Source organism: Melozone crissalis, unplaced genomic scaffold (assembly GCF_028551555.1).
Source record: "Melozone crissalis strain CALT ecotype California unplaced genomic scaffold, PUWL_Pcris_2 ptg000042l_1, whole genome shotgun sequence".
NCBI classification, from domain to species: domain Eukaryota; kingdom Metazoa; phylum Chordata; class Aves; order Passeriformes; family Passerellidae; genus Melozone; species Melozone crissalis.
Genome location: NW_026535820.1, coordinates 57,646,354 through 57,761,586, shown reverse-complemented (window position 1 = coordinate 57,761,586; position 115,233 = coordinate 57,646,354). Strand labels below are relative to the sequence as shown.

General features: G+C 44.8%; 4 protein-coding genes across 6 annotated transcripts; 2 read left to right on the top strand and 2 right to left on the bottom strand.

The window, feature by feature from the left end:
* The first annotated feature begins 6,084 nt into the window (after positions 1-6,084).
* MAK (male germ cell associated kinase) lies at positions 6,085-34,665 on the top strand. Its single transcript, XM_054284687.1, has 15 exons — positions 6,085-6,163; positions 11,178-11,515; positions 13,231-13,285; positions 14,219-14,340; positions 15,347-15,426; positions 17,190-17,322; positions 17,414-17,585; positions 21,861-22,028; positions 23,762-24,076; positions 25,097-25,287; positions 25,828-25,958; positions 27,881-28,012; positions 29,872-29,946; positions 31,351-31,479; positions 34,213-34,665. Exons 2-15 carry the CDS (start codon positions 11,415-11,417, stop codon positions 34,365-34,367), a joined length of 1,959 nt encoding a protein of 652 aa, XP_054140662.1. The 5' UTR covers positions 6,085-6,163; positions 11,178-11,414; the 3' UTR covers positions 34,368-34,665.
* A 3,501-nt stretch (positions 34,666-38,166) lies between these two features.
* Positions 38,167-41,685, bottom strand: LOC128942308 (transmembrane protein 14C-like). The gene is made up of 4 exons (XM_054284690.1): positions 41,563-41,685; positions 41,101-41,202; positions 39,175-39,259; positions 38,167-38,950 (listed from the first exon to the last, which is right to left on the bottom strand). The coding sequence occupies exons 1-4, from the start codon at positions 41,636-41,638 to the stop codon at positions 38,893-38,895; spliced, it is 321 nt and encodes a 106-aa protein (XP_054140665.1). The 5' UTR covers positions 41,639-41,685; the 3' UTR covers positions 38,167-38,892.
* A 2,006-nt stretch (positions 41,686-43,691) lies between these two features.
* Positions 43,692-59,646, bottom strand: GCNT2 (glucosaminyl (N-acetyl) transferase 2 (I blood group)). Its single transcript, XM_054285452.1, is given in 6 exon segments — positions 43,692-44,038; positions 58,664-58,818; positions 58,820-59,052; positions 59,167-59,261; positions 59,264-59,408; positions 59,410-59,646. Coding segments are annotated over 6 exon segments (1,212 nt in total).
* Positions 59,647-81,927: 22,281 nt separating this feature from the next.
* Positions 81,928-100,657, top strand: TFAP2A (transcription factor AP-2 alpha). 3 transcript variants are annotated; one of them, XM_054285032.1, is made up of 7 exons: positions 81,928-81,960; positions 90,026-90,460; positions 93,373-93,424; positions 95,064-95,295; positions 96,234-96,352; positions 98,657-98,798; positions 100,369-100,657. In XM_054285032.1, exons 1-7 carry the CDS (start codon positions 81,928-81,930, stop codon positions 100,655-100,657), a joined length of 1,302 nt encoding a protein of 433 aa, XP_054141007.1. The 3 variants fall into 3 exon arrangements, with proteins under 3 accessions (XP_054141007.1, XP_054141006.1, XP_054141005.1); XM_054285031.1 differs by lacking the exon at positions 81,928-81,960 and adding an exon at positions 85,151-85,201; XM_054285030.1 differs by lacking the exon at positions 81,928-81,960 and adding an exon at positions 88,720-88,746.
* Positions 100,658-115,233: the final 14,576 nt, after the last annotated feature.

The following is a 115,233-nucleotide window of genomic DNA, read 5'->3' as shown; positions in this document are numbered from 1 at the left end:
CACCTACTTTAAAACCTTTACAAAAGAAAAAAAAAAAAAGGTGGTTTGTGAGTTATTACCCAGAAAGACTGATGCAAAATTTTAGAGTTTATGAGTATATAACACTATGCCTGTTTACAGAACTGGGTTTTCTCAGCTGTATGCTAAATCATATCGAGGCATTTGATGTGTAGAATAATAATCAAGGCTTACAGTCCTGTAAGTTTAAAAGGGGGAAAAAGTATAAGAGGGGAAGAAGGCAAAACAAAATGACTAAAAATGCTGGAAAGATTCACTGCAGATTGGAAAATCAAGGAAAATATTAAAGCTGTAGGTTGCTCTATTTTATAGTGATTTTAGAGGAGTTAGCCAACCACAAGTCAAGCACAAGTTATTAAAATACTACTAGCTATTAAAACAAACAAGCTGTGGGGGTTGCATGCTGCTTCCATTACTGGTATTAAAATTGTCATTGTAGTTGTATGCTTAAATTGTTATGCTATCCAATTAAACATAGCTTTTAAAGCAGTACTTTGTACACCAGTAAAGAAAATGCAGCTAATTGTGTTTAGATGCTACTTTTAGGGTGTGGATTTATTTATAATAACCATGACAGCTGTTTAAGCACAGTGGAAAGCTATGGTGGTGATTACCTTGCTGCATCATCTGAGAAGTACAACAAATAAAACTGCTCTAAAGGTTATTGCATTCTTTCTTCACCTTGATTCCTCTCATGTACAAGTGTCTGGGATGAGATTAGCTGTATGTTACCTTTTACAGATAAAAAAATCAGATGGAACAAGTCTAGAGCTGTAGACAGTTTTTCTCTTCAAAATATATAAATGTAAAGGCAATGGGAGCTTCTGTAAAAAGAGAAAGAAGAAAAAGAGGAGAAAAAAAATATGAAATTGAAAGCCGCATTGTAGGTTTATACAGCTGCAGCATTGACTTTAAAAGCATGTTCCTCAGGCAAAGCAGCATCCTGAAACAAGATGGTCCCTGAGTGAGCACCTTCTTTTCCATTAATCATCCCTTTCAAGTATGGTTTCTGGTCCTGCATTGAGCACCTGAGAGGAGTCCTTCACCAGCCTGTACCCTTTACTCTGACAGGCATCTTTGTCTAACAAAATCCAGTTGTAATGGCATAGTCACAGAGGGAGTGGAGGAGAAGATGCTTTCAAATCTCAGCCTCCTGTGGCTCTGGCTTCAAATGGGTTACAAGGGCCCTACTGAGGTAAAGCACCACCTGTCCCCGTGCTGAGGATGCCCTTTGTACCAAAACAGCACCCACACAATGGCAAATGTTAAAAGCCCAAGTGTTTAATGGATGCCTCCAGAGACACGAGGCCCTGTGACAATGTTTTTCACTCCTGTACCCATGAAATGCAAGCATGTGCCACACACCTGACAGATGCAAATACCTGTGGGCATCACTTCATGGTCACACCTCATGGAGGGCAGACAGAGCCTGGCAAACTGTCCTGCTCCATGACCACCTGTATCCACCCAGTCCTGCTAAAGAACTCCTGTGAGAGTCTGAGCAATCTGCTTGGCCCTTGCTCCTCTCCTGGAACCAGGTTATCTCTGGGCTTTCCAATCCAAATGTGCTAAATGCTGCAAACAAGGCAGGGAGGAACTTGGCTGTTTTGGGCTTATTGAGCCTGAAGTAGTTGATCTCTTCATTTGAGGCACAAACTATCACCTCTGCCTTTGCAGAGACAAGCTTTTCCTGAGTTCCATGAGTGCAAACCAGCAGTGTAACAGAGTTGAATATGATTTGAGACTTCTCCCTTCCTGAGGATTTTCTGGGATTTCTTCCAGATTGCTGGCATTTTTCTTAGTATCTTTTTGGGGGAAAGCTGTCTAAAACAACAGAGACAGCTTTTGCCAAAGTAGAGCATGTTTCCTGAGAGACATCACTTAGCAGGATGCACAGTGCAGCTCTAGGGGTGCATTTAGGAAAATTCATGTCATTCCCACCCTTATCAGTAGAAGCCACATGCAGGCAAAAAGGAAGGAGAACTGAGGCATTTAGTGCTGGAGTGGTTCCTCCAAAAACACAGAGTGAAAAATTCCATACCTGTTAAAATCCCTCTGCCTGAGAAATAATGAGAGTGGTGTACAATGGTTATCCATGCCTGGATTACTGCCTTTAGTGTTCTAGCTGCCTAAAGTTAAGTACCTGGCTGTCACTCATGAGCAAAGGGAAGGTGAACCAGATAGTGTTTATGTAGTGATACACCTGAGATAGTGCAAAATGGAGAGTGCATTTCAGCACAGCACCTCTCCAGGCTTGCAAGAGTCCACATGAGACACAAAGATCAGTGGGATGACACAGGTGTAAGTAAGTATCACAGGGAAACATTGCTAGTTTGGCTCAACCTTATTCAAACAAACAGAAAAATGAAGCTTAGACAATCCCTATAAGTTTCAACATGCATGCTGGTACTTGTGATGGTGTTTGGGAGAAGGCAGTTTCAGTTATTTGGCTGGCACTTGAGCATAGCATCAACACCTTCAAGGACCACAACAAAAGGAGGTCCTTTCAACAGAAAATTACTCACTGGGTCTGCATGTGTTGCTTTGTAAAATAAGCGGGGAAGCGGGTGCATAAGGATTTTCTCAGAGGTCCTTTAGCAGGGCTCACAAACATCCTGGGTCTCCATTCAATACTGACGTCTTTCCTTCAGCTTCCTGGTTCATAGCAAGAGCACAGGACAACATCTCTCTCCTGTCTTTATGACAAAATGAAGTGTTAAGTGACTGACTTGCAGTGCTTGTACTGCAACCCCACACTATGCTCCAGCCCAGCTCAAACACTGGCAAGTCCTGTCTACAGCTTTTCTGCCTTCACGTGTATGAAATGTTGGGGACCATTACAAAAAGTACCAACAACTGACAGACAGGAGGTCCTGGTAACAGAATTTAGACTTGAACGTTTTTCTTGTGCAAAACTAATACAGGAATTATTTAAACATCCACCCCTTGCCTATGCCAGATCTCTTATAAGTGGCTGTAATTAGACTGGAAATGCCCCACAGGCAACCAAGAGCATTTTCACCGTGTTCAGCAACGTGGACAGTGGAATTGAATGCACTCTCAGCATGGCTGTTGGTGACACCGAGCTGCGTGGTGCAGTCAGTGTGCAGGAGGGAAGGGATGGCATCCAGAGGGACCTGGACAGGCTGGAGAGGTGGGACTGTGCAAACCTTGTGGAGTTCAACAAGGCCAAGTGCAAGGTCTCACATGTGGGTTTCAAGGACAAATACAGGCTGGGGGAGAATGGCTTGAGAGCAGCCCTGAGGGGAAGGACTTGGTTGTGTTGATTGCTCAGCATGACCCAGCAGTATGTGCCTGCAGCCCAGAAAGACAAATGTATCCTGGGCTGCATCCAAAGCAGTGTGGCCAGCAGGCTGGGAGAGGTGACTCTGCCCCTCTGCCCTGCTCTGATGACAACCCACCTGCAGTGCTGCATCCAGCTCTGGGCCCCCAACATAAGAAGGACATGGAACTGTTGGAGCAAGTTCAGAGGAGGCTACAAAAATGCTCAGAGGGCTGGAGTACCTCTCCTATGAAGATAGGCTGAGAGAGCTGGGGTTGTTCAGCCTGGAGAGAAAAGGGTTCTGGGCTGACCTTGTAGCATCCTTCCAGTACCTAATGGGGGCCTACAAGAGAGCTGGAGAAGGACTTTTTACATGGGCATGTAGGGATAGGACAAGGGGGAATGGCTGTACACTGAGACAGGGCAGGTTTAGATTAGATATTAGGCAGAAATTCTTTACTGTGAGGGTGGTGAGGCACTGGAACTAGTTGCCTAAAAAAGCTGTGGATGCCCTGGAAGTGCTCAAGGCCAGGTTTGGATTAGCCTCTGAGACCTCTGGTCTGGCAGAAGTTATCCCTGACCATGGCAGGGAGGTTGGAACTAGATGACTTTTAAGGTTCATTGGAGCCCAAACCATTCTATGATCTCATGAAACTGAGTGGCAGCACCCCAGGAAGAGGACAGAGCCCATCCCTGGGAAAGGACAGTCATGGGACAGGGCTAAACTGTTGAGAGAGGAAAGGACACAAGGGCAGGAAGGGGACATCACAGGGTAACTGCTGCATCATTTCCACTGACAGTAGAGAGGTGTTTTCACATATTTAAGGTAGGGACATATTCATGCAGTAGTGATCAAACATATTCTTAGAGGTTAATGCATGGTTAAATTCTTTGCTACGTACAGTCAGCTCCTGCTGAATCTCTGGCTGAATTCTGCTGTGTGGGTTATGGTACTTTCTTCCTTCTCATGTCCAAGTCTCACCTTTGAACTTTATTTTACCTGGCAGTCACCTGGCAGTCACCTCTGATGTTTTATTTCAGTAAAGGAAACATGCGTATTTTGTTTCAGAAAATATAATGTTGTTTTCTTGTACTTTCATTTCAGCAAGCTATGTGCAAGTGGTCAAATCCTTTGAATTCCAGAAAACCAATTCCCATAGCCCCATGTTCCACCCGGTTGACTTGAGGTAGAATCAATTAATCTGTCAACAGTTCTTAAACCATCACAAAGTTACCATACCAATTAATGAGGAACAGGGAGGGGAGAGAAAAAAAGGTAAAATGAAGACAGCTTCCCATTTTTGCTCAGCAAGCCTGAGCTGCCAGCATGGTGAAGCAGATAGGAATCTGAATTTCTAAAACAATTTTCTGCCTTTCCATCCATGGTGCTTCTAGTAGTTATTGTGTTGAAATTATCTCCTCCTTTTCTTGCCCATCACTCTCAAAAATATAGGAAGGTCAAGTGAATGTTGAGAATTGAAGCTTAAAATGAGACTTCCCTGCCAAAAGTACCTCTGGATCAGACACTAAATATGCCATTTTTATTAACTATGCCTTCTGTACACCCTAGAGAAATGTAAGAATACAAAGGACCAAGGAGAAAGTTCATTATTATTTTTGTAATAGAAATACATATATTTTAGAATGTATAGAGCACTCAAAGTTTCTCCCTTGCATTAGTATTAGCAACTTGCATTTTAATAAATTGCTTACAATAAATACTTTTAAAAAAATGCTAGGGGGAAAAATCCCTCGGGCTTCACTACAGCTGTGAGTAATACAGGTGGAAATTTTTGTACAAATCTAAAGTACACTGTGGCTTAGCTGGCAGCTTTATTTCTAAGATCATAGAATGGTGTGGATTGGCAGGGGACCTTGAAGATCGTCCAGTTCCAACCCCCTTGCCATGGGCAGGGACACCTTCCACTAGACCAGGATGCTCAGAGTCCCATTCAGCCTGGCTTTGAACACCTCCAGGGATGGGACATCCACAACTTCCCTGGGCAACCTGTCCAGTGCCTCACCAGCATCACAGAAGACTTTTTCCCCTATTATCTAATCTCTTTCCATTTAAAGCTGTTTCCCTTTGTCCATGCTCTTGTAAATAGACTCTACCCATCTCTCATGAAAGTTCCCTTTAGGTAGTGGAAGGCTGCTCTAAGGTCAGCCTGGAGCCTTCTCTTCTCCAGGCTGGCAGCTCCAGCTCTCCCAGCCTGGGTTCACAGGAGACGTGCTCCAGCGCTCTGAGCATCACAGAGCATCCAGCCCCGCACTCGCTCCAGCAGCTCCCCGGCCTTCCTGTGCTGGGGACCCCAGAGCTGGAAGCAGCACTGCAGGTGGGGTCTCACCAGAGCACCACATACATATCCTATATATAATTACTACTAGCAGTACTTATAATAGGGACTGTCCAAAGAGGATCTCCCGTATCATGGGGCCACCTTCAGGAATCCTGTGACGCGGCTCTCGTCACTGGGCTCAGCTCCCGTTGCGCAGCGCTCCCTTTCCAGCAGGGCGCTGTCCCCGCTCCCCGCAGAGCTGTTTATCCACCGCCTCCCCGCTGCTCCGCTCCACCGGGGACTCCCTGGCAGCCGTGCCCGCGGCCGGGAGGGCGGTGCCGGCGGCGGGCCCGCCCCAGCCCGGGCCCGGCCCGCGCCCGTCGCCCCGGTGACGGGGCAGAGCGGCCCGGCCGAGGGAGGCGGCGGGCGGGCCGGGAGCTCGGCGCCATCGAGCTGGCTCCGCCCGCGGCGCCGCGGTGAGTGAGGGGCGGCGGAGACGGCAGCGAGCCCCCCTCGGGCCGGGCTGGTGAGCGCCGGTGCCCCGGGGACTGGGCCTCCCTGGGGTCCCCTCAGCCCGCAGGAGGTGCGGGTTTGTGCTGGAGAGGGAGCCCGCAGAGCTCCGTTCCTAAAGGGGAGGGTGCTGCCGGCTCGCAGCGTGTTCCGGGGGCTGGGGTCGGTGTGCGGTGAACTGGCGTGTGGGGGAGCTGCCCCGCTCAGTGCTGGGCTGCGGGAGCGGGAGTGTGGGTGCGGAGCTGCGGGGACAGGGAGCCTGCGGGGACAGGCACCCTGCCTGCTTTGGCTTCGGTGGGGTAGAGCCGGGCCCTGGCGGCCTGAGAGCTCCGCGGTTAATGAGAGGAGGCAGGTGAAGCTTTGTTAAGGAGAAGCGGGGTGAAAGTGGCAGGCCGGGCGGTGCCGAGTTTCACAGCCGGAGTGAGCGGCTGGAGCGCCGCGCTCCCCTCGGCGCTGGGAGTGCTGAGGAAGGGACTGGCGCACTCGGGAGGCGAATGGATGTCACCAGGTGGAACTGGAGTGGAAACGAGCATTTGTTTCCATTCTCAAGACGGAGAGGGGATCTCATTAATGCGCATAATTACCTCAAAGGCAGGTGCCAAGAGGATGGTGCCAGAGTCTTTCAGTGGCGCTTGGCGACAGGGTGAGGAGCAATGGCCATAAACTGAAACACAGGAAGTTCCACCTCAACATGAACATTTTTCACATTGAGGGTGGCAGAGCACTGGAACAGGCTGCCCAGGGAGGTGGTGGAGTGTCCCTCTCTGGAGACTTTCCAAACACACCTGGATGTGTTACTGTGTCACCTGCTCTAGGTCACCCTGCCTTGGCAGGGGGTTTGGATCCCCAGAGGTCCCTTCTGACCACAATGATTCTGTGTTTTATTGAAACTTACAGTGGTGCAGATGCTGAAAGATGAATGGTTCATATTCCTTCTGCATGCTGCCCCAAACTGGAGACTTGAAGTTCTAGCAGCACTGAAACCACTGTTATCCTGAAACTTGCTGTACTGCATGGTGGGAAGGGGTTTCATGTGGGTAGGAAGTGGTAGCCTTGCTGGCATGGTGGTAATCTGCTGAAAAAGTTGGTGTGAATAACTTTGGTTTGAAACCAAAGCTAGTTTGGAACAAAACAGGGGAAGATACTTAGAGCACACTGGAGTTCTTAATTTATAATAAGAATTTATAATATAATCTTTAATAATGTGTCCCATCCTTAATGCCTGATATACACAAGTGGAACAATATATTAGATTTTTAAGGGACTTTAAAAAAAATTAAGGCAGTCTATTTCAAAGCACCAGTATTTATTGTCAACGTTACTGATTTCTTTCTTGCAGGTGAGTGTAATGTTTTTAAATAACTGCTGGTATTTGATTAGAGTAATGGATTTGAGGTTATTCCCAAGAACTGGAGCCACCTGTCATGGGACCTGATTACTGGCAGCTTTAGTAATATGCATTCACTACCAAGAGGGTTCTTGTAGCAAAATTTGTTTGTTGTTTTGTGATTGGATTTGGTTTTGTGTTTGCTGTTTTTGTTTTTTTTTTTTTACTTTTGAAATCAGTATCAGCATGCGTTCTGTCCTGTGTAATACTGCCAGTTCTGATCAGAGAGAACAGTACTGTGCCATGCAAATGGTTTTGGTGATTTCTTCAGTTACTGTAAACAGGGTAAAATTTGGTTGTGAGTGTTTTGCTTCTCTGGGTGGGAGCTCTTATTGGGTCATACATCCTAGTTTCTAATTATTTGAGAGTAGTTTGTTTAGGATGCAATTGTAGAACTCTTGGTGAAGCCTAGTATTTGTATATAAGAAATGTAGATGTTTTGTTGCTATTCATTACATTTTGAAATGTAATCCCGACGTCTAAAATAATATAAAATCGCTGCTAGTGCACAAGACACCAGTAATACAGTAAAAGTGATGATTTGTTACAATTCACTAGTACTTGTTCAGGTTCCCTAAATTTACACAAATTAAAGATTCTGTCAAGCTATTTTATTTTGTCCTCTATTTGTCCCTGGCTTTAATCTTTCCTTAATCCTGTGTAAAGAGATTATGTGCAGTATGTCATTAAGAGTAGCAACAAGCTGTTGTTTAGACTAGGATTTCTCTTGTCTGTTTGGTACCTGTTATGACAATTTTACATTTTAGAGCTTTACATCACTGCAATAATATCATATAAGCAGGCCACTCCAAAGGCTTATTTTAACCAGAAAAGCTAGACTGAGCCCTTGCTTTTCCTCAGGTTAGTACCAAAGACAAAACTGAACTGCAGATTTGAAAAAGAAAATATAGAGAGACCGCTGAGGAAAAAATCAGACACCTGAGCTGGGTATGAGTGGTGAAAATTACAAAGTATGCAGAAGTCTTTTGTAGTGAAAGGTGAATCTCTGGGCCATTTATGTTGTAATCATCATGCTCTGTAATTCCAAAACATGTCAGTGTGGGGTAGGTGTGATGGTATACAGACACTGTTGTCAGGGTATGTGGTTTTCACACCTTGTTTTGTGCATTTCCATTGAGTGGATTTGACACTTCCATTTGATCATTGAAGGAATGCACCAGCTTTTCTGTACTTTACTTGATCAGGTGTTTTTGTACCCTAAAACTTAAAGTATACAGCAGAAAAGGAGTAAGGCAATAAAATATATTACAGAGCAGACAAAATGAATAATTGGGACTGCGTTGTATTACACAGAATTTCTGGAGGGAAGGAACAATTTATGTGAGGTTGTTTTGATTGCACATGCCAAAAGAATTGGACAAAAGGAATAATGGTTAAAGCTGGTGATTAATATATACTCCAACGAAAATTACTTGGAAAGCTGATAGGATTTAGGCACCAAAATTAGAGGATTTAAAGGTCAAAATTTGAGGTTGTGTCTAGATCTTGTTCTGTTTATTGCAGATACAAGTTTTTCTCACGTTGTTTTTGGTACACTTTGTTAGAGAGCAAAAACTTGAGCATGAAATGCGTGCAAATTCTCCAACTTCTTAATGTAACTCTAGGAGTTCAAGCTAGGGCCATCTGTAGCAGATATTGCTAAATCCCCTCAGAAAAAAACATACCTTAAACAATGCTCAATGATATTTGTTGAAACAGAGAAACACAAAACTTGTTACATTTCACTTCACATGATACGCCTGTCTATACCTATACACAAAAATGCATACACAGTTTATCATTGCTTTAAATGTGATGCTGTGTTGTAAAATGGGTATAAGAATACCCTCAAGATTTTTGTGTTGGTTTGTTTTTTTAATATATACCTAGAGCTAACCATTGACAACTTGCAAGATGTGTATGCAGAGTGTATCTTAACTTGGAATAAATACACTTGATCATCTGCTTATTACCAGAGTCAACAAATAGCCTTGTTGTAAAAAGGTATTATTGATGGTATTAAAGACTAGAGTGCATGCAGGCATTCTGGGGAGTAAGATATAAAGCTGAACTCTGAGAAAAACAATTTGCTTAAATATATGAAAGTCCAATTTAAAATCTCATCATAATTTAAGATGCCTATGTAACTTTTTGTTAAATCTGATTTTTAGCTTTGTTTCAGAATACGCTACTAACCAGAAATCTTATTTCACTATAGCTGTGACTTTAAGGGAGGGGAGGTGTAGATGAGTGTAGAAAGAAATCTTCTCTGTAACTTCCCTTGACAAAATGAAGGTTGCCTGGTGCAAAGATTATAAATTGAGATGTCCACTAGGCCAGTGGCATCTTGACCGGTGATGTGAGATTCTTTCCTGCTAACAGAAGCAACAGGGAGTAACACTCTGTGTTATGATTTAGAGGAAGCAGCATTTCAACTCAGAACAACTTGGAAACATTGGTCTGTTGTCCAGGCAGCTGTTTCCTTTACACAACAGGGTGGTCTGCTTGAGAATGTTATTTCACACTCCTGGAGAGGCCAGTTTTGTTGTTATTTTGCCAGGCCTGTAAATCTCAAGCCTGAATCTTGTTATCAGCTGAATCAGTTTCTTAATCTGTGTGAACAGACCAGACTGTAGCTAATTTTGGTATAAGGATAAGGACTAAAGAGTTGCATGCCGAGTTCTCAATCTCCTATAAAGGTAGACTGATGGTGTGTTCCCATTGATTTGAGTTTTATTTTGTATTTTCAGACAGCAGAGGCAAAAGGTAGAGAATACTATTATTCAGTTAGCATTCCATGTTTGTGTATTAGCATTTGGGTTACAGGGAGCAAATTGTACAATGAGAGGTTGTTAGTTTTTCCTAGTCCTGCATAAATGAGTGACTCTTCTGAGTTTGTGTTTAACATCAGGCATCTGAAGCATTGGTGACAGATAGTATTGTGTGTAGTGGAAGCTGGGGTTCAGATTCAAACTTGGATTGGGATTCAAATTAATATTTGCGTGGATTCAAATATGGTGATTCAGCATTGTTCAATATGGATTCTTTTCCAAATGACAGTTCAGATTTAATCTTCCATACCAGTGCATGTAAGCTCTATGCTTCTCTCTCCAGGCCTTGTAAAACTGAAGAATTAACTTAACTCTTCTGCCATTACCATGCCTAAGAATTATGTGAACTTCAGAGCAAGATATCCATTTATAACAAATCAGTTTGTGGGTGAAAAATACAGTGGTTATCTTGCTGCTCCACCTCCCTTCCTCACTAACTTTTAAGCATAGGAAGCCTGCTTGCCTTACCAATCCCAAACACAGTGTTCAGACCCTAAGTTTGCTGTGGCAGCCTGTGCAAAATTTGTATCCTTATGTTTTCCAGAACTTCATCCATGCCTTTATAATAGTTCAGGAAGCTGCTGCTGTCTACAAATTCAGAGTAAGGGTTTCTATCAGAATACACCAGCTTTGTAAACACTTTGCTGGTTCTAGGGAATTATGACAATAACCTTGACTCTCCAGTTTCTGCTTACTCTAACTCTAATTGTACAGTAGGTACCTTCTGTGGTTTGAAAAATTTAAAGGAGCTAATTACATTTACGTCCATTTAAAAAGCACATATGGTTTTGAACGGTGCAAGTAGTAGAGTGTCTCTTTTCTAAAATACTGTAAAACTACCTAGTCTTTTTTTTTTTGTTTTTTTTTAGGGATCTGTGTGAGGATGACCATGTTCTTCTGTCTCCCATTCTTCGTAACTGGATCTCAAAGCAGCTATAGTTTGGAAGAGAGCAGTGAATATCCTGCTGAGTTATGAGAAACATTCACCAACATAAAACAGTCTGGAACAAGATTTCTCTTGAGAAAATCAAAGAGCACAGAACCCTTTAATAAAACAGAATATATTTACCATTTCATAAGCTTTTGGCTGTCTGAGTCGTAAAAAAATGAATCGTTACACAATTATGAAACAACTGGGTGATGGCACCTATGGCAGCGTGTTGATGGGGAGGAGCAATGAGTCAGGAGAACTTGTGGCTATCAAAAGGTATGTAGCATCTCAGTTCAGTAAAGGTGTTTGCAAAATCTTAGATTTTCAATTTTGACTTTATTGTTGTCTTCCATTTGTGTAGAATTGAAAAAAGTCGCCTTTTAAAAGGAAATTACCATAACAAAATCATTTTATTTTAATTAAGATGTTTAACAAGGTGATTGTGAGTCAGATTTCTGGTAACTGATCAATAGAGAGGCACATCAGTTTAATTTACTGGTTTGCATTGGCTTGTAAAATTGCATGCTGCTTTTGTTCAGTTTGAACATGCTTCCTCCTAAAAATGTTGTTAGGCCAGCACCAAGGGAGAAGCAAAAGTGAATGGGATTAATTAGGGAGTTTATTTATATGAATTGCAGGAATAGCAATCTTAACAGGTAGATTTGAAATTTCATCCCAGCCCCCCATATCTTTGTAAGTACTGCATTAAGTTTCAGGTGTTGCTACAGTGATAAACAACACAACAATATGGTCAGGTATATAAAGGCTGTCTCCCTGGCTCTAATAAACTTGTGTTCTGTGTAATCAAGAGTATTGTCACACTTACCTTAAAAGATGATTACGAAACAAGAAAAATTCTACTCAAGGCGTGGGGGAATTCCCCTTGTATTCCTAGAGAATTGCATGCAGGATATAAAGTGTAAGTTGAAATACCAGAAATTGTAACTTGCTCAGACTTTTTTCTCTCATTTATGAATCTACTGCAGTAAGGTAATTGTAATATAATTGATTGACCTTTTTCTTTAAGAATTACTGAGAATTTCATGTTTCACCATCTCTTGCTGGTACTATTACTGAAGTTAATATTAATCTAAGCTAAAGAAAGACTCTCCAATTGATTATTTTAATTATTATTAGCAAAAGGAACATTTTGTGGGAAGTGGTTCATTTTGTGATTTCAGGATTTGGAATTCTGTTATGTGATTTTTAAGTTTGTGACTTGACTGGGTACAGTTTTACTTGAAGATACTTTTATTTTAAATTATGGGTTTAAATCTCTTCACTTTAGGTGCTAGAACTTTACCAAAACACGGCAGTGACATTCACAACTTCATCCCAAGATCTGAGTAACACCAAATGTCCACATTTGGATTTATGCAGACCTTACAAATAAATGTATTACACCGTTATATATACCAATTAGTTTAGAGGCTATGATGTTGCCTGAAAAAAATGAAACCTTTTTTAATTAATATATTGAAACAGATTTTTAAAATGACCAGTCAAGTCAGATGCTTAATTATAATAGAATTAATATATATAGAATATAATGGAATATGTATATAGAATATAATAGAAAGTTTTTTTGCAAATTTCAAATTTTTTTTTTCCCCAGAATATGCAACTTGTGCATAAAGATGTGATTTTCCATGATATATGTGCAGTGTCATTGTTGCTTGCTTTATTATTAAAAGCACAATTCAAATGACCCAAAGAGGGTTTATGTCCCTTTTACTTTGGAGTTACATGGTCTCTGTCTGTACTCTTCTAAAAATGTGTTTCAGTGTTTGAGGATTAATCACTGTAAATTTTTAGCAATTCTAAGCATTGACTTTGTTTTTAATTATATTGCTGATGGGTATGGTAGAATGCTTTTAATTGAGTTCAAAATATAGATAATGCTAGTCTTGGAAAATATAATTTAGATTTTCTAATTCTAAAAGCATTGTGTACTGTTCACTGAAAATACTTTATCTTGGACTTTATTTCAGAATGAAAAGAAAGTTCTATTCATGGGATGAATGTATGAATTTGAGAGAAGTCAAGGTAAAGTGGTGAACATGCCACATTTAAAAATAAGTGTCTGGTTAGGCTTGCATGAAGGAAAAGGGCAGCTACCGTGTCCAAGTGAGGCCAGACTCTGTGAACTCCTTAAATGCTGACAGATTTCACAAAACTGTGGGGTGCTGGCACTCCTGGAGGTCCTGCTGATTTGTGGAGTAGCCCACTATTCTCAAGCAATGTCCATGTCTCATAGCCATGCCTCTTATCTTTGAGAAAGGAAATGAAATTGATTTTGGATGTGTTTATTTCTGTGGTTTACTGTCCTCTTCTTTAATTTTACTTCCAGATTTCTAACTGTGTTCATTCCATATATCTTGTGTTTGGGGCATCTGTAGAAAGCACTGGGAGTTTTGGCTAGCCAAGTGATAGAGTAACACTTGAAAACCTGGGCATAAATTTCAAATAATTCCATGTTTTTGGCATCTGATTTTCTGCATATACAAAGCTCTCTACTAAAGGGCTTTTGATTTAACTTATTGGAGACTTCATACAAATCAGTATGTCCAAAATGAGCATCTGTAAGAGAATCCTTCTTCATGAAAGTTTCATGCCAAAAATAAGGGGAAAAATTACGCAGGTTTTCTTATTCAGTACAGTGAGCAAGAGCTCTTACAGCTTCAGATTTGCCTTTTGTTGTAGGGAATTAGGTTTTTGTGCTAATCTTTACTCCAGCTCTGAGGTAATCCCTAGAAATAGGTTTAAACTACTATTAATATAGTTGTTGCTTTTAATTAGAGGTTCATTTAAACTTTTGGGTTGTTTTTCTTTAGAACAGATTACAAGATAAATAATGGGGTATCATATGAATATGTTGTGTCGATTCTGTGCTAGAAACTGAGATGGTAAAAATTTAGCTCTGGTAAGGAATCAAGGTCACTGTGGGGTTATCTGAAGCTGTATTTTGCTCTGTTGCAGTCTCTGAAGAAGCTAAACCATGCCAATGTAATAAAATTGAAGGAAGTCATACGAGAAAATGACCACCTTTATTTTGTGTTTGAGTACATGAAGGAAAATCTCTATCAGCTAATGAAGGATAGGTATGTCTTTTTTCACAGAAAAGCAGTGTGCTATGATGCTCTATTTAATGATTCTCATACTGCTTTGAAGAACACTTTGGGATGTCTGGTTTTGGCTCCTCCGGTAGCGCCATTGACGTGAACAGGATTTGCTGCACCTGATTATTTGAGGGTAGAGTTCTGATTTGCTCTGTTACAACACTGCATGTTGTAATGCTTTGGAAATAAGTTTGATCACTTGTTAACAGGAGAGTTGGCATGCCTTTGTGTAGAACCATGAGAGAAATTTCAAATAGTTGTGTTATGGGTTTTTTTCTTCATTAGCCTTCATTTTAATTTCTGAAGGATTGGCTGAACATTGTTCATGCTACTTTTCCTCGTGGGTTTGACTTAAGGTGGGGATGGTGCATGGATGCATCTTTGTAAGAATGGCCTATCTTGGACAAACAGTACATAGCAAGGCTTGCAAGGTGGTCTTCGGAGTAGGACCTGCCTTTTCAATAACATTTTCTTTTGATGAATTGTTTTGCCTTTGGTGTGGGTTTCCTTCAGATTTTGTCATGCACTTGTATCACCTAATGTGCCAAGCCCTGAGCTGACATCTTGAAGTAGCTGCTGGTGACATGAGCACAATGTTGCTCTGCAGCTGAGCAGAGTTGCTCTTAGGAGGGCTCCCTTAAGGGCACTGCTGGGTAATGCACCTACCTGTGCTGCACTGTGCCATCTCTGCCTTGCCACAGCACTGTGCATTCCACACCCACCTGGTCCAGCACACTGCTGGCCAGCCAGCTTCTGCAGAGAGACAGCACCATGAACATCTCAGCACAGAAGTTATGCTGCTGCACTTGAAGTGGTTGAGATTAAGGCCTAAGAGAGTTTTGAAATGAGAGTTGCATCTCTCTTGCTTTGACTTGATGGGTGTGTTTTCTTGTGTTCATGATGTGTTGGGCAAAATAAAGAAACATGTATGTTCTGAAGGCACATTATTTTTCTGAATTATGCGCGTTTTTATCCTGTTTCTTCACAGAAACAAGTTTTTCCCTGAGTCAGTCATCAGAAACATGATGTATCAGATATTGCAAGGGCTGGCTTTCATCCACAAACATGGTAGGTTTCCTTCTAGAGTTTAACTGTGTAGCACTTTTTTTAGAAAATAAGATCATGCACAGAAATAACATGAATAAAATAACCTAGCGAGGGCTATTAATCGTCTCTGATAAAATCATGGTTACCTTTTTCAAGTGTGGTGCAGTTTTAAACTTTGCCTGAAGTTACTCTTTGTTTTCCTAAAATGAATTTTCCTCTTTCTCTTGGAAAGCACTGGATGTTGTTAATACACTGTGCAGTAGTTTTTTCTACTTTAGTTAGCAGATGAATGAACAAACTAAAGAAATTTATATGCTCTCCTGTACTAATCACTTCTGCATCCTCAAAAAGATCTAATTGAGGAGCATTAATACCTAAGTACTCTTCTGTTGAGATACTATAACTAAGATGATACTCTATATATAAAAAAATACTAAAATAACTTATTCACTAAGAAATTCAAAGAGTATCCTTATCAAATACAACATGGATTTAAATATTTTAGTAAATTGGATGTTTCTAGGAATTAAAGGGACAGTGTAAATAAGAGCTCTGAGGTGTGCTCACAACAATAAAAAGTTTCACAGTGTTTGCAAAACTCCTAAAGCTCATGTTTAATATCTGTCTGTGAACTGTATTGCATTTAAAAAGGTAATAATTCACTCTCATGCTCAACTTTTTGATTTTGTAGTTCTTCTTCACATCACAATGGTATCCTTAAAACTTTCCAAAGACAATAAAACATTAGTTGAAAATAAAATATGTTCCTAGCGAGGTTTGATTTGCTTTCAATGTACCCTGAAGAGGCCTGTTGGTGAATTAAATGAATAATTACTTTTATTCAGTAGTGTCAAATACCCAGAAATTGACATTTTCTTGTCCTTCTAATCAGGATCATATACTGTTTGTTAGCATCCTCCTTTCCTACATCATTTCTCTGCAAAATAAATTAGAAAATTAGATTTAAAAAAAAAAAACTTCGAATTTTAAGTTAGAATATTAATATCTTGATTTGACCGTAAGTGTATAAGGGAATACCAGGTATGGTAAATTTGAACATTTACATTTCACTGTGATAATTTCAACCAATTTCTTACAGTTGTTTTCAATTTATGCATGCAGAAATTCAGTGCTTTATTCTGGCAAGTGGATTTCATTCAAGTTAATGGATAACATAACAAATTGTGTGTTCCAATTAAACAGCAGAATTCATTTACTTAGTGACTTAACCATTGCCCAAATATAGAGATCCTCAAGCCAACAGCAAACACTGAAGAAGCTTTATGTGCCTACATTACTAATATTAGCATTTCTGAGCAGGATTTGGATATCCTGTAAATGTCTGTATTTCTAAATTGTTGTCACAGTGATAAATAACTAGTTAAAAATCATTCAAGCAATTTTATCAATCAAGTAAATGTGTCAGATGCTCAATTTTCCATTATCCAAAACTGATAAAGCAAAAGATTTCATTCTGAAACTGGTTTTATCTTGATGTTGCTGCCAGCCAATTCATTTTCCTTAGTGTGCTAATGACAGTTTACATTTGTTAATTTAAGAACACTTGGTGTAATAATCATTGGAGGGAAAATGTGTGCATTTGTTGGGAGAGGGTTCCAATTATTTTATGTTGAATTAAAAAAAATAAAAAGAAAAAAGACTGGGATGTTTTGGAATAATATAGTGGTTTTCAAAGTAAATACTGGATTACTCTTATTAGAAATTGCTCCTTAAGAAGTGGTTCTGTGATAATTTGCAGCTCTTTTCTGTTTGGTCTTCTACAGGATTTTTTCATAGGGATATGAAGCCTGAAAACCTTCTCTGTAGTGGACCAGAACTTGTGAAAATTGCAGATTTTGGGTTGGCTAGAGAACTAAGATCTCAGCCACCTTACACAGATTATGTTTCTACCAGGTGGTAAGTATATCAAGAATTTAATACATTAGCTTAACTAATTACCCTCCTATGACCATTTTAACTTATTTATTCTTTCCCTCCATCCTCACAGGTACCGTGCTCCTGAAGTTTTGCTGAGATCGTCTGTCTATAGCTCACCTATTGATATATGGGCAGTTGGCAGCATAATGGCTGAGTTATACACACTCAGACCTCTTTTCCCAGGCACAAGTGAAGTAGATGAAATCTTCAAAATTTGCCAAGTCCTAGGGACTCCAAAGAAGGTAAGGCTTAAAAAAACCTCATGCAATTTTATTACCAAAAAAAAATTAATTACATTATTACAAAGTATTCAATGTCATCTTTCAGAACATACATATTGAATTATTGTTTCAATAAGTTTCCTGCACAGTGTTTGCTCAACTAACTGAATTTCTTTTCAGCTTTCATTAAGGCATGTAATGCTAGTCTTTTGTTGTATATTAGCATCTGTTGTATGTCATGCCATTATATGAAGCCTTGCTCTCCTCTGATGAAAGCCCGATAAAATTATTTAATTTAGTTATTTAAAGCTTTTCATAATGGAAAGCAAATCAGAAGTCTCCTAGGATTTCATTTACCAGAGCAAATTTTCTTTCCCTTACCAAAAGTATAATTCTTGTGTGCTGGCACACAGAATTTGGAGCTTGTAAAAATTACCATAAATAAGACAAATTATGCTTTTCTTATTTTTAAAGCATAAAAGCATTTCATCTCAAACACAGATGTCTCATAAATATTATTAGCAATAAGAAGCAATTGAGGGAAAATGTGCAGTATTTTAGAGAGGAAACAATTCTTTTCACTTATTTTCTGTATGAGCTAAATACTTTTTAAAATTATAAGGAAAGCTTTGGTAGTGCATATAAAAATTGATGCACTTATATTCAGTTTAAAAGTTGTTTTACTAAATGAATGGGAGAATATGCAAGAAAAGAATGAGGTTACCTACAAAATTTTGAATGAACTGAAAAAAAAGACCATATGCTATTAAATATTTTTGTAGACTAAAGTAAGAAATGGCAGATACATATTAGTATTTTATGGGTGCAAATAGAACTTGTTGTAATAACTGACCAAAGACAGTCCACCTAGATCTGAACTTCCTAAGGGTGGAGAGATAAATCAGTTTAATAAGTGTTCTACCTATATAAAATACAGTATAATTCTTGTCCAGTAAAGCAGCTGCTATCAACAGAGAAGTAAGGAACAGAAAACTTAAAACAGAAATAGATTAAGCTTAGCTAGGAACATGCAGAACTTGAAGTGGTGGGAGAACATCCAAGAGAACATTCTGAGAAACAGGTGCAAACTCATGACAGAGCAAAGAGGAAAAGGTCAGGTGGAGAGTTATGGATGATACGTTGTGGAAGCGAAAATTGAGTCAGGAGGACTCAGTGAAAATTGGTATGATGTGTAAAACAGTGCTTGCCATGACAGAGTTGTGCCTCAGGAATATGTGCAAATAGGAGCAGTATTTTAAGACTTGAGTTTTCAAATGCAGATGTGAACTTTCTTAAGCAGATCACAAATCTAGGATAGTAAGAGGAACATTTTGATGTATATGAAGACTGAAAGACAGCACCATGCTGGCTTCTGGAACATTTTCAATATACAGCATAAACAAGCTCTGAAATGCAGGGAGATCAGAAAGAGGTTTTCAGTGTGTGCAGTAGCACAGAAGCATTGAGCTGATTGCTGTGGTTTTTCTCTGACCTTACAAGGAGCTAACAGAAGCAAATCCTGACTGTTGAGAGTCTGTCATTCCCTGACTAGAAAGCTTAGTGCTTGGGAAGGCAGGGAGCATTACCAGCTGAATATTCCAGAAAAAATTGTAGCCTCCCTTAAAGGCCCCCTAAAGAGTTAAGGACATTGTAAGTCAGCCCTCTAGAATCAGGAAACTGTAATTAATTGCTTTGTGTCATCTGCTGGGCAGACTTGGGAATTTTCTCTCCTTACGACAGTGCTAATGCATTCTTCAGGGAGATTGCTGTGTAAAAGGAGTACTTAAATTGTATGATAGGAATTACCACAACAAATAATGCATTTGTTACAATTACTTCCATTCTGAAAAATATAAGTAGTTACTTTAATAGTCTGATTTTGCAGATAGTTTTACAAATATTATTTTTTTCAGACGTGCGTTTTCATTTATTCTGTTATCTGCAATAATGAATTACAGGAATTATGCCCAGAAGCTATCTTCATTCCAGTTGACCTTCCTGTACTTAAGTCCATAACATTCCAATGACTTTGGTGAATCTGGGTGTTTTAAATAGTGGCAGGCAACTATTTTGTTTTATTTTATAAATTAAGTTGCTTTATTTATTTTATAAATAAATTAAATTGCACCATTCAGGTATTGGCAGTGGTGGTGCTCTTGTACTATGTGAATTTAATGAAAAAACTGATGACAACCTCAATAGCAGAGGTTAATGAAATGCCTTTTCATTAGCTGAAGGTTGGCAATGGCACTTTAAATTATTGCAAATTAATTTTTTTTAATAGAAGTGTATTTTTTATTTTGCTCTTGTACTGTTTTCACCTTATGCCTATGCTTTATCAGTTCAACCCTTGGTACTTCGCAGCCCTTGGTAATTTGTTGTAAACTGTTCCTTTATTTCTAGCAGACAGAATGCCATCAAACTCAATAAAGAAGGGCAGTGCAGTGAAGGAGGAAAGTTTTTCTCCATTGATTTAAATGAACAAACTGTTCTCTGAGGTGAAAGAGGAAGTCACTGGAAATCTTAAGACTTTTTGAAGCAGATATGGTTTATAATTATTTTTGAGTTTTTTTATTACCATGGACTGTACTAACAGAGCTAAAACTGTTGTACTTAAAAAGATTAGTAATGGCTATCATGGTACCTTAAGACCAAATTGTATCAAATCAGTCTGGTTTGCCCTGTAGCAGTGCAATAAACGTGGTGGATAGAGGAAGAGCACAAATATCATACCTTGTCTTCAGTAAGGTTTCTGATGCTGTCCCTCATAACATTCTCAGCAGCATATTTCTATACAAATTGCAGGATGAGAGCACACCTGTTTAGAAAGAGTTGTCCAGACAGTAAGCTTCACTGGCTCTTATTCAAAAGGTTCACTGAATAGAACTCAAGTGGTTCTGCCTCTGATTAAGTTTTTAGAATTTTATTGAAGGCTGTCTGGTGGAGTAGATTTTGCTGCCTACGCTTGTCTATGGCAGGTGGAGAATAATTATGTTAGAAAAGAAGATTAGAATTTAGAAGGGGATTTTTTATGTATAGATTTAGAGATGTAGCTTTAAAGAATTTTTTTCAGTAGTGCACAGAATGCTGTACTTAGGCAGGAATAATCAGTTGCATCAATAGCTGTGGATAACCATCCAGCTAACACATCTGTAGGAGAGGCCGTAGGAGCTATTTAGTGTATTGTATGTCTAAAGACAAATACCATACCAGTTTGTAGAAAAAGGAGTATTGCCCATTAACATGTGAACTAATCTTTCTGTTTCTCTTGCTATATTATATCAAATTCAGAGTTTTCAAAAGGAAAAAAAATCAAGAGTCTAGAGAGGAAATAAAACTCAAAAAGCCTAGACCTTAGGAATTGTTTGGGTTTCCATAGCCTGTACAAACAAAAGCTGGAAGAAAGGAAAATAAATACACCTTCCAATGTATAAAAAGGCCACTCTAGAGGGAAGAATCAGATAGTCCTTCTTGGCATCTATGGATGATAAGATACTCAACAATGATCATTTTTTGTATGAGAAACCTCCATTTTCCTAATCTTGAAGAAATTACTCTCCGGAATAATCTGTATAGTCTGGCTATGGATTGCCAGAAATTGGAAGCTTTTTGAAACTTAACACCTGTCAGGAAGGGACAAGGGTGTGGCTAAATGGTCTCTTGAGGTCTTTGATAACCCTGTGGTTCTGTATTCCAAGAATGCAGTTATCAAGCAATGAAGGACTTCAATGCTTACTTTTAGAAAGTTAAGAACTTTTTTAAAGAGTGTTTATCTGGTGATCATGGTTTTTTATTGTTGCAATACTGGTCTGGTTGTAACCATACTAAGTCTGGTTGTAACTTAATCATTGACTGTCATAATGGTGGATCAGTGCTATATTGTATAGGCTGCATCATGGTTATACAGCTGGGACATGGTGAATGGAGGGGCCTTGCCTCTGCTATTTCCATAAAGAGGGCATGCTGAAGTCAGCTGCTGGGCTCGTTTCTGTGGCAGATGGGGTGTGGCATTCCTGGTACTGCTGCACTCTGATCTCCTTCAGATAAGATGTGTCCAAGTGTGTTATTCGTGGTGATGGTTCCACCTGTAGCTACAGGAGACCTCAGGAGGACTGCCATTGGAGATTGATGCTGCATTCACTAGTGCTGTAATAATTGTCACGGAAAACAGGAATGCTTGGTTTTGACCATAAAGGAAGGAGCCATGCAGACCAAGCATGACTCAAGCTGCCTTAAATTTTATCTAAATACATCTTTGCTCTTTTTTGGTACTGATTTTTCTTTCCTTTGAAACAGAGTGACTGGACAGAAGGATACCACCTTGCTTCTGCCATGAATTTCCGTTTCCCACAATGTGTCCCTATAAGCCTAAAAACTCTCATCCCAAATGCAAGCAATGAAGCAATACAGCTTATGAGTGATATGCTGAACTGGAATCCAAAGAAGAGACCTACAGCAAGTCAGGTCTGAGCACATCAATGATTAAGTATAAGACTGAATTTTCTTGCATTTTAAAAAATTGTAGATACAGAGGCCAATTGATTGTCATAATAGTGATGGCCACAAATGTCTCCTCATTTTGAACACTTTGATGGGAATGAGACTAAGTGGTGAGAAGAGAAAGTTCTAAACCTGGCTCAGCAGATATCAGAAACTCTTCAGTTATTTCTGCAATGTTGTCTTCTGTACTGTGTATCTTAAAATTCTCTCTGTACAGGACAGAGAAATAGCTGAGGTGCAAATGTTTCAATTGTGCCTGTCATCACTTTGCCACTTTTGTTTTCCTACCCATCTGTACAAAGGGAGGTACTGAAAAGTTTGAAAACTTTAGTTTTTGTGAAGCCACAGATGGAATGCAGTATGGAAGAGCTAAGGCTTATTTTAACTTGTAATATAAGTTGTATGAAGTGATAAAGAAAGACTTTTGTGAAGAACATGCCAATAGGTCACAAAGATCACCATTTTTCTCCAAATTAATTTTCAAAACACATATTTCAAGGACCAAAGATGGTACATTCTGTGGATTTTTTTTTATTATTCTTACCTAATGTAATCCTATTTAGAACATATAAAAGAGGAATACAATTGAGAAAGAAAGGACATATTGCAAGTTACCCTAGGTGGATGTACCGTAAGTGATTCAGAAGCAGTTAAGCAGATGGTACCAAATAAAGCAAACATTCCTCTCCACTTTATAAAGCATGTCTATTGCACAGAGATGGAGATCTGTCTGTAGTCCAGTACTATGTACCTCTATACAAAACACTCTATGTTGCTTTATAAAAGCAAATAACCAGCTTTTACCCAGGTGAGTTATCAAGGAAGCAGCTGCAGCAGATGTGTAATCCACAGTCAAAAGGAAGAGTTTAATGCATATACATGGCAGTGTGTTCAAAGGCAGCTATTCTTGAGTGCAGCTGAGGCAAAACATGCATTTGAGAACTAACAAAGAGTAGGATCCTATCCAGAAGGATTAACAGAGTGGGTTGTTTTGATATAGTGGGAGGTGTGTTACTAAGGTGTGTCTGAGCTCTGCATCTAACAGAGGGCATGGAAAGGTCAGAGGAAAGGATCAAATGAACATCTCCCTTAAGACAGACGCTATATTTTCTTAATAAACACCATGAAGGCACAGCAGGCACAGTGAATGTATTTTAAAGAAAAGCAAAAGCTGTTGATAAGAAAAATGGGGGAGAAACCTTGCTCATTAACATTCTCTAATTGTAGAACCCAAACACCATCTCACTTCTGGAGCTTTTGTTGTTGTTGGTTTTGTTTTGCTTTTAGTTAAAAAACAGGCTATTGACTGAGTTGCTAAAACACAGTCAGCAGTGGAGACATGTACATAAAGCATGTGCTAAAAGTAGTGGGAACTACCTCTTTTAAAAGAAATTTGTTACTGCATAAATATAGAATGGTATTAAATGTATAATGCACCTCCACCTAGCAATAAAGAAGGGAGCAAAAGGATATGACTGCTGTTACATGTACAAGTGGATCAGACTTACTAAGTTATGTAAGAGTTTGAAATACAGAACTGCCAGTTCTCAATATACACTTGACATATGATCTCATTACCCTTCCATCTGTTCTGTAAAGCTTGCTCAAATGTTTCAGTAACCTGCTTAGATCCTTGATGAGGTTACCAAAGTCAATTTTTTGAAGTTAAAATTAATGTGTTATATCTTCCTCTGCAGGCTTTGAAGCACCCTTACTTTCAAGTTGGCCAAATTTTAGGACCTCCCCCACAGTATCTGGAGAAGCAGACTCCTGTTAAACCAGTTCAGCCAACAGAGCCAAAGCCATCTTTACCTAAACTGGAAGCTAAGCCAGAACCTCTGTCTTCACCTGATTTACCTGACAAAACACAGCCACAGCCCTTGCCAAAGGTTAACCACCACCCTCTCCAGCAAATTCAGTTGCCTCAGAATACAGCTAACCAGCAAGTACCAAAGCAGCAGCAGCCACAGTCACAACCACTTTTTCCAATGATCAATAAAGACTCATCGCCTGTAAGTTGTCTTCAATAACTACATAGATGGTTTTATTAAAAGTTCTTAGGATGTTCAGCCAGGTGATCCCTTGAAAATTGTCATATCTTTTATTAGAGGAGATGCAGATAGATAACTAGGGGATAAGTGAGGATATAACTGTCTGCTTATTAAAATTTTATAGCAAGTCAGAAGAATAGATTGCTTGTATTCATCATAATAGCCCTCAGTGACATGCTTATGCAGTAATGGAGTTGGAACAGCTGTTACTTATTGACCTTTGAGAAACAATCACAACAATACTGTCACAACAGAGAAGTGGAAAGGGAGAACTTCACTTGCCTCATGCAGGAAAATACCCAGAAAGATTCATCCAGCTCTTAACCTTGCAAGAATTTAGTAATTATGATTTTTAAGAAGATTAGTAGTAAACTTTGGTTTGTAACTTCCATTTTGCTTTGTACTTGTATTCACTGAACTGCAATACAAAGTATGTAAAAAATAAATATTCTCTTTCCAGAGAATACTGGAAAGCAAATGATAGATAGAAGGAGAGTTTTGAAACTTAATAATTTCCTTGAAACAGAATGTTAAAGAAATATTTCTTTTATTTGCTGTATTTACTTTGGGGGCACAGCAGTGTTCTGCACCACTGTGCTCTATTTCTTGACAGCCCACCTACCACTGTTCAGAGCATGAGTTCAGCAAGATGCCAGAAATAGTGATTGAGCACTGAACTGGGTTTGCAAACAGAATGTTAACCTCACTAGTTCAGGTAAACTGGAGTAATTCAAGGATGAAAGTCCAAAAGAACTACACTTCAAATACATGCTGGCATTATTATGTTTTGTACTTAAAGTCATAATGAGACTATGACCAAAACAGGTACAACACACTGGCAAAATTCCCTCAAATTCTGTAATTCCCTCAAAGTCTGTAGTCAGGAGTTATACTAGATACAAAATACAAAATTTTAGAATTGAATTAAAGTGCTTTTTTATCTTGATTTTAACTTTTATTATTTTAATTTATTTAAAATAGAAACAAGCAGCTAGTGGCCCTCTGAATGGTGTACTAGGTCCTAAAACCTGCAGAAGACGGTGGGGTCGGACTTTGGTAAAGGCTGTGGATAGCTGGGATGACTTGGATGACCCTGAATTTGGAATGTCATCTTCAAAGAAGCCTAGCATTGCACTGTTAAAAGAAAAGAAAAACAAGGAATTTCTTTTTAGGTAGGTCCTGCAATTATAAAATCACAATTTCTTTTAGTAAACAGTGTCCAGAAGTAGATTTATAGACTGATTAAGACAAGTCTATTAAAATTCAAGTCACCAGAATTCTGCAAGAATGCCAAGAATTGCATGAGCAGATCAGCTTTGAGTGTTATGTTGTTACAGTGCCAGTAACAACATATCCAAGCAGAATCAAATTTGTTTTCAGGCACTATATGGTTCAGGTATTTGTTGTGTATTTAAGAAACTCTTTTACTAAAATTTGACATACTAACATTACTTCCATTGTCAGTTGAATGGTACTGTGTTCTGCCATTTGGCCACATTTGCTTTTATTCCATAGTGTTGGATACATTTCTTTCTTCAAATCTCAGGTCAGGCGCTTGTGAGGTGTTAGGTCTGACTGTTACTTTGTGGAAACAGACTCTACTGAGAAAAGTAGGATAAGCAAAGAGCACTGTATTCTTCAGGCTAAGGTCAGCTTGTGGTATTCTGAGCTGGAGTTGTTGGTCACATGGTTTGAAAATTTTGATTTTTCAGTGTGCCAGAACCAAAAGCTTCACACTGTGTCCAGCCAGGAGGGGAAAACAAGATTCTGATGAGAAATGATTCTGAGAGATCAAATACATCAGCTAAAGATTATTATATAAGCCAATCAAGATATCTGCCTGGTAAGGTTAAAAGTCAATACATATGGAAAATACAAGCTGTGCACAATCTACATACAATACATTTAAGCTTTAGATTTCTTACTGGATAATTTTGTCTTAAATTTTCATGTTTTGGACTAAATTTTCATGTTTTGGACTTGATGGCTTTCCCAGAAGATATCACAATTGATGCAGCAGTTCCTGGCTATGAAAACACGGCAGGACCTCAACACTGCTTGTACACTATAAAAGTTCACAGGCCCTCTTATGACCTGTAACATAAAAAATCCTCAGTAATATAAATCCAACATCTCTTGGATTACTAGGAATATATCCTGATTACTCTATGAGCAGGTGTATGTGAGGACTAAAGAAACTACATACATGTTTTTCATCAGGACTGTAGTGATAGGGCTAGGAGTAATGGATTCAAATGGAAAGAGGGGAAATTTAGAAAAGATATACAAAAGAAATTCTTTACTGTGAGGGTCATGAGGCACTGGACAGATTGTCCAGAGGACCTGTGGATGCCGCATCCCTGGCAGTGTTCAAGGCCAGGTTTGATGGAACATTGAGCAACCTGGTCTAGTGGAAGGAGTCCCTGCCCATGGCAGGGCAATTGGAACCGGATGATTTTTAAGGTCCCTTCCAACCCAAACCATTCTATGATTTTATATAGTGCATATTTACCAATTTTGCATTGTCAAGATGTTTGGGGTTTTCTGAACATACAAGTTCTGATAAACACAGTCCCTTTCCTTGTACAAAGTGTTTAGAAATATCCATCTACTGGCACTGGTAGGAATTCATACACTCACTTCCTTTCTCAAGGCAGTCATCTTTCTTTAGAAATAGATATCTTAGTCTAAATCTGGGTGATTTTTTTTCAGGAAAATAACATTATATTATTTAATTACTGGGAATGAGAATGAAAAGGAGAAAGCAAAGTGAATGTTTCCTTTAGTTAGTATTCTGAATATATTCTATAATCAAATTATTTTCTTGTTGTCTCAGTATCTTTTGTTACTGTGGTGGTTTGTACAATTACAGTTATCATACTATGACTTCTGTAATCCACATTTGAGAATTTAGGTGGCTCACAGAGGAATTCCCCATTGTCAGGCAAGTTGTTTTGATAGAACATATGATTAATTTGTCAGGAACTCATTAGGGCAGTGATTACTTCAATTCTAGAATGTTAAATAGGATGCTCAGAGAATTAACAGTTTAAGTCCAAAAGAAAAAGAAAAATATAAAGAGTGAGGAACTTCCATATCTAAAGGTAACACAAATGAAAGACTCATTTGTATTTCTTATGTTTTATTAAACACAATTCTAATGTCTCCATGGTTTTCAATGAGAGAGGCACAGATATAAAAAATAATTAATTTCAACATTTAAGGGAATAATAGGTCCAAGGAACATTGTTCTTATTTATCTATATTACTTTAGTTCTGCAACCAGTAGATCTGGGAGCTGCTTTCATGCATTCTAATCCTACTAACTGTTGTAATGCTTGTAACATGCTGAAGTCACAAGAACCTTTGTCCTACTTTTTAACTTAACCCTTGAAGAAATAGTTTATTTTCAGCCTTGGGAACCCAAATTTTTGATAGGTATTTTTAATTTGTGTGTTCCTTTTTTGACAAACAGAAGTATCAATTATGAGATTATGGTTTTATAGAAACCAAGTGGCTATACTGAAAAGTCTTGTAAAAGTTCTCTTGAAAGTATGAAGATAATTGTTCTTAAATTAGTGTCACTGGTTTTCATGGTTCAGCTTAAAAATCTAATCAATGGACATGATTAATTTACATTAATGGTGTTTTGCATTATAAGACAAATGGTTCAGTGTTGGTTTTCTGTTCTAGAAATGTAATTTATTGGTTGAATTAAGTTTGAAATTTGGTATTTATAACATTTTCTGTCATTTGTTTTCTAAGGTGTAAACCCAAAGAATGTCTCTTTAGCAGCAGTCAATAAAGAAGGATCACATGGAGCCTGGAACAACCAATTGTTTGCTAAATCACTAGGAAATGCTGGGGGAGGAGTGACTTACAGCAGAAATACTACAGGTAAAAGTGTAATTGAAAGTGGTCACATTATATCTCCTCAGACTTTAATTAATTTAATTAAGACCATCTGGTTTAACTTCTGCAGTTAAGCTTAGGTTCTAGACTCTTTTTTTTTTTCTCTTGTTTTAGTGACTCTTGAAAAAACCCAACTTTTTCATATGTGGTATGATGTATTTTGCTTTCAGAACATTAAGAAGGTACAGACCAGCCCCTATTTATAAAGTTGTGTAAAGATAAATTTTGTATATAATCCACTGAGACCGTTATTTTACTGTATTTAAGCGAGTAGTTTGGCCTCATTACTGCCTGCTCCCTATGCTGTGGGACACTATCAAACAGCAGTCTCACCCATGAAAACATAAGGGTGGGTGGTGTGCTCATGTAATAAAAGTGCTGCCTAATATTCTAGATATGTCTTTTATCAATTTACTAGCCTTGTCCTAAATCCTTTGCTGCAAGAAAAGTCCCCTTATTTCCAGGAAGGAACTTTCAGTGAGACTATGTTTTGTGAAGAGCACTATTATCAGCATTCTATAGAGTGAAGTCCAACACTAGTAAACACTTTATCTAAGATTTCAGTGAGGAAAGCATCAGAATCTGGACTGAAATCTGTCTTTTCACCCCCAAGCCCTATAACTCAGGTACACTGTCCCTGTTATGGGAGGTTACCTGGTTAACAACTCTGCAGCCATTGTCTCGCTAGCACGAGTCACTCTCCAAATACTTCAGTGCCAATAAAGCACCCAGCTTTATATGCTTGTACAGCAAGAACTTCAGAAGGTTTGTTTACATGCAGATGCTGATTTTTAATAGAACTTTGGTGGCCATTCTGCAGTGTCAACAAACCTTATTTTCCCCTCTGAAAGTCAGGCAAGCTGAAGTTTTTCATTTGAATTAATGTGCAAAATTTTAGAAAGTGGAGAAACAACAGCACCTACCGGAGTTCATTATGAAATTGAAGAGTTTTTTTGTATCATCTTGTATATCTTTTTTGTTTTCTGAAAGAGAGTATCCATGTGTCTCATAAGTAAATTATTTATAAATAATCTTGCAAGGGAATCAGGCACAGAAAAGCAAATAGCTGCTTCCAAAAGTTTTCATCAATAGGCTAGACATCTACCTACTGAACTGCAGTGAAGATACAATTGGAATGAATGCTAATGGTAGAAATCCTGCCTTTGTCTTACTACTTAAGAATTTAAAGAAATAAAGCACTAAAATTGATTAATTTTTGTTTGAAAATACTTGGTATTTCCATCAGTATGTTAAATTGTATGTGTTGTTTCATATATGGGGAGATAGCAACATTTAAGACACACATGAAACACATAGAACCAGAATAGATGGATCACAGGAATACAATACATATAAACTGTATCTTTTCTCTTTTCACATTGACAGTCTGAAAGTTGATACTGCTGTTTAAATAACTATGTATAGTTTATTTAAGTGGGCTTTTTTTTTCATCAGCCCCAACATGGCTCTAAGGCAAAATAAGATAAGAGCAAATAGTTACAAATGCTTTATTTATGAAGGATTGTAAGTTTATGATCAGTCAACTTTGAAAATATGACCAAGTCCTTAAAATTGTATATAGAATGTAATTGCATTGTTGGAGAATCATATTATTAGTCCGTAATTAGAATGGACCTTCTAAAGTTACCTCTTCGACTAACCTCTTCCTTTCTGCTCAAGAAAACAAGGATAAGACATTTTAGTTACTAATGTGTCAGATATTCATTCTTGCTTGCTTTTTTCCTTCCTCATTTCTTTTACATGACCTAAATTGGTTCTTCATACTCTTCTTCTGAAGTTCTCTCTTTCTATCTTTTTCTTCCTTTAATTTTCCTTGTCTACAGATGAGAATTTAATTATACCTATTGAAAAGCTATCATGCAAAGAAAGGTTGAATGAAAAATTAGAAGATCCAAAAGGTAAATTGTAGCAATTATAGCCTGGTTCTTGTACATTTCCTATTTATGTTTTACAGTTTCTTGTAAAAAAAATTGCACTTATAACACAGGTTCCTGATGATCGTATCCTGCCATTTTTAATTGCAATCTGTTTTGTCAAACTTGGCTTTCCTCATTATGGCAATGTGGTGGTTTTGCATGGGAGGCGTTTGTGGAAGTGATGTAAAGGCTTCTTCTGGATTCTTGGAACTTACTGTGCTTTAGAAGGCTGAGAATATTTTATTACCCTAATCATAACCCACAGCAGGTCACTGGATAATAGTGAGGAAATGATCCTAATGCAGAACGTGCTTGTCCCTGACAGCACTCAGGACATGCACCTATTCCTGCATTTGGGTTCTCTGCATCTGGGTCTGGGAGTGTTTGTGTGAAGAGGAATATTATGGGATTGCCCAAAGGCCAAAGATTTAGGAGATACAAAAACTGGCAAAGCAGAAGCTGTGTTTTACTGTAACTACCACTGACGCTGTGATGAATATGCTCACACATGATAAAGGTCAAAATAAACTTAATACTACTGAACACAGAACCACTAGAGAAAAACATTTCTCTCTGGACATTGTGCCAGCACAGTCTTAACATTGTCCCAAGTGATGACAGACATGGAGATGGTAAGGGATTTTCTTGGAGCAGGGAGTTAGTATTGTAACAGACTGCTCTTCTGGTGGACACTAATTTCAGAACTAATTTTGTATGTACATGCACAATGCTTCCTAGCTTCCAAATGGGGATGGTTATGTCAGCCTTCCCAGGGTAGTGCTGGTTTAAAGAAAGATATGGACCAAAACCAGGCACAAACAGAATTATAAGCAGGGTTAAAGAGAGAGGATAATTAGGTCTGACTTTTATAGCAGGCCTTGAACTGTGGGAACTGTCAAAGTCAACTTCAAGTGGTGCAGCACTTTCCACAAGGGATGTTGATTCCATTATTTTCAATAGATTTAGGCCAAACATGTTGAGCACAAGACTAATAGTGAGCACTATGAGCACTAATTAAATCAGTTTCTGGTAAAGCAAGTAGATGTAAATAAAAGGTAAAATCCTACATTTCTCTGCAACTCAGTGTAAACCTTTCTATGTGGTCTTAGGTTTAGTGGAAGTACTAAGGAAATATTCATCCTGCTGTTTGTTGTTATTCCTGCTGAATTTCTGTCTGCTAGTGCTGAAAAGGGTCCAACTATATACAAAGCAAAGACTGAATTCAATGAAAGAATGTTTTTCAAGAGATGAGCACTAGGAAGTTTTTAAAGAACATTCATACTTGGCACTCTTGTAGTACTACAAATATAATTGGAAGCAAGTATAAAAAGTAGGCAGAGTTTTCTGAATGCAGCTGAAAATTCTAAAATTCTGCAATGTCAACAGGAAATCCTGGCTTTGTAAGTAGTGGTGCTTACAACCCATTGGGACTACACACCTCTTCCTTCCATAAAAAAGAAGTTGGATCAGCTGGACAACGGATACAGCTAGCACCTCTTGGTGCACCTGTATCGGGTAAGAAATATTCTTTTACTGCTCATATCCAAGACAAAGAGCAATGTTAATTTTCCCTGCTTTCTAATGAATTTATTAGCTCTTGGTTTTCCTCAAGTTTTATAAATAAAATTGTAGGGCATAAATTCTTAATACAAGTGAACAGCATGTAGGTGCCTAGAGCCTGTCCTGATAGTTAGGCAAACTACTGCTACTAATATTTGTTACATAAAAGAGAAAATAATTACAAAAAGTGCAAAAAAGATTTGGACCATTTGTTAAACTACTGTTCATTAGTGTTGTTGGGCTAAGCAGAATTGTAAAAACATGTAACGCCATAACTCTGTAGTAAAGGGTCATGTTTTTAACATTCATTTGTTAAAAACAATGTGAAATCTCTTCTGAATGTAACTGTTACCTTGGATCCTCTGCAGCGTTGGTGGCATTCTGAGCACCTTCATTGTCATGTTTCTGATGCAGAGAAGATGAACAGCAGTGCTCAGGATGCAGGAGAAAGTTTGTGAGTGAAGATTGGAGCTGTTGTCCACACCCAGCAGCCCACTTCTCTGGTTACTTCAGAGGAAATAGCAAGGCCCTAAACCAATGGTGAATTGTTTAACCAAAGGTCCACGGCAGACCAATCTCACAAGTTCTGCTTAATAATGTTGTCTTTTTGCTGACACGCTCCTTTGAGTTACCTCCTCTCCTTAAGAACTTGCAAGTGGCTTCAGAGAACTGGAGCAGGAGGGAAGGAAGGAGATGGCACACACACACACATACATATCTACATAGATATATATAAAATATGCTTAGATGTATGCATATTCTGTGTCTGACTTGATCAGAAACCCACCCAGAAAGGCTGGAGCTGCACTTCATTATCTTTATTGATTCACTGCTGAAACAAAACTGCGAGTGTTCATTTGTCACAATGCATGGATCAGGAGGTTCACAGGAGGACAAAATCTGCAATTCTCTCTAGACTGCTGTGAATAGTGAAAAAAAAAATCACTTGTGATGTGCCACAGGAAATAAAATTTATTGTTATCTGTATTTAGAAATGGAGTATGTGTAGTAGAAGTCAGAAAGGCTGGCAGATGGAGGTCAATTAAGATACTCTTCTCTGTCCTGGAGAAGAACAAGAATCCTATCACTTAAACCACTCATATTCAGCTTAAAGTCTTCAGAGTTATATGGGAATAGAGATAAGGACAAAGCAAATGGCAGGTTTAATCTCCTCGATGTCAGTATTTGAACATTAACATTTTTGGTGACCCCTTGCTTTATATTTTCCAAAATGTACTAAGTTGTGCTCTCAATTGTTTTCTGCTCTTTTAATTTTTCTGTTATTTTATTATGCCATAATTTAAATAATTTAATGTAATATACAAGATCCATTTTTCTGAGGAAAATACCAGGAAAAGTGGCCTTTATTGCCAAGATAGTATAGACTGGAATCATATTTGCTGATGAAAGATAGGGAATGCCAGCCTACAATAAAAAGAAAGAGTTTTCAGAGGTGGAGACCTGACCCCAGATTTAAGGTCCTTGATGTTCCTGCTTTTTAAATGTCTTGATCCTCACCTGTTCCTTAACAGGTACAATCCACTGTTGTTAAAATGCTACCAAAACCAGGTGGTTTTCTCTAAAAAACAGAATGATACCTAGGCACCAAAACCCCTATGAATTTAAATGTTAAATTTCATTTTAAAGAGTATCAGTACACAGTAAGATTAAAATACAAAAGTAGGAATGGAAGAGGCAGAAACTACCTTAGGAATGCCTAGGAAACAAGGGTAAGGCATAGCAGGAGTCTGAATAAAAGGTGTCCCGGCTGGATGATTTTAAAGACTTAGGAAAATGGTTGAATTGGTCATGAACATAAAGAAATGTCAGCCCCTGCAGCAGAGCAATTACTTTAATCACATGAAACTCAAGGAAGTAGCCACTACCTGCAATGTCAGAAGGGGAAATGTAAATAGGAAGGTCAGGAATACAGCACTGTGCTACTGCTAGTGCCTGAGATCAGGTGGGTGCAATTATTAAGAGAGAAAAAAGGCCTTCAAACTTGGAATAAATTCTACTAAACCAATGGAGAAGTGGGAAATGAGGCAAAGAAGACTTGCCGCCAAGTACACCAGGAGTTGTGAGCTAAGCAAGAGGGGAATAAAAGGCATAAAATCTCAAAAGGAACAAGAGGGTCTCTGAGAGCTGTTCTTCAGGCTAAGCTGTTTCAATCTTAATCAGTTTATCAATATTATAATGACATGCTTTTTTAAATATTTGAGATAGAAGAAAGAACACTTTCATACTGTAGCAGTTTTTTAATAGGAGATGCAGAGTCGCAGGCATTTGCATGTTTTTCCACTGAATTTCGTTCTCAATGCTTTCTTGGAGGATTGCTGCAAAACCACTATTCAGTAGGTGAGAATAATACACACAAACTATTGGAAAAATAATATTTTCTGAAAACAAGCACAGACAGCATCGTCTTAGGCACATAGTGTGATTCTTGGGGTTGTCCTGTGTTGGGCCAGGAGCTGGACTCTATAATCCTAGTGGGTCCCTTCCAACTCAGGATGTTTTATGACATATAGGAGACCAAAGCATCCTGTTACATCAGCATCCTTGAGGATCATAAGTCCTCTGTAAGCACTCATTCTTTTCTCTGTAGAGGACTAAAATAGTCGTAGTTAATTCTGAGTTCTTATTCCTTTTTAGTCATAATTAATTCTGAGTTCTTATTCCTTTCAGATTATTCCTGGAAAAACAAAGCTGCTCGTCCTCCATTACCAGGTCCTACTTTCAATGCAGCAGCAAAAAACATGAGTATCTTCACTCGCCCCCCAACAATTCAGCGAGTACACGGGAGAACAGACTGGGTGGCCAAATATGGAGGAAACAGATAGAAAATACCATCCTGTGTGGATATTACATGCTCTGTGAGAACCTGAAAAGCCTGTTTGCTCCAGCTTTTCCTAAGACTATGCAACAGTAAAGAAGAAAAAAAGACCTTGTGTTCTATTATTTGTATAGCACATATAACACCATGTAAAATACTGGCTGTAAAGTAGGATGCAGTGAAGTATTGTACAACACATATTGCCAAAACTGAGATGTAGATTTCACCCCATGTTTTCTATAGATAGATCTCCTGTTCTCATACTCTTTGCAACAGCTTGGGTTAGGGTTGTTCATCCAGTGCAACATCTGGATGACACAGGCAACACACAGAAGGGCTGAAGCAGAGCAGCACCAGGCTTCCAGGTGTTAGGCTGGGTCCTTAGCAGGAAGATGAGTGAAAGCACAGATCTGACTTTGTGAAGAGCATCAGTCTCCTGGAAGGATTTCAGAACTCATTTGTAACAAAGAGTTACGCAGGGTCTCTAAGGTACAAATATTCATGTAGCAATGAGAACTGAAACCCTTGTAATAGGACATAGGCAATCCACTGATAGATATTATACCAGGAAGGTCTAGAAATCTGGCTGATAGAGGGCTGTTGAATGATACAGCAATATTGGAAAATAGCTAAACAAGTACTGAATACCACTTACCAAGCTGTGAAGTGAAGCCTAACAATCAGATTCTACTGTTTTAATTAACTTGTTGGCATTTTTGGTCAAAGATCTGTAGAGATTTATCTCTGTCCTGTCAAGGGCATTTCACAGTGACCTTTAAAGAGCCTAAATTACTGCAGTCAGTCATATGAAGGGTGAATTAGCCAAAATGCCTAAACTATCACTAAACTCATGTTCCTACATTCTTTATTGGGTGACCAGACTAAACTACAGAGTTTGAATAGGCTACATGAGGAAGACTATTGGTCTGTTCTTCAAGGACATTGGTTTCTGTTTTAGATCTTAAAGGCCAATTTAGGTACCTGAAAACACACACAAAACTTTAATAATTCAGTATGTTGGTGTTTATATGCACATTCAGTACTTTCCTCAGCTTTTATGCTAACTTTTATAATAATATTGCCCAAAGGACTTTGCAATGTACAGTGATTTTTTATTAGGATGTTGAGCTGGGCTACTTCTGTTAACAATTGCATTTAGAATAAATGCTTTAGAGTTTATAGTAACATTAAACTTGCCCTTTTAAAGTAAAAAGTGAGTATGCTCTTTAAAGATGTAAAGTTGTTAATGATGACTTCATTATGACTAAGCATTTAAAAAAAATAATTTATTTGTATGGCTTTTATAAATGAATATTAAAATTTAAACTCCTTTTGTTGACCCAGTGTGTCATAATATATGGGTTACATTAACTTCCTGGAAAGCAATTTAATCTAAAACAGTTGTACCAAAAAGTCAAATATTTTGTTAGAAAAATTGCACCTAAAGAAAATGCCCCTTTTTTTTGATGCTGTCAGAGCTCTGTGAGGATAGGGCTGTCTGGTTAGTAATGCACTAGCAAGTTTAATTCAATTGCCACTGGTCTAGGACTAAGTATTTGCCATTCCCTTAGTACTAAGAGATGTCCCTATGCTACTTCAATGCATCTTAATGTAACTGTAGAACATATCTGTAACTTGCTATGGCAATGAAGGACATCCTCAGACAGTTGGTAACAGTCATAAAAGCTGTGATTTTATAATTAAAAAACAAAATTAATCACTTTCATACAAGATGCCAGTGACAGTTAAAATCACAGCCTGGTCAAGAATTAACTAATAATGTGCCGATAGTTCACGTGTTTGTGAGTCAGTCACCTTAGAGCAGAAAAATAAACAGCTACTGTTTATGGCACTAGATATGGTTAGAAGAAACATGCTGTCCTTGTCACATGGTAATGAACCTTGAAAGGGCTTTAACATTACCAGATCAGTCTTTACTTGTCCACAAGCAAAGCATGACAAGTGTTGAATAATTCTTGTTGCAAGCAGTAAGAAAAGGCTAACAGGCTTTGTACAGTCATTTAATTCTAATCCATTGGTACACATTGGACTGCTAGTGCATAAATGCTTAAAAAAAATATTATATGCTAATAAAATTTCAAAGGGGCAAAAAGTATGTAAGGCTAAACTTTTTCTCTTGTCCCTTTGCCTGTATTAATGCTGTTTATCCTGAGCATGAGCATTCTACCACAAGTTCTAAAGGACTTCTACCAGCAGTTCTCAATTCAACCTATTGCTTTCCAAAGCTCAGGAAACAGCAGCAAGGGTTCACACTTTGATCTAGAGTATAAAAGCTTACCAACACACATACCTGTCCAGTTTTCTGCTTTTTATTGTCTTTATTCTGGTAAAGACAACTGCAATTCAAATTCACAAGTTACCTGGCTTGAGACCAGCGTTATACAATTACAAAATTGCTGGGTCATGGCTGTTCTCAGTTTATTGCAGGAGATGCATTTATGTTTGCATCCTACTCCTACAGGAGAAAACTGCTTCAATAGAAATATGAAGAGGCAAAAAAACCTCCCCATAAAGCAGTTTAAGAAGTGTCTTAAATGCTAATGTCTGGCTTATTAACTTTTTCAAATTAGAACAAAGATTAGAACACTGCCTACCAGTGCTGGGTCCTGGGCTGGAATTAGGCATGTAAAAGGGTGACATGTTAACAAACCATCTGCTGTCCTGCACACCCCTTATTTCCATGCAGGGAGGTAGGAGAAGAAAGTAAATACAGGTGAACACCTGAAGCTGAACTCTGCAGGGTGATGAATAAGGGCTCTGAGGAGATGCTCTGAGCACAGTTCTCCATCCAGATCTGTCTGTGCTCAAGCCAGCTCTGACCCAGGCTCTCTGGCCTGGGACCAGGCTGCTGAGACACTTGCTGGAGCTGCACCCATTCCTGGCCACATCCCTGCAGATCTGGAACCCAGTTTGACTGACCTGACTCCTGGCTCGATCCCTGCCTCATCCCTGTGACTTGCCTGGCAAGCCACCTCCCTGCTGGCAGAGCCTGGCTGTGGCCACTGGCCCAGCTCTGCGCCTCCTGCTCACGCAGCACAAGGTCACTGCCCTGCCTGTTCTGCTGTGACAAGGGACAAGGGAAGGAAAACCACAGGATGTGACCCTCCTGCCAAGGTACTACCCTGATACTCAGAGAACTCTGAGCAACCCCAGAGTCTCACCAATCTAATGCACCAGCCCTCCTGCTTCCATCTCTCTCAGTACCAGGCACCAAAGAAAAAGGTTGAAGAAATCGAAGCTCAGGATCTGTGCAAAAAGGGACATAAGTTAAATGTGACCAGAAAAGGGATACATTACCAACCATGTGTATCTTCCAGGATTTTTCTCTATGGGAGGTTTATATTTAGAATGATTTCAGGCATTAAGGGAATCAACTGAGGACAAAGACTGATGAAATAAGCCCTTGAGTCTTTAAATAAACTTTCATACAGTATTTTCTAAATCTAAAATAGATTATCCCCTCAGAAAACAAAACAAAAAAACCCAACAAAAACAAAAACCAAACAAACAAAAACCCAAAGCAAACAAAACCCAAAACTCAAACTAAAAAACATCAATATAATACTTGTCTGAATATGTAGTCTGTATGCTTTTGTGCTCTCCACCTCCCTCCCAATTCAGATTTTTATATTTACAAGTTACTAGATTCAGGGATACAATAGATTATTTATACAATTCATGCTCGCAGATATATCCTGACACCCTGCAGGAAAGGCACCAAACTGTATCAATCCAGATGAACAATTAGAGACAAAATAAACTGTGTAGAACACAAAAGTTTGCAATAATAATTCCTTAGTTTATTTAAAATAATGTTTTAATAAAGCTGTGCCTACAATTCAGCATTTCCTAATAAAGCATATTTTTGATTTATGAGTAGTAATCTGTAAAAGTGAAATGAATGACATCGAGCTGAGCTTACAAGTGATTGCAAAGCATGGGTATGCATTTATTGCATTACAGCAGAGCCCTGACCACAGCTGGTTCCGTGATTGTGTTTTGTGGGACCAGGTTCTAACACACAGTGCTGGGAGAACAAACTCCCTGACTGACAAACACTGTGAACAGAAAACTGGCATGGAAAGGGAGATGGAACATCATAAGCACATTTACTCTATTAATTACTAGTGACAAATCAGAAACTCCTCTCCCCTGCTTTTAGAGGTACACATGATTTTAGAAGGACAAGTCAGATGTGCATTTAAGCCTCAATCCTGCAACTGTCTGCATGCAAGGGCCAGGAGGTCTTTGCTGACACTAAGCTGCAGGGCCAGAAGCTAAACTAATGCTACACTCATATCTTCTTGCTTGCTTTCAGTGCAGAAAATGTTAAGACAAATACCATGACAAGGGCTTTCTGTGTCGGTCCTTTAAAAACACAACCCACGTGCATTAGGATATGAAAAATACAATGCACAGGTAGCAGTGCCTTTTTCACTTATGTGCAGCATATTTAGGCAGTTGCATTTTGGGCTACTCAGTCTTGTGTCTTCAAGTCACTTGATGCATATTTATGGCTTAAGAGGTTTTTCCATCATCTGCAATCCAAGCCGTCCAACCATCAGTAAACTGTGGAACAGAATAGTTATAAAAAAAGGTGGTGGAGGCAAAAATCCCATAAAAAACAAGAAGGAAGAAAACATTGACATCATTTCATTTACCTAAACACCACCACATGATTTCATTTTTCACAGAACTCACCATGTTACATTTTTAAAACAATATAATCCAGAAATAAGCTAAATAAAATGTTTATTCAATAACAGAGACAAGAACAAAGTACAGGTGGTTACCTGGCACCGGCAATTATCCCGGGCATTGCCTTTTTGGAGTTGTAAAATCTCATTCCCATAACAGTAGACAAGGTGCCAGATGCCACTGTTGAAAAGAAGCCCAGTCAGAACCATTTGACACAGAAATGCCAGCACAGCATTGCCACACTCAGACACTGAGCACACCACACATACAGACAGGAGTGCCTCCCTCTGGGAGTAAACTATTTGATTCTCTTCAGCATCAAAGCTGTCATTAGAAGCTTCTCAGCAGCTTTGGTAAGCATGCTCCACAGCTCAGCAGAAGCAAGGAGATCTCACCAGGGCTGAGACCACGGTCTGATCCCCCAAAAACTAATCCTCTGAACAGCTGTCCCTCAACCCTTACTTGCAAAGAATGATTATTCCCTCAAACACAGGCAGGCTCAAGACTGCCAGAAGCTGGGATGGTGACAGTATTCCTAAGTGGGAGGTAAATATTATTTACACTTCTCATTTCTCTGTAACATTCTGAACTGGAAAGTGGCAGCAAATACTACAACTGGATAGAAAACAACCCCACTTGAAAATATTATTAGAAAACAGAAAGATCCAAAAGATCAAACTGAAAGAGCAATTAACTTCTTAGACATTACTGCAAATTATTTTATCTCTAAATGTAGAAAAGGAATCCCATCAACATTCACATGAAATTTACAGGGCCATTGTTTCTTTGAAGAAGAAAGGCAGATGAAAGTGCAGTATACCTTTTTCCAAAGCCTCAAGTTTGTTTGCATCAGACAGGGTAAATACCTTTTAGAGACACTCTGTCAAGGTTCTATTTCTGCATTTCTACCCCTGATGTACTGGGACCAATTTATAGCTCTGCAGGAGCCATAGCTGCACATTGCAAGGAGGGATGAAGAGCTGTACTACACTGTGACACAGCACTGCTTTCAAGAGGTCCATTTGAAAACACTCCATGCACTACATCAGGATATACAAAAGCTGCTCATCCCTCCTCCATGCCTAAAAATCCGTGCCAGAGATGCAAAGCCACTCCCACAGCATGCCAGAGTGGAAGGACATTTCACAAATGGAAATTGTACTTTACATTGAGCTGCATTTTATATTTCATTCCTTACTGATGAGGTTGGTCCTCTATAGTGGCCTTTCAGCACATTAGTCCTATTGGTTTAAAATAGTCTTAAATCACTAAGCTAAAGTATCATAGCACTAGTAACACTATGGAGTAGTTACAGAACTAGCAGGATCCTCAAGAAGTCATCCAGGATACCCTAGTGCCTAAAGGCACAATCAGTTCCTGATAGTGGTTTAACCTCAGATATTACACTCCTGCAGCAAAGGAACTCCCTGAGGTCCACCTGAGTGCTTCATAATACTTTCCACAGTGATTTCATCCTTCTCCTTCCCCTGCAGAAGATTTAACTGCAAGCTTAACACCCACAACTTCTATTAAACTCTACTGAAAGCAAGCAGAATAGATCACTGCCCCTTTTCTTCAACATACTCTTTCTTTCAGAGTGTGTGATGCATTAGAACATGTACTGCTCCTTTGAGATGCTTGTGCAAACCAAGGTTCCCTAAGGCCACATACCACTTGTCACACTGCTGTCACTATTGCAAAAATATTGCTTATTCCACCACCACAGGCTAAAAACGCTGCTTCACAACCAAAAATGTTTCCTGCACCTAATGTGTTGGTGTAACACATTATCTAATCTGGCAGAGGACACAGGTGTTTCTCACCAGCTCTGGATTCACACAGAACAAAAATTGTGCTCTTACACAAATACCTCCTGGCTGTGGGCAGGGGGTCCCGCCACCACTTACAACATTTGTATAGGTACAACGGCACAGGGCAGCTGAAACATGCTAAGAGAAAAAAAGGTTACTGTTCCTACTGCTACCAGTAACACTCAGTACTCGGCTGCCGAGCAAACTTACCGAGGGAAAGCCACACATTCTTTGGATCTTTGGACTGCTGGTACGCGCCTAGCCCCGCTAAGCCGCCGAACAGCAGACCGGCAGCTAGAGACGGGACGCTGCCTTGAATAAAGAATAAAGCAGTCAGCGGAAGAACAGAGAGGCTGACACGCAGAGCCAGCCTGCACGCCAAGGGAAAGCACTCTGCCACTTCTCCGTTCTAGTAAATCCACAAAACCAATCTAACTACTACAGCATTAGGGCTCAGGTTGAGGGGTTTGGAGAGTTTTTTAACACACTTCCTAGACCTCCGCGAGCACCGTTTCGTTGCACTTATTTGGTAGCAACAAGGACTGAGCGGCACTTGCGGTGTCACCGCCGCCAGCGGCCCCACAGCGGGGCGGGGCGGAGCGGAAGGGAGCGGAGCGGGGGCTGCCTGCGGGCACGGCCGGGACAGGGACAGGCACGGCCACCAGCACCCACCTGCCTTGGCGTAGCCCACGACACCGCCCGCCGCCACCAGCGCCGCGTAGCCGAAGCCCAGCCAGTCATACTCCATCTGCGGGCAACCGCGGAGACAGACAGCCACGGCAGCGCAGCGCAGCGCAGCGCAGCGCCGACCTTGGGCCGCCCTCACGCCGCCCGCCCCGCCCCGCGCCGGGGCCGCCTCACGGAGGCCCCGCCCACCGCCCATGACAGGGCCGCGGGGCCGGGAGGATTTGCTTGCTTGACTGCCCACCAGTAACGCAGTTTTCCAACTTTTCCAAGTCAGAAATGAAGCAGGAAACACCCACCTGTTATAAATGAAAGCTTGACTAGGCCAATATTCAAGCAGCAATCAATTTATTTATCATTATGGTAAAGTATGAGCAATACAGCACTGGGTACAGTGGGGGAAGTTTTCCCTCCAACTGCACACCGATGGTTGAGGCTTACAGGTATTTATAGGGGTACTCATCAGCTTTCTCAGCAGTTTCTAGTCCCAATTTTTACTCATCAACAGTTTCTATTCCAAATTTTTACGTCACAATTCTATACACTATTGTCATCTAGTTTTACTCAAGAAGTATCCCAGAGAGGAGTATCCCCAGATGGTCCCCACGTGATCCAGTTTCTGAAAGAAGGAAGAAGCATCCCATCTGGTGAAGTCCAGCTCTCCGGATGTGGGTCCTCCTTTTGATTGCAAGGAATATAAATCTTATAACAGTGACGTCCAGCTTCCCTTGGTCGAAACTATTAATCCTTGAGTTGATGTTCATCTTCCTTTCTCAAGCTGCTTTTCACTGTTTTGTTAAGGTGTGAGATAAGCATGTTTCCTTTATATATATTCCAATGCTATAGTTTCAAGGATACAGGCAATATTCTAAAATTATACCTCAAAAGGTTATTATTACAAAACTCTTTAAGGATTAACTACAAGCAGAAAGTTCCTGTCAAAAAGCAACATCCTTAAAGCTTTAATTCAAATGCTCCTAAATCAACTTAAGACTTATAAAGGTTAATTGTGAACAAAAGATAGGTTCAAAGGCCTTCTTCCATGCTTTACTTTCCTCAGTTATTATTAGAATTCGTCTTTATGACTGTCCCATGGTCGATTTCCACACATACTACAATCACAAATACACACATTGCCTGTATGTACCCGACATAAAACACAGCTTTGTATTTCACCCACCTCCCCTTCTCCTCCCAGGCTCGGCATCACCCCGCCCTGCCAGGGGGTGGGAAGTGCAGGTTGTGGTCGGTCCATGGCGCCTCTCTTGCGCTGCTGCTCCCTCCTCACACTCCTGCCGTGCCCTAGCGTGGGGTCTGTGAAAAATGCGTGTTTTATGATTGGCTTTTCGCAAATATTAAAATGAATAGTATATGTGTTATTTTAGAAAGTTATGCTGTATTAATTTATTTAGTAGTGTGTTAAGTATAGTTTTAGGTTATAACATAATGTTAAAATAGAAACTATGCTATGTAAGATACTTTTTAAAGAAAGGACTCACAGCAAGATAGCAGCCACAGGACACCTAAATCTTTCAGAGAAAGTGAATTTGTTGCTCTCTTATCAGAAGAAACGAACTTCTTCTCGCCTTTCTCAGCCATGAAGACGCCGTTAGGATTAAGAGGAAGAAGTTGACACTGACCAGAGAGAATCCTGTATTTGAATGGAATTTATGCATCATGTATGAGATGTATGAATATGCAACCAGCTATTATTTTTAAGGGTTAATCCTCTGTTAACATGGGTCATTTTTCGGGCTTGTTTTGCCCAGAAAAAGGTTCCTGGACATCCATAACTCTTTGTTTTTATTGTCTCATATTGTCCTAATCCAAATTGTCCAAATTATTATTACTCTAATTATATTGGTTTTTTATAACCATTTTATTATCATTAAACTTTTAAAATTTTAAAAACAAGTGATTGGCATTTTTCACAGGGTCCCTCCTATGGGAGACAGTCCTGCTCAACCTGCCACAGCACAGGTCCTTCCATGGGGTGCAGTCCTTCGGGAACAGGCTGCTCCAGCGTGGATCTTCTGCGTGGTCACAAGTCCTGCCAGCACGCTTGCTCTGGGCTGCAGCTTCTCCTCTCTGCAGCTTCAGCTTCCCCCGGGGCACATTCACCCACTCCAGTGTGGGGTCCTCCTTGGGCAGCAGGAGGATCTCTGCTCCGTGGGCTGGACAGGGGGCTGCAACCTCCACTCCTGCACCTGGAACAACTCCTGTCCTCCTTCTTCACTGACCTTGCTGTCTGCAGGGTTGTTCCTCCCAAAAGGTTCTCCTTCGTCTCTCCAGCTGCTAATGCTGCTGTGCAGTGAATTCTTTCCGCTTCCTAAATACCTTATTACGGAGGTGCCACCACTGTCGTCATGAGTTGAGACTTGGGCAGCAGCAGGTCTGTCCTGGAGACAGACAACCCAAACATGACGGTTGGTCCTGGCTTCTCCTCTCAGAGGCCAAGCTTGCCCTGGAAGCCCAATCCAGATGTCAAAAGAAGGCATCTGGATTTCTTGGCAGCTGTGCTGAGGATGCCACACGTGTGCAGAGCGATGGTGGTGTTCTGCTACAGGGCACAATCCCCAGCACCAGGGGCAGCAGCCAGCCCGGCACTGCACTGGATGCATTCCTTTGTCCCGAAGGCAGGCTTGCTAACTGGTGTCCATTGCCAATTCACTCACTGAGACAGGTCTTACCATCCTTCATTCTAGTTTGCGCAAAATACCCAGCTGGTTCCGCTCGCTTGTTATCAATACTTTACATTATGTATACATTTTAACAAACTGATTGCACTATTTATACATTGTAACAAACTAAGGCAGAAGCATCCATTGGTAATATAACTTTCCTATAATTACTACTTGACCCCCTGTCTATTTGCTAGTTATATCTCTCACTTATTATGCTAATCCACAGGTGCAGTTCTCTCCATTTTAGTTTAAGCACCTAATCAAATCAGGTAGAAAGGTTTGGTGTTACCTACTTAACACCATTGTTTTGCCTTGAGTGCATTAGAAATAGGCCTTTCTAGGCCTATTTTAATGCCTGTTTCCAGCCTCTTCAGGTGCCCCTCACAAAAATGACATTCACACACCAGCCAATTGTTAACCATTCTTTTGAGTAAGCTTTCATGCCCACATAGCAAACCACCACTGTGCTGGCAGTCACCAGCCATGAGACAGCAGGATTTGCTAGGCAAAGACCTTTTCTTGGGTGACCCTCTCTTACCAAAGGTCTGAATCTTCCCTGGATTCCTAGAGTGGGGAGAGGACGGAGATGGAAAGCAAAGCCATAGCTAGACAGGTCGTACTGGAGGGTGAATCTGGAGCAATGAAAATTCGTCTTTGTTTAAATCCATTGAGAATGATTTGCAGAGGGTCATCAAAAGTGCATTTTAAGCATTATGTCAAGCTGTTAATTAGATGTGTGTATGATCACAGGCTGGTTCCTGGTGAAAGCTGAAGGTGTCGATCTATTCCTGCACATCACAATGTGATACCTCACCGTGATTTTGAGACCATCCTTCATTATGTTTGCAGCACTTTCATTCATCGTTTGGTGCTGCTGATGCCACTGCTGACCTCACAGCTCACATAAATCACAATCTTTGATGCTTTAACGGAATTAGAAACCGGTGACTGACTCAGAAGCCAGTGAGCAGACAATCCTACTGGCTGCTTCTGTTTAATGCCTCTTGTGGCTATGCTATGATTTATTCATGGGTGCCAATGCTCCAGCCTTGCATTTGTGGGTTTGAAAATGATACGTTTGTGGTAGCTGTGTGCTCACAAATTAAGTGAGACAAGGTTTGAAGGATAGGGCAGAGGAATTGATACAGCCAACAGAGGAATGCAATATGCAAGAGAGAAAACAAAACCAGATTGCAAGCTCACTGAAGTGTGCTCGGATTTTTCTTTGTTCTGCATCTGTGGGTGCCCCTGGAAGTGTTCCAGGTCAGGCTGGGTGGGGGCCTGATCTCGTGAATGGCATTCCTGCCCATGGTAGGGATTTTGGATCTAGATGATCTTTAGAGTCCCTTCTAACTGAAACCATTCTATAATGCTGTAATTCTACATACACATTGCTTTCATTACTAAAGTGAAGCTGGTTACCTTGGCAAAAATCTGGGGGGTGTTTTTGGTTTTTTTTGTTGTGGGTTTTTGTTTTTTTTTTTTTTTTTCTGCTCTGCCATATTTATAGAAGACAAAGCTGTGGAGGTGCACCACAGCTGCTGAACTCAATCACTGCTGTCACTGCTGTAGAGGGGAGTCTAACCTTCCTTAACATCCTTCCTACCAGACACCCCCCTTCAGTTTTTCATCTTTCCCTGTCTTTTACTGCTATTGCAAATTAACACCAGTATGGTAAGGTCTCACTGGTTTCGATACACTTCTTCAGTTTGGCTGCCAGAAATAATTTTGTCTCTTCTACAGTGAATAAATGTATTGTTCTTTCTACAAAAAAAAAAAAAAAAAAAAAAAAAAAAAAAAAAAAAAAAGACTGATAAGGCAGGTGTTGCGGTGTTGCACTTAAAAATCAGTCACACAGTGAAAGCAGATTAATTTACTTACAGAAAAGCATAACCTGGAGTAGCATTCATGAAAACAAAGCAAAACAAAACAAAATAATTTTAAGCCCCCTTAACTGACATATGGACAGAAATCTGTGATGTTTTTCTGGATTCTTACTTGAATAGGTAATATAACCCATAATGTATCTGTATACCCATAAAATATCTGTTTTTCTTCAGGTTCAGAGTGCTACATGCCATTATATCCATCAATTTCAAACTGTCAAGCTCATTGCTTCTGCTGCTGAGTGACATTTTGCTATTCATCTCTGGAGTCTGAACAATGAAATATGATGTTGTTTGTACTCTGGGCTACTTTAAATACTCACACAAAATGGTGAACACAGCTTTATTTTATTTGGGATTTTTTCAGTTTGGGAAATATTCAGCTTGTTAGACCAAGGACGGGATGGACTGGTCCCAGATCTCTCTTAAGTCTCTAGACCTTCCTAAAACTCTCTATTTGAAATAATTGCTCACTCTGCAATATTTCTCTCTTTAGCTTCCTCCATGACAGCGGGATAGCAAAGCCCTCTTCCAAATACTAAGCAGAATTTCTTCTCTGGAGGTAAACTTTTGGTGCCTCTCTGCCGGAATCTGCATCATTAGGTGTTGACTGCTCTAAAAGCAGAACAAGCTGACTGAGGCAGATCCTGTCTGTTCAGAACCTTCCCTGCAGGTTACCAACCACCCTCCAGGACATCTGAATGTCTTGTGTTCTTGTTACAGAACTGCTGCAGTTTGCAATCCAGTTTGTTAAAAGACCCTGAAATTAGCAATGTTTTCATAAAGTTGGTGGTAAACTGCTGTTATTCAAGAGTTATTCTTTGGGCCATCACTGCTTGCTCAGAAGAAAGGCAGGAGAGCAGCACACAGTCTCCCTAGATTCAGGCACCCCAATTTTTACTGCTTTTGTGCAGTGGGTCACTCAGCAGTGCTGCTAACATGCCATGTGAATACAACCACAATAGCTAGAGGGATAAGCGTCCATAGGTTTGCTTCCTTGCATTGTTTTTAGGACATGATGACTGATAGCCATGACTTTTGTCTTCTGTTTGCCACACTAAAATATTCTCAAGCCTTCGTTTTTTTCTTTCTTTATTTTTTTTCACTCTGCAGCGTACTAGGTCGGTTGAGATTTTGTGCCCTTTACGAAGAGTTTGAAGGGAAAACCTGCTCAGACGTTGGATGCCTCCCTCTAGTGGCTGTTACTGTGGAATTAAAATGGGGCTGTGATCTACCAAACCCAAGGCTGTGTTTGCATCAACCACTGTATGCCACGAAAGTGAATACACTTGGGAAGTCTTAAGAAGCCTTATGCCACATCAAGATACAAACCAGAAACACTACGCTATTGCCAAAGCCTGGTTACTGCTTTTTCAGTCCTGAAAATACTCATCTTCCCCACATTCCATCTCTCCCTCTGTGCCCTTACAGAGGACGGTCTAAGGACACTGATGAACCAAAATCTGCATGTAAATAATTATTTTTAATTTTTTTCCAGTTCACTTAGTCAGCCAAGTAAGACAAATATGCAAGCCCCTGTTTTTCAGACATGGACTCCTGTGTCTAAATCCCTATCTGATTTTTCTTACCAGGCACACTGATCTAGTAAAAGATCCTGTTTGTTCTTACAAACCTTGTCCCAACAGATATTTAAAGAACAGGTATGATCTGGGAAATGTAGCATCTTTATTCCGTTTCCAGTAGTTTTCTGTTATTCTCTGTAGTAAATATCAGTATCTTTGATAGAACTATATCTATATGTATAGCCAGAAGTTGTATTCCTGTGTTTAAGATCTTGCTGATTGTGATTCATTACACTTGTCATTTAGACACAAAAATTGTCAGGAATGCATGGCTGTGTTTGTATTTTTGTAGAAAAAGATAGCAATGACTGGGTAGCATGACAAAAGTTGGAGCTAGAAAATATCCCATTAAAAATGACAAAAATGGAAAGCTTCTGCAGCTTCAAGAGGAGCTTTGCCCTGGTGTCTCCTTTAGGATCTTCATACTTTGGTCTCCAAGTGTTAAGTGATTTGCAGGCAGTGTGAAACAACCCAATCCAAGCTGCATTTACAGAACATCCCTAAAAATGCTGTCTCATGAGTTTATGCTCTGACACCTCAGAAATTAAGATTGCTATTTCTATTCTCTTGACTGCTTTTAGTGACATTGTAGGCTGGGGTGTTGTCACCTGAAAACAGCAGTTGAATTTCCTCTGTCAGTGAAGAGAAACCAATACTTTTACCCACACTAGATTTTCCACTAATTCTGGGTGCTATTTGTGTATTTTCACTGGTTTCAATATAGTAATGTTGATGTGAAATTGCTGTCATTGAAGCTGACTGAAGTTCTCAATTTATTTTTCTCATCAATACACATAACTATGTTATCGATTAGGGACTTTTGAAACCAAATATTTGTTGCTAGCACAGAAAGAAAAGATGGAGAAAAATGTACACATTACCATTACAAACTCCATGGCTCTCTTCCATATCAATCCACTTCACCACTTCCACTTCCCCATCAGGTGCTGGCCATGGATCCTGGGACTTCTGAAACTAGGTAACAGAAAATCAAATAGTTAGTCCTCTTAAGTACTTTGTTTTCAGGTTTATGTGCACTCTCTGGGACCTTTCTCCACAGAGCTGGGGTAAAATGCTTTGGGATACACATCAACAGATGCCTGGCTGCTAACATGGTTGTCAAGTTTCTTCACTGAGAGCAGCTTTCGTGACACAGACAAGATGTCAGCACAAAAGACCTAAAGACTTCATTTGAAAAATAAAATCCCTCTTCTGCAGCAACCTCAGTATGATACTGCACATGATCATTCATGTAACCTTCCCAATCAGCACTGCCCTCCAAGTGCTATTTCAGCACTAACACATAGTACCTTCACATGAATTTAGTGGTAAGTACTGGATTTTTGCTTTGGTTTTTGTTGTTGGTTGGTTGGCTTGTTTAAGGAAAGAGACTAACAGAACAAATTCAGGCATGATATAATTGGAAGGAGGTTTTGAAACTCAATTATAGCCTGTGATGCTATATAATAATAGATACAGATTTAGGCAGACCACAGGACCTATCCAGGATATAAACAGGTTTAGCGTTCATCCTCTGCTTGTCACTAATTATCACTTTCTACTTGTCTCTAAAAACACCTTCTACTAGCCCACCTTTCCCAAAGTCCCATCGAACCTGGTCTTGAACACTTTCAAGGGTGGGGCATCCACAACTCCTCTGGACAACTTGTCCAGTGCCTCACCACCCTCACAGTAAAGAATTTCTCCCATACATCCAATCTAAAACTGTCCTCTTATGGTAAAAATCCATTCCCCCATGTCTTATCCGTACATGCCCCTGTAAAAGGTCCCTCTCCAGCTCTCTTACAGGCTCTCTTTAGGTACTGAAAGGCTGCTCTAAGGTCAGCAGAGAGCCTCCTTTCCTCCAGGCTGAACAAAAAACTGACTCATGACTTTTAAAACAAGTGCAAAAAGGGCTGTATGATCCAACTGCAGAACTACCACAGCACTTTGCCATAAACATCAGTGTGTGTCAGTTATAACCAGAACTTAATTACTTTTTTTCTCCCCTTCTGTATATTGCATTTACCAAATAAAGCAACATTTGTCCCAGGGAAAATTCAGAAAAATATTACTTTTTCACAGAAAGCATTAAGGTAAAGATAACATTTTATGAAAGAGAAGAAGGGACAGTGATGGCAGGGAATAAATGCGTTGAATGGCCTGAGATGTGCTTTATCATCCCAATTAAAAATCTGTTCATAACAGATGGCAATAAATGTAGTGTGGGGGAAATTTTGGAAAATGCTGATACAATGGCAAAGCAGAAAGATATCTGACAAAACAGGAATTACCCCAGGACATCCACAAAAATACTGGAAGGCACTGCCTTCTAGGAATACAAAACTACTGACTTCACATTATTCACCATCTCCCAAATTGAGGAAACTAGGCATCTTTGTAAGTTAATTAAAAAGTGTAGCTCAATATGGGGGAAAAAATTAATTTATACATATTTTTCTTTAAATAGTTGCTTGAGTGACTGATTTCAGATTCAGAATTTTCCTGGGGTGCTGTTCTTAAAAAAAAAGTTTGTCTGAGAAATGGTGCTGCTTATAAAAGTTAAAATAAATTTTGTCATGAGCTGCTCACTCTACTTTTGTTCACCTCTTTTCTCTCCTTCCATCATGGTTAGCAGAGTTTTGTCTTTGAAAACCAGGAACAGGGAAGAGCCACCTCCTGGGCAGCAATACTGAGCACTGCTCTGGAAACAGGTTTGCTGCCACCAGGGCTTAAGAGCAGCCACAGCAGCACTGCACTGCTCAGGTGTGGAGACAGCCACAAGAGAGACGTGTCAGCCCCTCTGTTGCCTTTAATTTCATGCCTTTTCTTAGTGGTGGAGGTTGGGAGGAAGGAAAACATTGCTTCAGAGCCTGGACCTCTCTCACAGGACAAAGACAACACAACCCCAAAGGCAGCATCCCCTCTAAGCCCTTCCCTTTAGTTTTTTGCCATTACAATTCAAGTGTGAGCCGTTCTGCATGTGTTGACTCCAAGAGGCAGCCTTGCATCTTCCCTTCCCTTTCCTCTTTGCATCACCACCACAGATTATGAAGACAAACACAGGCAGCTTACACATGAGCCACTGCAGCCCCATTTCTGTAACATGCACACCTAAACCGACATGAGGCTGGAAATCTTGCAGCATAAAAGGCTGCCTGATTGGCCTTGACCTTCCAAATGCTGTACTTGTGATTGCAGGTTCAAACTTATCTACTGACGGGCTAATCTCCACCAGCCCCCTGAAACAGCCTGTGCTTCCCCTTCTGCATTTCTCTCTAGGCAAAGGGACAATTTCTTTACACTCCTATGCCACCAACTGATCCGAGTTTTTCTCCTGCACTTCACAAGGTGATGCACAGGAGTTTGCTCTTTAGAAATCTACCTGAACTGTTCCCATCCTTGGGAATATTATTCTGCAAGACATGATTTAAATCAGCGGCAACTTTTGCTGGGCACTGGAGCCATATATTTATGTCTGGGAAACATGCAGGGCTTGAGGTGGGGTCACATATAAGTGGGCTGCAGTATTGAGTTTGATGTTGCTGGAATGGCTTCCGAGGTATTAAAAGGTCTTTTTTCCCAGTCCCGCACTCAAAGAAGTTGGGATTCCTCGGTTCTAGTCCTCAAGGTTGTTTATTTTCTCTTATCTAATACATTCTTTTTTGGACCCTCTGAGATCTGTCCAGCAGGTCAGTCTGTGGTACACTGGCCACCCTCAGGGCAGTGTTATCTTTTTATAATAGAAACTATGTGTACTTTATTTACAATAATTTTCCAATACCTATTACCTATGTTAGACAGTCTGTCTCTACCCTAAACCAATTCAGAAATGTCACCATCCCAGCAGAAGATGGAGGAGAAGAAGAGGAAGAAGAAGGACAGGACATGTCCAGATTCCCCCATCGTGCCTCTTAAACCCCCATTCTAAATGCCCATTCTAAATCCCCAAAATTCTACTTTTTCACCCTGTGACAAATTAACTACCATTCTATTCAAACCCTTGTGGCTTGTAAATCTTCACACAAAGCTGGTAACTTTTCCCATGGGCTAAGATCAAAGGCACAGGTGTTTTTGACTCCATGCCAAGGTCTCTGAGCCCCCTGCCAGGGTCTCGAATCCTCCAGGGCAGCCAGAGGAATGTCCTGGGTTCTGATGAGCGGCTGTGGGCAGGATGGAAAGGGTCACCTCTTAACCCTATGCAGCAACAGGAATTTGTGTGACCAGGTGCGTAAGATGGCACGCAAGAATTATTTGCTCTGGAATTCTGGTTTGTCTGTTTTCTTGTTTGCCCAGCAAAACAAGTTATCTCACCTGACCAGGGAAGGGAGGTAGCTGGTAAAGATGTGGGGGCATTCCTCAGAAGAAAAGATTTTCTTTCAAGATGAGTTTGCGTTGCGACAATAGAGGAAAAAGAAAACCAACACCCCTCCTTAAATATGTACAAAGGCTCAATTTCATATTTTGCCACCAGAAATTTTCATTTCAGTGGGGTATGCAAAAGCAAAAGTGTGTGTATGGCGGGGTGAAGGTTTAACTAAAATAAACTCAAGATTGTTGAGCTTCAAAGCAGACCTCAGAAGCTGGAAAGAAAGAACTGAAACTCAGAAAAAAGCAAGAAGCTTATTTAAAACAGTGTTCTGATTTAAGGCAATGCATGTCATCTTCTTGAGCTGTTAGGCTGCTGACAGTCATAAGAGTGCTAAGCTGCACCTCCTGTGTTTAAACATCTGATGGACAATAAGGAAAAGTCTCACTTCTTGTAGCTTCCTCTGATATGTTTCGGAGGAAGCTTTTCTGTGCTGTTTTTGACCCATGAATTAATTTTATTGTATATGGGAGTGTTGCAGTCCTGGTTTTGAGGAGCTGAATTCCAAAGCCTGCTTTTAGTGATATCTTCTCAGGTGAACTATAACATCTGCATGGGGGCTAGAGGACAAGAGAAATTTTTCAGAATTTCTGCAATTAAGGTGTTTTTGTGATTGCTGCAATGGTGTTGAAACACTTTCCCTTGAGCAGGTTTTTCAAAAGAGGAAGGTTTTCATGGTGAGATTACAACAACTTCGTGGGCATGAGACGCAAAAACAGTCACAGGAAAATCCCTACTTTTTTTAATACTTTATTCCTATGAGAAGTTCTTGCTCAATCAGGAAGTCTCATTAAAATAATGGAGAATAGGAACAAAAGAACGAGGATTAGTTATATGAGTAATGATGAAGACATAGGTACAAAATACCTTTTTTCTAGAGCGTGGCTTATTCAACCAGCATCACTGTCTGGAATCATATTTAAAAAACCTGTGTGTCTCTGTCTGTCTGACTTTTGAAGGGTGGGGACTAAGCTAAGGAAAATGAACAATTATCCCAGGCAGAACAGAGCCACATTAGTGTATATTAGAATGACGTGTGCATTGCAGGGAAGGTTGTTTTCCAAGAGCCCATCTACAAATGACAGTGGGATGGAGAGGCACCAAAATGATTTTGAATTATTAAGTTGCTGTGGTGAAAAGTTCAGTGCGAGCTAAAGCATCTGAAAAAAACCACAGGTCTCTCTGTTCAAGCAACTGGCCAGGTAAAAACTTAAAAATAAGGAAATGTCTAACGTGGTAGATTAATACGCTAGCATTGCTACTCAGAAACTTCTGGTATTTCTCTTTCATCTCACACTCACATCCAAGGGGTGTGAATGAGGTGCTCTTTGACAGGCAACAGCTGTATTTGGGATGTAAGACTGCTGCATCAGAAAAACTGCAGTGAAGGACAACTCCCATCTCCCTGTGATCCTACTGCTGCCACTGGAGACATACCTGTAGCCACTTTTCTTATGTTCCTGTATACCATTCCGCTCCCAACTGAGGAATTCACATCAGGATGATGCAGATATACTTTCAAAGTCTAGGAGGGGTTTAGCTCTCCGCCCACAAACAGAACTATCCACCATTTTCATTCCTTTGCAACAACAGACAAAATTTATGGCTATACTAGCAACCATCTTCTTGCCTGGAGACAGCTGCTGTGAGTCTGATTCTTAGAGTTTAGACAGACACAATAAGCAACTGTGTCAAAGCCACTTGGAATTGTGGCTGGCACACAGCTTTGTGGATCCTAGGAAAAGTAAGCACAAACTAGAAGGCAACATCTTCTTCCACTGATTCCCAATTTTGGTGTCAGATTAGCAGCAACAAAAAATACACTGAAAGATTGCAGGTTTAGGCTGCTCATGTTCTCAGATGTCTCTATCTGGTGGAAAGCAGCCCTGTGTTAGTGCGACCTACCCCTTCAGATCATGAGTGGTCTGGGCTTGTGGGCTTGCACAGGACACTGTGGGGTCCCTGCTCTAGTAATCAACTACCTCATAGTCACACTGATTGTGTGACTATGTTTGTCACATTTGCAGCAGGCAGTGACACCATGCTGTGAGAAACAACTACTCACTTTGAAAATTTAAAAAGGTTTATTAAACCTTAACAAAAATACAACAAAAGCACTGCATAAGGAAAAAATCACAGCGCTGGAAACTGCCCTCATGGATTCCACATGGCCAGTTCATCTCCAGGATGGATGCTCAGTCTTTTATACCTTGGGGGTTGCATCAAGCAGCCCTGGCCCCTCCCAAAGTCTGCCAGTCAGCTCTTCTTTGCCATTTATCGGTGGTTACTGCTTTCTTGCAATTTAACTGGAGATCAGGTGTTGCCATGCCACACCCCCTAAGCACCAAGCTTTTCCATTCCCAACTGCCCCAGGTAAGGGATACATGTGCACACCTTCTGTCTACCTGTCCTAGACAACCCAGGCTGTCTGATGGTCACAATACAGGGAGGGAAAGGGAACTATGGGGCGAGCAGAGGCCATCTAAACTACAATAACATAACTATACATCAATAAAGCTTTTCTTAATATTCAAACAATAGTTATCCCTTAATTGCGAGAGCCAATCACCTAATTAGCCATCTATGACACTGCTGTGCACCCATGTCCCTTTTGAGCTGGTACAAGAGCAGACATGACATGGTGCTCCTTTCCCACCCCCTTTCCCTGGGACAGATGCCCCACCTTTTGGGGAAGAGAGAGGAAGCACACATTAGTGTCTTCTCTTCCCTGAAGCTGGGAAGGGCTGCTCCAGCATGTCAGGATGGGCCTGCAGCCCTGTTCAGTGGCCAGGACAGAGCTGGGCACTGGCACAGGGAAGGGAGTGAATGGTGATTGCTATGCCAGCCAGTAGTTACCGGCAAACTTTCTCTTACAGCTCTCAGCCTGAGGGGATTGCTTAGCATTTAGCAGCTCTTATATTTCCATTGGCAATACTCACTGAACCTCAGCCGAGTGCATCGAGGAGATGTGAGTAGTGGGATAGGTTATTGATGCTGGGCTTAGGGTGAGATGGGAAAAATCAATGCCTGGGTGTGAATGTTCTCATCCAGGGTTTTTTGGGTTTTTTTGTGGTAATCAGGACAAAGATCATGGATGAGTGCCGGACCCTGATGTCTCTTACACTTGTCATCAGGGAAGGAAAGCAAGAGGAAAGGAGTACATTGGAAAACTGATCCCTACAGCAGCAGCAGCTATTGAAGACATCCTATTAAAGCAAGTAGGAGGCAGCTCCTCCAATGTGTTTCCCAGGCTGCAGTAGCAGTTCTGCAGTAACAGTTATGGTGTCTTTCTAACAGTGCAGAGAGGACAGAGGCCAACTTGCCAAGGAGCTGTCAAGAGGGACTCCAAAAAGGGTAAAAAGGAGCTTCTGGTGCTCAAGCATCTTGTGCACGCTCACTCTTAGCAAAGAGAGCAGAGGTGACAGTGGAACCACATGCTGTCATTCCAGAGGTGAGCCAGTTCTGGAAAGCAGTTCAGTCCAGTGCATTACTGGGAGTCAGGTGTCGGTGTACTGGGCCTGGCTTTGCTCGTAGTCTGCTTTAAGACACTGGGAATATAATTTCACAATTTTCTGCCCACTTCTGTGAATGGAAAATAAAAGCACTTACCTCCCTGGTAAAAGCATGCTGGTGTCTCTGAATAAGAAGTGCCGCTATTACTCCTTGTGACCTTTATTTTCCCACTTGAGCAAAGCATAAGTTGCTGGTGACCAGCAGAGATGGATGTCAATGGACACACCCCTGCATACCCTGAGGAATTGTCTGCAGGGGGACTGCTAGTGTCCCTGATTATCCATATAATGTGACTATATTGCGTGAAAGTGAGGGCAGGAATTTGGCCTGGAAGAAGTAAGGGGGCTCAACAGCACGGCCTGGGGATGCACACCTCTCCCATGGCCACCAAAACCCACTTTCTGCTTTTTTTTCTTTTTTCTTTTCTTTTTTTAGAGAGAGGAAAGATGTGCCAGTGGTAACACAGCTGGCCTGGGATGTGGCCACCGATCTGCACTGTGGTGCTTCTCCAGAGTCCTGGGGAAGATCATTAAGGGCCATTTCAGACCTACATACCTTGGAAATACTTTCTCTTAATTCCCCCATGCTTCTCTTTCTTATCTGAAAGGTGACTTTCAAGAATTTTCTGTCATGCAGGAGTCATGTGCAAGATAAGCAGCCTGAGATAAATGCCAAAGATAAGTTAAGGCTGTTATTTGAAAACCAGCTGAATAGGATTGAAAGTCTTTAGCCTTTAAGGGGGTAAGAAAAAGCCTTGGTCTTCATTACATGACTCTAGGCAACAGGCATGCTATTTTAAGATTTGTGGGCAAGTCTTGTTTTATCTTTTATCTGAACTGAGATTATCATGGCTGATACTGATACTGCAAATAACTGTTTGGTTTAGCTCTTCCATGGTATGCTATCCATCCAAACTGGTCCTTAAATGACTCCTCTGCTTGCCTGGAGGCCTGCAACTTTTTGTTCGAACAGCTGGACCACGTCCTGAAATCATTATCTCCTTGTGATGCACCTGGAAACTTAAAGGAAGTGGCTTGGTCAAACTTGGACAGGACTTTTTTGTTAGAGCCTGGAACTGAATCCCAGGCTAACATCCCACACACTGAGAGGGATGACTTCTCACCCTAGAATTGCCCAGCATTCTTGGATCTGACTTGGATACATTCAGGTGAGTGTTTTCCTTGTAAGTTTGGGTTCAAAATCCTGTGCAACCACAGCCTCTGAGCACATCTGTCAGAGCCACATGGCCACTTTTGGACAGGCAATCTAATGTGATGGCAAGGAAAAAAAAGGAAGAGGAAAATAAACATATGTGCTATGGAAATGTTTCATCTTTCAGACACGAAAAGAACAATCACAAAAAAAATGTTATGCCCATTCTGGAAAACATACAGGGATTGACATGGAAACAACAATGAAATATGCAGGCTATGGGAGCTACACAGTGCAGTACAACAAATGTCAACCACCTAAAGCTTTCTGACTGTGGAGAATATATCTGGTCCCAGGTTTATGGCTTCTGAGGCAATGGACTGTAATAAGATCACAGCAACCAGCTTCCTGGAAAAGTGATCTAGCTACAAATAATACATGCTCATAATTATTCTACAAATATCTCAATCAGTAGTCACTTGTGCTTCTTGTGCAGGCCAGTCATAAAATACAGTTAACAGAACAGCATGCACTATGCTCATAAAATTATGTGATAATTTGAAAGTTAATGTGCTCATTGTTACTGCCCCCTATGTTTATTTCTCACAAGTTACAGTAGGGAAGAGGTGGAAAGAAAGAAAAAGACAGGAGAAAAAAACTTACCTGTGCTTCCATTCCTCATATCCCTGCTTTGGGCTGCTGGGAAGCTCTAGGCAGGAGTCCTACCAGGTGCCTCTAAAAGCAGCATGCACGAGGGTGAAATCCTGTTCATCTTCCAACTCTTTCCCAGACACGTAAACAAAGCAATAGTAAATACACACAGTAAATATGAAAATACTGGTTCTTATTCTGCTTCTCTGCATAAATTCTTGACCTTGTCCAATAGAGTTTAGGCAGTGGTTATGAGTTTTAAAAAATGTGGGCTTTCTATAACTGCTAAGGGAGAGCTGCTGTTTGTGGCCCCATAGGAAAGCATGTGAAGGTTAGAAGTCAACTCCAGCCTGAATTCAGATTTTCTGGAGGAATTTACTTCAATTTGTGGAAAAATAGAATTTCCCAAACCAAAATGAACAACATCTTGCATAAATTTTCCTCACTACAATGCTTGCATAGATTGCATATTTTAATCTTTATCACTTCTCTTTTCATCATCTCAGATTTTACAGGTGAATCAGCTGAAATGTCCAAGGATTTCTGTTTGGATATAGATCCCCAGGCATCTTTCAGCTCAGACATAGAACAGTAGTGCACATTCTGGACAGCACAATCATCTTTCCCTCAATGATCAAAAAGGGCTGGTAAGATTATTTGATAGATCAACCTTTATATATATAAATATATAAATATTTATATATATATATTTATATATATATAATAATTTATATTTATTTATTATAATTTATTATTTATTTATATATTTTTATATATATTATTATTTATTTTATATATATATAATATAACAATTCAATTTTTCATCTAGATTTTACCAAAATCAGCTTCAGATAATGTTTCTGCATGTGCATGTGCACCTATGAAATAGAATCATAAAATGGTTTGGGTTGGAAAAAGATCTTAGAGATTTTGTAGTTCCAAACTCCTTTTCATGGGCAGGGACACTTTCCACTAGACCAGGTTCCTCAAAGCCCCATCCAGCCTGGCCTTGAACAGGGATGAACCATTCACCACTTCTCTGGCAGCCTGTTCCTTTGCCACATCACCACCACAGCAAAGAATTTCTTCCTTACCTGTAATCCAAACCCACCCTTTTTAAATTTAAGGTCATTCCCCGCATCCTATCACTGCATACTCTTGTAAGAAGTTCCTCTCCGGCTTTGTCCATGTGTGAAACAAGCACAAATGTGTGTATCTACAGAAAAAACAAGTGGAAGAAATCATGCTCACCTGGGATCCTGCAGGGCATCACCCAGAAGTGCCCCTCAGGGCTGTTGGTGTCCTTGGGCCATGCCAGCAGATGGAAAGCACACTGGTCCTGCAGCAGGAACTCCACAAAGAGCCAGGTGATGGCCACAGATGCAGAGCCAAAACAGGTGGTCAGATGGACATCTACACACAAATGTCCACAGCGTGAAAGAAAAGGCAGAGTAGAACTGCTCCCTGTGCACATATTTGGTGCAGGTGGTGATGTGGGGAGGTGGCAGCACCCTGGGTGTGATGTCCTTGCCCCCAGGGCTCTTCAGCAGCTGGATGATCTCCCTGTTGTGCTTCAAGGAGAGGTCCTGACCACAGGAGCTGACTAGGTAGCACCAGGACATGGTGAAGGTCAAGCAGGTCTCTCATGCAATGGTGGGAGGTGCTGCCCTAGACTGCCCTCTTTGCCCAGAAAATGAGGGAGGCACCAAGAAATCAGCACTGCCTGCTGGAAGGGAAATGGCTTCTTGAATGACATCCACATGAACACAACAGTCATTCTGGAGCATGAGCAACTCCCTGAAGAAAAGCTCAAAGGTCTCAAACTCTTTGTGCAAAGTCATGAAGTAGGAAGGGTGCAGGCGGCCTCCTCAGCTGTCAGGGCGCAGGTGATGCGGTGGCTCTGTGTGACATTCTCTGTGCAGCTGGGTTCTCTGAATGGCATTTTCCTTCAGAAGGACACCTTGTCCTCAACAAGTGCTTTACAGGCTTCTGCTAAAAATCAAGCTTGCTGAGATGTTCAGCCTCCAAAGAGGTTTTTGTGCTTGCAAATTAACAGTGTAGAAAACAAATGGAAATGAAACACTGTGACTCAGAACAGCAAAAGGGCAATATCTGTGTGTTGCACAGAGGAGCAATTCATTGCTCCTCAGAAAAAGTCTCTCTTGAAACACAACATCAGACACCACCAACAGTGTGTTTTGATGGCTCTGCTTGCTTCTTGCTGGAAGAGTCATGGATCCATCTGATGTAGAGCGTGCAGCTGCTGCCCTTACTTTCAGTATTAATAGTTGCACAGTCATCACTGATGTGGAAAGAGTATAAGTGAAGAACAGTTTGCAGATGGAAGCTGCTCCACAGCACCCTGAAGATTAAACAGACATATTGCATAATTATTGTCTTGCCAATGAACAAGCTGGCACATGTTTCAGAGTGTCCCCAAATTCAATGTATGGGTATGTTCTTAACTGCTTCCTCCCCACTCTCCCTGCATGTATCATACAGCTGTTAAAATTTCTGTGCATGTACCCATCTTACTTGTAGGATTTTTTTTAACCACTCCAATGTGTCAGCCATCACTGCTTCTGAATTGTGAAAGACTTGTAACATGAAATAAATACTACTTCAATATGTCTCAATGACAATTACACTACTAGACCAAGCATATAGGTAAACTATTGTGGCCTCCCTGCTCTTTGTTATTCTGGATAAATACAATTTCCAGAAGGCAATAATCAGAAACCCAGTTCAATACATACCATTTTCCAGCCAAAGAACACAGGATTAAGAAGAACCACTCATCCATCCTCTACCTCTATATTTCTGTCTTCACTATTCTTCATTTCTCATGTAAGGCCACCAACACTCACATATAAGAAGCAAGAGAATTTTTTTTGCCCTGGTGTAGAGTTATGTCACAGCCATCAGCTTATTTCAGCAATATTTTCATTTGCAAATTTGAAATCTGACAAACAGTCTCTACTAAGAGTCATGGATGACTTGTGATGAGCTCCAGGTTTACATCTGTGGGGGTGCTTGAGGGTTCCCAGGATGAGGGAAGAGATGAGAATCTTGACTCCAGGTTTCAGAAGGCTGGTTTATTATTTTATGATATATATTATATTAAAAGAAAATGGTATACTAAAACTATACTAAAGAAAGAGAAAGGACACATCAGAAGGCTAGAAAGGAACGAATAATAAAATCTTGTGACAGACGCCGAGAGTCTGACACAACTGGCTGTTGTTGGCCATTAATTAAAAACAATTCACGTGCAACCAATCAAAGATGCATCTGTTGGTAAACCATCTCCAGACCACATTCCACAGCCATCAGATAGTTATTGTTTACATTTAGTTTCTGAGGCCTCTCAGCTTCTCAGGAGAAAAATCCTAGTGAAATGATTTTCATAAAATATGTCAGTGACATACATCCATCACAAGGAACTGGGTTAGCAAAACCTGCTATTAAAACTATTTAAATTAACCCTAGGCTTACTGATGAAAAATTTGTGTTTCTAAGAACTGTGAATGCATCTGGTATAACATGTAAAGGCAATGAGAGCTTGACACAGCTCTGACTAAAGTGAAATCATTGGTCTCTTTGTTGCAGCTGTGAGTCTGTTCATGAGGATCTCCTGCCATGACACAGCATGTTTGGGGCACGCAAACTTTTCTCAACATCACATTATTTTGCTCCAATGTGAAGCAATGCTGAGGCAAAGCCAGTTGATCTGAGATTTTGCCAGTGAGTGCTCTGAGTGGGCAGTGCATTGTGCTACAGAGGGAGAGATGCTGCTGCAGGCCAACAGTGCAACTTGATAAAGGTGCACAGATCCTGAGCTGAGACCACTACACAAGTCTAGCAATGAAAAGCACAGCATTCCTGCAGGGGTCAGGGTTTCATTGAGAGGGGTCTCAGCTGGGGGCAGAGAGCACAGGTAGCTTTCCTGAAATACAAAGGCTGAGATCTTTCAAGGCATTTGGATGTCTTGGAAACTGTCAGACCTTAGAAAACTGCAGTAATCTTTTAAAACAGTAGTAATCTTTTAAAATTTGCTTCACAGCTAGAAAAGCCTCTAGGATCTCAAAATATATACATTATATATATATATGAAAGGAGATTCTTAGTTGTTGAAGCCTGCATTACTAGCATGATCCATATGAAACAAGTAAAGCTACACTCAGAAAATGAGATGAGTCTGCTCTTCGCAGGAGTGCAATGCAAGATTTAATTTTTCCTTGGTGTGTTTTGTTGTTGGTTTGGGGGTTTTTTTCTTGCACAGACATTGCTGCAATTCATTTGCAGAAATCCAGAGTCACTGTGATCCTTTGGTACCAATAGCCTTGGGGAAAAGAAGGCTGCACGCTTGGTGCTACTTCTTAATCCCAGTGCCTTGATTCTCTGGCACAGTTAATATTTAGATACCTGAAAACATACATGTAAATGATAACTGTGGGAAATCAAACTGTCAAAACCTTTGGGGTTTTGAGGGACTTTTTTGGGTTTCTTTTTTGGTTCTGCCTTGTGCTGCTCTGTGTGAAATGGGCCCATGCTTGAATTATAGGAAATAATCACCAAACTAACCCACACCAGAAAAAAAAAAAAAAAAGCCAACACACAAACCAAAAAACCAAACTAAAGCCAGTCAAACATTAAAAAAAAAAAAAAAAGCATAAGTCACATGAGCCACCTCAGTGGAAAAAGTATTTTTCAAGTATTGTTGTTGTTGATTTACAGACTCATCCAAAGTTCAGATGCAAGGAGCAGCCAAATCTAAATGTACATCTGAACCATATTATATCATCTATTACCACCAAGGTGTGTGAAAACATCATGAGGGTCCTGGCTTCTTCTGTTGTATATTGTATGCAGACCTCTGCATATTCTGGGTACAAGAACAGAGTTATGGAACAACATTAAAAAATGATTGAATTTACCATGCAATTTAACAAAAAGTCTGTGTAAAAGGGTTCTGTGCTGGCAGAACTAAAACTGCTGAGATTTGCAGTGCCACTCCTTTCTATTGTTCCCTGGACCTGCACTGAAGCAATTTTCCTTTAGCATGAGAGGAGTTTTTGGTGTGGCTCCTGTAGTGGAAACATACTCCCCAGTTGGATTGGGGATTGAAATGTCTTCCACGGGGATGAATGAGAATAGACCTTTCCAGACAATGAGGATATTATCTTAGGAATAGGGTTAGTACTCAGTAAACTGCTCCTGGCCTTAACAGGTATAGGTAATTGGTTTCAGCTAATTTGTTAGCTAATTAAAAAGCAAGATGCTCAGGTTTTGCACATTGGTTTTGAGTTCCTGTTTGGCCTCAGTCAGTAGCAACAAATGTGATGCATTTCATGTTTATTTGGAGTCACTTGGCATTTTTTATTCTGTTGTGAGGACAAAACCATCTGTAGGATGATGTTCCTTTTCCTGGCCCTCTCATGCAAAGCCGTCAGTTTGAGCTGGCACCACTGTTAAATTCACAGTGAGCCTGTGGGGACCAAACAATTTTTCCTCAGCGTGGTTTTTCTGGGAAGTGCATGCAGCCACAGATTGCTGTTCTGTGCCCAAGTAAAGGATCTCTTCATCCCTCACACCTTCTGAACTGAATGAGATCAAACTGCTTTGGTCTTGTGTTGGTTTGGGATGTCCTACAGTGTGCATGGGCTCTCTAAAACTCTCCCCTTGGAGCAGCCCTGCCTGGCAGGGGTCTCCTCTAACACGAGCTTTACTCACATACCCTGTCTGAGCTGGAGGGCTGGAAGCTGTCATCACAGGGGAATGAAAGCAGCACAAAAGCAGTCAAAATTTATTCCTATCACTCCTCTGCCTTCCCTTTTTTCTTGCTATAGCAGTTCCTCTGCACTTCCCAGGCAGCCATAATCTGACTGCTGAAAGAGAAGAAAACTCAAACCTACCTGAAGCAGGAGTTCCCAGGCGAGCACACTGACACGGGACAGTCACAGCGCAGCAGCACAGGCAGCAGACGGGAGGAGAGATGGAATGACACATTGAGGCAAGTGCTAGCTCAGCTCACATGGTCCAGCAAAGCCATCGAGTAATCTAATTGCACACAGCCAGTGAGCACATCTGTTTGCACAAACAGCAGGGGCCAGACAATGCATCCATCCCATCCGCCTTTGTCTTGCTGCCGTCTCCAGCTCCAGACACGGAGCCTCCCACCCTGCAGGAGCTTCCCTGCTTGTCTGCATTTGCAGCAGACTTTCAGTACAAAGGTTTTGGGAATAGGCAAGCTGCCTAGCCTCTTAGCAGAGCGCATTTTCCAAATCAGACTTTCTAGCGCTCCAAAGCAGAGCACTCACAGCTCCCTCCTCCAATTAATTTCCAACAGGGACACGTACTCACCTCTGTGCAAACTACTCCTCATCACCTGCTCAGGAGCAACGGCATCCTCTTCCCTGCTCATTTATCCTCCTGCACAGGGAAAGCAAGACATAATTAAACACCTCCTAATAGAGGACAGGCAGGCTGTGGTGTGAAGCTGGTTTTAGCTGGCTTTCTTCTGTAAATATGACTAGATTTTATAGCTGACACTGGTGTAGCCAAGGCAGGATAGGGATCTGTTTTCTCCCTGCAGATTAAAATCCGCATTAATGTACAATAAAGCACAGTTGTACATGTGCAGCCACCATTTGCCCTGGAGGAGTGTCCAAAAGCAGCTTACAATGGGTTTTGCAAACCTTTGGGCACTTGCTAGCTTTATGAGCACGAACCCGAGGTGTTCCCCTCGATGGTGTGAGACCCTCAGAGAGGCATCAGGGCAGGGCAGTGTCCCTGCAGCCTGGGGTCTGCATGGCCAGGGGTCTGCTCCCAGCTGCAGGTGTGTTAGCAGCCAGAGCAGTAAAGCAGCCCCATTTGCAGGTTGGGAGTCACCTGCTCTGCCAAGCAGGCCTGACAGCCCCGTTCCACAGCCCTGGGTGCTGGTACGGGTGACTGGCTGTGCCAGAGAGAACAGATACATGGGTCAGATCACTGCCAGTATTTTAATGCCTCCACTACACATGTAGCAGTATCATGCTCTTTATTCTGACAATATAACTTGTTGCCAGGTACAACATGAGCAGAGAAAGCTGAGAACTCATAGGGATCCAGAAAACACCTACTGTCAGGAATGAGTGAAAATATATATATGTTTATTATGGCATTAGACAAAATAAAGGGGGGGGGGGGGAGGAAGTCTTCAAATATGTAAAAAAGGCAAATCAGAAGCAAATTCTGGTTCAAGCAGGAAGGGAGTAGCTGATTCTCTCTGTTCTCTGTGCATAGGACAAGAGCTAATCATCTTAGATAGCATCAGAAGAGGTGAAGATCAGACATAATGGAAGCTTTGTAGTGATAAACAGCTAAATGTGGATTAGATTGTCTGGAGAGGCTGGAATTTTCCTGATGATGGTTTTCACTGGCAGGTTAGGCGTAGCTTTTTCAGCAGTTTTACGGGTCATACTGGTTCAGACCTGGTAATTTTCTAGTTCTTTTCCAGCTTTCTTTCCTCTGATGGTCTATATTACACTACTGTAACTTAGGTGTAGCTGGGCTGGGGATCCTGTTACACTCGGCAAAGCTAACAAGAGGAATTTGTCATCATTTAGAAATATGGTCATGATCTCTGCTAATTGCTATTAACATTGCAGTTTGGTTAAAATCGGGATACTCCTGGACCATTCATGAAGAAAAAACATTTGTGATATTTGTGATTCATCCTAAGGAAAAAGAAAAATCATTTAATAAATGCTAAGTCTAACAGTTTACCTATTGACAGGTATTTCACATCTCTTTTCTCATCTTAACACAAATTAGCTTGATCACTGTTCCATTTTTTTTCCCCTCACTGAATTATCAGGATTCTTTTTCAGAGGACTGTAGTAAGTGTCTGCTGTCCTTAATGTCTTCCTACCTAGGAGAGATTTTTCAGTAGGTTTAGGTAGAACCAAGCCAGGACTTGCCTTGGAAAAGCATTTTTCTCCTCACCATCAGCATCTGTGGGGTGCCACCTGGCTTTTGGGGCTCTGGAACCTCCCAAAGGGCTTTAGGATTGAAAGCAACCCCATCACACTGCACTGCAAGTCTGCTGGTGATGATGTTAGACATCCTTGACTGCTGGAGCCTGCCAGGCTCTTTGTGGGTAATGAGAGCCCACTGGCAGAAGTACAAACCCTGGCTGTCGGGGGAGTTCACCAGTGCTGCACAGCTGCAGTTTTCTTCCCACCAGTGGAAAAGCCACCATTTGTAGCCCAAAGTATTTTCTTAAGATTTAGCCTAAGATTTTCAATTTCTGTAGCTTTGTTTTCCCTTTGGAGGCTTTACTGTGTGCCAAGGTCTCCTCACTGCATGACCAGGAGTCTGGGCAAAGCAGCCTGTGGTGCTGAGCCCTCCATCTCACGCTGCGTGAGCCCCAAAAGTTACCACAGCTCTAATGTGAACACAGGGGATTTTTTTCCCCCTGTCTTTGCTATCCACAGACACATGGAAGCCTGTATCACTCTCTTTAGAAGGAGCCCTGCTTTAGGCTCTATCAAGTTTTCACATCATCTCCACATCTTTTTCCTGGTTATCTGCTGGAGCTGTTGATGAGTGCACACCCAAAACTGCTCAGCAAAAGCCTCCAACTTCACTCGTGAGTGTTTCAAATTGCCAAGCACCTTCCTGTTTGCTTTTGCTTAGGGTGGAGGCTCTGTTTATGTGTTGGTCCCTAGTTCAACTGCTTACACAAAAACCTTTTACAGCTGTTTTACGGGAAGGGGAGTGGCTGCAATCGCCATTCCCCATGGGGCTGAAGACAGACCCTGATAGCATTAGTGAAGCTGGGACAACCTTGTCTTCCCATACTGGGGCACTGGAAAGTCACCAAGACAGTTATAAAGGGGCAAAGAGGCAGGAAAACTGCTGGAAATCTCCTGCCTTGCACAACATTGCATTCCTCAGCTCCTGCAGCAGCCTTGTCTTGTCTGGTCCTTTCCTGCTAAACAGCTTCTCCCAGGCCAAGGTTTTCTTACTGGATTGCCCAGTTACTATACTCAGCTGGCAGCTGGTCTCCTAACATCTGTTTTCAGTCCTGAGACAGGTTATTTCACTGTGCTTTCTGGAACCTTTCTTTTGCAGTTTGTCTGGATCCTGCTTTGAATTACAATTGTACTCTGCAGTCAAAATTCTGCAAGTGTTTGTTTCTTTTCTTCCAGTTCAGCTCAATTTCTGTTTGGGAACTACTTACAGCCTCTTGGCTGTTACTCACACTGAGAATGCTCCTTGGCCTGAACCCCAAGCCTTTATTTAGGTTTAGGTTTTGCTATACCATTTTTTATTTGCAAAGAATGTACACTTTTCCCTGTACCTACAGCAATCAGAAGAAAACAGGCAGCTTTATCCTTAAGCCCCTGCTTACTCCATCTCTGAGGGCTCTGTTACACATCTGGGCAAGTTCATGGCAGAGAACCATTTTTGGATACATGGCAGTTACGTCCTTCTCAGAAGATCATGGTCTACAAATGGTTGTAGGCTGGGTAGGGTGTCAGGAAAAGTGCCACATTTGCTTGCACATCTCCTTTGCTCTTCCAAAGCACCTGCTGGGGACACAATACTTGTCTGGGATCTGGGATGTTATGACTCTCCTGAGTTCCTGCTCCATCTCAGGGATGCACAAATGATTGTTTTTCTCACTCTCAGACCCTTTTCAGGGACACACACACACAGAGCTCAGCTGCAAACACTGCCCTGCTCCAGGCCATTGGTTGTCAGTAGTTTCTGAGATTTCTCCAGGTCAGGTCTTGCTCAGGACATTACATGAGCTCAGTGTCTTGGATGGTGGCTTCTGTTGTGACTAAACAGTGTGGGAGTCTGAGTTGCTCCTGATGGTCAGCCTGAACAGACCTCAGAGAGATACATTGCACCCCTCAGCAGGCTCTGAGGTTTCTTACACACCCAGATTGCTGTGTCCAGCATGAGCCATCGTGTCCTCTAATCAGTACAGTAGTTCTGGAGTTACTTGGCATCTCTGACAGAAAACAGTGGTGGATTTATGTGCCTGTATTCATACAGTACCATATCCATACAGTGCCATATTAAAAATTTCAGCTGGGCCATCTCATAGTGGAAGTAAGATTTTTTCCAGGGGCATTAGCTATGGGATCTCCAGAGTTATAGCCACATTAATCATGAATTCCCCAAGAAACTGCCCTACCCCATTAAATACACTGGCATATTTTTTAATAAGGTCACCTGCCTTGTGTCAGCTGAGATGGAACAATTCCCACTTTCATTACCAGTTTGATCAATTTAATATCCAACCTGCTCAGGGACTAAGCTCTGGTGATGCTGCTGTGTGTACAGAATGAAATTTGTGGTGTTTTACATCCTATTTGATTGAGTCTTAAAGCACATCATGTCTGTTGATGCCCCCCTGCCTTACTTTTCTCTTGCAAAGGTGAGTTCTTAGTCTCTTTTCCTCCAGCCAGTCCTACTGCTGCCACTCCAACATGGATAACTACACAGCCTTCTGGGGAGCTAGCTGAAGCTTCTGTTTGCTCTCAATTTCTTCTGGGACCTGACTGCTTTCATGGGAACACCAGGAGTGTGGTCCTCTTCCTGCTGGCTGCTTGGTCTGGAGTATCACATAGTCCACCCTGGCTTCAATTGCACAGACACCTGGGGGTTTTATCAGCTCTCTGTGACAAATCTGTTGCAGGCCACCACAGTGTCCCCAGGCAGTCTGCCCCTGGTGTTCACCAGCCAGCACCTTCTGATCTGTGGTGATAAGCTCTGCTGTGGCAGCAGGACCTGCCTCATGATGCAGGGCCAGCAGATGCATTGGGACTTGCAGAGTAACCTCTGTGCTGTCCCTTTTACCCAGATTTTGCAAGAAGTAAACAGTCCTTTGACTCCTCTTATGCCACTACTCACCATAGAATTATATATTCAAAGAATAGGTTGGAAAAGACCTCCGAGTTCATTGAGTCCAATCTTTAACCAAACACCACCACGCCAACTAATCCATAGCCCTAAGTGCCACATCCAGTCAGTCCTTGAACACTTTAGAGATGATGATTCCACCACTTCCTTAGGCAGCCTATTCCAATGCTTTGCCACCTCTTCAGGGGAAAAATTCTTCCTGATCTTCACCCTGAACCTACCCTATCTAAGTTAAGATAATTTCCTCTTGAGCTGGGAGAAGAGGTCAACCTCCACCTGACTGCAGCCTCCTTTCAGGTAGTTGTAAAGAGTGATAGAGTCACCCCAGGTGTTCCTTTTCCCCAGGCTAAGCATCCCCAGATCCCTCAGCTGCTCCTCATGTGACTCTCTAATCTCCACTGCCCTTGTCTGGACAAGCTCCAGCCCCTCAGTGTCTTCCTTGTGGTGAAGGCCCCACAGCTGAACGCAGAATTCCAGGTGTGGCCTCACCAGTGCTGAGCCCTGCAGGACAATCACTGCCCTGCTCCTGCTGGCCACATTGTCCCTGATCCAGGCTAGGATGTCACTTGCCTTCCTGGCCACCTGGGGACATGCTGGCTCATGCTCAGGCACTGTTGATCTGCAACCCCAGGTCCTTTTCCTGTGGGCAGCTTTCCAATCCCTTCTGTTCCCCCATCCTGTAGAGCTGCATGGGGCCGTTGCCAAAGTGCAAGACCTGGCACCTGACCATGCTGAACTTCATTTCAACTCAAGGCCTTGACCCTTCAGTCCAGCCTGTCCAGATCTTCTGCAAAGCCTTCCTGCCTTTCAGCAGATCAACACTGCTGCTGCACCAAGTGTCATCCATGAATTTACTGAGGGTACAACTCAATCCCCTCATCCAGGTCATGGATAAAGCTATTAAACAGAACTATCCCCAGTACTGAGCTGGGGGAGACCCTGCCAGTGACAGGCCATCAAGGGGACGTGGCACCATCCACCACCACAGTGGGTGACCATCCAGACAGATTTTAACCCAGCAGAGAGAGCCCCTAAGCAAGCTGTGGGCTGCCAGCTTGTCCAGAATTGTGCCATAGAAGTCCAGGTAGATAACATCCACATCCTTTCCCTCATCCACCAGGCAGATCACCTGGTCATAAAAGGAGATCAGGCTGGTCCAGCTGGACCTGCCTTTCATAAACCCAGGCTAGCTAGGCCTGATTCCCTCCCTGATTGTCCTGTCTGTACCATGTGATTGAACCCAAGACGTTCTGTTCCGTAACCTTTCCCAGCACCAAGGACAGGCTGACAGGCCTGTATTTCCTCCAACCCTTCTTGGGGATGGGCTTTTCATTGACTAACCTCCAGTCATCTTGTACCTCCCCAGTTTTCCAAGACTGATGATAAATGTTATAATTTAAACACAAGCAGCTGGTTTTCAGTTTTCTGCCATTCAAATAGTAGTGAAAAATGGCTGTCAATGTCTCCTTTGGGTTGGCCTTTGGTCCTTTGCTAGCCTTCTGATTCAGAGAATTTCTCTCTGGGCAGCAAGAAATGGCACCTGGCTGTGCCCTGAAGAGTGGGTGGGTGACAGATGTGTTCCAAAGACTAGGTCAACATAAATATTGGAGGTCTTCTTGTGAAAAGAATGATCCCGTATTTTCGCAGATAATTTTTACCAGTAGTCTTCCGTGTCTGTTACGTAAAGCTTGAGGTTTTGGGGCGCAACCTGGCTAGCAACATCTCAGAGAAAAGAAAAAGAAATATGGCTGGATGAGTGCATTAGAGTGACCAGTTATAATCTACTCAGTTCTGCAGTCCATAGGGGAGTACTAAAGCAGACTTCTGACTGTTAAACCACTGTGAATATACACCGGGAGGGAAAAAAACCAAACCAAACCAAGCCAAACTAACCAACCAACCAACCAACAAAAAAAACAAAAAAAACAAAAAAACCAAAAAAAAACCAAAAAACCAAAAAGCCAAAAAAAACCCAAAAAAAAACCCAACCAGAAAACTTCAAATAAAAGCAGGATCCACTGGCAGGCTTTCTCTGAAAGGGGCCAGGTACCTTTCAGTCAGTACCTACGTTAAATGCTCGCCGCCTTTTCCGTGACATCCCGGTTGCAGCCGGCTGGCAATAACTGACTGACCCGTTCCATCCAGCCATCAGGGCGCTGCCCGGGTGCAGGCCAGCCTGCCAAGCCCCATCCCCGCCGGACAGAGCGCTTAAAGCGCAGAAGGTCCCCGCTCCCATCCGCAAGTTGAGCTGTCGTTTGTCGCCGCTGCCACTGGATGGCAATGCTGGATAAAGGATCGCAGCCCGCAGCGGGGAGAGGAGGAGGAGGAGGAGGAGGAGGGCGAGGGCTCGCAGCGCCGGCAGACGGACGGGGTATGGACAAGGCACTGCCGTGGAAAGCCCCTGGGAAGAGTGTCCCGCTTGGACGTCAGATCCTTGGCTGTAATTTCAACCTGAAAGGAGATGCTCGAACCACGGCGCGTGATTTCTGAGGCGCCCCGCACTTGGAGGGCTCGAATCATGGAAAACTAATATTTGGTGACGAGTTTTTAAGCTTCGGAAGGAGTGACTGGAGTCATGCATTGGCGCGGCTTGCTAGAAATTGCCCAAGGTTTATATTTAAAAACTCTACTTACACTTTGTAAAAAAAATAAGACTTTGCAAGCGCGGCATGGCTGGGCTCAATGACTATTCAGTGAACTCATTTGAATGTGCAGAGACAGGGCTTGCTTGAACTGCTGCATCAAAGAGAAATGCTGAAATGAGTCATTTGTGAATCATGGCTTATTTTCTGTTGTTAGCTCATCTGGAATCCCATGGTGATCAAACAGCCTTTTACAATGTGTTAATACATCGCTACTCCATGTGTTTAGCAACAGCTCTGTTCCAATAAACTGTAGGTAGTCACCCATTAATGAGGGGTAGTTTTTTCCTGCCGCGTGTAAACCGGCCGGGACCAAGTCGGAGATGAAAACATCAGCAAAATTCCCTGCTGTTCCAAACACGGCTGTCCACGCTGCTTCCATTCCAAGATCATCCATGCCCTCTGTCTCCTTGCTTGCAGGGCACAGTCCAGCCAGGAGGCATTGCCTGTCAGGATTAGCGCTCCCGCCCACCCAGAGGCTGCAAGCAAACCTCTTCCCGGGCATAGGAATGAAAGGGAAGCAGGAAAAAATCATCCTCGGCAGCAGTTTAAGGTAAGGCGTTCTGTTTTCCAAATTGGTGACTGTTCCCATCCTATGCCTTCAGCTGACTGGAGAGATTGGAGCAGACTGTAAGCAGTTTCAGGCCTTGGTCGGAGTAATTTTGGAGGGAACAGTAATCCCTCCCTCTTTCTTTTCTTCTTTTTCTTTTCCTGTAAGAAACTGAACCAATCCAGCAGGTCGGCAAAAAGTTGTCAAGAGTCTGAGGAAGAGGGTGTGAATCCCTTAAGGCTGCTGTTGTCATTGAACTCTCCGTGGTGTGAAACCACAGCCTGAGGTGCTGAGATCCTACCGAGAGCAACTGAGGCTGAGGAACCAATTCCCTTGTGCCAGCTTTTTTATTGGAGTGAGCTGCTGGAGATGGAAACATCTTCAACCAGTACAGCAAGCTTCACCACAACCCGTCTGTCAGAGCCCTAAGCCCTGTCTGCCTGTGAATTACTTTTAGCCATAAGGGCCCAAATACTCTCTGCCATCATACCTAGGTTTCTTCTGTCACACATAATTGTAGCTCAAAGGTCCTGAATAATTGCATTGCTATTGGGACAGGTCCAGCCCCCAATAATAATCTTAATAACGTTACTCTTAACCAGCCACATGAATCCCTTTCAATCCCCAGTGCAGGCTCAGTCATGCTGCAATACAGTGGAGGAGGCCACTCACTGTGGGGCTAATTTAGTTTAAAATGCAGCCAGCCCATTTATGGGACAATTTTTTGTTCGTGCTCTAAATTCTTATGCACAATCAACAGCCTGTAAACCTGGCCAAAGGAACACATTAGGTGCTGCCCATTAGTGCAGGCATTTGGGGCTTACAGCCCTTAAGAGCAGCGTTTGTGCTGTGCTCCCTCACAAGTGGGATGTATCCCCTATTTAGTCAATGGGCCCTGTCATAGGGGAAAAGAACAGAAACTCTTTTCCTGCGCTGCAAATCAATTTCCTCTGATCCCAGGATGAGTTTGACCTCACACTCACCCAGCAGCTTTTGTGACCAACACTGCCAGCCTTGCAAACTAAAGGAGCACCCCATTTTCTCTGTGAGGGGAGAGCAGAAAATTGAGGTAAGCAAAGGAGTATCACCCTACTGGTTGTGCTGCCAGGAGCAGGATTCCCAGGAACACGGGGAAAGGCTTTTACTCTTGGGAAGGCTCCACATAAGTTCTAGACTGTTAGCAAAACTCAGGTTCCTTAGTAGGTCTAAAAGAAGATTAAATAGCAGCTTGTTCTTAGGTTTTGAAATGCAGACCACAGCACGCAAGACCACATAAGACACACCAATATCCAGCAGGGGAACAGGCAGCAAGGAAGATGACCTAAGTCCTAACACAGGACAAGTCCCCTGAATTAAGCAATGCCTTAATTGTTTTCTTCAGGGTTATTTTTACACTGCCTACCTGAATTCAGCAGAGTGCTTCACCAAAAACTTTAGTGGGGCAACTTGATACTGCATGAAGGAAGGGTAGAAACAGAAAAAGAAATGAGGGAGGGAAGCAGGTGGGAAAAATCTTTTGGGATAATTTCCCCTGGTGTGGTTGCCTTAGGGAGCAGATTTACCTCTGACAAGGAAGGCTACAGTGGAAGAGCTGGTGAAAGGAGTAATAAGCTCTCCAGGTGGGAAATGAAGGCAGGGTAACCACCCACCCATAAATATAGCCAGGGTAGGCCTACATCTGCATTGCCTACAGGTGGGGCCATCTGTCTGAAGGCAGGCACGGTGTCAGGAGAGGAGGGCCTTTTCCAGGTTAGCCAGGTTGAGTGTGAAGCAGGTGAGGCTGACTCTGGGGCAAGTGATAGCCTGCCTGTGTTTGCATGCCATATTTTTTCCAGTGACACTTTGCAGAGTGTGTGTTTTTATGTTTTCTAAATAGCCCCAAATAAACACCACACCCCTCAAACATGCCCATCTCTTACTTGTTTTGAAATAAGGACTGACAGCTGGAAGGCAGGAAAGGGGACAAAGACTTATGAGACTCATTTCTGCAGAACCCATTTGTACCAGGACCTCCAACAGAGTAAATCTTGCCAGAACTCAGGCTGGATGGATTTCCTTCCTCTATGTCCAGCTGCCTGCCACATCCCTGTACCCTTAGGCCACTTCATTCCTCTGTGTCACAGTTATTTTGAAGATATGGAATGAGTAAACAATGCCAACTACCTCACAGAAAAAAAATATTTACAGTTCATCTTAGGATTTTCCTAAATTTTGGTGTCAAATTTCCTCTACCTCTGCCTTCACCTTTGAACAAAAATTGGTTGTAGTGCAACCCTGATGCAGAGATATAGACAAGCATTTTGCATGTGTTGCCCATCTAGTTTGTAAATCTGACACTTTGATAGCTTAAGATACATCTTATACTTTTTTCTTTCAACCGGCTGTCTTTAAGGCTCTTTCCAGTCTGGACCTCAGACATACTGGGAGATAAAGGGATGTAGAAAAACGAATGATAAGTGTCCTGACTCCAGGAAGTGGTGTTCTAAGGACATTAGTCACTTTGGATAAAGTTGCCAAAGAAGGCAATTCCAACAATCTCCAGTATCTAAAGGAGGAGAGGTTAGGAGTGGAAATGACACAGCTCAAATAGAGTCAGACCACTGGGTAACATTGGCAGAGCTCTCCTAGTTTCGAGTGCAGTGTTTCTGCTGCTGGGTTAAAGGGAGAAAACCTTGGGGTTGTTCTTCAGCTGAATTTCCCGAAAAGAAGACACACAGGGGCGCCAAAGTCTTAGGAAAAGAAAGCCAAGCTTTAGCCTTTTTCCTTTTTATCGCTTCTCTCTGTCAGGCTCCTCAGCCGGTGCAGTGGGAGGGCTTCGCTCCCGCTCAGCGTTGAGGGAGCCGCTCATCATCCCAGGGCTGATTGCACTTGCAGACGCTCCGGGGCTCCGCAATCGCTCACCCTTGCGGGGGTAAACAGGCTGCCGGCTGCTCATAACTCTGTGCCTCTCCCAGGCTGTCCCGGGGAGAGGTGGGATGTGCCCCGGTGTGTGTGGGGGGGTCTGATTCCCGTGGGAGGCTGGAGCATCTCTTCGTCCCTCTGGCACGGCGCTTGCGAGCGTGGCCTCAGATTTGCGCTGGACAAAGTTCCCAGATGGATTTGGGAAACTGCCATTGTAGCAGAATAGGAATACCACGCTTCGGAGAGTAAAAAGTTTGTTTGTCCAGGGTCCGAATGTTTGTGTTCCTGGGTGTGAAGATGGCGGTCTGAACCTCTGTCTGGTCAGTTTGTTCCCATGAGCTGAGCCTGATGTGGTGGTGCCTGCAGCTGCTGGAGTGGGCACCAAGGTGAAAATCCAGGACAGCTGTAATGTGGGTGCTCGTCAGCCATAAGCTCCAACCCCGCCCTCGCTTCCCTTTGCCAGAGGGAGAAGGCTGGTGCAAGAGCTGTTTCATCAGCCCTGGCTGCAATGGGATTGTCCATGTAGCGGGTTGGTATTCCTCCAATGGCCATGTGGAACGATTACACCAGATTATCCAGTGCACAGCCTGCTCTTTCACTCACCTCCACAAGTTTTACTCCATAGTTCTCAGGCAGGCAGGACATTTTGTATGAAACACCACATAAACCCAACTGAGCCAAGCAACCTATAACCATAGCATAAGCTGCCATGGGAAAAAAAAAAATGTTGTTCAGTGGTTTTGTTTTGTCTTGCTCTCCACTGAGTGATATATCTTAGTGACAAGCGGCTGTAGCCACACAGCAATTCTTTTAATACCATAAAGTGTCGTGGGGTGTAGACATGTCCTAGGACAATGGCTAGAGCTAATGTTAAAGGCTAAATGTATTGCAGCTGCATACAAGCTGGGCTAGATTAAGCACTAGAGCTCTAGAAGTTTCTTGTAAAAAAAAAAATCACTTAAGAGATTTTTTTGTGCAGAATAATTTTGCTTTGGATGTCAGAGCCTCCAACAGTCATTTTCCAGTAATATGTCTTATTGTAATTATTTGACACTTTAAAATATATGCCTTGCAGACAGCAGTTCCAATGTTAGCATAGAAATATCAAAGTAGATTTTATTAAAACTCTGCTGTGGGAAATACCAGGCTTTGTTTTCGAAACATGTCTTATTAGGGTGTTTTATTCAATGCACTGAAAATGAAATTCTACTTCCATTATATCATGTCGTGCCAGGATGGATGCAACACCCAAGTTATTGGAGAAGCTGAGAGTTTCAAACATGAATGCCCAAGCTTAGCCACCAAAGAGTAGTAGAGTAGCTGATTTCCAGCTACCAGACTGGAAATGGCCTGCTTTATGGAATTTCCAGTTGCCTGCTCCTCCACATAGCTTTCCTGGCTATGGGACATGTTCTGGTGGTTAGTTCCATCCCTCTTCTTGGTTTCCTTTCCTTCCCTTGATCTCGAGCAAACCAGCTGCAAGACCTTGGGGAAATTCCTTATCTTCCCCTTGCATCAGTTTACTTATCTGTAAAGCAGATAAACTAAAAACACTGCACTTCTCGAGGGTTTGTTGAAGCTTATTACACAGCAGTGAGTGCTGTAAGAGGGAAGTCATTACAAAAATGACGGTGCTAATATGACATGGAGGTAACACAAAGGAGCCCCACTCTGCTCCATGCAAGTCAGGGGAGCTCTGTTATTTGCTTTAGCAGAAGCAGGGATTTGGCCTATGCTTAAATGACTTGCACTTGTTTTTCTTCTTGAATGCTAATTTAGAGTTAAGAGATAGCATTACAAGAAAAGCTCATTCCTGCCTATGTGTAAATATTTAGCAGCTGAATAGGCATAATTTAGCAGGGCACAGTTTCTGCTTCTCCACAGTTTTCAAGGATGTCATTCTAAGCTGCTACAGATCAGAAGATACACTGAAATTACCAGATCAAAATCCTCCCTATATAAGTGTACACATACAGAATTTATTTTACCGGGCAATTAAATGTGTAAGATAAATATCCCTGGGGGAGGAGGGCTGTTTGAGGTTTTATAGCATATCTTATTATGGGCTCAGTTTCGAAATCTTAATCCAAGCAAAACTCCCCATGTGGAGACTTAATGCTGGAGTGTAACTGTGTTCTGTACTCAGGATATGTGCAGTTGCATCAGTGGATTTTAGGGCAAGGGGGTAGCAAAGGCAGTGAAGATTTGGCTAGAGAAAAGTAGCCCTTCCTGGAACATTTATAATTAGCAATAACCCTTTCATCAAACACGACATGTTGAAGGACCTTGGGCAGCATATCCTTTTCTGGATTTCATCTGACAGTGTTAGTGATCAAAAATTGAAAATAAGTGTAAAATAGAACTTATTTGTAATTATTTAGGGGTGGCATGATCAGTGAAACTGCAATCTGCTGCAGCTATGAGGTTGTTGGCAAAATAGTTGCCTGTGTTTCAAATGCAAAAGCTTTTTGAAGGACACGTGAGCAGCCAGAATTGCCCAGAAAATACTCCAGTTTTATATCCAAACTGCAAATGCAATTTTTTTTTCCTTAAAACTGGGTGGGTTTTGTCTGTTTAGAAAATGAAATGTACAACAGAAGAAAGCATCCAAGCTGGAGTGAACAAATAATAAGATCTTGACCTGAATCTAGTGGATAGAATTATTTTTCTAAAGACAAAAGTGCTCAGTATCTCTAGCATGAATTTATTGTGCTTTGCAAGGGGAAAAAAAAAAAAAAACCAACAAACCAAACCTCACATTTGTGCGTGAGACCATACAATTACTCCCTGGGGAATCCAAAAAAGACGAAGCTCCGAGTTTTACCCCACCGACGCTTTACTCATAGAGATAATCTTTTCAGGAGCTCGTTTTCTGGACCTGGCAATGACAGTAGCCAGCCCCTCAGGGCCTAGGTTGAGAAAGGTGTCTGGTGAAGCCGAATGCACCGGTCACCTTTCCCTACGAGGTCCAGAGCATGGGAATTTGTACCATGCAGTTGCTCATGCAAACACCGGCCAGTCGTCGGAAGCTGGATTGCATTGGCACCGCAGTGTGTGCTCAGAATTAACTCCTGATCACTTGCCGGTTTTGCTTGTTTAGTTGGTTTAGTGTAGTTGGTTTAGCAAATAAATATTAAAGGAGCAGGTGAGATCCACGTGCTCCTTGGAAAAAACTTCGCTTCCCCTCCCCCCCTTCAAAAAAAAAAAGTTTTCATCTCTCTTCCAAAAAATTGCGCTCAAACACCTCTCCCACACCGTCACTTGGAATTGAAAAAAAGTTGCTATTTGTATGCATTTTTAAGTATTTATTTGCTGATTTCCAAACTGATCAGCCTCCTGGCAACGCTCTGGGGGTTCACCCACCGGGCCGGGGGCAGAGCGGGTCTCGGAAGGGGTGTGGGGTGTGAGGGGGGATGGCAGAGACGCGCCGAAAGGTCCCACAGTGCCGTGGCTCAGGGACACAGCATCCTCATCCTTCTCCTCCTGTCCCTCTGCAGGGGCTGCGCAGGGGCCACGGCTCCGCGTCCTGTCCAGGCGGGACGTCCCGCATCCCCCTCCAGAGCGTATCCCAGAGCAAAGCCGCGACGCGGGGAGCCGGAGGAGGGAGGGCAGGGAAAGGCACTCGGTTTCCTGAGGTCCCGGGAGCAGCTGAAGCGACCTGTTGCACTCGGTGAGCTCCTCTAAGCGGGCTTGGAAAAAACCCAAACTCTGCTAGACTGAATAGCTGGGAAACAGCACAGTGGACGAGGCGGTCACGTACGGATTTCTTCTCTTATCCTTTCTTTTCTCTCCTTTGCAACCTCCCAAGCCGCTCATCGGAAGGGCTCTCCCGAATCCACCGGCCGCAGGGGACCCGTCTATCCCACAGCAGGGCATAAAAACAAGACACAAACCCCAAATCAACAGAGGAAAAAACTCTCCGCTAACATCCGAGACACAGCACCTCCCCTTCTCCGGCACCGGCCCCCCGAAAGTAATTGAATCGCGTTGGACCGCAAAGTGCGAGTGAAAAAGGGCGGGGAGTATCTGTATTTCTTTTTCCTCTCCCTTTTTGTCTTTGTTTTGTACTGTTTGCGGTGTTTGGGGTGTTTCTATGTCCTGCTGGGTTTTGCCTCTTTCTTTTTGCCCCTCTCTTGCTGTAAGGAGGGCCCGGGAAGACACGGGGGACAGCGAAGGCAGCCCTCATCCCGGGAGCAGCGGCCATGGCGAGGTGCACGCACGCCAACCTGAATTCCTCCTTTCTCCTCCGAAAACACCGGCTCCGGGAGCTCAGCCTGGGCAGAGGACGGGGCGGGGGATGCTCCTTCCGACCCCGCCGGGGAGCGAGCCCAGCCCGCAGCCGCGCATCCTCCGCGGGGCGTCTGTCTGTCTGTCTGTCCGTGTCCCGCACGGCGCGGAGCCGAGCGCCGCCTCTGCCGGCCCTGGGGTCGCCCGAGCTGCAAGTGGCCCCACGGGCGCAGGCCGGCCACTGCCAAAAATTACTTTAGAGAAAGAAAAAAAAAAAACCCAAAAAATAAAAGCTATTTATGTGTCAGTGAGCCGGCAGAAATCAGCCGCGTTGAGCTTCTCCCCAGCCGGGCGGCGCTGGGGCAGGGAGAACTGGAAAGCAACAGTGAGAAGAATAACCAAGCCCAAACTCCCCGCAGAGAACCAGAAGCCGGATTAATCTAAATGCTCTTACGGCTCGCCTTGCGGGCCGGCGGGGTGGGGACACTCAGGGGTGAGCTCGGTAACTCAGACCGGCCGGGGAACCCCGACGCCGGGAGGGTGAATGCCCCCAGGACCATCTCTTCCCTACTTTCTCGTTGGGAAGAGATCCGTGGCTATGGGGTTTATAGCCATGAGAAAGCTGCCGGTGGAGGGAAAGGGAGGCGGGTAGGGCTTTGCCCCGTGTGCTGCCCGCGCTGTGACACACGGGGAGGGACCCGGCGCGTCCATCGGAAACAATTCCGGGCGCGCAGAGCTCCGCGATGACTCCCTCGGAGCCACCTGCCAGAGCCACTGCCGAGCTGTGAAGCAGACGGTGTGACACAGAGGAGCGAGGACATGTCTTGGCGCTAGAAGACAGTTTTGTCTGAGGAGAGGAGGTGCCTCAGCTCCAGCTTCCCTTTGCACAGGGAGGAGGCAGGCGGCAGGGCGAGACGCAGCTGGCACCTCAGGGATGGCAGCAGCTCGGGTTGCGGCGATTCCTGTCCCCTGCACGGGCCGGGTGTGCCCTCAAGGCTGCCAGGGAAAGACGTCCTCTCAACACCCGGGCCAGGGAAGTCGAATTCACCCCCGAAGTGCGGTCACCAAATGCCCCGGGGAGGGGAAAAGGAGCGCCCCACAACACCGGGCTCTGCTGCGCGCCCAGCCCATGCCCTCTTCCCCTAGGCTAAAGAAAAGAGCAGGGCTGAGCCCGGTGCGAGTCAGGGCTGCCCACAGCCCCGAGAGCCTGGCTCACGCCCCGCCGGCCTGCTGTGCTCGGGCCGCCTCGCTGCCGAGCGCCGCGGGGCACAGCCGGGCTGCGGGTCCGGAGCCCGGAGATTTAACCCCGTGTGGGGAGCGCTGGAGTTGGGCAGAAGGGAGAGATCCTACCGGGAGAAGTGTGGCACCCAAGTTTACTGGGAGCGTTTCGCAGAAGGCCAACTTTAAATCGAATTAATTCCCCACCCCTCTCGGCAAAGTAGTAATAAAAGCTGGCATTTTAAATAATCGTTACGGGGCCAAAATTGCCGCCTCCTGGAGAGGACTCGAGGGGGCAGGGCGAGCAGCAAGCGGGAAAAGGAGAGGCGGCAGGATTCAGGAGCCTCGAAATCTCTGCGTATCTTTCCCATTCCTTTCCCGTTTTGCACGGGGCCGCCTTTGCTCCGCGTCGTCCCCGAGCGGGAGTCTCCCCAGGACCGAGGGGGGTGGGAAAGGGGCAGGGCTGTGTAATTAAATTCCGGTGCCCGGTTAATTGGTGTAATTTGACGCTAACTGTACACGGCGGGCCGGCGCTGGGAGCGGCGGTGCGAAGCGCGCCCCGCACGGCCCATTGAGCGCGCCCCGCCCCGCCGGGGTCGCCCGGTGCCCGCGGCCGTGCGTGAGAAGCGAAGCCCCGCAGGAGCCGACGATCCGACTGCCCGCGGCCCCGGCGTTCCCCCGGGATCCAATGGCTGCGGGTGCTAGCTCTTGCTTCCCTCTTCCCACCTGCCTGGAGACGGGGCAGGAACTCCCTTCTGTTGGGTCCTCGTATCCAAGTCCTCACGGTGGGGCGAGGGGGTGTGATTCCCTTCCTGCTGCTGGAGACTGGGGTCAGCCCAGGACCCAGCCCAGCCTCACTGGTAGGTGATAACGCATCCCGACTTCCAGGAAGCCTCAAACTGTCCCATACCTGGGACACGATGCCCCATTCACCTGTCTCTGAAATGTGAAAGGGCTCGCTGTGCAACTGAGAAGTGGAAGTTGTTAGCATCCCTCCCCCAAATCCTGTAGCTGGAGTATGCTCGTCCCCACGCCCCCAGTGCCCTGCCCCTAGACATGAGGCAGAGTCCGTGCTTCCTCCCTTTCTCGGGGTGTGAAATCAGGGCTGCGCGACACACTGGCCAGCTTCCAGGGCACTTCGGCACTTGAATCCCCGAGGGAAAAAAAACCAAAACAAAACAACAAAACGTGGGCGGGGACAAGGGGTACGGACACGGAGAGGCCCAAGGGCCACGAGCTGTCTCCGCCCGGCTTCCCCCAGGGGACGCAGCGTCCCTCGGCACACGCCGCTCCCGCGCAGCCCGGCGGGACAGCCCCCGGCCGGCCTGGTGCGCCCGCTGCTGCCGCCCGCCCCCTCCTGGCCCCCGCACCGGGGCTGGAAAGGCTGTCTGCACTGGGGAGGGAGTCTTTGTTTGGCCCTGAACTCCTCAGGCGATTTGCAGTGCTTCCGTCACCCATCTGGGCTTGTTCAGCCATCCCGGTACTTTGCCTTTCTGGGCTACTGATGTTGTTGTTGTTGTTATTATTATTACTATTATTATTACTAGTACTAGTACTACTATGTCCATGTATTCCTTGACAACTTGCCCCCGCGATAACCCTCCACGGCCCCCCCGGGGGAAGGTGAAGCCTGGGGGTCTCGCCCGCCCCAGCCCAGGGCGGACAGCGCTGCCCTCTGCCCGCGGCTGGAAGCACCGGGGCGCTCACCCGGCCGGGGCAGCGCCGGAACGCGACACCGTGGCCAAGCGGGCAGGGGTCCGGCGGCTCCAGGACGCCCGGGGCCCGCTGGGAGACCCCGGGGGCGGCGGGGCCGGTGTCCCGGGAGCGGAGGGGCCGGGCGGGAGCGGTGGGAGCGCGGTGGGAACGCGGGGGGCAGCGCGCAGGCAGCGCGGAGGCAGCGCGCAGGCGCGGGCAGGGAGCACCCAGCTCTTTATGGCCAGGTGAGAGAGTCCCGGCTCAGGTAAGGGGAGGATTTACCCACAGGCGTCCCAGGCGAGTGGCTTGCCCTCGCAGTCCATGACCGGCAGGGACCTGGGGACTCGGAGCCCGCAGCCAGGATGTCTATCCTTGCCAAGATGGGGGACTGGCAGGTAAGGTGACCCTCTGCCCTGGGGGGCTTTATTGTTACTTTGGGACGGGAGGCAGGGCTGGAGCGAGAGAGGTGACGGGCCCGGAGGGCGCTGGGGACGAGCCTGACGCTGGGGCTGGGCGTTTTGCGGCCCTCGGTGCTGGAGCCGCCCGCGGGCACTCGTGAGGCCCGGCAGCAACAGGCAGAGAGCGGCGGACCGGGCTCGCCAGGGGCCGGGGCTGCTCCGCTGTCGCCGCGGGTGACACGACCCCGGCAGCGTGGGCCGGCCGAGGGCGGCGTGTGCCCGCCCGGGTCCGTGTGCCCGGGGCCTGCGGGGCCGGCCCGCCACGGAGCCCCGGGGCTGCCCACGGGACGCGGGGGACCCACGCGGGGCAGGGCCCGCAGCACCGGCGGCACCCGGAGCGCATCGGGGACAGCCGCGGGAGCTGAGAGCTCCCCACGAGCTCCCACCCCAGCCTGTCCCATGGAGAAACAACTCTGCCGGGTCCCACCCGGTAGTAGATGCGCCGGGGGCGCCCCTGGAAAGCACTCCCGGGAATGAGCTGAAGGGAAAAGCAGAACCCACCGGCCAAAGAGGCCAGGCGGGGAACACGCGGCCCGCCGGGGCCTCGGCCGGCCCCACGGACCCCAGGGGACCCGCACGCACCACGGGCCGGGCTGCACGTGTGGAGTTACGGAGGCTCACGGACCGGGAGAGCCTTGAAAAACCCTGGAGCGCCCTGATGCCCGTCCACTCAGGCCGGATGACCGCAGCTTGCCGACTAATGAAAGGGAAGATGCACCTTCCTGTTCAAGCACAGGGCATTTTCTTAGACAAAAGTACTTTTAAAGAATTGATTTCTTCCCCAGGACAGTCCAGTTCCATATGGAAGCCTGGTTTCTTTTTCTGCTCCCAACTTTTAGAATTAGTCTTAGACTAAGTCTTTCCTTAGACTACCCTATTTTTTTATTTCTTTAGGGTAGCAGCAAGTCGTCTAAAAAAAAAAAAAGATGAGGGAACAAAATAAGTAAACAAAAGTTATTTAAATTATTTTTACATCGGCTAACATCTTTTTATCAGACCGGTGCGAAAAAGCGATCAAAATGAGATTTTTCTTTTCTTTCATTGAAATCAATTCTTGCGCAATCGTATTTACGGGTTATCTGCCTTGAAATCTATTCCCGACTTTTCCTTACACCCCGGCCTTCCTTGCCCCTTCTCCGCGGCGCTGCGGGGCCCCCTCGCCCCGCCTGGCCGGAGGGGCCGGGCCGCGGGAATCGCCTCCCGCTGCCCCGCGTGGATCTCCGGGGAAAGCCGCCCCCTCCCCGCGCAGCCCTGCGCTCCGGGAGAGAAGGCGAAAGGGTCAGGCCTTCTTCGGCCCACGGGAGCCCCGAGCGGCCGCAGCTGGGCGGCTGTCCCGGGTGGGAGCCTCTCCCGGCCGCCCCGGTTCAGACAGTACGGCGCTGAGGGGCCATGGGCCCCTTCGCCAGCCCCCTTCCCTCCTCTTTTTCCCATCTCCAGAACCCCCCCGGGGCATTAACTAGGCTTAATCTGCCAGCTCCATTTGAACCTCAATGGGAGTAAAAACAACAATTTACTCTCCTGCCAGTGGTAGACAAAAGCGCTGGTGAAAAAGAGCATCGGGGGTGGGAGTATGGTGGAGGAGGGGAGAAGGGGAAAGAAAAAAAAAATCCGTTTAGGGGACATGGGTGTTTGTGTGTGTGAGAAGGAGCAGTCCCGGGAGCCCGGGGGCTCTGCCACCCTTTCCGGCGTGGCCACACGTGGGCCGGGCCCCCGAGGGCCCGCTGCGGCTCCCCACGGCAGCGCTGGGGCCATTCGCTCCTAGAGGCTGTAAATTTTCCTCCGACGTGGAGGGCGGGAGGGAGGGTGGCCCCGGGAGGGTCTTCCAGGCCGACGAGGCAGGTTTTGCCGTGGGCAAAAGGAAGTTTCGGTGAGCAGCAGGGCAGCCAGGTGCGCAGGCAGCCGTGGGGATGCCCGGCTCCTGGGGACGCCTGGGGACACGGCGAGCTGCGCCAGGCCCGACACGCCAGCCCCGCCGAGAGGGATGTCCTGCCCTTCGGAGAATAGAGGGATCACCCAGAGATGAGGGGAAAAAAAAAAAAAAAAAAAAAAGAAAGAAAGAAGAAAAACGGGAAAAACGAAGCCTTGCGGTGGATGTATCAAGGCTGGGCACCCGGGGAAATGAAAGAGGAGAAGGGTGGAGAGGCAAGCCCCCCAGGAGGGCAGCCTGAGCGCTCCCTTAGCGGCACATTGTTAAGCAAACGAAGCGCTCCACCTAAGAAAGTACCAAAGTTTTATTGTGGTCATTGTTTTGTCCTTTTGCTCAAGTGCTTGCAAAAGACTTTGGCTCCTGCTACAGACAATTTACCGCTCGCCCCACTTCTGTTTGGGAGATAATGTTGGATTTCTTTGGGGTGGTGTTTTTTGTTTTTTTTTTGAAGACCAATAGCCAACAGAGCCGAGAAGAAAAAAAAAAAAAAAAGAAAAAAAGCAGTTTGCGAAGGGAAGAAGCTTTTAAAATATCCACAAAAAAAAAAAAAAAAAAAAAAAAAAAAGACCAAATCCAGAGGGCAACAGAAGCCTCCGCAGACAATAACCTCTTTCGAGCAGGGCACGAGTCTCGTTTCTCCTCGCTTTGCTTCCTTTAACCTCAGTGGAAAAAAAAAAAAAAAAAAAAAAAAGGAAAAAAAGTGGGTAGGGGGAGAAATAAACCCCATGGGGTAGCTTCATGGCTAGCCCCAAACTTTCTGCGGATCTGACGGGAGCGTCTTTGATTCCCCTGGCCACTTTGCTCCCCGCTGGCAGGCACACAGCGGCCCGCAGACAGACACTGAGGCAGGCAGGGCCCGCTGCCCCCCCGCGCCGGGGCTCGGCAAGTCGAAGAAATCCTTTTTTGTCGTTAATTTTTTTTTTTTTTTTTCCCTTGCTCGTGGGTCCCTTCTACCTGTGTCCATCGCTGCAGGTTGTTGTGCTGGCGAGCAATTGGGCTGTTGTTGATATGCTAATGAGGCGATTAGACTGTGGGTAAAGAGCTGGAAAAGGGAAAAGTTTCCACCATTAGAGGGAGATCTCCGAGCGCGGACGGGAGCGCTGCCGAGCCTCCGCCAGCCGCGCTCCCCACGCCGCCCGGCACCGCCACCGTAGGGAGAGGCAAGGCAGGGAGAACCAAATCCTCTCTTTGCGCCAATCCATGAAAATGCTTTGGAAACTGACGGATAATATCAAGTATGAGGAATGTGAGGTAAGCGCTTCCCCCGGGCCCGGGCAGAGCCCCGGCCCCGCAGCTACAAGCGGGAGCCTTCAGCATCCCTCCGTCTCTCAATTTCGTTTAGGAAAACTTCTGCTCCGTCGTCAGGCTTCCTTGCGGTCCTGCAGCCGGAGAGGGGCTGGGGTCCTTCCCCAGGAACTTCGGGGCTTGTGGAAACACGGCTTTGTCGGAAGTGTATGAGGAAAGGCAAACAGGATCCAGAAGCAGCCTGGTCTATAGGTAGATCTTCCGTAGATAAGGCTCTTGTAGGATGCTACACTCATCCATATGGATGGATGGATGGATAGATGGATGGATAGGCGGTTGGCTGAATGAATGGACGCATGAATGAATGTGAGGGCCAAGAGACAAAGGGAAGAGAATTATTCTTGCACCCTAGGTACCCGAGGCATCCAAATAAATTGGCTCAGGACCCACGCTTAAATGCAGCCTTTTCGATATATCTGCGGGTTCAGGATACCGAGCTGCACAAATTTACAGGGTTCAGCTACCTAAATGAAATCATGGGTTTTGGGAGCAGTGTTCCCCCAGCCTCCTAATTTTCAGGGCCGCATTCCCACGGGTTTGAGACATAGCAATTTAACCGCTTGGGAAAAAATAAATTAAATCCACCTCATTCGGTTTTGGAGCCGTTCAGCACAGATTGTGTGCGTGCATCTCTCTCTGTGCCTGTATGTGCATCCATATTTTTACAAAGAGGCGAGTGTCTTTTAATCCGACAAAAAGGAGAAGAAGAGAAAAAAGAAGAGCGATGCCCAGGACCCATGCCTAGTCTCAAACCAACGAATACTATTGTCACCCGTTTCGAAAAAGTTGCCTGTGCAGTGGGCTCAAACCGCGCAATAAAGGACTCTACTTTGCAAGTGAACGCTGTTGTTTGGTCGTGACCCACGCGGGAAGATGCCCTCAGCCTCGGCGGAGCCTTGCCGACATGCATCTCTGCATCTCCGGCTCCAAGGGGGCACTCTCCCGTCCGACCCTGACGCTGTTTTGGGCGATGCTGTAGTTTAGGGAAGGGACCGAGGACTTGGCAGGCTCAGCGCCGACTAAGTGATTTGGTGATCTAGTCCCTGATGGAGGAGTTGGGGATGAAGCTGTCTCCCGATGTGGGAGCTGAGCTTTAGATCCACTCGTTGACCGGTGCTTGATTTCTATGAATGAGGTGTCGGGGTTTGTGGGTTGCGTAATGTTTTTTTAATAATTTTTTTTTTAGTTGGCTAAGTTGAGCTTTTTTGGTGTTTTGGATTTTTAATTTTTTTTTTTCAATCCGGAAAAAAAAGCCACATACCCCTCAGCTGCATTTCGGGTGGAAAGCGTGCCTCTTCCCCCTCCCTCCCCTCAGGACCGGTCTTCCAGTTCGCACACGTGCGAGCGTGTGGATTGCATCGCAAATGGCTTTTGTTGCCTTGCGTTAATGGGACTTCGCACCGAGGTGTTAGCAAACACGGAGGGAGCAGGAGCCGCTCCGCGAACCGGCCGGGTTGTGCGCGTACGTGTGGGGCTGGCTCCCCATGTTTACCTCGGTGCAATAGCACTTTTAAGAGAGAATGGAAAAGAGGGTGACTGTATCCCGCCGGGGGTACAACCTGCCTTAAAATTAAAAAGAAAAAAAAAAAAAGGAAAAAAGAAACAAAAAGGAATGAAAGATTAGGAAAAAAAAATGGAAAAACAAAGATAAGCCCCGAAGAAGGGCAGAGAAGCCGGGCCAGCGGCGCTCGGAGCCCGGGGCGGCCGGAGCGCCGGGGGGTCGGGGCGGGCGGGCGGAGCGTGGGGCCGGGCGCCGGCGGCGCGGCGGCTGCGGCGGGGCAGCGGCGGCGGCGAGCGGAGCGGTGCCTGTTTTAAGGGAGTTGTTTGGGAGTTGCACAGCCAGTCCGACGGGTTGCGCCGGAGCCCCGGCTTGTCTGGGCCGGGAGAAGCTCTCGCCTTGCCTCTTTTCCCGGCTCCCGCTCCCCCTCGCGTCCCTCCCGCCCTCCTTCCCTCTCCGCCTTGCTGCCTCCTGCCTTTTTCCTCCGTCTCTTCCCGGATCCTCCGAGAGGGGGGCCGCGGGGAGCCCGGCGGATGCTCCTTGGGCTCCCCAGCCCCCCCCGCCCCGGGCGCCCGCTGGTCTCTGCGCTGGGCTCCAACAGGAGGAAGAGGAGGAGGAGGAGGAGGAGGGCTGACACCCAGAGGGGGAGACACCCAAAAAAACTTTCCCAGCCGGTTTCCGGGACGTGGGGCACGGAGGCGAGCCTGCTCGGCGGCGCGGGGCGGCCGCCGCGGGGGCAGCGGCGAGGGGAGCCCCTCGGCGGGGCGCCGTCCAGGCATGGACGGGGCGGCGGCGGCGGGCGGTCCCGCGGAGCCCACCCCGCGCAAAGGCGGCGGCGGTGCGGCCGAGGGCAGCAAGAACCAAGCGGGAAGCGAGCAGCCGCTCTTCTCCCTGGGCTTTGAGGCCGGCTACGCGCAGCAGCCGCAGCCCGAGGTGCGCCCGCGAAGGACTGCGGGGCTGGGGACGCGGGGAGGCGGCAGCCGGGGGGAAGGGAAGGGAAGCGAAGGGAAGGTGAGGAAGGATGGGGGGGGGGGGGATCCCGCGCCCCCTCCCCTCTCTACTTCTGACCGTCTCTCCCACTCCCTCCCCGCCCCCTCCCGCTTTCTGCACCCCCCCCTCCTGGCTCCCACCCTCTCCCTCTCTCCGGATCTCTTTCTCTTTCACTTTTGCATGCCCTGCAACCTTTTAAAATGTTGCCCCTTTCCTGTGATTCGTCAGACGCAGCAGCATGTGCCCCCTCTCTCTCTCCCGCTCCCTCTCTCTCCCTTTTTGTCTCTCTCTCCCTCTCCCTCTCCCCCATCTCTGATTAGATACACTGATTCTTCATTCAATGGACGTCATTTAGAACAGGCTCTGCCTTGAGTTGCCTTCTCGCTTCACGCTCGATTTCCAGCCATTCTTCCCTTATTAAGTGTTCGTGTAATATTAATAGTCATGAATATCTGCTATTAGGAGTCTCCAGGAAGGCAGCAGATCTGTTATTAGGAGCTCAAGTGAAGCAGCAGCTAAGTCAAAGGAGAAAAAGAAAGAGTCAGAGGGAAAAAAAGGATTAAGAAACAAACACACACACGCTAAAAAAAAAAAAAAAGGAAAAAAAAAAGCGCCAAACAAACAACAACAACAAAAAAAAAAACAAAACAAAAAAAAAAAAAAAGAAAAAGCAACCAACTTTGACTCCTCACACCGCGCCAGGATAGAGAGCTCGCCTTGGGATCACCCGATGAAGGGCAGCAGAGACCGGTGCAAGTTCTGATGGATTATCGTGGCGCGCCCGCGGTGCAGGAGCAGCCCCGGCGCCCCGGTCCCGCCGCCCGCGCCTAGCGCCGGGTCCGGCCGCGCTCCCTCCGCGCCCGCGCCGCGCCCGCACCCGCGGGGCTCCGCCGGGGGCTGCGCGCTTCGCCGGTCCCTTTCCTCTGCCTTCTTGTTGTTTTTTCTGCCTTGACTTGTAACCCCCGACTCTTCGCAGATGTTAGTGCACAGTTTTTCGGCTATGGTGAGTTGCTTCACGTTTCTCTCGGAGGGGGCTCGGTGCGCGCTGGGTGTTGCTATTGTTGTCGGCGGTGGCAGTGGGGGTTTCACACCCAGCTTTCCGGAGAGGGCTTTTTTTTCCTTTCGTTCATTTTAATAAATTCGGTGGTTTACGTTTTGCCATTTCTCTCTTTATTTTTCTTTTCTTCCCTCCCCCTCACCCCCCCCCCCCCTTTTTTTTCCCTTTGGTCTGCTTCGAGCGAACGGCAAAAGGCTTTGCTTGGACCTTACCGCTTCGATTTCTTAACCTCGCCACCTGCAAACGTAGCATTTTCGCTTTCTCGTTCCTCTGTTTCGGGACCGTGGTTCTTTCCTTCGAATCCTCCTCCGTGGAGGCCATTCCTGTTGCCCCAGACGTTCGTGCGGGCTCCTCTGCCCGGTGTCGAGAGCCGGCAGAGCCGTGCCCGGGCTCGTTTCGGTGCCGCTCGCCCGTCGGGGCGGCGGCGCTTCCCCCGGCCGCCCGCCGCATTCCTCTGCTTCCCCGGCGGCCGGGCCGCGCTGCCCGCTCCGCTCCGCTCCCAAATCGCAGCCCGGGGCTCCGCCGGGCACCCGCGGTTCGCCTCTCCCCGTAGCTGGGGGGACCATGGCAGTGCTTTCTCCCCGAAACATTGCTAAAACTCCAAGGGGGACCTACCGGTTTGTTTGGAAGCTATTTCGGCGTTTTCTGGTAACAAAATGGCAGTGGGTTTGGATTTTCCAGGGTTTTCTTGGGACGCGATCGGTAATGTCAGCGACAGTATTTATCTCGGTTCTGTTAAGGGCCAGAGGAAGGATTTTGTGTTGTGGCAGAACTATTATTTCAATAATGCTCGCTTGTGAATCATTCTTTTTATTTGTGGGAAATACCTGCTCCTGAAATGCCGGGGCACGATCTGTTGTGAATCCGCGCTGTATCGCCGCAATGTTTTATTAATTACTATAAGCTGTCCTGCTGTAATTATTGCTATTATTGCTGTTATCATTATTGCCGTTATTATTGGTTTTTTAAAAAGCGAGGCTGCCTCTTAATTATTTGGGAAGGGAAATCAGAGGCAGAGAGATCTCCAGATCTGCTTTTCTCCGCCTCGGAGACGATGATTTGCCCCTCATCGCCCTATAGATGAAATTTTCGAGGCGATTTTGAGGAAAATCAGTTTGATATTATCTTTGTTTTTCTTTTCTCCTTTCCCCTCCCCCTCCTCCCCCTCCTCTGCACCCTCCACCCCCCAACCCTCCTCCCCCCCCGCTCCCGCTCCCCATCTCAGGAGCGCCACGACAGTACCAGCAACGGGACAGCCCGGTTACCCCAGCTGGGGACCGTGGGTCAGTCTCCCTACACCAGCGCCCCACCGCTCTCGCACACCCCCAACGCCGACTTCCAGCCGCCCTACTTCCCCCCCCCTTACCAGCCCATCTACCCCCAGTCTCAGGACCCCTATTCCCACGTGAACGACCCGTACAGCCTCAACCCCCTGCACGCCCAGCCGCAGCCCCAGCACCCAGGATGGCCGGGACAGAGGCAGAGCCAGGAGACGGGGCTGCTCCACACGCACCGCGGCTTGCCCCACCAGCTCTCGGGGCTCGACCCGCGCAGGGACTACCGGCGGCACGACGACCTGCTGCACGCCCCGCACGGGCTGGGCTCGGGGCTGGCCGACCTGCCCCTGCACTCCATCCCCCACGCCATCGAGGACGTGCCGGTAAGCCAAGGGGTCGCCCCGGAGCCCACTCGTCCCTCTTACCGCGGGAGATCAACGTCGGGGGGAGAGGAAGGGAGGGAGGGAGGGAGGGAGCGAGGGGAACCCCCCGCCCCCCCTCCAAAAAAATAAAAGAGGAAGGGAAGAAGAGAACTCGCCCCCTCCCCGTCCCCCAGGGAAAAGTGAAGCCCCCACCTAGAACAAAAGGTTCTCTCGCAGCTCTCGTCCCTGAGCGACGTCTCCCCGCTAACTTGCCCACTAAAATATAAATAAATCAAATTACTGTCATCGTTAACAATATCTTTCCTTCTCAATGACAATAAGCTGTTACGATTGGAAGAATATATAATATCACCACAGGGCCGTGCATTTGGGGATTTCTTACTGCCTTGGGAAAGACACGAGTCTGAAATGCCTGTGAGGACATTTAACGAGATCTCACAAATGTAAAGGGGGGGGGGGTGGGGGGAAAACGGGTGAAAGTGGCCTGAGAAGGAAAAATTGGTTTCCCGTGATTACAGGATTGGCATATGGAATAACCACATCCAAAGTTATAAGAGGGTATGGGCAGATCCTCTTCTCTAAAGGAATTAATTGACAAATCAGGGAAGAGGTGTACTAAAATGCTGCCGCCTTCTTTTAGTAGCGGTGCAAAGGGATGACCTCATAAATCATTACCTATAGGTTATCGAATTTGAGTCAGACCTGCTACACCCTATATTAAATCAAATGTTGGGAGCCTATTGGAGGATGCATTATTTGGGGGAACCTAATTCTATTATCGATGAGTACAGACTTTAAAAATGATTTCTAATTAAGCATGACATTAGTGCACAGGCTACTTACAAAGCAAGCCAGGGCTATTGTTCAGTTAGGAAAGTGGCCTTATGCAACATGATAGGTCATGATCAAAGTTCATCTTTCTGGGTTTCTCCCTGAAAATGGAATTAGAACATGGCAATAAATTTATTAAAGCCCACAGAGCTCATGCTGAGGGACTGAAGCTGCTCGACTTGCAGGAGGAAAGAGGAGGAGGGAACTGTGGTATCTGGATGTGATTTTTGCCGAAATGCCATCCCAAATTACAGGATCAAATATTACAACAATATATTCGCTGACAGTTTAATGAGTACAGTTTCGTGTTGCAAGGATAATGTTCAGATGAACTTACCTATTTTTGGGGGTCATTTTGAAATCTTTTGTAAATTATACTCAGAGAAAATAGTGAATTTATTACAGCCCTCATCTGGCTAAATTAGCCACAGAAAATTGCTGGTTGTGTTTAGCAGTTTTGCAATAAACGCATACGTTTTCCAAAGTGTAGGATTTAGTAAGCAATTTGGATCTGTTAAAAGCAGGTCGACTCTTTAAACTTGATATAAAATAACATGGAGGCAATTGTATGAATAAACTAATTTGTTGACTGCAAGCCCCTGATTGCTGTAGGAAAACATGACCTAAAATGTTCTCCTGAATTCTCCCTCTCCTCAGTTGTGCTCCAAGGCAGTGGGCTGATTCAGGAAGCCTCCTCTTCAGATCTATGAATTAATAGCATTGCTATACTTCGTGAAAACCAAATGCCATCTGGTTTAAATCCTTGAGCCAGTCTAGCCATTTTTTTTTTCTCTGTAAGGCTGAATCAGCAGGCTTCACGAAGGAGAGAATAAAATAAGAGGGTGCATCTTTTAGGTGTGTTTTATCTGGTTAAAAAAAAAAAATCCGTTACAGAAATCTGAGTTGGGAGGATAATTTTGGAATTTTTCTGCTGCTGCAACTGTTAACCTTTAATAAAAACGACTGCTTAATATTTAAGAAAGTCAAGTAGACGGTGAAAATTATTTAATCGTAAATATCTCTGTGGGATTTTAAACTTAACAGTCCTCCCTGTACGGAATATGTGTAGAAATAGCACAAATAAAAGTATTATGCCACACTACATTTACTTTATGGGTTTAGGGTGCATGCATAAAGGGATCATATTTCCCCATATAGTTAAAACACAAGAACTGCAGCAGTAGTCATTTCTGAACATTTCTCAATTTAATTATACTTAAATCCAGAAGCACTTTAGGCAAGTTACAAATGAGAGCATTGAGTATAATAAAACCTGTAATAAAGCAACTTAGTACCATCCACCCGGAATCATTGAGATCAGGCACAATTAACAGGAGCATAAATCCAAGACAGAATGGAAAATGTTAGAATCAGTATTATTGTTGGACAAAGACTAGAGAAGGAAGTAATAGTTTTTTAAATGGTAATGCCTGGGTTTTGTAACGATTGCGAAATCTTCTATCTCAGCAGCGCTGGTGTTAATTTGTAAACACAGCCAGACATTATATTGCCTGTCAGTTTTTGGAATTAGAAAACATGATTTCATTTGACTTTCTAATCACGTCGCGACTCGGCCGCGCGAAGCGCAGCTGTACCGCGGCCGCGGACCCTGCGCGGGGACAATAGTGGGAGCCCGGGGGTGCGCGGGGCTCCGCGCTCTTTGTGCTTCCCTCCCGCGGGCGCGGACACGGACACGGAGCGGGCGCAGCGCCCCGGGCAAGGGCCGGGGCTGCTTCCCGGGGAGGAGGGAAGGGACGGACGGGAGGAGGGAGCCCGCAGAAGCTTAAGGCCACTCGGGCCCCGGGGGTGTGAGTGATTTATTGTATTTTTTCTTGGGGATCGGGGGAAGAGCTGGGAGGGATGCAGGATTCCTCTCGATAAAGGAAACCTCCCCCAAATCTCCTGCCTCCCTTCTCCCCCCCATCTATCCATTTCCGTGCAGGATCTGTTGTTTCCCTCCCCACAGCGTGCCCAGGAATGGGGGGAGCACAAAACTTCTCCCTCACCCCATCCCAGCTCGGCCCTCCCTGCCTTTTGTTGTGGTTGTGCACTGACATCCCTGCCTGTTCCTTTTGTTGCAGCACGTAGAAGACCCCGGTATTAACATCCCAGATCAAACTGTAATTAAGAAAGGTAAGCTGTTTCCTTGCGCATACCAAACATGTCGTCACAGGCTGGGGACTGCTCGCTGGGAGGACTCACCCGGCCTCCCCCCTCTCCCCTCCAGCCCCCCGGCCCCGGGCGCCTTCCTCTGGCATGTACTGCTGGCCGAGAAAGGTTGGAAGCAAAGAAAAACGGGCGATGTGGGTTGAAATCCGCCCTCTTAAATGGCCACGTTTGCCGGATATTTTAATTATTATTGCCGTTAACGAGGAAAAATGTTAGCAGATGATCTAGAAAATCCGAGCCGGTCTTTTAGTGCTTTAGCGAACAATTGGGTTTCATGGTTTGCCCCATGCATCTGGCTGAGCGGAGGGCTTGAATCGTTGTTGGTAAACTGGAGCTGTGAACGCGAAATCGTTGTTCCCCCTCCTTCGGGTTTTCTTATTTAAATCACGCCGGTGATGAGGTGGGACTGGTGGAGAACAAGGGGCGAGTTTCTGGAAACTGATGTTTGTCGGTGGTTAGGGTGGTTTGGTTTTCGTTGGCTTTGTGCGCTTGCTTCACTTGGATTTGAATTGAATTGCTTGGAAGCTGGTACCCAAATCGTGCTAAATATTTATTGCAAATTTTCACTCGATTTTCATTTCCCGTCGTTCTTTGGACAATCGAAAGATTGAGAAAGGTGGCACAGGGCATTTTGCAAAGCAGGTTCTTGGTGGCAAGTGATGGGTTTTTTGTTTGGACGCTGTGTAGTGAGAAGGCTGTTGGAGTAAAACTGGCGGGGTGGAAGGCACAGCTAGCTCCTGCCTGCTCTGAGGGCTGCTGTGGCTGCGTGGCCACCTGGAATTTGGGTACCCAGGCCACCACAGGAGAGAGGTGCTGAGCAGAGGCACTCTCCTCTCTAACCCTAATTGCTCTACAACCAGCGAACCTGAAGTTTCATACCCCCCCCACCCCCCGCCCGTAAAGCCTTTGTCACGTCAAATTAGATGTGCAAGGGATAAATCTTAAGAGATGCTCTTTCCAAGTCGACATGATAATTGGCTCTTTTATTAGTAATCTCAAGAGTTCGTTTAACTCCTGTTGTATCTATTAGCCTTCCCAGAGCTATTAATGTCACAAGTGATCTATCCAAAACGGAGGGAGCCCCCCGCTTGGTTGGACTGCGCCCGCCAAGCGGAGCGGGCTAAGGCAGAGGAGAAAGGGAAGGCGGCCAGGACCCGAGGCACGGAACGGCGGCACCTCCCCGCCGGCCGCCGCCGGGCAGGGACCGAGCTGTATTTTGGGGTGCCGGTCCTCCGCCGGGTTACGGGTTTTCCACGTCTAAATTTGTGCACTGGCGGGGCCCCGGGCTTGCCGCACGCCCTGCGCCGCTGCCCGGGCACTGCCGGCCCGACACGGCGGTACCGGCGTGCGGCACCCCGGCCTCGGCGCCCGACGGGGGCTGCAGCGGGGTCTTTTCAATTTCCCCGCTGCGGGTCGAGGGATATCCGGCTCTCCCCCTGCGCCTCCCGACGGGAAAGGGGAGGGGTGCCCCCGCTGCGTCCCCGCTGCCCCGCAGGCGGTGCGGGCCGGGGCTGGCCGCAGAGAGCGGCTCGGCTGCTTCCCCTCCCTCCCCGGCTCCCCGCCCGCTCCTCACCCTCACCTCCCTGCTCCTCCCTCCCTGCAGGCCCCGTGTCCCTCTCCAAGTCTAACAACAACGCCGTCTCCTCCATCCCCATCAACAAGGACGCGCTCTTCGGCGGGGTGGTGAACCCCAACGAGGTCTTCTGCTCGGTGCCGGGCCGCCTCTCGCTGCTCAGCTCCACCTCCAAGTACAAGGTCACGGTGGCGGAAGTGCAGAGACGCCTGTCGCCGCCCGAGTGCCTCAACGCCTCCCTGCTGGGCGGAGTGCTCCGGAGGTGAGGGGAGGGGGGACGCGGGAGGCGGGATGCCGGGCCGCGCCGTGCGGGAGGCAGGCAGGCAGGGAGGGAGGGAGGGATAGGGATAGGGATAGGGATAGGGATGGAGGCAGGGAAGGCGGGGGACGAGCGCCCACGCGGGGCGGCGGCGCGGGGGGAGTGCGGCGGCCGCCGCTAGGGGGCGAGGCGCGCGCGGCCGGCGGGGCAGCGCGGCCGGGCGGCGGGAGGGGGCCTGGGCGCTGTCGCCATGGCAACGCGCGGCCTTGCGCGGCCCCCGGAGCCCCGCCGTGGGGGCCCTGCGTGTCCCTGTCCCTCTCGTGGCCATGAACACCCCCACGGGCACACACACATATACACACTTACCCCCAGGAACGGCTTAGAGGCGGGCACCCTGCCGTGGGCTCCCACCCTGTGGTGGCCTCACCCAGGCAATTAGGCAGTGCCTGGGCAGGGAATACCATCCAGGATTAATTAAGGCAGCTCCCATCTCTGCAGCCCCGCTTAGCCCAGCTCTGCTGCGAAGCCACAGATGGGCCACGTAGAGTTTGGTGTGAGAGCAGTGATGCTCTGGGGCTGTCGGCCCTGCAAATCGTCCCCCTCTCTTCACGCCCTGGGAGAAGCTGCCCCCGTGTCCATGGCACCTTGGGAGCTCAGGGAGACACCTCAGAGCTCCGCATCAGCTCCTGGGATGATCTAGAACTTAGTGAGGGCCGCTGTTCTTGAGGTGTGATCCAAAGCACCATCCCTATATGTGGGCTTCAGCTTTCAGCAACAGTTGGTCTTGAACCTCCCACAGCCATGCATCCCATCCCTTGTGCCTAAACCTTTTATTCCCTTCCCTGGAAAATGATGTGTTGGGGACATGTGTGGGCGGGAGTCAAAGTAGGAGCAAGTGTTCCCCCAAGCCCCATTTCTCAATGCCTTTCTGTGTGGAGCAGGGCAAAGTCTAAAAACGGAGGGAGATCTCTGAGGGAGAAACTGGACAAAATAGGACTAAACCTGCCAGCTGGGAGGCGTAAAGCTGCTAACGTTACCTTGCTCACCTCACTCGTGGAGGGTAAGTGACTCCAAGAGCTGGGAGGGCTCCTTTGGAAAATGTGCCTGTTACTTTTGACAAAATGGGAGAAGATTTGCTGTTGGGTTGTTCGGGGTTTCTTTCTCTTTTCCCAGAGTTGGTGCTGCTCACTGGCATTTGGAAGGGCGTTATTTTCTGTGTCTTAAAAAAAGATCAGGTTAATTGTGTGCCTTTGCTTTTTTGTTATAACCTGAAACGGGTTTGTGCGAGTCCTGCAGACTCAGCAAAGCGTTCTATTATTTATTTGCTTTTAAGTTTCTGAGCTAGATGTTTTTAGGGCCCCATCTTGCTCGCTCATTCAAATGAGTAATCCCTCTGTGGAGTAAGCAGATCCCATTGGGAGCAGCATGGGAAGGATCCCTGTGAAGGGAGATTGTGGGCTTGTGAGCCCCATAAGAGACCCATGAATATCGAGTTGAAAGTTAGGGGCAGCAGAGCCTCTAATACTTCACTGCTGTTCTTCTGCCACAGGTGGACAACCAAGCAATTTTAAATGTCAGAAGCTGCAGCTACTTTAAGTTTGTTTTCCCTCCCAGCCTGCAGCCACATAACAGTAAATCATTTAACTTTTCTGACATCTGCATTTGAGAAATGCGTGACCATTACTTCCTGAATTAATTTGGGAATCCTTGACCTGAGCCATGAATTAATGGTGTCCTGAAAGCCTCAAAGTTGCACCACTGCCAGCCCCCACTCCCTTTTGGTTCTCATTTTCAGAACACATGTTCCCTTGGCTGTATCATTCTCCTCTGCTTTGGCTGGAAAAGGTGCAACTTGCTTTAATGCATTGGGATGTCCTGTGCTGTCTGTACGGGGAGGTGGGAAGCTCAAGAGTTTGCAGTTATTTAATTTTGAAGCAGTGGCTGTGTCACACTGGCTGACACAAAGTATGTCTGAGGCCTGCAGAGAGACCCCTCTCCTTTCCCCTTACTTTCGAGTTCGGCTGCATTTTAAACTGGTTCAGTTTCTAAAGTGCTTTTAAGCTCAGCCTGAGCTGTCCAGGTTCAGCTTAAGTTTGGTTGTGTAGGCAGGAATTTGTTTTGTTGTCGCTTCGCATTCTGCAAGAAATGTTTCATGTTCAAAGGGATGGGGAAAGACGCGCTGTGTGATGATGCCAGGCGTCATTTTTTTAAACATCAGGATTAGTGAACAAACTATATTTATACTGCGTGAAAATTACCGCGGCTTCATGTTTCTGAAAAGGCTTTGCAATTGCATTGACACGCTGCTGTAGTAAAAAAAATCACGAGGGGAAAACTTGTAAAAAGTCTAGATTTGGTAGATGCTTAACATTATTTGTGATGTTAATGAATATGGAGAAGGTTTTATGGTAATCCATTGTTCTGTTTGGCTTTCACATACAATGGCTTTGAAAAGAATGATTTTTTAAAAAAACAAAACCAGAGGCCTGATCTTCAGATAACTTAGTGATGGTGGCTAATTCTGGGGAGATGATAGTATAAACATTGCTGAGGCTTCGAGTCCCATAGCGATGAGGCAGTTTCTAGAGCACTGTTATTGTTTATGATCCGCTCCATTTTATGGAAACAAGCTCACTGGACTGAGGCTTTGAAGCTCTAATTGGCGCATGCGTTCTTCCGGAGCTAGAGCTAATGGCAGGAAGCCCTGCAGTAAAAACCAACTGGTTCAGGAAATTAAAACCAAAGATTTGAAAATCAACAAAACAGACAGACTCGGTGGAATGACCCTAAAATTCTCATGGTTAATCGTTTGGGGGTGAACATATAATTATATGCGATCAAGTTAAATTTTAAACACTTAGCTGTTTAATGCATTTTATTTAGAAGAGCTCTAGGAGTAATTATGATCAATACTGATCATTGATGCATTGCAAAAGAATATAGAAATGTGGCTGAGGCAAACACATTTTCAGAGTAAATAGCTGTGAATAAAATGTACATAAATGGCTCTCTATCGGTATGGAGATGTAAATAGAAGCACACATTCTAAGTGGATGGAGCCGGTCTGTCTAAAAATATCTCTTAGTCAATGTGAACTTTTAAAAATTCTTATGTGAGATTTCACTTGTAACAGTTGTTATGAAAATATGCATTTGCAATGCCTTCAACTGAAGCAACGAAAACTGCAAGATAAGATTTAATTAACATTTCTGGCCCTAACTTTTTCAAAGAGAAAATGTCCAAGCTTTTGAGAAGAAAAGCCCAAGTAGAATGTAATGGTTTTTTTAATTGTATTTTTGCCTCTGTTCAGTGTGTACTGATGAGCTGTGTTTCTTTCCGTCCCCACCCGTGCCTCCCTATTCAGGAGAAGCAGTACATCTAGCTAGAGATTTTGGGTACGTTTGTGAGACAGAATTTCCTGCCAAAGCAGTAGCTGAATTTCTCAACCGACAACATTCCGATCCAAACGAGCAAGTCACAAGAAAAAACATGCTTCTAGCTACAAAGTAAGACATTTAACTTTCTGGCATGTTGCTTAGAAATAAGGGAGGGGGACAAACTCGAGTTTGGGGCTTTTATTTGTGAAGATATTTGTTTTCTGCATAACCAGTGGCTGATGGCTTTGTAAGTTGGGAGGGTGTGTGTTGGCCCTCCTACTACAGGAGAGCTTGGTTTCCTCCAAATCTGTTTGTGCAGATTACCTTGAATGTCAATTGTGCAAATTGAGAGTGGATGTTTAGTTACAGAAAAAGCAGTAATTCTTCAAAGCAAAACATCTTCTGGGCCTATTCACTTAGCTTATCAATTTAAGTAGAAGGGGAAGTCTTCCCATTGACAGTAAAATAAAACTGGCACATTAAACCGATTTCAGTTCATTAAAATCGGGAATGGTTCTTCCTGCCTAGGCAGCACTGTTACTTAGCTAATACAGGGATATTAAAAATATATTTTAAATGACAATCTGTACGCAGTTAAAATGCTAGCAGAGTTTATCGTTGGTGGGGCTGCCTAGACTTCCAGGTAGTGTGTGAAAAGAAAATTATTGTTTTGGTATGTTTGCTGGAAATTAAAAGGGTTGTTTAGTAGCCCTTAATTACCAACAGAGGTGTCACCAAAGGGCACAGTGCTAGAGGACACAAGCAGGAGATGGGAGCTGCTTTATGGCTGGAAGACATTAACGTGGGTTTTAGAATACAAACTGTTTCAACATGCCTCTGAGCTCTCTTGCTGTAAGGTGTGTTATTTCTCCAACCATTTGTGCAGTGAGTGGGTGATATAACCTATCTTCTGCACCATGCCCTCATATCCTCCCTTTTCACCTCCCTGGAAGGAAATTTCCAGGCGCTGGTTAGCGTCAGCTTTCCCCTCTGTGGAAAGGTCCCTTTGGATTTGGAGATAGACATTTACATATATAAATGTTTCAGAATACCCTAATTTAAATCCTCACTTGCCAGTGAGGATTTTGCCCTCACTCATTGCCCTCACTCATTCTTCATGACACACAGGTGTGTGTTTCAGCCTTGTGAAGGAAGAGGGCCCTATCTCTCTCTGGCTTCCCCCTAAAAAAGGAATCTTCTAAGATACGGATAAATCCCTTAGCTTACCTTTGGATATCTTAGCCTGTCTATTAAGCCTGCTCAGGAACTTTAAACTGTGTCTGTGCTCCAAACCCCAGCAGGGCAGGGATGTGTGTTTGTGAAGAGTGTTGGGGGTTGAGATACAGAGAGTGGTGGGGCAAGAGGCATGTGTCTCCATGTTCCTGTTGCCTGCCGGTGTGTTGGATGGGGCTGGGGTGTGATGTGTGGTGGGTGTGCTGTTGTGTGTGCATGCAAGGTGAAGGGAAGAGGTTTGTGCCTGCTGGGGAAGTGTGAGAATTGGGGAAGGATTCAGAGAGAGGAGAGGGAGAAAGGAGAGTGTGTATGCTCAGGAGCAGGAGCCCCCTTGGTCCAGGGGCTTGTGCAGTCTAGCAGGGAGAATGCACGGGCTTTGCTGCCGCCAGTGATGGTTCATTTCTCTCCCTCTCTCTTCCCTTCCCTCCCTCCTTCCCTCTGTCTCTCTGCTCCATTTGTGCTACAGACAGATCTGTAAAGAGTTCACCGACCTGCTGGCTCAGGACCGATCTCCCCTGGGGAACTCGCGGCCCAACCCCATTTTGGAGCCGGGCATCCAGAGCTGCCTGACCCACTTCAACCTCATCTCGCACGGCTTTGGGAGCCCGGCGGTGTGTGCTGCTGTCACCGCCCTGCAGAACTATCTCACCGAGGCGCTCAAGGCCATGGACAAAATGTACCTCAGCAACAACCCCAACAGCCACACAGACAACAGCACCAAAAGCGGCGACAAAGAGGAGAAGCACCGAAAGTGAGGATCCCCCCCACACACGCTCCTCTCCCTTCCCCCTCATAGCCCATCGATCCATTCATCTCCCTCCTCCCTCTCCCCGGCACCCAGCACCCCAGGCTACAGCAACAGAATGAGCGTCCTTCTGCCAGTCCTGTTCTCTGACTCTGCAGGACTGCTCTGCCCTCTCTCCACACCCCTTCCCAGCATCCACATTTCCATTTGCTCCTGCTTAAATTCCCCTCTCTTCCCACTGCCACCATCGTTTAATCCCAGTTTGGAGCCTAAGAGAACAGAACAGGGGGACGGAGCCAGCAAAGAAAAAAAGTTCTGTCTTGAGTTTGTGAACTTTTTTTTAAATAAAACAAAAGGAGAAAAAAAAACCAACAAAAAATAAAACAAAAAAGAAAAGGACTTTTTTTTTTCTAAAAATATATTAAAAATTAAAAAAAAAACAAACAAAAAGAAATAAATGATACTTTAAAATTCTATGAGCTTCACCGGACTGAATCACCACCTTCCCTTACATAAACTTCAGTTAAGATTGTAGCCATACTAACAATGAAAGAAAAAAGTGAAAAAGTACAACAGCAACAGCAGACAGACAAAAGGCAAAGAGGACTGATGACATTTTATCAGTATTGTGAATAAACTTGAACACAAAACACAAGCAGTTCCATGTCATATCTTCAGTTGTAGAACTTTTTCCTGTCCAAGGTAAAGCGACCAACTTGAACTTTCTATTGCAACACGATTCACGGTTATTATATAAGGGAATCAGTGTTCATGTATGTATATATTTATTTATGTGTAATTTAATGGGAATTGTAAATATGGTGAGTCTGTTTTAAGCCTTTTTTTATTTATCTGGTGATCTCGTTTACCTCTTGTTTAGTGGGTTTTAAATCTTTCCCTCTTAGTTCATCATGTGGTTCATGGTACTTATTTAGATATCAGAGGTTTTTTGGGGGTTTTTCTCTGGGATTCATCATTTTTAGCCCTATTGTAGCATGTTAAAAGCGACAATGAAGCAGCTGAACAAATAAAAAACCATTAATTTTTATATATAATTAGTATGACATTTAGTTTCTCATTGAAGGTAAAATAAAGTGATGTTGGACCCTGGCAAGGTTTTTAAACATGTTAGTGGTTTTACAACCCTTATGTGTTGTGGAAAATGAAAAAAGTTATTTTCATCCACTGTCCTCCCGAAAGCACCAACAGAGCAATAAATTAATATTGTCTTTTAAAACAAGATTTAGCTTTACTTTCCTTTTTTTTCCCCTCTGTTTTTTCTCGCTTTCTTTTGTTTTTATTTTTCTCTTTTTTTCTTTTTTCTTTTTTTTTTTTCCCAAAGAACTTCAAACATTCGGGACCACCTGGTATCCTATATTTCCACTGGCCATATTGGAAGCAGTTATAGTTGTGTTGTATTGAGTTGTGCCGGCAGTAGTTTCCATGCCTATCAATGTATCATAGTCCTTTGTTGCCCAGATAAATAAATATTTGATACGCTTTATGTCGATTTTTTTATTCAGTAGCTGTCTTTACCCAGGCGTATTTTTGTTCTTGGCAGTATTTTTTATTCAGTATGGTTACAGTAATTGAGTTTAACTCTCCCTTGACAATTGCTCCTTGCAATAAGCAGCTGAACCCATTGTTTCCCTCAAGTATAATAAAAACTTACTTTCAACTTGGAGTTCAGAGCAGGGTATCATTTAGATATTCCACTGAGTCTGTATTCAGACAAATGACACAATAAAGCACAATGTATTCTTTTGGATAAAAAATTGTCTGTACTACTAACAAAAATGACACACTATCTTTTCTTTAACCAAAACATAATTTTATTTAAAAAATAAAAGTTTTATTTTATTTATGTTGACCTCTAGGTTTTTATTTATGTTTATATATAGCATACAGAATTATAAGCCTATAAAATTTTGTACATGTAGTTGTCCTAACGGAGAGCAGAGATTAAAAAACACATCTCAAGAAGGACATTTTAAAAAGAATCATTACTGAGAAAATACTGAAAATTATTGCGATGAAAAAGAAATTTATACTGATAAATCAGAGCTGGGCGCTCCCTCCCCCTCAAGAAAAAAGAAAAGCTCCGTAGTTGATGCCAACAAAATCATCTCACGGTTGTGAACTTTAGTGAAATCTTGCAGGAGACAGATTATTTCTGATTGATGGTTCGTGTTTTAGTGGAATGCACAGACTGACATTTTGAGATGGCTGTGTCAGTTTGTAAGGGACTGAAATTTTTATCTTGAGTTTCTTCTTGTGGAAACCAGTTGTGAAACAGGGAAGTTTGCTTTAAAAAAATGGAGTGTATGTCTTGAAGATGGTCTATAAAAACATGTGAGAATTCAGATTTTGAATCTATTTTCTTTGGCCCGGGGGGTAGGTGAAGTCAGGATCAGGCTGGATTATGTTATATCATAGGAAGGGAGACTTAATGGAGTTTAGAATGTAAAGGCATTTTAAAGAGAGGGTCTCCTTTAAGTGTTGACAGTATTCTAGTAGAGGAGGCTGATTTTTCTCCTTCCTTTCCTCCCTGACTCTCTCTCTCTGCCTTTTTTCTCCTTTTTGCTCAGGCAGAAATTGAGGAGGTTAGAAGGGAGGTGTTTACAATAAAGCTGCACAGAGAATTAACATTTGCTCATATATTTTGACGTTTGGTAGAGCTGGTGAAGCAAAGCATTAGATAAAGCCCAAGATGTTTCATTTTGCTTTGGTAATCTACTTATGGAAGGCAGTGTAAAATCAATCTTGCCAAGCAGAAAGAGAGTTGGTGGAGTCTAAATTCTATTTTCGTGAGCCAGCTAGTTTATAAAAATGGTGAATATTTTTTTCTATAAATTGAAAGTGGATCTTTTGAATGCAAAGCTGCAATTGTTTTAAAAACAGTTATTTATTATTTCCAAGAGAGATTGGTTAACCGTAAAGTAGATGTAACAAAATAATGAGGTGAATGAACCCTAACTGTACATATTCTTGACATAAATGAAATGCACAGTACTGTAGCAGGTGAAGTGAAGCATTGTCTATCAGGGCTGTTTTTCTTGGCTGCATCTCAGATTGTGTGTGGGATCCTAACCTCAGGCACAATAGCATTCATAAACAGCAATACATTGCTGCTCTTTCTACAGCAACACATAAATACTCATTTTTAAACGAAAACAATCTTATTAAATACCATTCATTCATATCTGGATTTACAGATGCTTGTTACTTTTTGAAACCTGTACCCAATATAATCGTTTTATACTGGTCAATGTATAAAGCAATCTTATGCTAGAACATTATAAGGTCATAATAAATAATGTTTTAAACATATAATTAGCTACTTCATAGTAGGAGAGCGCATATTAGGTATTCTGCTGCTGGATTAGCAAGCCACCAAAAACCAGAAATGAAATGACCTTGCATAGATTTCTTTATTACTATTATTTCTAAGGAAGGATTTTACAGGCGATAATGGAAATCAGACCAGGTTTGGTTCAGCCTCTTCTGCTGTGACCAGTGTGCAGTTACTAAAACATGCTAATTACTTCAGCATTCTTTGGATGCATTTTTAACGTTGTGATCGAGGTGCAGCAGTGAAATTCTAGGTCATGCTTTTATGCACTAAACAGAAATCTGTTGTTATTGTCCCCCCCGCCCCAGATCGGCTGGAGCGGGGGTGAGTGGTGGCTGAATGTTAGAGCGTTGCTGCCATGCTGAGCTAATTCCTACATGTGAACCAAAATACAGCTTGGTGCTCTTCCACCGTGAACAAGGACAGCCCTCCTCTTTGTACCGCATTTTACCCCACCCTCCAAAAATCAAATATTAATATAATTTGAGATTTAACTGGTGGAACAGCCATCAGGACAGCAATGCCCCGCAGCTGAAATAATATTTAAAATAGAAGAGATTTGACATTTGAGAAGTCAGTGGCTTGAAATACCCAGTTGTACTTAGCTAATTCAGTCCTTAACCTCTGGTTTCAAATAAATCAATTACAGTCGATTCCACTTCAGTTCAGAAGTGCACAAGGTTTTTAGTTAATTGAATACATTTTATTCACTGGCTAGGAGTATTCATTTATCCAAACCCTTACATTTAAAGGCAATTTCTTTATTGTCCATGATAAATTCGACTGCATAATCAGATCAGCTCCTTGTTTGTTTACTCGTCTTCTACCTCCCATTTAAATTCCACAATGTGTGCTTCCCTTTCCCTCCTTGGTATATGAATATCTCAGCCCAGACCGGATTCCCACAGCCTCAGCCCTCATGTTAGGAAAATGTAGCTAAAATAACTTGTGCCCTTCTGACAGGGATCAGTGTGAAGTCCATCCCAGCTAGTAAGGGCACAGTGATTTAAACTGGCTCCATAATCAAACGGGAAAGGTTGGGAATGTAAAAAAAAAATAAATGGTACCTTTGATTTTGTCCCGTGCACCTTTTCTGCATGAAAGAGCTACGTCTCTGCTCCCTGCCCTGCAAGCAGCTGGAGCTGTTATCCTAGAGAGGATTTGGAGCCAGCTTGGTGTCAGCAGGATAAGATTTTTGTTGAGCACCAGGCAATGAAGTTGTGCCCCTGATCCACATTGAACAGATACTGGTATACACTTTGCGTATGTGTTGTTTGCAGAATCCTGCTGGCGTTGGTTTACTGTTTTGGAAAGGAAAGAGGTTAATTAGCATCATTATCAATCACTAATGCTTGTCTAACGTGGCCAAAGAATAATCAAGTTAGGGAACTGCATGAAGCTAACATCTGCTTCATTCCAGTTAAAGATTTTTCCTTATATTGTTCAATTATTGGAAGTTCACACCGGTTTCAGGCTTTGTCAGGGCCATAAAGCAGGGTCAGATCGTTAGAAATCTAGAATGGAGGGGAAAGTGCAATATAAATAACAAATGGCTTCATTATTTGAGTTACAGGTGCAAGAATGGCTGTGAAAATGAGTAGGGTTTACTAGAATGTGTTCCTTCTTTTTTATCTCCAGTACAGAGGAAAAAATAAATCAGCCAAACCCAGTTCTTAAATCATTTATTCTGCATAGGCTGCAGCCTCTCCATTTGCAGTATTTAGTTTAGTAACTCCAAACTCCCAAAAAGAAGTAGTTTAAAGCATGCTTTTAGAAGCAGAGGAAAAGTGAAAGTATTTTATGACCCATCACTAGCAAAGCCTTACTGGCTTCAGAATAGCAAAATAGCCTTGTTTTTCTTCTCCTAGTTAAAGTTTCTAGGCTTTCTTGGGTGAATGAAACAGCTGATATTTCAGGCAGGGTAAACAGATATATAGCTGATGATGGCAGTAAATATTTGTATCCTTGAACAGTTACTCCTTTCTGGTGCTGTAGATATGAAGGTGACAAATCTGTGGTATTTTATTCCCTCTTACAACAACTGCAGTCATGTCTCTCTGATGCTGAGTTTAACTTTGGTGGCCCAAAATTTTTATCATACCAACAGAGCAGTTAGAGCATCTTCACTAAATGAATGTAGTGTGGAAATCAGAGTAAGACTATTGAGAGCTTTCTGGTAGTGTAGGAGGGACCTGCTGGTTCCCTGTGGCACTTTTCTTTCAGGCTCTGATTTTGCAAGGCACATCCTGGCACCCAGAGCCTGTGGTTTCCCCATGAGTTCCTCCCTCTCAAAACCAGGGCCCTGAGGTTACTCCAAGCTCCATGGTTGTTGTCCTGTTTTGTAGTCACAGAGCTCATTTACCAGGCCAAGGAGGGTAAACGGGGGAAGCATAGACTAGGTGAGGAAAAAATTGACTTGAGTTCAGCAGGAAGGTGGAGGACTGGCAGGTGTGAAGTGCAAGGCATTTCACCATGTTGTTCCTTGAGCATGTTGTGTGCACATGCACACATCCTATTTTCTATAGCAGATCTACTGCATCTGCACAAAGACCTTTTCTGTCCAGAGATGCTCTCAAGCCCCACTGCTGTTGTTGCCTGTGGTATGGTTAATTCTCTTTGTGATACTCGACTAAAAACAGATACAGGAGTTCTGAATGGAGAGTTGTTTCCTTGTGGGGGTGTGAGCTGTGCAGTTTGAGGGGTGTGTGCTGCTCCTCTATAGTGTTTTTGGTTATGTTCCTGCCTGCTTGTTCATCCTGCAGAACTTTCTGCCTGAGCCCTGCTTTGGGCAGAGCTGGCCCCCTCCTCTCTGCGTATGATGCATCCTGATCCCCAAAGCTAAGGGTAAAGAAGCAAAAATGTGAAATATTTGAGGTACATGTGTCGTTGTAGAGCAGAGCATTTTTGGGGCTCCCAGGAGAAGGGAAGAGTTGCAATTCCCTTTTCTTCCCTCTTTCTCTCTCCTTCCCATTAAAGTTTTCTGGCAGGCACCCTTCCCTCCAGCTTGTCCTCCTTGCCCTCCATCTTGCTGCTGGATGCTGTTCCCTGTGCTTGTCCTGTCTCCTCCTCTCCTGTGGTGGAGTTCATCTCTCTGCCCTGCAAAGTGGGATGGCTGGGACAACAGCTGGGGAGACACCCAACACTGCAGCATGTGCTGGTGTGCCCAGGCTGGGGGAGGCCAGTGGGGCACTGCTGGGAGGAAAGCAGGAGCTGTGCCTGGCCTCAGAGGTCTTTTTCCTCATTAGGCCTAATGAGCTGCACTTTATTAGTGCTAAAAATGTGCTCCTGCCATCCTGCCTGAGTTTTGGAGCCTGTGTATGGGTATAGATGATCCAGGACAGCAGCTGATGGGTGTCCCATTGCCACGGAGCCTTGATGAGCATCCTGCATGCTGATCATTGGGATGGGGACTGACAGGTTGGCTGCTGGGGCTTCTTCCCACCCTCATGCCCTTGGGAGAGCTTGCAGCCAACCTGCTGGAAAGGATGGGGTTTTGCAGGGACCTAGGGAAAGGCAAAGAAAACTGGAGGTGGCTGTGGCTCAGAAGAAAATCAGATGGAAAAGGGACAATTGAGGTTTTGCTTTGTGTTTCCAGGAGGGCCTGGACAAGGCCCTGGTAGAGAGTATGAAGATCACCCATTCTTTGCTGCAGCTGCTTTTGGAAAGTTTCCTGAGAAAGGTCTGGGGAAACTGGAGCCTCCAGCAGAACTGGCTGCTGCTATGACCTTCTTGGAGGCCGGCTGTTTATTTGTTTGCATTGTCGTACCCGGGGAGGTTTTTCACCTAGGGCACCTCTTGCTCCTGCCTATCTGTGCAGAGCCGGTGTGCCAGCGCCGTGTGCACATGCAGCTGTACCTAGAGGTGTGTGTTCAGCTGTATTTTTGGGTGTTTGCCTGTTTGTTCCTATCTATCTATTTATCTTTATGGGCATGTATATTTCTGTCTCCATCCCTGAGACTTTTGGAGAGGCTGGGATAAGAGGGGGTGGGGTGGGCTGTCTCCCGGATAGTTGATATTCCAGGTTCAGCCTCTTTCTCCGCTCTCATTCTCTAAACCCAGCCAGGGGGAGTGTCGCCCCAGGCCGAACATATGCTTCTTTCCATTGCACTAATCCACCTTCAGCGTGGAGGAATAATTGCTCGAGTGTCCATGGCTCCTCGGCGCTTTGTCCCTCGCTGGCTCCCATCAGCTTGGCACACGCCATTTCAATCAAATCCTTTCAGAGCCCTGTCTCCTTTTATCACGTCCCCGCTCCGGCGAGAGGAGGGAGGGGAGGACCGGGCTCCCCGCAGCCCCGGCGGGCCGAGCCGAGCCAGACCGGGTCTCTCCGCCGGGAACAAAAGGGCGGCCGAGCAGCACCGGGCTGAGGTTGCTCTGTCTGCAAGGGCGTTAAAGTATGATGTTGTTGTTGTTGTTTTTATGAGGGGGGGAAAAAAGAATAAAAAAGGTTAAAAAAAAAAAAGAAAAAAAAAGGAAAGCCATCCCGCGCGGTGGTTGAGCTCTGTTCCCTGTTACGGCGAAGAGCTCCGGTAGTCCTAGCGGGCGTTAGGTGATGAAGAGGTGTGTGGAACCCCCACCTCTCGGTGGCTCAGCTGCTGGTGATAGGGGAAGGGCTGAGAATTAGCGGCTGGAAAACTCCTGCGACTCTGTGATCAGCGGAAAGGGAGATTTTTGCAGAAATCTGCCTCCATCCCGATTTCCCCCTTTCGCCCGGCGGGACAGAGCGGCTGGGCACGGAAGAGGAGCAGAGATGCTCCTGCTCTCCCCGCCGGCTCGGGACCCAGGAGGGGCACGGTGGGGCAGGCTCTGCCCTGCTGCAGGGAAAGGCTCCGTCTTTTACTTTTTTGTTTTGGCTCTCTTCTCCTTCAGACCTGGGAGTCCTGTTCTGTTTATGATGTTGCGAAGGGCGTTAAAAATTCTACCTAGGACCCCTTAGCTGAAGGAGTAAAAGAACAGTAAGGCGGGATAGTTAATCGAGGGAAATTTAAAATTAAAGAGGAAAGAAAAGCTTAAAAAAAAAAAAAAGGAGGAAAACCCGTGCGCGATCTTTGCGGGACTCTTCAGGTCCTTCTTACTTCTTGTTTTTGCTCAGCTGTCTGGGATGGCTGACGGAGGGCAGCCTCCCCATCACCCCGGGCCCACCTTTCCCGGGAAGGCCGCTGCGCTCCCTAAGGCTGCCTGTTGTCCTGTCCGCCTTGCCGCTGCTGGGGGCGGGCACAGGGGGGCTCCGGGTGCTGGTCCTGCCTCCCCCGTTGGCTTCGCCGCAGGTGAGCACCGAGACTTTCACAGGAGAACGGGGAGTCGGGCCACCGACGGGCTGGCCGCATTTCACACCCTGCCGTCCGTCCGTCCGTCCGTCCTCCCCGCCCTGCGCTCCGAGGGAGCCCGCAGAGCCCCGAGCCGGCTGAAACCGCGCCGGGAGCTGCGGGGGCTGTGCCGCGACACCCGGGCCGAGCCGGGCCGGGCCGGGGCAGAGCCGCCCGGCAAACACGCGGCCGCTCAGGTCTGCGCCGGCGTTTGCTCCTCTCGGTGTGTGCCCCGCGAATCCCTGAATAGTTTTTTTACTAAAGCATGGGTCTTTCCTGCTGCTGAGAAAAATCGCCTTTATCTATCTATTAAAAAAAAAATTAAATCCCCTTTCCACGATTCCACTACGTCTGTATTTAACCGCAACATCCACAGAAACTGCCTTATGAAAACCAGACTTTTCTATGAAAAGACTCTTCTGGCAGCAATTAGTCTGGCTTTCTTTAACAAAATTCTTTGTAATGTCATTCAGCGGAAAAAAAATAATCCCAGGATAATTCTGATTACAAAGTTAAAAAAAAAGTAAAATAAAAAATATTAAAATTAGCATATTCGGGTTTGCCCTGGGGAAAAAAACAAAATAAAAAGGTTTACATTTCCTATTGATCGGAATAAACTCGCTGAGATTGTGCGAGGGTGGGCTTTCACGGGAAACAGGCTCGCTCAGTTCCTGTGCGACGGGCGTAGGGGGCATTAACGCACACACTGATTGCCGAGTTATTCTGGGGGCTCTGCCTCAGCCTCGCAGCCCCTCCTCGGCCGGGAGCGCCGCTGCCTCCAGTGGGAGGCTCGTGTCCGGCCCCACGCAGCTGCGCCCGCCCCCGGCAGGCAGCGCTCCGCTGAAACTCGCGGCCGAAGCGCTTCCCTTTGCTCCGCACCCTCCTCCGGAGCTGGCTGTCCCGCGTGGGGCAGAGGCTGTCACCCCGGCTCCTCCCTGCCCACGGAGCAGGATGAGGAAGGGGGGAGTGAGGGGAGAAGAAAAGTGGCCCCGGGAGGCGGGGGAGGTGGGGGTAGCTGCCTACCTACCTGGAAGCGTGTCGCGGATGCTCGGGCAAAGCCAGTCCCTCCGCCTCATTCGCAGGTTTTTGCTACTTTCCCCCTCCCTCTCTCTCTCTCTCTCCGTGCTCTGGTGAAAGGTTGCATGTTCCAGCCCAGAGAGTCAAACGTTAAATTGTTAAACCAGAGTAGGAAAGGAGGGGGGGGAGAGGGGGGAAAAAAAGAAAAAAAAAAAAAGGCGTGTTTATATTTCAGATATTTTAAAAGGTCGGTTTTAATTAGGTTAAATACAAGTATTACTGGCCCAGAAGCGCATACTGCAATACTGCAATAAGCTCGTTATAAGCCTAATTGCAAAGCAAAAAAAAAAAAAAAAAAAAAAAAAAAAAAAAAAAAAAAAAAGAAAGAAAAGTGTGTGTGGAGAGACGCCGTACTCTCGTACTCTTTCGGCATGACCCACCTCCTAAAGTGCGTGCGTGGGGATGCGCCGTAACCGCGGCGTGGGGCTCCGCGCATCCCCACGCGGGACGGCCAGGGCGGGCTGTGCCCTGCGCATCCCTCCTCACCCCAGCTCCCATCCTTTGGGAATGAGTTTGGTACTTGCCCGCGGTGCTCGCCTGGAGTGGGGGCTGCTTTTGGGGTTGAGCGAGGTGTGGGGTGTCTGTGCATGAATCTACTCTGAACTCGCCGTAAAGCTCAGTCCCTCTCGACCCTCCAAACCAGCTCTTCTCCCCAGCTGGTCCTTCTCCCTCAACCCCTTGGCAACACAACTTGGGGGGGAAGGGGGAACCATTTGCCCTGAATCACAAATTTTCATGGCTTGGAAAGAGAAAGGTAACCCTCATGTCTAGCTCAATTAATAAACATGGTGATTTCACACCCAAAAGGAGGACATTATTTCACGGGAGCGCTATCAGCTCCATCACAAAGGGTCACAGCGCAGCTGTGGCGAGCCCGGGGTTATTATGCAGCCTGATGATAGGATCCCGCTTGCCATCCCGGCTCCTTCCTCGGGGCGACCAATAGCCCCCGGCAGGGCTTGTGCCACCTCATGATAAAGGACTTACCCGATGTGTGAGGAAATGGAGCAGCTTTCAGATGAGAGGTAATAAGCTTGCAGGCGAAGCCCCAGCCCTTCGTTTCCCCCCGACCCCCCGTCTCCTGCCTTTCCATTTAACTTTTTTTTTTCTCTCCTCCCCCCAGACAACAACAGCAAGAAGTTATTATTCATTCGAACGCAAACCTGACGCTCCCTCTCACCTTCTCCGGCGCCCAGCGGGGAGCAGAGGCGGGAGCGCCCCGGTCCCCCCTCCCAGCCAAGCCCTCCCGGCCGCCGGTGGCAGGAGGAGCTGCCTCCCCGCAAGGAGGGACAGTTGTGGCTGATGGATTTCTGGTGTCAGGAATTGGGTCCAGAAGCTGTGAGGCAACATATTAACTGCGATCCCATAATCTCTTAATCACATTACATTTTAAGTGAGCATGTGTAATTTCACCCATCAATGATTTATTTAAGCAAGGGAGCACAATTACTTGTCTCGCACACAAACGCTGGCTGGGGGAGCATTGTTTGCCAGAAATAAAATGTGCGGTTTGAGGGACGATGTGCTTCTCCGTGCTGAGAAACCCCAGACCCCCGCTCCTGAGGACAGGAGTTAGGCGGCTGATCCTCCTACACAGACAAGGCGAGGGCGAGGTTTCCCACCCTTCCCATCCATCCTCTTTCCAGAACCAGCCCAGCAGCAATGTCTGACGCTGGTGCGGTGAGAAGTGTCTTCAGCTGCCCGGTCCCTCCCCGGTGCTGCGGGCAAGCTCTTGCCCGGGGGGACGTGCCAGGAAAGCCAGGGGAAGGTTTGCTGGCCTGTGGGGGATCTGACCCTTCTGCACCGTTTTGACTAAAGCAGGTATAATTTATCGGGGGAGCCGATGTTACACGGTGCCACTCTTCCCGAAACCTACGTTAAAGAGGAGGGAAAGTCCAGTAACCCCTCTGGCGCTTTGCTGTACACTGGTCTGAGCATTCGACTCCTCCGGCTCTGGCCTGGCCACATGCGGCACGGTGAGAGCTGAAGCGCGCCCGCACTTTGGCAACCCCGCTCCGCCCGGGCTGCTCCCCCCTTTCCCCTGCTCCGGGCTGAGCCTTTAAAGTTGCCCCGAGAGGAGCAACGCGACGTTCCAGCGGGAGGCCAGCATCCTCCATCCTCCCTTGTTTCCGGCCCCAGGGCCAACCTTGCCACCGAACGGCCGGGATCCGCTTCCCCGGCTGCGGGGCAGCATCCCCGGCAGCTCCTGCCCGGCGGCCAGACCTCCGAGCCTCGCCGTCTGCCTGCCGAGAGGGAAGGCGGGCTCGCAGGGACTCCTCCGGCTCCCCCAGTCCACCCCCTGGCTCCGGGCCTCCTGGTCCCGTTGTGCAGCTTGGCCCCAGCAGCAGGCTGGGATCACCCCCACAGCTTTATGTTATTATCGTTGTTATTGGTATCATCGCTGCTGACCCCCCGGCAGATCGCTCTGGGCAGAGCAGCCGCATCCTGCGCCCGCGGCCCGCAGGGAAAACCACCCGAGGAACGCGTGGGACTGCCCTGGAGCCGCTGTCCTCCTCAAACCGGGCTGCGGTTCTACACGTGCCGCTATCTTTACCAAATAGTCGATGGAAAAGGTCCCCGAGAGGTAAAACGTTCGGCTACAGAGAGAGAAAAAGACCCCCTCGTCTTTCAGTAGCTTTATTTATTTTTTCTTTTTTATTTTCTGGAGCTGCCTTACTCTGGCATTTGGCAGATTTAACGTCGCAAAGGAAACAAAGAAAAAAAAGTAATTACATTTTTGGAAAACAAACAATAATTACACGATACAATCGGTATAACAGTAAGTGAAACACAGCAGCGGGAGTTAAAAACAATATTCTAGCCATGGAGATGGGCTCCGCCGCTGACTCAGCGGTTTCGAATACTCCAAATTATCCTTACATCGGATTTCCGTAGTGCAGTTCAGCTGCAGTCTACTGGCTTTTAAATTAAAACATATCTCGCTGATTAGGCATGTATTAAGATCTAAAAAAAAAAAAAAACAAACCACCCAAAACAAGGAAGAAGGTTTCTCAGAAACAAATTATTCTGGTGGGTCAGGAATATTTCATGAGTCCGTTTTTCCCATCCGTATGGCAAGCGGAGGAGCTGCGTTTGGAGGGGTGGCCCCTGCTCCCCGGTTCACGATGCCCGGGGCGGGAGGGGAGCAGGAGCGGCTGCCTCGCATCTGAACTGCTGCAGCACCTGTCACCTGGAGAAGCCGTGACTCCACATGCCCCGCGGCTCCGACTTCACGTTGCAGCGCGTTATTCCATCACTGAGCCGTGCTGACATAAACACTCCCTCCCCCCGACCCCGACCTTCTAGTCCCTCTCCCCTGTTTGCCCGACTTTCACACGAATATTTGGGATGATGCCCAAGGCAGCAAAAAAGTTGTGTTTGTGCGGGTATATTTTCCTCCTTTTTTTTTTTTTTTTTTTTTTTTTTTTTTTTTTTTTTTTTGTAATTAACCATTTTTCAATTGACTCAGTTTTATTTTAATCAAAAGCCCTTAGGATTACTTGTAATGATATGAATGGTTAAAGTGGGAAGAGCTGAAGGCTCAAGAATGCTCTCTCCTAGGAAGAAAATATCAGACATCCCACAAAAATAGCCGTGCTGAGCGTAGGTCTTAAGTAAATGGATAGAAATCATAGGGCTGCCTGAGTAATGTGAAATGTACTTGAAATCTAGCATTTGTTCAATCAAACCTTTGTTCTGCTTCCCATGAACTGCCAAACCAAAAAGAAGAGTAATAAAAAAAAGAAAAAGAAAAAAAAGAAGAGAGAAGAGGAAAAAACCCTCAACTTTGCTGCAAAATTCTGGTTCCCACCACTTAAAACGTTTATTCCAGAGGAAAGTTTTGAGTTGTGCCGTTGTTCAGTGTCGGTTCTGCCCTCAGGACTCCCAAATTCCCAGTGAACAGGCACACAAGCGCTGATGACAACAGCAGCAGCAAACACGAGGCTCCTCGCCGCCTGCTCTGCTTAGAAGCAAACCCGCTCTATTTTTCGTCAGGCAGCCCCAGACAGAAGTGGCAACTAAAGCTTTAAACCCTTTGGAAATTCCTTTCTGGTTTAAGAGAGCCGGGGGGCTTTCGTCCTCTCCCTGCCGTTGGTTGTGAGGAAGGGCAACAAAAGAGGTAAAATGCCTTCTCCAACTAACTGGCTCAGCGTTTCACATGCATCAAAGGGAAGGCAAGAGCTAATCCGAAAATGACCACTTTAATGTACACGAACCCATGGCTACAGCAGCAGAACCGAGGGGGATTTTTCACTCCCCACCACAACAAAACCCTACACTTAATGTCATAATAACAGATATTAAACAAAGGGGAATGAAAGGATCTCACGCTGGGTTTTCTGCATTCTTGAGTCTAATTAAAAATATACAGAAAAAAGACATAGTTTGGGTCAAAATGGCATGAGAGACGCCTTGTGCCAGTGAAGAGGCTGCAATTATCAGCTTAGAGACAATGTCCTAGAGGTCTTATTCACTCTTCAGCTCCAGGGGAGCTGAAAGTCAGTGAGGGATGAGTGGTACATATGCACCCGACCAGGGCTGAAAGGGCATGGAGAAAAGGGCTAAGGGACATTTATCCTCTCCTTTCCCCTTCCCCTAGGCAGCAAAGGCGACTAAAACAAATACAGCAGAGCCCCACAAGGGGCTTTTGTGGATTTTTTCTTTTTTTTTTTTGGGGCCACTTGGACTGCCCTTCCATTCAAATGGAGCCGGGGTATTTACTTAGTGTCAGATTGTAAGACTCTGGCTTCTGCCTTTGGGGCTGGTGCCGACAACTGGGAGGGGAGTCCTATGGTGAGCAACAAGTGCCCTGCATGACAATACCTTCCTGGGGAGAAAATACCTTGCAGA

What these genes read in the sequence shown, in the direction of transcription:
- LOC128942308 (XM_054284690.1), bottom strand. Translation starts at nt 41,638, where the DNA reads ATGGAGTATGACTGGCTGGGCTTCGGCTACGCGGCGCTGGTGGCGGCG. An exon ending in CGTGGGCTACGCCAAGGCAG is followed by an intron (nt 41,203 to 41,562) that starts GTGGGTGCTGGT and finishes TCTTTATTCAAG; the next exon opens with GCAGCGTCCCGTCTCTAGCT. An exon ending in GGGATAATTGCCGGTGCCAG is followed by an intron (nt 38,951 to 39,174) that starts GTAACCACCTGT and finishes TCTGTTCCACAG; the next exon opens with TTTACTGATGGTTGGACGGC.
- MAK (XM_054284687.1), top strand. Translation starts at nt 11,415, where the DNA reads ATGAATCGTTACACAATTATGAAACAACTGGGTGATGGCACCTATGGC. An exon ending in GGCTTTCATCCACAAACATG is followed by an intron (nt 15,427 to 17,189) that starts GTAGGTTTCCTT and finishes GGTCTTCTACAG; the next exon opens with GATTTTTTCATAGGGATATG. An exon ending in TCCTAGGGACTCCAAAGAAG is followed by an intron (nt 17,586 to 21,860) that starts GTAAGGCTTAAA and finishes CCTTTGAAACAG; the next exon opens with AGTGACTGGACAGAAGGATA.
- TFAP2A (XM_054285031.1), top strand. Translation starts at nt 85,151, where the DNA reads ATGAAAATGCTTTGGAAACTGACGGATAATATCAAGTATGAGGAATGT. An exon ending in TCAAACTGTAATTAAGAAAG is followed by an intron (nt 93,425 to 95,063) that starts GTAAGCTGTTTC and finishes CCCTCCCTGCAG; the next exon opens with GCCCCGTGTCCCTCTCCAAG. An exon ending in CTGGGCGGAGTGCTCCGGAG is followed by an intron (nt 95,296 to 96,233) that starts GTGAGGGGAGGG and finishes TGTGTGGAGCAG; the next exon opens with GGCAAAGTCTAAAAACGGAG.